Raw genomic sequence first — 144,179 nt, 5'->3', positions numbered from 1 at the left:
CCTACACTGACACATCATAATCACCCAAAGTCCAGAAACACTACGATTCTCTTCTGGTGGTGTACATTTTATGGGTTTGGACAAAGGCGTGATGACGTGTATCCATCATTTATAGGAATTTCGTTACCCTAGAAATCGTCTGTGGCCCACCCACCTAATCATTCCTTCCCCCAAACCAGCCCCTGACAATCACTGAATGTTTTACTGTCTCCATAGTTTTGCCTTTGCCAGAATGTCATATGCTTGGAATCATACAGTTTGTAGCCTTTTCAGATTGCTAATTTTTCAGGCTTTTTTACTTCTCATTAGGACTGAGAGGCGCCTCCTATCTCTCTCCACGCAGAACTGGAAACCAGAAGTCCCAAGTTTTGTGATTTGGGTTTTAATTTAATATTTTTAACTTAGCCTGTGAGCCCTTCTGTTCTGTTACCGTTGGGGTAGGCTGAAGATAATTTCCCAAATGGAAGTACATTTTTTGCTCATTGATTTCTAAGTATTTAATGATTTTCAATGCTAGTGTAAACGCAGTTGGTTATTTCATTTTCCGATTATTTGGTGCTGGTGTACAGAAATCCAACTAATTTTTGTGTATTGATTTGTATATTGATAATTTTGTATATATCCTGTGACCTTGTTAAATTCACTTGTCAATTTTGAAAGGATTTTCTTATTGTGGTAGATTCCTAATGAGATTATATATATATGCAATCAGATCATCTGTAAATAAAGATAATTTTGCTTTCTGCTTTCCAATTTATTTGTCTTTTTTTTTCTTGCCTTATTTCGTTGGCTAGAAAACAGTGTTGAGACGATGAGAGTAGGTATCCTTGCCTTTTTCCTTGTCTTAGAGGGAAGTGTTCAGTATATTACCATTAAGATGTTAGCCATATCAAGTTGAGAAACATCTATTCTGCTCCCACATGGCTGAGAATTTTTATCATGAATGTGTGCTGAATTTTATGGAGAATTTTTTCTACATCTATTGAGATGGTCATATGGTGTTTCTCCTTCATTCTATTAGTATGATGAATTAAGGTGATTGATATTTTGGAATTTTGAAACACATTTTCATTCCTGGTATAAACCTCATTTCATGATATATTGTCACTTTTATATATTGTTACAATACACTTGTTAAAATTTTGTCAAGGATTTTTGTATCCAAGTTCATGGAGAATATTGGTCTGTAATTTTCTTTGCATTAATATGTCAGGCTTTTGAAGTCTCATGAAATGAATTAGGATGTACTTCTTCCTCTATTTTCTAAAAAAGCTTTGTATATTTGCATTATTTTATTTTTTCTTCTTTATGAACTGATAGATTTCATCAGCTAAAGCACAGGGCCTGAAATTTTCTTTGCAGGAAGGTTTGTGGTTTTGAATTCAACTTACTGAATAACTACAGAGCTAAAGCTTCTATTTCTTCTTGAGTGAGCTTTGGTAGTTTGTGCTTTTCAAGGAATTTGTTCATTTTATATAATTACTAAATTTATTGGCATAAAGTTTTCTTAATATTATTATTTAATTCAAAGGTCTATAGGATCTGTAGTGATTTTTCCTCACTCATTCTTAACATCGTTGATTTGTGTTACTTCTCTCTCTTCCTTATAAGTCTTGATTAGAGCTTATCCATTTTATTAATATTATCAAAGAACTGATTTTGGCTTGTCAATTTTCTCTATTTCTGTTTTGTTTTGTTTTCTGGAAACATTTGACTTTAGGTATTTCTTCTTTTTTATACAAGCCTTTAAAGCTACAAATTTCAATCCAATTGCTGCTTTCGATACACCCATAAATTTTGCTGTGTGTGTTTTCATTATTATTTAACTGAGAATATTTTTCTAATTTCCACTGTGACTTCTTCTTTACCCATGAATTATTTTAAAATGTGGTGTTTAATTTCCAAACCATTTTCAAATTGGGTGGTTTTCTAGATATCCTATTGCTATTGCCTTCTAATTTAATTCTGTTGTAGTCAGAAAATATACTGTATAATATTTCATTATTTTAAGACATTTAATACTCTGCATAAGATATCTTGGTGAATACACCATGTTCACCTGGGGGGAAAAATATGCATTTTCTCATTGTTGCTTATAGTATTCTGTAAATGAAAATCGGGTCGATATTCCTTTCAAAGCTTTTAATTTCCTACTGATTTTTTTTCTACTTCCAGAAGGTCATATAAACCCTCCAGTTATGACTATGGATATATCTATATCTTCCTTTATTTACATCAGTTTTCTTCATATATTTTGAAATTTTATTATTAGGTACCTACACATTTAGGATTTTTGCAATTTCGTATTGAATTTATACTGTAATCATTTAAAACAGCTCTCTTTTTCTTTAGTAACATCAGTTTTCTTAAGTCTACTGTTTGCACAGTATATATTTTTTCTTATTCTTTTATTCAATCTGTCTTTACATCGAAGATCTCTATGTACGGCATATAATTGGGCCTTTGTCATAGGTTGGGTTCTCTAAAAGCGATGCAGAGCCGGAGATTTCTGTGCAGAGTATATATTGGAATCAGCAACTGTGGAAAGGAGGGGGAGTATGCAGGATGGAACAGAGGGAAAAGTCAAACCGCACTGAAGTCTTGACAGAGCCTCAGCCCACTTGACCCGGAACACTGGTGTATATACAGCTTGTCCAAGTTGTCCCACATTGGGCTGAAAGGGCCAGGTCTTTATGTCTCTGCCTCAATAGTAGTCAGGTGTGAACCACATTAAGAAGGTCATGCTCTGAGTGAGGCAGTTCTCTGCATATGTGGCAAACTTGAAGGACTTAGCAGATAAAGGCTCACTTCTGACAGCCTGGGCAAGTTCTTCTTTGAAGAGGGTCTGGTAGAGCAACTTCATATCTACCATAATTTTGACTTTCATCCATTCTCATTAAGTGGAATGTTTGGTCCATTTACATTTAATGTAATTATTGATGTAGTTGGGTTTTAACCTATCATCTTGTTATTTGTTTTCTAACAGTCCATATGATTTTGTTGTTTCTATTCCTCCTTTTCTGCTTTCCTTTGTGCTAATCAAATAATTTTTAATATTCCATTTTGTTTCTTATACGGGCTTTTCAGCTATGCCTCTTCTTATTTTCTTACTAGGTATATCTTCAGTTCATTACAGACCACTGTCAGGCCTCCACTTCTAGCCATAATGGGACAACATGGACTGGATTTATCACCCCATCTGGAACAACTGAAAACCAAACAAAATACATGAAATAAGTTTTCAGACATTGGACACCAGGCAGTGCTGCCCATTGTCCAATGCCTGAGAAGATTTGCCTCATGTGTCTTAGAAATTCAGAGTGGGAGATTTACAATTTTAGAGATTTTACGGTGGGAGAGTCAGTCTCTTGATCATTAAATTTTGTCATTACTAATAACTAATATTGACACAGTACTTTCACAACAGTTTTTATTACTCAATATCTATCGAGCCGAGCAATTGGATTTGGGTCATTTGATCCGAGGCTTGTATGAAGAACAATTTCTTCAAGCTTATAAGGAGAATGTAAAGAGACTTTACAGCCCAGGAGCACCTACTGTATTCCAACCATCCTCCTTGCAATATCTTCGGCTAATTCCTCATAACAATCTGTGAGGAGTATATTGTTATCCACATCCATTAAATGAGGAAACGGGACTCAGAGAAGTTTGGCAGTTTATCCAATGGTACTTGGTCAATAAGTGACACTGGGGGGTCAGACTCCAAGGCCTGTGTTCTCCTCCTGTCACACCTTTCCTCTCCAGCTTTATTATCCCCAAATCCCTTAAGGCAGGTTTCAAGGTATTAGGAGGGTTAACAACCTGACCAAAGTACCCAGGCAGTAAGTGTTTGATTCAGGTCCTTTTGTCTTCAGATTTGGATGATAGCAAAAAGAATGCTTATCGAGTGAAGCCCACTTCCACGATATACCCTTCAGTCAAGACAATTATTTTGTTATAATTCAACTCATAAAAACATGTCCACATCTGTGACTCTGATTCCAGAAATTCTTTGCAGCTACTGCCACTCATACATTATTAAGGCAAAATGTATTCCAGGAGTGGTTTTGCTAAACCGCACTGTTAATATGGTAGATGGATAAAACAATGCCTCTAATGCCGTTTCAATTTCTTCTTGGATTGTTTGTGATCATTTTGATGGTTTAGTAATAGACTACAGACAGCAGCTGCAACAGACACACACACACACACACACACACACTCCAGAACACAGGGCTTGATTGAGGAAGTAGTCGATACTCATCAGCATTCGTCATCCACTTATCACTGTGACATATTCTAGGAAGGCAGGAATTATATATCTTGTTCTCTCCATATCCATTTTTCCAGAGTCTTCTCGCCAAGCACACCAAGTGAAGAAATATTACAGTAGTACGGGAGGTCATGCCCTATCTACTAATAGCATCAGGCTAGAGGATTCCCTGATGGGGGTAAGGGAAAAATAAATAAAGATGAGAGGTTTATGAATTGTCTCCCTTCTGGAATTTGAGTGCAACTGTCACTTGATGATGGATTTGACTTCTCGGCTGCTGGGATGCTCCAAACAAAGAATGATTACCGGATGTCACTTGGCACCAAGTTTAAGGCAGACAGTAAACCTTGATTAAGCAGAAACATAAACCCAGCTGAATTTTTTATAGCTTATGACTTTGGGGCGGAAAGCATGGGTCATAAGGAAACCAGATTATTTTAAGATTTATTCAAAAAATTACTGTGCCATCATGCCCTGAGGTTAGCGAAGACTTGCCTGTATTTCCTATGCAGTTTCCAGAAGAAACCAGGGCAGGGGTCTGGATGTTATGATGGCTGCAAGGCATTACAATAGTCTCAACCTTCAAAAAAAAAAAAAGAGAGATTCCATTTTGCTCAGGATATTGCACTTACTAAGTTGCTAAGACAGAGAGGCCAAAACACACATTTCAGACAGACTTTACAGCAACAAAAAGAGTGTGCAGGCTAACCCATTAAGTAATGTTATACTTTCATCAAAACATCTCAGTCTCTCTACCTTCTGTGTATTGTTTTCTAAGGCAGAGAAAAAAGAAATGTCTAGGTGGATGGAAGATGAGCGGTCCTAAGTGGTGGTGGTCCTTATCTCAAGCAGATGGGGCCTCTGCTGAGGAAGGCTCTTCTCTGCTCCCCGCCCCCCCCCCACCGTTATCCCAGAGTGCTGGGTTCTGCCACCATTCCTGGTTTGCAGCCACCACTTATGATATGGCTTTGGAAGAGCTGTATTCACTACGTACCCTGCATGTATCTATTCATATACAGCAAACATCTTTGGGGCAGGCACTGTGACAGAGCTAAATGAGCAAAGCACAGGGTTGCTCACAGCGCCAGTAGGGATCTAGGCTTAGAGTCAGAGGCACTTCAATTCACTGAGGCGGGCAAGGACACGTATCTGTGGGCGAGCAGAGACTCCCCATGCCCTGGGGCTGGGAATAAGGTGTGATCAGGCGACATTGCATAGAAAGTCACCGGGGCTGGGTCTTGAACAACAGTGGGAATTTTTCAGGTATTTGGAAGAACAGTACTAGCCTTTACCCAGCGCCACTCCCCCAGGCAACACGATCCCATCTTTGCGTCCTTTTGTTTCTTACCCAGGCAGATGGCAACGTGTTGTCCACACGCATTGTCACCGTGGGTACTCATTGTACCTCCTCTTGATGGGAATATCCCCTTGGAGTAGGAAGAATGAAGGATGTGACGAGTGCAGGTGACAGCTACAATGACAGGCCTGTGGGTCTCCACAGCCACAGGGATCCCTTGCAGGCCACAGGCTAAGAACACAGCCATTATGCTATGTCTGCTTTGTATCCAGGCGCCCGCACCTAGAAAGAACGCAAGAGGCTAGCAACATCTCAGAGCCGAAGCAGGCAAAATAGCAACTCTCCATCTTTGTACAGAACTTATTGTTATTTAAGTAGACCTCACAGAATGTTAGACCAGGGTGTGTCTTAGAGGTCTGTACGTTTCACAGAGTTCACTGCGAAAACGCAAATCCCGCTCCCGTGATGTTAGCTTCTAGAGAAGCTTCATACTTTTACTTTTCATGGATCCAAAAATTAGTGTATGCAATTGATTAAGACCCCTGCCACCTAGGTATGGCTCTTAGGAACACCCAGATCCTTTTGGTCCGTGGTTGGGGTGCGGGGAGGTGGGGGGAGGTGGGGGGAGGGGGAGGGGAGCAGCAGGGGGGAGGCGAGGCGTGTTGACCAGATGGAATCTCTGGTCATTTTACATATAGGAAGGATGAATGGGACACAAAGCACAGGGTGGCTGGTGAAAGGCAGGATGGAGGGGAGGGGCACTTTCATTTTTCAGTCCCTAGGGTCCTTGCACTTACTGTTCCCCCTACCTGTGGTGCTCTTCCCCTGGGTCCCTTCAAGGTGCACTCCTTCTTATCCTTGGTTTTGTCTTCAATGGTGCCTCCTCAAAAAGCCTTCCCTGACTACAACCACTACCCCTATATTCTTTCCCCATCACCCTGTGATTAGCATTGCTTAATAATGATCTTGATTTAAAATTTTTTTTGAAATGTCTATTCATTTTTGAGAGAGAGAGAGAGAGACGGAGTGCAAGCGGGGGAGGGCAGAGAGAAAGGGAGACACAGAATCCGAAGCAGGCTTCAAGCTCTGAGCTGTCCGCACGGAACCCAACATGGGGCCCAAACTCACGAACCGAACCGCGAGAGCGTGACCTGAGCTGAGGTCGGACGCTCAACCGACCGAGCCACCCAGGCACCCCCAACAATGATCTTGATTTGTATTGGTTACGTTGCGTTTGCTCTGTGTGTCTCCCAGGAGATCGTCTGTCTTCCTCACTGCTGAGCAGGCAGAAAGTGTCCGGCTCAAGGAGGGGTCCGGACCGGTTGGAGGAAAGTTGGAGGAAACAGGCAGGGGCGTTCAGGCTCCTTGCCAAGCAGTGTGGTAGAGCTGGTGCTGTGGGCTGAAGACTTATCCCATAAAGGAATCTCCGTCTCAGTAGTATACTGCTCCTTACGCTCTGAAATACACGTTCCATAAATATCCACCAAGAGGAGCAAAGCGGGACATTTTGTGAAGTGAGGTGCTAAAGAGGAAGGAGAAGCCCTTTCTTTCTAAGGCATCTCATCTCCACGGTCACTTCTCTGCGGACGGATAGTTTTATTTTTGCAGGACATTCAAAGATAGCCCCAGTCTGCCGAGTACAATATAAAGATGACATTGCTTTGTGCTGAATCTAAGGGTTGGAGGATGACTGTAATTTGAGGAGCCATGATGCAATAAAATGCACATGACATTAAAGTACCGTGCCCGGTGATTTTTAGAGAGAACACCCCTGAGATTAACGAAGGTTGAACTTGAATTCTGTGAGAAGCGCGACTTTTGAGACCACGAGGCAAATACTTATCTATTCAGGCACACATTGTCCCAATATGAGCGGGAGGGGCCTTCCTTTCAGAAAATACAAGTATCACCCTCGTCTTGAAAATAAGAGCTTCTAAAGAGTGTCTCTGTATCAGCCCTCGGCTTTGGTGCGAGCGCTGGGACCTGAGCTAGATAAACGAGCGTAATATGTGTTCATCCACAGGATGCAGGCGTCTCCGTGCATCGTCCTTCCAGACAGCCTGCTTTCAAGCTGCCTTTTGTGAATGTTCACTTGTGGGTGTAATTTAGCAGGTCGAGGGGCGGGGGGGGGGGGGGAGCACCGTAATCCGTGCAGCTGATTCGTCAGCTTGGAAGGGAGGCAGTGAACTGAAACTAATTCAGGGCTCGACTTTACATTTTTGGCAAATGAACAAATAGGCAGATTCGCACCAAACAGATGTGCCTGCCAGTGACCCCAGAAGCAGCTCCGGAAGCTGAGGTCCACTGAGCTGGTGCTCGGGTGTTAGTGAGAACACCGTAACAAGTATACAATGATTCTGGAACCTGTCGAGCTTCCATCTGCCATCAATTTCGTTTCATTTAAGCCCAATTCAGGCTGACCTTGCAAGGAACCCTATCCTTTAAATTGGAGCTCTTCAATTGGCACAACTTTTGTGTCTGACGTGTGCTTTGGGTTGGCGGTCAGGAAATTGCCTTTGAAATGGTCACGGTTTGTATTCACATGGTCCCTCGGACTGATGATCAGGCTTTATCGGGACTGCAATCATGATTATTTGCAGCACTCTCCAGGGCTATCATAGTAGGTTGCTTCCCATGGAGAAAAAAAAACAAAAACAAAAAAAACAAAAAAAAAACGTGAATTCCGAAGGAGAAAGGGTAAGTAGCTTGATAGATATCTCGTGTTAGCATTCGGTCCATTCATGCAGTTAACCAGTCACGGTGCATTCAGTGCTGTGCTGGGGATACAGGCTGCTGACAGGTGGTTTCTGTGGTTGTGGAACTCAGAATGAGAAAGAAAGTCCAGTGATCTAGACAAAGTTTAGCACCGTGAGGGGTGGAGATGCTTGAAGCGGAAGAATAAACCAGCGATCCTGGGAGCACTGAAAATTCAGCAAATGAGCACACCTGGAGAATTCCAGGAAGGTTTCCCGGAGGAGGGGCTTGAAGGGTCTGCAAAGAGTCTTGAAGGGTTAAAAAAGTTTTCCAGGGAGAAGGAGAATGGACACAAGGGGTGAACTCCAAGGCAAAGAGACACGTGCAAGGACCTCGACCATGAAGGAGCAGGCTATGCTCTGCTGAGAGTTCAATGGAGCAAAGATGAGAAACTAGGGGGAAAGACTGGAACAAAGGTTCCCAAACATCTCGGTTCATTGCAACCCACATATCTCAGTAAGTTTTTCGTGGCAACCCGAGACCAAAAGAAACATCTAAAAGTTTATTACATAGTTAGGTTCAAATAACATGTAAGTTGAAACAAAGGAAAAAAACATCGTTTTTTCCATTCTTAAAGCACCACAATTACTTATTTGGAGAATGTGTGTGTCAGTTGGCCACTAGAAAGCCTCTGACACACACATTCCTGCTTCCTGTTCCACACTGATTTCATGCAGTCCTGGCATTTTATCAGAGCTCCCGCCAAAATCCCCACTTCTCACACAGATATTTCTTCAACAGAATCACTACCTACTGTTCAAACTAGTAGCCTATCCTCCTAGTTTTGAGTACCTTGAACTCACACTTTAAAATATTCCCGCACCACCCCTGTAATTTTCTTGCAGGACCCAAAGGCCCTCAATACTCAGTTTGGGAACCACTGGGCTGGTGAATCGGTCGAAATCAAACCAAAGAAGGTTTTGTGTGTCAAGAGACATCTCTGAAATACGAATGTGACATGTCCGTGACACGGAAGATATAATCAGCCAGCAACACTTTTGAACTGAATTGGTAAACATGCTTTAAAAATATGGAGACGAAAAAAAAAATATGGAGATGAGACAGGCAAATAAACATTTTCTCTTCACGTCCTTGATGCATGAAAATGTAAACAGAGATTCTGTTATAACTTACTCCCAACGCACAATGGCTTTTGGACTAGCCGTACCAATGTAAGTTCTAGCATCAACGAATCTTGACTAGCCTATCCGCATTGTTCGACTAAAATGAGCTCTCAAGTACGTGCACTTTAAAAAAATATTAACTTTTCCACCAGTGTTCGTAGCTGCATTATTTGTGGTAGCCAAAACATGGAAATGATCCACATGTCCATCAACTGATGAATGGATGAACAAACTGTAGCATATGCACACAGTGGAATGTTATTTCGCCATTAAAAGAAGAAAGTATGAATACACGCTCCAACATGGAAGAACCTTGGGAACATAGTTTTGCTGAAGGAAAGATGCCAGTCACAAAACGTCACATGGCACATGATTTCATTTATTTGGAATGCCCGTAAGAGAGTAGACAAATCTGTAGAGACAGAAATGGTGGCCAGGGCCTGGAGGGAGGACTGGGGAATGACTGCTAATGGGCGTGAGGTTTCTTTCCAAGGTGATGGAAATGTTCTGGAATTAGACCGTGGTGATGGTCGCGCAACTCAGAATACACTAAAACCCACTGAGTTGTATACTTCAAAAGAGTGAATTGTATGGTATGTGGATTCCATTCCAAGAGGAAAAACCAGAGATGGCATCGGTTGCCCAGACCCTCATTCCAGCCTTCTCAAAGTCAAGGATTCCTTCCTGTCTCAAAGGGGCCGCCATGGATGGAGGTTAACTATCCCTCTTGGAGCTAACAGGTGCCGGCCCCCAAATTTACAAGCGTTTGTATCCTGGAGGTATCATGAGGGTCCTAGACAAAGTCCAGGGCGTTATCTGAGTCAGCAAAACATGTCCCCATGGCAGTGCCTTCCCTGACGGGGGGCCGCCATTGCTCTCCTCACCTCTCCTGCCACAGCCCGCGGTTCTCCTCTGGCTTCCTCCGTGGTGCTGACATGCTCACCTCACATGAGTTCCAGGAGGTGAAGGAAGGAGCCAACACAATCGATGAAAATCCCCTCTATTTTTGACGTATTTGACACGTATGGGGGCACTAGGTGAAGGGTACAGGAGGCCTGGCGGGGACAGACTTCAGCAGGCCTGTTTCAAAAGGCAATTCTGGAAAATGTCAAAAGAAAGAGCTTGTTACTTGGCAGTCTGTGTTAACAAGTCACGATAAGCCCCCACGGTGCTAAAATCCTCAAGATGTGTACCTCACCTCACACCGCAGCCACAAATGGCAGTCTACTAATCCTAGAATGAGGACCCAAGGACCCTCTTCCTCTTTCTTCCACTGCTCATAATATTTCAGAAACCTTCCTTGATATTTTTAGGTCTTTATTGCACCATCTGGGAAGAAGAGATAAGATTGGTTTTATGGGTTAGTATTTGTAAAGCATTTTTGTTTTTCAGTGAAAAGTAACTACACTGAAAAAAGAACAAACTAATAACTCTAAGGTCAGTGTCCACGGAGGACCTAACCCGTGGCAATGACTCGTGCAGGAGTATAATCATTAATCATCCTCCTCCTGCCTCCCATCCTCTTGCACACAGGAGAAGCGCCCTGCCCCCTGAATTACAGAGGGACCCTCCAAAGTGGTCTGGGCACATTTGCACTGGGGCCTGTGAGAGACGATCTACTGAGTTACGGGAAGAACATACTAGAATTATTTCTTCCTACACTTCTGTATCTTATCCATTGCTTTTGTTTATGTTTTATCCTTCAGCTTGGATTGCTATTCCGCTTCTGCCATAGCATTTTATTTATATTTCATGTTTGAAAGCCTTATGGATCACCCTATTAAAATCTGAAGTCTTATATAAGACTTATAAACTTATATAAGACTTATATGTTTGCTTATTCCCTATGAATCTAAAGTTCTAAATTGTTAAAAATGTGCGGGTTGAATTATCATGACAGTTATTAGTAGGACACCATTGAAGAAAAAGATCTCAAACCTTGGAGACACCGCAGGTTTGATCATAACACCACAATAAAACACATGCCATGTGGCTCAGTCGGTTAAGCGTCTGACTCTTGATTTCGGCTCAGGTCATGATCCCGGGGTTGTGGGACTGAACCCACGTTGGGCTCCACACTAAGTGTGGAGCATGCTAAAGATTCTCTCTCTCTCTCTGCTCTCTCTCTCTCTCTCCCTCTGCCCCTCTCCTCTGCTCACACACTCTCTCTCTCTATTTAACAAAAAAACAAAAAACAAACATATATAGCAATAAAGTGAGCCAAGTAACTTTTGCGGTGTCCCGGTGCCTATAAAAATTATGTTTATAGCAAACTGTAGCCTATTAAGTGTGCAGTAACGTTACATCTTTAAAAATGAACGTATATTCATTTAAAAAATACTTTATTGCTGGGGTGCAGTATTTGACAAGGTGGCCATCAGTTAAATGCCCAACTCTTGACTTCGGCTCAGGTCGCGATCTCACGGTTTGGGAGATCAAGCCCTGAGTAAAGCTGTAGGCTGACAGCACACAGCCTGCTTGGGATTCTCTTTCTCCCCCTCCCCCTCCCCCTCCCCCATTGACCTGCACGCTTTCTCTCTCAAAAGAAATAAAAACTTAAAAAAAAAATTAAATAAAAACACTTTATTGCTAAAAAAGGCTAACCACGCTCTGAGCTTTCAGCTCGTCGTAATCACTAATCATCATCAAAAATCTAATAATCCTGGAAAGTTTGAAACACCGCGAGAATTACCCAAACGTGACACAGAGACATGGTGTGAGCAAATGCGGTTGGAAAAATGGTGCCAACAGATCTGCTTAACGCGTGGTTGCCACAAACCTTTAATTTGCAAAGACCACAATATCTGCAAAGAGCAATAAAGCAAAACGCAGTAATACGGGGTATGCCTGTATGTTACATGAAAAGTAAGAGAAAACTTGGAAATGTTTCTCTTAATAGATTTTGCACAGTTCTTTTTCTGAGTTCCTATATCCTTAGTGCCAGAATGACACAGGACATAGCATTAATGTCACCCTGACTTGTCTTTTTTATAGATGAAAATGCTGAAAACGCCTGACTCACCTAAATACTTAAGTAGGTGGTAATGAAAGCATTTTAGTTCAGCAACATCACTCAACTGTTGGATTCTCCCTGAGTTATATTTCCCCAAATTAGCATAGTTATGTATCTGCAAAATGTATTTTTAAATGATCTATCAGCTGACAACTCAATCAAGTTCTCCTTCAATTTCGTCGTAAGCCAACAGACCTAAAAAGGAATAGCTACCCACTCGCTTGAGTCTATCACGTTCTTAGACACACATCAATATTTCAAATGATTCTTTCGTGAAGAGGTTTTAACACTCCAAAGCAATGTGCTATAGTGAAATTTGGGATGGGTGAGAGGTATGCTATTCCTCTGTAAAGCAGGAAAGGGGGTCACGAGGGAAGGGGAGAAGGGAGAGAAGAGGAAAAATATCTAGACCGCAGGGGTCTTTTCAGGCCGATCAATTGGTCTGCAAGTTGATGGTCTAGAAATGGGCCACCTCAAAGCTCTCCTTGCTCACACACCATAGAACACCTTCTGCACCCCCATACCTCAAGCCCCCCCAACTGTCTGGGTAGCCACTGAGTGGGGAGAAGGGAGAGGCACTGAGTCACAAGGCTGGCACCTGTTGGAGAAATTGGCCAACGAGCAATTCCCCACAGCAAGATAGCCATAGAACATTAAAGGAGGGAGTGTCCAATGATCAGCATTAAATGCTTTAGGATTCTGGAATCTGTAAGTAATATTGGTCTCCCCCAACCCCAAGTCTCTAAATAGTATATTTGTCTCCCCAAACCTTCCTAAAATCTGCTACACACAAGTATATCAGAAGAGTGGGCTTATGAAAACCAGCCAAAGGAACTGAATTCCACGTTGGGTCAGCACAGAGCAGAGAGAAGAGAATAGCTGAAGGGGAGAGATGGGGGGGGGGAAGTTCAAGTACTCCATCAAAGCAGGAACTTTGAGCCAGAAATTGACTGTGGGACTAAAAGCCTCCAGGAAGCTACAGAGATTTGGGGGGAGACACTGGATTTCATCCAGGATATGAAACAAGAGTTTATATCAATCTTGTCTTGATCTCAGAGAACAGGACAACCTCAGCTAAAATTTAAGTTACTTGGGACAAATTAACACCGGCAGCAAAGAGGACAGAAGCCAGCCAAAGTCCTGTAGCCACTAAATCGAAGGCTGCCTTAAAACTTCCTGCTCTGTCACTTACCCTCTGGTGACCTGGGGAAGTCATTGCCCTGTCTACGGCTCATTGTCCTTACCTGTGTTAGTTATACGTAGCTCATTTATTTCTTGTGAAGATTAAGTAAGGTCAGGTCCACAGCACATAGCTCACAATTGCCATTGGCTATTCTTCCTATTATTCATTGATTTTATTCTTACATCTTCTGCTAAAATAGCCTAAGCCCAGATTTTCTTTACACACCTAATAGAATTCACCACTCATTCTGCTAGCGGATTTTTATTAAATGCTTTTTATGTGTAGAAAAACAAAAACAAAAAGTTAATGTCTCATATGCCATACTAGTTCCTCCTTATCTACCGTTTCAGGTACTTGTGGCCAGTCGTGGTCTAGGAGCAGATGATCCTTCTGACATATCATCAGAAGCTCAAGAGTAGCCTAACACTCTATCACGATGCCAGATCATTCACCTCACTTCATCTACTCATGTAGGCATGTTAGCATCTCACATCCTCCCAAGAAGGGTGAATATGGTACAAGATATTCTGAGACAGAGAGAGACTGTTCATCTCTGACTGTGCCTCACTTATAAATTAAGCTTTATCATAGATATGTATGCATAGGAAAAAACGTAGTATATATAGAGTTCAGTACTATTTGCAGTTTCCGGAATCTGCTAGGGGGTCTTGGAATATATCCCCTGTGGATAAGGTGGGACTACTAAATGGTCTTCCTTTATTATTGAATTGATATCTTCATTCCTAAAGGATTTAAGGAATCAACACATGTATATTGAACAATTGAAAGACTTTACCCCAAAGGTTAAAAAATCACGGCAAAGGGAGAAGTGGGGGGACATCATGAGACAAAAACAAGGAAAGCCAGCATACGGAAACCTATGCCATAATGGCCTACACAGTTATTAAAGTGAACCATGTGTTTAATGCTATATTGTCCAGTTGCCAAAGCAAAACCGAAAACACGAGCAGTTGCAACGTTCACATTGCCCAGAAGATAAAACAAGTGTTAATTACCTGAGAGGTTATAGTTCTCGGTGGCAACCAGACCTAAGGATAAGTATCCCAGGGGACACTAGGCCTTGAGTGACAGTGGACAGCATCCTGAAGAATATTCCTACAGTAACTACAGCAATAATGCATTTCTATTTAACGATTAACACAAAAGAGAGACTGCAGACTTCTGGGATCCAATGAGGGATCTCGGCCAAAGAGGGGAGCTAAGAGTTCCCAGCGCTCCCACTCCTGCGAGGGGCCCGTCACTAATGGTGGAGGACAGAGCGCTTGGACGATAGCGGTACAAGACTTGAGCCATGACTTGAAAGCTGGATGTTTTATCTACACGACTGCTTCTTCCAAATTCTCTGAGGGTCTCATAGCAGACCACGATTTGGTAAAAATGCTCCTGTGATCTGGCTCGGGCCCAGGAAGATTTAGCCATGGAGGGCGTAGGGTCTCAATGCAGGGTGCCATGCTGCTGATTTATAGCAGGCTTTTCCAGCCCATACGGGAGATTCAGATTTCAGAGATGCACAGCGGGCCAGGACCTTACCACTTTTAAGGGGCTCTTCAGTGATTCCCTCGCACTTTGTGAAATGAAAATCTAAGAAGGATGGATGAACCATATACCCTTTAGAGAATCACTCTTTCTGCCTGAAACAGAGCTATAGATGGAAACAGCTTACGTTTGAGGTTACATTTGCAAATGAGAGCCCAGAGTACATGTTCTCGCTGCAGGCTTTAAGAAGAGTTAGGTGTAGGGGCACCTGGGCGGCTCAGTTAGTTAAGCGGCCAGCTTCAGTCAGGTCATGACCTCCCGGTTTGTGAGTTCGAGCCCCGTGTCGGGTTCTGGGTTGACAGCTCAGAGCCTAGAGGCTGCTTCAGATTCTTTGTCTCCCTCTCTCTCTGCCCCTTCCCCTGCTCGTGCTCTGTCTCTCTCTCAAAAATAACTAAACATTTTTAAAAATTAAAAAAAGAAGAGCTATGTACATATATATATATATTTCAAAGATCTTTTTAATGTTTATTTTTAAGAGAGACGGAGACAGAGCGTGAGCAGGGGAGGGGCAGAGAGAGAGGGGGAGACAAAGAATCCGAAGCAGCCTCCAGGCTCTGAGCTGTCAGCACAGAGCCCGATGCGGGGCTCAAACTCGTGAACTGAGAAATCATGACCTGAGCCCAAGTCAGATGCTTAACCGACTGAGCCACCCAGGTGCCCCTATATATATATATGTATTTTTTTTAATGTTTATTTATTTTGAGAGAGCTCATGTGCCTGTGTGTGAGCAGGGGAGGGGCAGAGAGAGAGAGAGAGAGAGAGAGAGAGAGAGAGAGAGAATCTCAAGCAGGCTCCACACTGTCAGTGCAGAGCCCCACTCGGGCTCAAACCCACAAACCTCGAGATCATGAGATTATGACCTGAGCCAAAATCGAGTCAGTTGCTTAACAGACAGTGCAACCCAGGTGCCCCAAAAGCTATATATTTTTAAGAGATGAGAATCATCTTGTAAAAGTTAAGAACATCAGACATAGGTCACACTAGAAGATGGACAAGTAGGAACACTCCCAAGTTAGGGCCAACATTTCTTCAAAACAGAGTTCTGTGCTTGTTTCAAGGCTGGGTCCCCAAATTCCATTTTGGCCTGGAAAAAATACAAAGCACTTATAAACTTCTCGACTTCGCTATTCAAATTGTCTTAATGAGTCACCTGTGACACAATTCATTTTAAGCAGAGTCCTGGTAAAGCCTCAGGGCAAAATTCATTGAAAAAATGTACTCCGGAGTATCTACACGAGGTTTCCAGCTACGAACGATTGTTGACGATAAGCCAATTAAATTTTGAACGGTCACGTCCTGTATTGATGGTTGATCTTAAACCATTCTTTCTGACAGTATTTATAGAGCAGGACCACTCTTGAGACTATTTCCACTTGTGACTATAACCCCGTTTCACTGACACACAGGACCTTAGGGGTATGATCCTAACGCGTCCAAAAGCGGTGGAAATCATGAACGTACATTTTTCGTAAGGGATATAAAAGGAAAGAAAAATATATTCTTCTTCTGAACTACTTATGCTGATCTAGCTCCTCAGTGGACTCGCCTTCCTCCCAGTTCTGAATCTCACAATAGTGTTAATTTTCCAGTTTATGTGGACACGTCAGTCACTGAAATGTATAGGCAGTTTGTGTGACTTAATTCTGACGAGTTCCTGTCCAAAATCAAAGGCGACAAAGATTATGAAGCTAGTCCTTTACCTATTTCTCTACAACAAGAATCACAAACGGAATAGGTTCTCAAAGCCTGCTGATTAACCTGAGAAATGAAGCGGGCATGTGTCAAGGAAAAAATGCTATCTCTGGATGGAAGGTCCTGAAGGAGTCAGTAATTTAGGGCAGTAAAGAATTTTCCACGGGGCGCCTGGGTGGCTCAGTCGGTTAAGTGTCCGACTTCGGCTCAGGTCATGATCTCACAGTCCGTGAGTTCGAGCCCCACGTCGGGCTCTGTGCTGACGGCTCGGAGCCTGGAGCCTCCTTCTGATTCTGTGTCTCCCTCTCTCTCTGCTCCTCCCCCACTTGTACTCTGTCCCTCTCTCTCTCTCTCTCTCTCTCTCTCTCTCTCTGAAAACCATATGAACATTAAATTAAATTAAAAAAAAAAAAAAAGAATTTTCCTGCTTAGATATGGGAGAGACCAGTGCGCTCCTAAGTGGAATCGTATGAAAGAGAAAGGCCGGAAAGTTGGGGTCTAGTCAGCACAACACTTGTTTCATCTGCTTTCTTTGGCCATTCTTCCACGTGAGATTCACCCAGGAAAGAAAGTTGTCCTGTAAAACATTTAAATATAACCTGGAAAAATTACCCTAAGCCCAACCGGAGAGGACACTCCAACAGTTATTATGAACAAACAAAATAACCATCAATTATAAAAGACCATAAGGAACTCAGGCGGCAGGAAGCATTCATCAGGTATTTTAATTAACTTTAGTGCCTAATTAGTTATCTTAATGAGGATGCACTGTCAGACCAAATGAAGGAGGTGTGCACAAAGTTCAGGGCACTTTGTTCCCTGGGTTATGAAACCAGGGAGAGGAAGATTCTAGACCGTCAATAAAAAGTTCTCTGCTTCTCTAGTCCCATCCACAAAATTTATACACAGGTAACTTTGCCCACCGTTCTGCCATCAATCCATTTCAGATGCCCAAACTTAGAGCCTCTCAGACGGAATTTATTGTACTTGGTTTGGGAGAAGTGATAGATTTATAAAAATTTTTTTTTCAACGTTTTTATTTATTTTTGGGACAGAGAGAGACAGAGCATGAATGGGGGAGGGACAGAGAGAGAGGGAGACACAGAATCGGAAACAGGCTCCAGGCTCTGAGCCATCAGCCCAGAGCCTGACGCGGGGCTCGAACTCACGGACCGTGAGATCGTGACCTGGCTGAAGTAGGACGCTTAACCGACTGTGCCACCCAGGCGCCCCAGAAGTGATAGATTTAAATAAAACCGGTGATGACTCCTTCCAAATTCTATTTCATATGACAAATCAAAACCTGGTCAGTTTAGGGCTTTGTTCTGTCTGTCTCTTGTTTCTTTATGTTCAAGCTAACAGAGTCGATGTCAAGCCAAAAATTCGGAGGGGCAAGCTTTACAGTTTCTGCGGCTATAAAATTCATAAAGCCAGTTTAATTTGTCCACAATTTGTTGAAAAGAGGAAGAGAAGCTTATCAAAGAAATTGAGGTTCAGTGTCCAGATCTTCAAAACAGCAAGAGTCAGCAATAAAGCTGAAAAGCCTCGTGTCCCTCCCTCTGCACAACCCCTAATCTCACTGGTCATGTTTACAGGACAGAGAGCTAGCTGATGGGACGATATTGACCATTGAGGCCAAGCTACCTGTCTGAAGACTGGGAATAAGTAGGAAGAGGCTAACCATTTTGTACTTTAACATTAGCTTCAGGGTAGACACCAGATATACCCTGTGCCCTCACACAGATTTATGCTTTTTTCCCAAAGAAATGTTATCAGTGGGATTTAAGAAAAATAATCTAGTCCTTTATACTTTTCTCATAGAAGGAATAACGATATACTAATAAAATCCTATGGGGTATATACGATCTTATATATGAGAAAACTTAGGACCAAAAAAATCGAAAATTTGTTTTGCATTTTATTTTTTTTTTTTCAACGTTTATTTATTTTTGGGACAGAGAGAGACAGAGCATGAACGGGGGAGGGGCAGAGAGAGAGGGAGACACAGAATCGGAAACAGGCTCCAGGCTCTGAGCCATCCGCCCAGAGCCCGACGCGGGGCTCGAACTCACGGACCGCGAGATCGTGACCTGGCTGAAGTCGGACGCCCAACCGACTGCGCCACCCAGGCGCCCCTGTTTTGCATTTTAAATGAGAAGGTATCTTTGAAGTGGGCAAGTCTAACTGTCCACTTAATGCAGAAATTTCATTGACAACATGTCCGACTAGGGATTATTTATTCTCTGAATACTTTCTGTGCTCGAAGAAACTTCATTCCACCTTTGAACCATACTAATTAATAGAAAGTTCTTTCTCATATAAAGGTAAAATCCATTTCTCCGGCTAATCTCTCTATGGGTCTCCGCTCTATGCCTTGGGTCTACAGAGAATAAATCCAAACCTTTTATGTATATAACCCTTAACATTATTTCAGTTGATGGCATTCCCCCTATTATAATTCCATTCATCCTTTTATGGAGACATTCCAGTTTACGAAATACTCTTTCAAAAAGTAATGATCGCCCTGGATATAAACTTTCTCGCGTGATACATAGCGTATGGTATAGAACTATCAGATCCTTTGACTCGGACACTATTGTAGTTTTTATAGCCGCCGTGTTACATCCTACAACCCCTAAGATGTTTTCACATGAACTGCATTTAAACTATCATTAAGCAACTGATTTCTTCATCGCGCTCTGTTCAACTTTCCTTGATTTGCACTAGTGACATATTTATCGTGTCAAGATATTTTTAAAACTCGAGATTGCCATCTAACCTACCAGCTACTCCAATCTTTTTCCTCCAAACTTTTGGTAGCCTTTCTACATTTTTTAGCCAATTGGTAGTAAAAATATTGACATGATCGGGGTGAATCATAGATTCTTCCTAATACGGTTATCATTAACAAATAGTTTTTGGGGGGGGGCAAGTTATGACTCCATTTAAAGGGAGATAAGCCCGCCCACATTTCTATTTTAACAGGTGGGTTTCATTCTTATTCAAGCCACCAGATCTTTGAAAAATCTGTTTGTTACACACAGTTCCAAAGAGGATGGGATATGCCATACCACGTAGGGCCACATGGTGAAGGACCAGGGTCAGTCAGGTGGCAGAGGCATGGGGGGGGGGGGAAGTGTGGGCAAAGGCGTTTATTGTGTTTTTTGCTTGAAGGAATGAGTACGGAGAGATAAATAGCTCAGCAGGTTTAGAATTGCACATCTTGAATACTTTCAGCAGGCTCCGGGCTATAGGGGTGGTCCCTCGTTGCCTGGAACCTGACCCTCGAGTGATTTAGGGCAGGGGGATAGTGTCCAGAATGGTAGGAACTTGATAAAAGGAAGTCAGTAGGTGTATGGATTCAGGATTGGTTGGTTTGCACACCAAGTGCTTTGCTGGCCCTAGGAATTAGCTTGCCCTGGGAGGGGCAGTCTCTCTGCGTGGTCAGTGAGACCCAGATGCCAGAACAGCAAGAATATAGAAAGCCTGATATACAATTAATATAGTTGTCCCCAACCAAATGTAAAGACAGCGCCCCATACCTGGGGCAGTCGCTTAGCCATCCATCTGCGCGTTTTCTGCCTATTGAAAACGCAGATTTCTAAAACACATTCTAGACCTTCCACGGCTAAGAACTTACAGGGAAGCAGGGAGGGTATGTGCAGGGGGCAAGCCGACCTCATGGAGGAACCCTTAGCAAGAAGAACAGCCAGGGAAGCACAGGCATTGTGGGACACACACACACACACACACACACACGCACACACACACACACACAACCACAGCAGAGGCAGCCTGCAGAAAGCCTCCTCCTGGACCTGATTTTCTAGTCCCCCGGGAGAGGGGTTTTGACTTTTCAACTGCCTCGCTTTTCTTATTAAAATCTTTCCTGACAAGTTAGAATATCACGCTTTCAAGCACTGACATAGCACTGACATCAGGTTTCCGGATTTCCAGGCAGCAGCAGCAAAGAGAAGTGTGGAAGCTCTGAATATTCATCTGTGCTCTCCGAGCACAGAGCTGCTGACACAGCGTTACAACTGGGATCACGTCTCGCCTTAAGAATAAGCCTGATGGGGCCCGAAAGAAATAGACCTGTTTGGGACCCCTGCCGAGATGCTCTAATTTCTTTCTCTTGGCACTGACCCTCGCAACTACGCCCAGGTCTCCGTAAAAACAGCCACGGCAATAAAGGAGGAGGTTTAATCACCTCTTTTCCCATCTCTTCCGAGTGACTTCCCTAAAACCTGGAAAAGCAGAAAGCGACAGCTGGAACAGACACCATGATCATCCTCACTTAACGGCTTACTTTAGACCCGACCCCTTGATTTACCGGTCAGCATCAGAAAGAAAGGCCGGGCTGAACCACCCAAAGGTTGGCACCACAGGGCTCCCTTCTGGGGCAGCTGCTGTTTCCTGCCTGACTTAATCCCCTCCCACCTAAAATCACCTAAAATGAGGCCCTAGGGAATACGATGCCACTGTTTCCTTTTCTTCCTAAGTTCATAAACAGAGATCCGGGGTGACGAATGCTCGTTGGAAAGCCTTCATGAGATTTCCCTTCACTCTCTGCTATCCCAAGCCCATAAGCCATACCGGCAGCAGGATGCTTCAAACTGTGAAAGATCCCGAAATGCTATCCAATGGGTTCACAGAGGGGCGGGGTGGAGAAGATCAGAAGGCGTCAAGCCATTTAGGAAGTCGAAGTCTTTGCTTTTTCAGAGCTCAGGCAGGCGTCACACCCAGAAATGACATTGCATCTTTGCACGGCAGCTAAGCCCACGGCTTGGCATTCACACAAGTTGGATTCAGGGTCCACCTGCCCCGCGAGTTGTGTGACCCCGGGCACGCTGTTCCTCTCTCGGTGCCCGCATTTCCACGTCTGACTAGCTGGCACAAATATGGTGCCCTCTCTGGGGGCGATGTGAGGGCTCCGTGACCGCAGGTGTGTTAAAGCACGTAGCAACGTGCCTGGCACGCACATGGTCGCCTCGCGTCAGATGGCACAAAGACCCCCGTGGCCCGCCCTGTGGGGGAGCCCAGGGCACAGGGTGTCCTCTGGATAGGCACATGGGGGCTGAAAGCCACGAGGAAACGATCCCTGGCCACCTCTCTGTCATGCACTGATCCCCAAAAGCCTCTGCTGAAAGTAGTAGCGATTTCGAGATCTGTAGTAAAGGAAACACAACCGACTCAGGTGCTCTGTCAGCTCCACTTTCCAAGAACCTGTGTCCTGCTTGCTTCTTCTCAGCACCGTGGCTGCAGGAGGTGCCTCCAGTGTCATCAGTGAGCGTAACATCGTGCTGCCTTTCATCGTCCGTGTTCTGATCCTCTGGGGCCTTGCTGATCCTGGAGGGGCTGTCCCTCCCAGGGTTACCCAGTTCCTAGAGATTCCTTGCCTTCCGATGTACATTTCAAATGCAAACCAACCAACTCAGAGCCTCCTTTATGGGGCTGTCACACTCTGAGCCATTCTTCACATGCCCCAATCCACTCCCCTCCCCACCCCGGCCTGGGGCTGGTGCGGGAGAAGCAGGGGCAGCCCCTAGGCCCCAGAACCCACTGGAATGATTCAAATTAACCCATCCTAAACCTACGTGCCCTGCTTGCCCCGTTTGTCCCCACAGAAACCACAGTAAAGGCTCTTGCCCACAGTTTCCCTCCTGCCCCTGCTGACCAGCCCTGGTGCTTCCCTGTATGGCCCTGCACGAAATGAGGTATCCTCGTCTCTTTGGACTTGGAGTCATGCACCATCTTTCCAATGGCAATCATCTGGTCTGTTGGCCTCACCACACCTGAATAGCGAAGCCCATGTTAAAACAGCCGGGCACTGAGGATTAAAATGAGAAAATGAGGACATTTTTAATCACAGCCACATTAAGCGGCCAGCCAGTCGGCTACCGTGAGCTCATTTCTAGAGGGCACGACGGCATCGCTAGACTAAGCCGCCAGTGTAGTCTGGGCCACCTCAGGGACCCCAGGTGGCAGAATAGGAACCTTCCTCACGTCCTCCAAAGTAGACAGAACCCTGGAGTAGAGCCGAGACCTGGTTCATCCCCACTGAGGCTCCCCAGGCAGGGCGGCCACGGTCATGGGGAGACCCTGAGGCTGACCAGCTAAGAGAGGCCAAAAGTCAGCAAAGACCTCAGGAAAGCCGGGCGCCTGGGTGGCTCAGTCGGTTTCAGCGTCCGACTTCGGCTCAGGTCATGATCTCACGGCCTGCATCTGGCTCTGTGCTGACAGCTCGGAGCCTGGAGCCTGCTTCGGATCCTGTGTCTCCCTCTCTCTCTCTGACCCTACCCCACTTGCACTCTGTCTCTCTCTCTTTCTCGAAAATGAAAATAAGACATTAAAAACATCTATACAAAAAAAAAGTCCTCAGGAATGCTGTCGATCAATCATGCATCATCTAGTGCTGCCAATCAGGAGCAGTGATTTCTTTTTCCATATACGTTTAAGGCCTCTCACATGATGATTAAGAAGGGACTGGAAAAAGAGACAGGGACGGGAAAAGGAGGAGGAGGAGGAGAAGAAAAAGGAGAAGGAAGAAGAGAAAAAGGAAGTAGAGAGGAAGCGAGAGAAAGGAAGGAGGGAGGGAAGGACAAAAAAAAAAAAAAAAAAGGAAGAACAAGCAGTAGATGAAAGGAGGGGGAAAGAACTTGAAAACTTACCTTGAACAAGATTAATGTGTTACCTTGGCGGGTCCTTGCCGTAACAAAATACCATGGATTCGGTGGTTTAAACAACAGAACGTATTTTCTCTCCATTCGAGAGGCTCCAGATCCTAGATGACGATGTCGACAGAGGCAGAGGTGGTTTCTTCCTAGGCCTCCCTCTTCCGGGTACAGAAGACACCCCCCGCCTCGCCATATCTCACCCGGTCTTCTCGCTGTGTGTGCATCCCTGTGTGTGATCCTCTCCTAGGGACCCAGTCAGATTGGGGGAGGGCCCGCTTTAGTGGCCTCATTTTAACTGACTTACTCTTTCAAGGCCCGATCTCCAAACACGGTCACTTTCTGAGGTCCTGGTGGTTAGAGTTCAACGCATGAATTTCAAGGAGACACAGTTCAGCCTGTAAGGCTTAGTATAGGAATTTTAACCAAGAGGCCGTTCGGTAGATTGCCAGAAGGCCTGGGTTTGATTCCAGCTTCCGCCATTTACAAGCTGTGTGACCTGGGGCAGATTACTTACCCTCTCAGTGCCTCATTTTCCTTATCTGTAAAAATGAAGACAATAGTATGCACTTGGTTTGTGAGAATAAAAAAGGCACAGAGAGCAGTGACAGGCATTGGTGGAGCTCAGAAAATGTTGCCATCACCATAAGGACCGTTACTGCAATGAAATTTACTTCGACTCCCAGTGAGTTGGGTCATTTTCACTGTCGAGTGATGAGCGAAAGCAACACAGTGAGATAAAAGATAACTCCAAATAAGCTAAAATGTCAGTTGACATCGGAAATTCATTATCTTATTTTGAACATAAAAAAGACATAGTTTTAAGTAATAGAAAAAGTTTCTCCTGCACTTGGTTAATAAAGGTTGGATAAGACAGAAAGAATGTCAGATTGAGGGGAGAAACAGCATCGCCCTTTGCGGGTCTCATGTTCTCAGCCCAGTGAATGCATGTGACCGTTTTACCCAAGAGTCCTGGGGACATTCACTAATCCAACCGAGCAAAGCGTTTGGACATAATATCGAGTCCAAAGGCTGGATTAGAATGTTGGAGTAACTAACAGACTAATCGTACTGGTCGTAATCAGGAAAGCAACAGGATATAAAAGAGGGACAGTGAGCATGGAATCTAGGTAATAATTTGATAAAGGAATTCGCTGGTCTTTACCTGGTACCATCAACTGTCCCGACATTCAACGTGTGGCAATAAATGTTCCTATCACTAGAGAGCTTTGTTTTTTTCTTACAGGGCCCAGATGGTTCATCTGATCTCACCCCAGCCAGAAAAAGGGCGCCAACACCTCCAGGATTTGACCTTACAAACGTTTAAATTCTCTGAGTTTTGGTGTCTTCAAAACTGAAAACATAGAAACTATAATATCTTATTTGCAAGGTTGAAGAAATAATAAAAATATACATAAAGCACTCAGCAAACGACAGGTATTTCCATTGTTACTATAGTTAGTACTCAGTCTTTTTGTCCTGTCCCTATATCAAGAAACAACCCGTGGGTTAGTAATTCAGCTTACGGAAACACCAGCACTGGAATGCAGCATACCCCGTACATCAGACACAAGTACTCTGGTCTCTGTAGCCAATTAGTAAGTTAGCTTTCTGTTGTGCACCCCAGACTTCTGTGAATTTGGTTAGATAAATCAGTCTGATGAGTTCTGGGACACCAGTAATACTAAACTTAAATATACGTAAGATCGAGCGGGTCCCTGGGTGGCTCAGTTTGTTAAGCACCCAACTTTGATTCAGGTCATGATCTCACGGTGTGTGAGTCCGAGCCCTGCATGGGGCTCTGTGCTGATGGCTCAGAGCCTGGAGCCTGCTTCGGACTCTGTGTCTCCCGCTCTGTCTGCCCCTTCCCTGCTCATGCTCTGTCTCTCTCTGAAAAATAAATAAATGTTAAAAAAATAATAAAAAATGTCAAACATATATATATGTAAGATCGAGGGTCAGACTCTGGAACACCATTGTATGATCCTGCCATGGGGTAAGGCCTTGCCTAACTTCTCTGGTAGGACGACCCTCTCCCAGTCTGCTAATTGCAACACAAGAAGGATGGGAATTGAAGGGTTTGAGCCAAAGCCATTATGCTCTCATTTCCCGTCTTAACACTCAGAATATTTGGTGACACTAGGTAAAGAAAATGATAATTGCTTTCATTCTAAAATACTTTTAAGCGTAGCATATCACTTAATTCCAATATCGGCTTTGAGGATATAGACAGGACAGTGAGTCGCAGTGTTCATTTTATTAAATAAAAAAAACCAAACTGAGACATTCAAAGTCTTGCTCCTACCGTACAGTTGACATCAGGTGGAATCAGAATCTACATAGATCATTCCATCATAAACTCATACAGGATTGCATTTATACAGGACTTAGCCAACCGTTTCAGTCCTCCCTGTTAAGAGGAAACCTTTCCCTTGTAATCATTTCTGTGATGCAGTAAAACGGTCCATCGCTGATGAGACTTCATATTGTAAAACAAAAAAAGAAAACAAAAGAGCGAGGAGAGCAACATATATTATGGTAAATTGGAAAATTTAGGCTGAACCCTCGACCTTAAAAAGATGTTCTCACAATGGCTGGGTAGTGCCGGTTGGACAAATCTTCCCACAAATAACAATTATAAACTCTGGATGAAGTGTTAAAACAAGTACCTAAAGATACTAAGAAACAAACAAAAGCAGGAAGATACTAGAAGGAGACGGGCATGAGGAAGAAGGGAAGGCACTGGGTGAGTTGCCCTCTTTTATTTATTTCTTTATTTATTTTTTGGTTTTTGATGTGAGGGGAGGTCCCAGTCTGTACCATGGGGCTAACCCTGGGATTTGTCTGTTTGGTTTTTTTTATTTGGTTTTGTTTCGTTTTTTAAGTCTTATCGGCTTGAAGAAGAAGAGAACAGAGATCGGGCAGAAGGAACAGCTAGGAAATGAAAAGGGTCCTCTCAGAAGTGACAGGAGCCAAGAACCAAGCTCTGTGTATGAACATGGCCCGGAGCGCTCAACCTCTGAATCTCATGCACAGCCCAGCTCCGGGCCAGAGTGAGACGGGGACCAGGGGCGACAAGGTCTGCAGTCTGACTTCCTGCTCAAACAAAACATCAGTGCTTTTTGCAATAACATAGCAGAGTCCAGAATCTATGCAGTGTTATCACTCACAATAATCAGGACAGATTCCAAAATTATCTGACATACAGAGAAACAGGGAAACATGACCTGTACTTAAAAGATGACCAGCAGATACTCGCTGTGAGATGATCTGGAGGTTGGAATTAGTCGACAAAGATTTTTAAGCAGTTACTATGATTGTGTTCTAGGCATAAAAGAAAATATGCTCGTAATTAATGGAAGGAGAGAAAATCTCTGCAGAGAAACAGATACCATTAAAAAAAGAACCAAATGGAAATTCTGTGACTGGAAAGTATAATACTTGAAATTAAAAATTCATTGGATTGATGGGGGCGCCTGGGTGGTTCAGTCGGTTAAGCATCTGACTTCGGCTCAGGTCATGATCTCACGGTCCATGAGTTTGAGCCCCGCATCGGGCTCTGTGCTGACAACTTGGAGACTGGAGCCTGCTTCGGATTCTGTGTCTCCCTCTCTCTCTGCCTCTCCCCTGTTCTCTCTCTCTCTCTCTCTCTTAAAAATAAATAAATGTTAAAAAAAATTTTTTTAATTCATTGGATGAGCTTAAGATCAAATTCAAGACGTCAGATTTTTACAAAGATAAGAATAGAAAGTATCCAATATGAAAAACAGAAAAAAAAGATACTTTAGTAAGTGAACAGAACCTCAGGGAACTGAGATGTATCGGGTCATCAGTACCAGTGGTCAGACGTAATTGTTCCCAGATCAGTTAGCCAATGTCCCAAAGGTGGAATTAACCCTCATTCACTTGTAGCCAAAACTCTGAATGGCCTGATTAAATAGAATGCATACAACCCATCAATTTCTGGTAATACTACGAAATCAGGCCTTAGTGGCAGGATACGCTTGGTAATGCAGACCATGTAAAGGTTAAAGAATGTATCGTTTCTTGGAAATCCACAAATTTTCAAGAACTAAAAGCCTCCTGGAGAACATGGACTTAAAAGCCTCATTGATGTAAAGGAGAAAGGGAGATCTAAAAAGGGATCAGCCTTTTCACAGTGGCTCACAGTTAAAAGTCGCTAGCAGCAACGGACGCTGGGTCTTGAGCAGGAATCAGGTGCTTGACCAGATCCCGCAACCCCAGCTAGTCTGGGTGTTTTCCTCTCAGGCCGTATACAACTCTCTGAAACTCTAGGAAGGCAACCCCAGGAAAAAAGTATAAGAAATCAATCAATTAATCAACCCATGGCATTAGCATATTCATAACTCGTATTAGTTAAGTGTAATTCATTTGGTAATTATCATTATGCTTCTGTGCATTCTTTTCCTGCTAGTTATCTGAACCACTAGACAGAGGACATTCACGATTTCATTTAATGTTTAGAAGAGTTTGGTTAAATACGTTCACAATCAATGCGTAAGCCTTTGGGTATTTTAATTTGTTAAATTGCGATATATTCATCTTAGGTAGCATGTAACTACTCGGAGGAATATTAATCATTTATGTTTAATGTTCGAGGGAATGTCATTTAAATAAATGATAATATTAATAAAATGGACATTAAATATACTATAAACAGCTGCTAGTGTTGTTTACTGTTTGAGGTGTTTTTGTCCCTGGAGAAGAATCTGGTCAACAATTTTATAAAGTTCTCTGGCAAACGTGGGCCAAACCCAGGAGGAAATGGTATTTTGTGCATATTTCCATAATTCCAACTTAAGAGATTTCTAACTTTAGTGTCCTAACTTCCATTGGCAACAGACCAGATGCAATCCAGCTCTGAGGAGAGACTAATACAATATTGTCTCTACAACTAGAGGTACAGATAAAGGAAAAAGGGCATTGTTGCATTCCTGGCTGAGATTCAGGCCCCACAAGAAACACATGTGACATTCGATCATTTTTCTTTTAAATGCCCATACCTAAGCTTCCCTGTCAGGCTGGCAAGGGGCCTCCCCACAAGGTTATGACCAGTTTTCAGCGACAATAGACACCAAAACAAGAGGGCCGAAAAGACAGATCCTTCAAACTGGCTGCACATATTATTCCTCTCTACCCATATCTTTTTTTTTTTTTTTTTCCTCATACTTCTTCTACTCTATTTACCAGTTTTCAGAATACTGAGTTCATCGGTGCCCCAGCAGTATCCAAAAGTGACTGAGATTATTTTTGACTACAATCATTATTCTCTTTGATGGTCAAGTCGCCCTCTGTCGATGCCTCCTGTGTCCTTTGCAGATGACCCTAGTATTTTTTTTAATTGTGGTAAAGCATAATAACACCAAATTTACCACTTTCACCATTTTTAACTGTACGGTTCAGTACCAGTAAGAACATTCACAGGGTCAGGCAACCACAAGCCCCCCCCACCAGCCTCCAGAACTCTCCATTTTCCCAAACTGAAAACCTCTCCCCATTGGACAATGATCCCCACACTCGCCTCCCCCCCCCCCCCAGCCCCTGACAACCACCATTCTTCCTGTCTCTGGTTTGACTACTCTAAGCGCCTGGTAGAAGTCGAATTATACAGTATTTGTCTTTCTGTGACTGATTTATTTTCCTTAGCATGGCTTCAAGGTTCATTCATGCTGCAGCAATGTGTCTGAATTTCGCTGATTTTTAAAACATTTTTTTAACGTTTTTATTTATTTTGGGGAGAGAGGGAAAGAGAGACAGACAGTGAGTAGGGGAGGGACAGAGAGAGACAGAGACACAGAATCCGAAGCAGGCTCCAGGCTCCGAGCTGTCAGCACAGAGCCCGACGAGGGGCTCGAGCTCACTGACTTGAGCCGAAGTCGGTCGCTCAACTGACTGAGACACCCAGGCGCCCCAGTGGAGTATGCGACTCTTCATCTCAGGGTTGGGAGTTCAAGCCCCACGTTGGGCGTGGAGCCTACTTAAAATAAAAACAAAATAAAAAATATGAAATAAAATAAAATAGCTGAGGGTCACATTTGTGTTATGTAAGTATTACCTCAATTAAAACAAACGAACAAAACACGGTGGAGTGGGGGCAGAAAGGAATGAAACCACTGCTGGATAAGTAAGAGAATGTTTTTGAGGAACAACAACAACAAAAAAACTTGAGGCCGAAGTCTGAGGACACAAAGTGACACAGTTCCAGTAGTGAACTAAAGTGCCAGACCTGTTTCACACTATTTCACACTGAGGTGATGGGGAGGTTAATGCAGCGAGCAACTTCTTCGAGATCGTTCCAAGTCCTTCTCAAGTTACTTTGGATCTTTGGGACCAAAAGGGGAACTGAAAATCAGAACTAATGGTAATTTAACGGTAGGGGCCTCAAAAGCAGACACCTCCAAAAAAAATAATCATAAAGCAGGGTGCCATCTAAGCCTTTCTCAGACTCAGTCCCTTGTTACTTCCCTAATGTGGGACCGAGCCCTCATGGCATCCGTGGCTCAAGTGAAATTTTCTCTCTCAGAGTTGGACCAGTGCTCTCCCTACCAAGCAATCAAAGTCACTAAATGATAATAAGTATAATTTTTGCCTAATACTTTGGCAAAATTTGAAGATTACCAATGCCAGCATTGGTGATACGTGTAACGGCCCATTCTCAGGCTGCGATGGTAGCAGAGGAAGTGAGATCAGCTGCCCTAGGGGGTAATTTGGTAATGTGATCAGTTTTTGATATACATACCCTTTAGGGGCACCTGGGTGGCTCAGTGGGTTGAGCGTCCAGCTAGGCTCAGGTCATGATCTCCTGGTTTGCTCTGTCCCTCCCTCGCTGCCCCTCCCCTGTTTGCACTCTCCCAAAAATAAAAAAAATAAAAAAAGAAATTTAAAGAAATAAAAATATGCATAGCTTTTAGCCACCAATCTTACTTCTGTGAATTTGTCCTAAGGAAATAACTGGAAAGGCATTCAAAGTTGTATTGCTTAACTACATTCATCGCGACATTATTTGTATTAGTGAAAAAATGGAACGTATCTTCCCTCAATTTTCAACAGAGAATTCATTACATGGAATGCTGCTATGTGGATTTTAAAATAATCATGAAGATCAATATTCATTATACAGAAAAATGCCCACGATATGTTACGTTTAATAAAAAAGATTTACAAAACAGCATGCATATGATCACATTTTTTATATATGCATGGAAACAATGTGGAAAGGCACTCATCAACATGTTAATAAGATTTCTCTCTGGACAGAGATAATTTTCATTTTTACTTTACACCTTTTGTATTGCCTAGATTCATTTCTATTAATGCGTTGTTTTTATTACAAGGAAAAAAATAAAATGATGTTTATTTTGAGAAACAGTCTAGTAAAGGAAAAATAAAAACGAAAAGAACCGAAGAACAAAAATACTTCCCAGGCAAAGATACTGATGAACTCAGCTTGGGTTGACATCTTAGCTGACTCAGCGGGCTCTGGATTTCTATACTGTGAATCAAGATGCTTCTCGAGAAGAGGAACTCACCATGAACTGGGCAGTCCGCCCGGTTGTTGTATATCATGCAATTTCACCGAGTTTAGTAACCAACATCCTGAAGGCGATTCTTTGGCCTCTAGGTTTAGACCAGAAATTCTAATCATGGGTCCACACTAGAAACACTTAGAAGCTAATAATCATAATCATAATCATAATCATCCCTAACACCACTACGCCCAGACGTCTTATGGTTTAAACACTCCAGGTGATTCTAATCGTAACCTGGGCTGAGAAATAATGGTTTAGGCCCAGATTGAGAATTTTGTGCTCTGGGCTTAGCATCTGTGTGATCTAGAACAAATGTTCTCAAACATGGGGAACACGTTGGAAATGCAGACTCCTTGGCTTCAACGCAGACATTCCGATTCAGTAGGTTTGGGGTGGGCGCCAGGAATCTGAATTTTTAACAAGTACATCCCAGGTGATTCTGGTAAAAGTGATAGAAGACCTTCTGGGCTTCAAAGCAAACAAAAGCGGGGCACTTGGGTGGCTCAGTCCGTTAAGCACCGGACTTCGGCTCAGATCACGATCTCACAGCTCTCGAGTTCGAGCCCCGCACCAGGCCCTGTGCTGACAGCTCAGAGCCTGGAGCCTGTTTCAGATTCTGTGTCTCCCTTTCTCTCTCTGCCCCTCCCCTGCTTGCACTCTGTCTCTCTCTCTCTCTCTCTCTCAAAAATAAACACTAAAATTTCAAAACAAAACCTTCTAATAAAGAATCGTACTTTTTACAAGGTACATATAGTAAAAGGCTTGGCATACTTCTAGTTAGGACAGTCCCTTAAAAAAAAAGCCATCAGCAATATTTCTATCAAGAAACCTAATACAGGAAAGTATTTAGACTTTAAGAAGTTACTCCTGCAGAGGTTAAACAACACTGACGTAGAATGACACAGGATGGAAAATTTTTGTTTTATTTTATTTTATCTTATTTTATTTTACTTATTTTATTCGCTATTCAAGTGCATAATTTAAGGCTACTAGAGCAAGCTGCGCCCAGAATAGCAGTGTGACAGGGAAGGAGTTGCTACTCACCACTACTGCCCTCTGGCATGAAGAAAATGGCTTCCTTCTTGCTGCCACTCAAAGTCCGCTGGCCTTCCCCTTTTCAGACTTTCTTCCCTCAACTTCAGAAATCTAAGAAGCTAAGGAAGAAAGCAACACTCCTATGGTCTCATGGGAAAGTTGTTTTCAAATGCTTTGAAATGGATGAGGAGGAAGTTAGAAACTCATTTCTTGGGAAAGTCTTCCTTCAGAATCGCTCCATGCTCCCTGAGTCCTTTTTGGGAAAAAAAAAAAAAATTAAAAGAAAAATTCTTTAATGATGACTCCCCAGGACATTCCCTTCGACCAAGCTCCCGTGAGGTTCAAAAGATTTAAGATCGGTGAACATGACAAGCCACACATTTTCACACCGTAGACGGCAAATAAATGGAACAGCCGTCCACAATGATCGAGCCACGTTTCTCCTTCCTTCCCTCATTCTTAGATATAGATAAACCCCAAAGCCAAAGAGTCGAAAGGGAGAAGAGGAAGTGAAGACCTAACAAAAGTCAAATAGGAAGCCACGTAGCTCTGGCACCTAGAGGAATTCTGGGCCCCTGGGCTCCTAAGACGTGGAGGGCTGGAGGGCCAGACTCCTCAGCCGGTTGCCTTTTGCTGACGAGGTCCCTCTGATGTGGCAGACCAGAAGGTAGACCAGGGCAAGAGGAGAGAGGAAGCCAGAGGTGTGCCGCTCAGAATGGGCTCTCGAACTCTCAGATCTTTCTCACGCATGCTGCCCCTCTCCCCAGAATAGCAAAAGATAGAAACTTGGAAGATATTCTGTGGCAGAATCTAAATTACGCATCCGTCTGGACTCCCCTCGTGCTGTCTCTGAGACTCTTCGATTCAGGAGGCAACCACTGGATTTCATGGGTGAGTATTTAGAAAGGAGGCATTTGAATCACAGCTACTAGATTTGTGTTCAATGTCCAAGCACTGGCCAAAGCTCAGGAAGTCAAGGCAGGAATGAGAATTACATTCTCTTCACTTATATTTTGCCTGGTCTAATTATCCCCAACATCTTGAAAAGAAAATTAAGAAAAAAATAATGTTTCTGGGGCGCCTGGGTGGCGCAGTCGGTTAAGTGTCCGACTTCAGCCAGGTCACGATCTCGCGGTCCGTGAGTTCGAGCCCCGCGTCGGGCTCGGGGCTGATGGCTCAGAGCCTGGAGCCTGTTTCCGATTCTGTGTCTCCCTCTCTCTCTGCCCCTCCCCCGTTCATGCTCTGTCTCTCTCTGTCCCAAAAATAAAGAAACGTTAAAAAAAAATAATAATAATGTTTCTGCTTCATTCTTTCTCACCAGCAGAACCCCACTCATCATTCTTCCTATGTGAGAACTTACAGCATTCGGCAGAGGCTCCGAAAGAGACTTTGGAGCATCAACCATTTTCTAGGAAAGAGAACCTGAGATAATAGAAAACATGTATATTGGCCTCTGCTCCTGGATCCCGGCACAGAGCTCCTAAAACCCTTGTAATTTCCTAAGTGATAAAAGCGCCGGGAGTATCTTTTGTTCTAATGAGGTGACTTTGGGTGGGCCCCTGGATGGTTCCCGAATGGTGGCTGGTCACTGGAAAGACCACGCCATGATTAGGAGCTTGGTATTTTCAGTCCTGTCCCCCATCCTTCAGAGAGGGAGGGGGGCTTGGAGATGGAGTTAATAAATGGATTACGCATACATGAGGAAGCCTCCATAAAATCTCAACAGTATGGGCTTCAGAGAGCTTCCAGAATGGAGAACATATCCCCACCTGGAGGGTGACACATCCCAACTTCACGAGGACAGAGCCTCCTGCACTCGGGGTCCTTCCCAGACCCCCCCCTACATATCTCTTTAGCCGGTTGGTCATCTGTGTTCTTTATCATACGCTTTACTAAACTGGTGACCGTTAAGTAACTGTTTCCCTGACTTTTGTGAGCCATGCTAGCAGATTCATCAAACCCGAGGAGGGGATCTCGGGAACCCCTGGTGCGGGCTGGAGTAGTAACCAAAGGGGAAGAGCAGAGCACTCCTGAGCTGGTAGGAGAAGCCACTGCCACCTGTGGCCTGAAGGGGCTGGAGGGGAAAGTGTCCCAGCTCTAAGACGGGACCGCCCAGCAGGAGCTGTGGCTTGACAGAGACACTCAAGGCTGGTCATGGAGGGGGCTAGGGGGCTCAATCACTCCCTCTCCTTTCATGCCCCAGTCTCCTTCCAGAATCTATTGGCCAAAACTCCACCGGAAGCCAGAGGGCAAGGGCTTGGCTTCCCAGAGCAGAGAGCAGGTAGGATTCATCCTTATCCTCAGGGACAAATGGTGGTGGGTTCTCCTTGACAGAAGGAATGGACCCTCCTTTACCGGACTATGAGGAGAGAAAGCTGTCTGAGGAGAGATGGGAGATGTTGGTGGGTGGTGGGTGGAGAGCTGAAGTTCTAGAATGAGGGTTATGATTTTTATTTTCTCAGTAAAGTTCATGGAGCTCACAAGTTAGGAGGCTGAGAGCATCGTAGCGGGGCTAAGAAATCAGGGAAAGTTCGGGATCATCTTGGGTTAGCCACTAAGAACTTATATAAAAGATCTTCAGCCAATGCTTAGGGTCTTAATGATGTTAGAGACTATAACCCCAATTTACATGGAGCTTTTGATGTTCAGCTGGCTGGAGACATAGGTAGAGATGTCGAATGATGGGCTAGATGGGGAAATGCCTAAACAGAAAGAAGCTGACAGCAGAAGGTAGAAAAGTGAAGAACTTTGAGATTTGAGTGGTATAGTGGGTAATGGGGGTGGTTGCCCAACAATGTAAATGTGCTTAATGCCACTGAATTATAGACTCCAGAAAGGTTAAAATGGTACATTTTCTATATACTTTGCCACGATTTTTGTTTAAAAACTTAAAAAAAGTAATGGATACACTATTTGGCAACCATCGTGGTAATAAATGATTTAGGCATCAATGGATACTCACACTAGTGGGTGTGAGTGTGGAAGAAGAGGAAATTTAGAGTATCAAAAATACCTCCCTTCTAGGAATTTAGAAGGAAAACAGTGACTTTAGAGTGGAAAAACCAGGCAGACAGCACCTTAACCAAGTGATCAAGTTCATTTCACCATTATTGGGAGTAATGGACCCTCTGTGCCTCCTGACAGCTGCACCGAGAAGAACACAACAGAACTTCATTTCAGCCGTGCTCCTGCCAAAAATGCACAGCCTAAATTTAATGACGATGAAATATCAAGATAAACACCGTCACAATGAAAAAGGAAATTCCCACTTCAACTGGCTCACAACAAGGAACATTTTTCTTTCACCGGGAGGTAGAATGGCCCCTGGCTTAGGTAATCTAGCATTTTTAAATTTGTTTTTGTCTCTTGACATTTTTCATTCTGCCATCCTTAGCCTGTTTAGCTCCCCTAGGCCTGGCAAGAGTGGCTGTGGTTCCAGAAACAGCAATAGGCAATGGAGACAAGGAGCTATCTCTTCACATATTTATCATTTTTAATCAGAGGAACCCAACATAGTTACCCTCCTGGGTCTTTGGCCCAAACTGGGTCACATGCAAACCCCCAACAAATCTCTGTCAAGGGGAAAGGGGTTCCCTGGACTATTCAGCAAATCTGTGGGTTCCATGTGTGGAAGGGTGGCCACCAAACCAAAGTGGGGGTCTTCAGCAAGGAAGACACAGGAATGGCTATTTCAGGATGAACAGTGGACATCCAGGGTCAAGGCCAGCTGCAACTTAGAATGTCAGATGATTGGGGCACCTGGATGGCTCAGCCAGTTGAGCTTCTGACTCTGGATTTCGGCTCGGGTCATCATTTCACAGTTCGTGAGATTGAGCCCTATGTTGGGCTCTGTGCTGACAGATCAGAGCCTGGATGGAGCCTGCTTGGGATTCTCTCTCTCCTGTCTCTGCCCCTCCCCTGCTTGCTCTCTTTCTCTCTCTCAAAAATAATAAATAAACTTAAAAAAAAAAAAAAGAATAGTAGACAATTCATCCATCAGGTAGGGGACCAAGGGTCACCATGGGGGTTAGGTTTTGGGGGAGGAAATTGTAAATCTGGAGGTCGGTGAGCAACAGCAGGAAAGACACATGAGTGATGCTATGAGCAGAAGATACGGACCAAAAAGAGGCTCTTTTTGTTTGGTTAAAATGGACAAATAAGGGTACGAAAGTGGTACCAGGCACAGCAACACGAGGTGTATAAAAAGAATCCTCTAACCCCCCTTTTTTGTAAAAACTAACATCTTCAAGGTTAGTGCATAGGAAAGGGAAATGAGAGAGTACATACTCAAATAATGCGACTTGGATGGGCAAGGGAAAATAAATTAGTTTTTCCAGAAGAAAATGGATGGACGATGTCTTGTATGTACTATTACCTTTTTTCTTTCTTTTATTTAAAAAAAAACAAAAAACAAAAAACAAGACATTCGCTGGGATTCACAACGTCCCTGTCTAGCCTATTATAGTGCTTTATAACCCCAAATCTCAAGAAACTTAATCAATACCATGCTTGCCTACATGTAAGGCCAATTAGTCTTTTTCAGTCTTAAACACACATGAAATACAACTGTTCATTTCCAAAAGTTATTGCACACAGATTTCACAAAATCTATTTAATTGTGTCATGGAACACTTAAGAGACCTCATTGTAGCATCTCATGCTGGCAGTGATCAATAAAAATGAACAATTCCTAGATTCAATTTGCAGAAAACTCAATACAATACATTTTACAGAAGGGATCTCTTTGTTATGTCTACATTCTAGGCATAGTGTTGTCCTGAAAGCTGATCTTTAGGGGAATCAAATTCTTTTGATTTACCAGTAGAGAAAAACATTTTTGAACAGATTCTAATTTCCTAGCTAGTAGGACTTGTTGCTTGGGATTTAAATACATCGGCGCATTTTTATACATCAATTAAACCCCTTCTATTCTATGAACTCTAGCGACTTCATCACAAGAACATGTTTTTATCTTTTCACACACTTTGTGGTTTATTCAGTAACTATGTATCACATGGCAAGTGTTCTGGAAGGAACCAAGGACACAGTGGTCAATGATACAAACCATTGCTGACTAACAATACATGACATGTATCCAGTTGTATATACCAGGACTGTGCCAAGTGAGTTACATCTGGGTTTTCTGTTTGTGTGTTTTCTGGGGTTGTTTTTGTTTTTGTTTTTGTTTTTCTCCAAGAGGTCACGTGAGTTGCCCAAGCTATCATAGACAAGAAGCGAGAGAGGCAACATTCAAACCCAGTTTGGTTGCCTCTGGAACCCAAGCGCTTAACCACAGTGCTCTAATGCTTCTGGCAGATCATATACGTTAAGAAACTACAAATGTGACAAAGGAAGTCTATGGCAGCCCAACTTGCAAGGGGACAGAGAAGACCAAAACGGATGTGCCATTTTAGCTGGACAAGAGTTGTCCAAGGAAAGCAAGAAGAATTGAGGGCAGTGTACAGTTAAGCAGAGGAGAAAGGGGGGGCAAGGTGCAGAGAAACTAAAAGAAACAAAAAACCTTGCATGGCTACAAACAAGTGGTGGGTGGAGACAGATCCCTGTCAACGACACAGGACTTTATCCAAATGCAGAGGCACCTCATCTTAGCACCTCAGCGTGGCTTTCTCTAGTCTTCCATTTTCGTGCGTATTTGCCCGTAGTTGTCACAGAACAGTTCAATTTCTTATCAGTCAAATATGAATACATTTAGTTTTCTCCCATTTTTCATAAATTAGAATGATACAGGACTTGGGTTACCGGACTACGTTTCGAACAAAATGATTTCAAATGACTACGACTTCCGCTTCTTGATCGGGGTCCTTCACGGTGAAGAGATGTTTTGGCTGGTTTTGCAAAATCATTGGCCTAAGGTGGGGATCCTCGGATCTCCAGCCATCTGAAAGGCACAGACCTCATCATAAGTGGATACCCCCTGCTTTATACACACACTCGGACAACTGGTTGGCAGGCTGGGGCCCAGCTCCCGGCAGTGGCATCTAGGACAGAAGAGTCCACCCAAGGAACCAGGCTTTGCGGCCCAGAGTCAAGGCCTTCGCTTGCAAGAGGCAAGTCCTTGAAGGCACTTGCTTCTAAGAGACACCTGTTACGCCAAAATTAAAGTGATACCGTGATGCTTTCCTGATATATTGACACCGTTCCCCTAATGGGCCGACTTTACGAGGTGGCGAACGGATTTTCAAGCTCTGAATGGCATCTGGCTTGTGAGGAGTGTTCAACAGCTGTTGGCTGCTGCTATTAAATCAGGACCCTCACGGATGTACCACATTTAAAATTACGCCTTGGGGCGCCTGGGTGGCGCAGTCGGTTAAGCGTCCGACTTCAGCCAGGTCACGATCTCGCGGTCCGTGAGTTCGAGCCCCGCGTCAGGCTCTGGGCTGATGGCTCAGAGCCTGGAGCCTGTTTCCGATTCCGTGTCTCCCTCTCTCTCTGCCCCTCCCCCGTTCATGCTCTGTCTCTCTCTGTCCCAAAAATAAACGTTGAAAAAAAAAAATTTAAAAATAAATAAATAAATAAATAAAATTACGCCTTGCGAGCCTTGTCAGGTTGCTAGGGAAGATTCCCCAAGGCCTTGGGAGGGGGCCTGGCACGACAAGGGAAGGTCCAGCTGCTGGGTAATGCGGTGCTCACTGAACTGAAGGGGGCCAGTTATGAATGAGTCTCATTAGGGGAGGTTGACATGCCTGGAGCCCAGGCCACACTGCGGGGGATCCGTGACGAAGAGCTTAACGCTATGATGGTGCTTGACAGGTCTCGTTAGCTGGTTATAAACGATAAGACTAGCAATTTTTACTGCCTCTGCTTCACCTCAATCCTGGAGGTTATCGCTTTTAGATGCCTTTCCTCCTCCCGACTGACACACAGAGCTCCACGCAGACCCCAAGCCCACAGTTGTCATCCTAATTAACTTAATGCTTCGTTCCCTGGGGAGACAGACTCACTCCAGCCACCCCGCTTCCGGGATTTGGTGAGGTTCTTACGGTTCAAAATTTCTAAACAGTCACGCACTGTCACAAAATGAATACTTACCCTCGGAAGGCTTGGTGGTAATCTTCTCACCTCGGGTCCTCAATGGAATTGTGGACGCCACTGTGCACCCCAACTAAGGGAGCCGTGAAGAATGTTGATGTTTCCCAGGTTCTGCAACACTAACTTAGGTGTGGAGATATTCTAACATAGATAGGCGACTATCACATGGGTTCCCGAATATCCAGCAGTAAAAAGATGGTTTAACAACGTAAAGGGTGTATTTGTTGTGGAATATTATGCTTCTATCAGAAAGGATGAGTTAGGTCTATATCTGTTCATTTGGAGGGGTGTTCAAGATATGTTTTTGCTTTTTTTTTTAAGGTTTTTAAAAAATATTTATTTTCGAGAGAGAGAGGAGAGAGAGTGAGTGGTGAGGGGCAGAGAGAGAGGGAGACCCAGAGTCCGAAGCAGCCTCCAGGCTCTGAGCTATCAGCACAGAGCCCGATGTGGGGCTCGAACTCACAAACTGCGAGATCATCACCTGAGCTGAAGTTGGACGCTCAACCGACTGAGCCCCCCAGGAGTCCCTGTTTTTTTCTTTTTAAAGCAGGTTTCAAGACCATGTGTATAACTGGATTTTATTTTTGCAAAAACAACACACACACACACACACACCCCAGAGGACAACATGCCCATCTAGTGCACATCCATTTGAATATGTCTGGGCATCTATGAGGAAGGAGGGGAAGGTGTTCACTGCACAAGAGGAAGCTGACAACACACACCTCAGAGGCTCACAGAGGGGGAGGCATGAGGGGGATCCTTTTAATTTCTTTATATGGGGGCGCCTGGGTGGCGCAGTCGGTTAAGCGTCCGACTTCACCCAGGTCACGATCTCACCGTCCGTGAGTTCGAGCCCCGCGTCGGGCTCTGGGCTGATGGCTCAGAGCCTGGAGCCTGTTTCCGATTCTGTGTCTCCCTCTCTCTCTGCCCCTCCCCCGTTCATGCTCTGTCTCTCTCTGTCCCAAAAATAAATAAACGTTGAAAAAAAATAAATAAATAAAATAATTTCTTTATATGCCTTTGGACGAATTCAGTCATTACAAAGAACACGCTTTACTTTTGTAGTTCAGAAATCTATCAAATAGGATTTAAACAGGAAAAACTGTTCCAACCAAAAATAAAAAAAAGTTTCCCTAGAGACTTCTATTTGGCTGTTACACCTCCACTATAAGGTGAAAAATCATCTCAGAAAGGAGGGGCCGGACTCTAAACCGTCTGTTGCTGTGTGTGTATTTCCTGATTTTTGAAAAGTGGCCTAACATGGCCTGGCCTCCTATCGGGTGTCCCCAGCTCCGAGGGCAGGGCCTTCTTTCCAGGGCCTGCTTTGTTAGGTCTTTCTTTCCCTGGCTCCCCTTCCCCTGATGGCTGCCTCATCACTCACCCCGCATCTCTCAGTGGCTATTGATCGTTAACGTTGACTGCCTCCAAGCATCTGGGTCCTGACTTGAGAACTGGACTTTGATTCCCACCTGGCTCAGTTGAACCCAGGTCAGAGCTGCGCCAGATTGTGTGCCTTAGTTTACACGAAGCCATCTCCTCCCCTCCATGGCCTGGACTGCAAGACGAGCCTGGATCTTGAGCCCCGTCACGGACTATGAGTTGACTCAGGGGCAGCAGGAGATCATGACAGAAGGGTCCAGGACGTGGATCTCCTTTGAGCAAGAGAGAAATAAATTCCCAACGTCTGGAAGTTCTGTCACATGCAGACAAACGCATCCTAAAACCCATATACTGAGGTTTCAAATTCTGCAGTGATTGATTGCTTATTTACTCACTGTGCACGTTTTTAATTAACAGGTAGATGTGAAGCATCTATTATGTGGCCTAGCATTGCCCCATGCCCCGAAGAACACAAAGAAAGTAGAAAGAGTCACAGTCCTGAAGAGGTTTATATTCTACCTAGGCAGCTAAGATCAAACTAAGGAGACAACGAGAGGGCGGGGAAAGCTGGCTTCGTCTTTAATTAATTTATGTGACAGTGGTTGCAAGTCCAAGAGGAGAGCAGAGGAATGGAAGTCTGGGAGAACGACAGTAGGCTCCGTTTCGTAAGAATGGATTTCTTTCAGTGAGGAGCACCTATGAATTCTGTTGTAAAATGTTGTTGTTAAATGAGTTAAATGATTTCTCTAGAGATCCATTATTCCTCATTCAGTACTTTAGGTTAGGCTTTTGAAATAAACCAAGAAATGCCGGAATAATAAATCATTAACAGAACGCAGAACTATTGTTCATGCAAGGAGAGGTGACTCAAGATGGTTATTGTACAGAAGGTGTCTTTTTTTTTTGGTTAGTCCTTGTGAGTCTGCTAACATGCTTCCGTTTCTCAACAGGAATGTGAGGGGGGCTGGAAAAGCACAAGCCTTCTTGCACTCCACTGCTGGTGCCCACCTTGGACTGCCAGGTCACCGTCATTGATACTGTTCTTGATCTGCTTGATATTACTAAGACCCCAACTTTCGCCCTGCCCCTGACCTTTCTGTACAGAAGCATAGCTTTATAAATCATGGCAGCTCAGATTTATAAATTTATAGCCATCAGGGGCACCTGGGTGGCTCAGTCCGTTAAGTGTCCAACTTCTGATGTCAGCTCAGGTCACGATCTTGTGGTTCGTGAGTTCCAGTTCCACGTCGGGCTCTGCACAGACAGTGCAGAGCCTGCTTAGGGTTCTCTCTCTTTCTCTCTCTCTTTCTCTCACTTTCTGCCCCTCACCTGTTCCTGCTCACTCTGTTTCTCTCAAAAGAAATAAATAAATGTAAAAACATAAATTTACGGCATCAAAACTATTATGCTCTGGAAGATTGGAATCATTTAGAATCTCTGTTAGGATAAGAGAAAAACTCTCCTTCTTCCCTGGATTTTCGGAATGGGATGGATAAGGAAATGAGCCTTACACCAGTCACGCTCGGTAGTTGTGAACAGGGTAAATCCACTGAGAGCTGTTGTCTTAAACCCCGCGTCCTTAGCCCAGATCCTCTAGAAGGCAGAGCCAGAGGCAAGGATTAAGATGCTAATGGTTTATTTAGGAAAAGCAAGGCCAGGACAGTGATGCAAGAAGCAAGAATTGTGACACAGAGTATTGGGATATGTTAGCATTGCCGCTCGAGCTGGTTTTCACTCAGAGACAACAAAAAAACAGCAGGTTGCTCTGCAGTATATTCATTCACCACATAGGATTTTCCAGAAGAGTTGTAAAGAGGAACTGCATCTCAGAGTAGTTCACGGCAGAGAGAAAGGAGGGGAATGAGCATGTCTAACTTCCACTCATCACTTGCCCCCCCACCCCCCCGCTTTGCTGGTGTTCACTTCAAGGGCAGATACCTCTCCCACGTGCCCAGGTAGCATCATCCAGCCCACTGGAGGCCGCTCAGAAACGCAGATACCATACTCTTCTGTGTAAAGTTTTAACGAGGCCCAAGAGTGGGAGAGCAACAGGGTTCAGGCAGTGGGCCAGCCAAAGAGGCAAGAAAGAGGTGGTCGAGTGGGTCTACGAGGGAGGGCACGGTTTCAAACCTGTTACAGAGTCACATGCGAACTGGGTATGCAGAAAAGATATCTTTGCCACTGGGCCAGTGTGTGTGTGTGTGTGTGTGTGTTTAAAAATTATGAAGTAATTTTGGTTATGACATTTCTGATACAGTAAACAAAAGGAGCAAGGGCTCACCGAGCGATAGGCATTAGCTAACATACCTGGGCAGTGTGAGAAAATTTGGTCAAGATAATGCTGGGAGGTCAAGCTTTATGCGTCCTCCTGGGCTCCAAAACAAGCAGTAGTAGAGGTTAAAAGTAAGACGCACTCATCCTCTGTGGGACTAGAAGTAGGAGAAATATAGTCATCCCTAGTGAACCTAAAAAAAAAAATTACTAAAGGAACTGTGTTTCTGCAGCAAACGCTTGTGATTTTCGTTTTGTTTTGGCTACCTAGAAGCTAAACACATTTCTTATTTTGAAGAAAACCAAATTTGTTGGGCATAGGATGCTCCCAGGAAGGCGGCTAATGTGAAGAGAGAGTTGTAATTTCTTCCCAATTCCTTCATGGCTAAGGCATGGTCATTGGGTCCTGACTTAGCCAATTAGATGCTTCCACCTAGGACTTTGAATCTTGAGAGGGAACATAAAAGTGATGAGGCAGAGATTATTCCTGACATGAGTGGCAGAGACAAGACGCCTGGGACACAGAGCAGGATCCCAGGTGCAAAAGCGTCATAAGTAGCTTCCATCGGTGACTGCATGTTTTTGAAGGCCAGAAATGGAGCTGTTCCATCGATCACGCAAAGTATCAGATATCCTTACTAAAAGTGTTCTTTTGCCTAAGTTAACCAGAATTGGTTTCTGTTGTTTGCAAGCAAGAACCCTGAGTGGTTCAGAACAAAGAGAGGGAGAGAGAGAGAGAGAGAGAGAGAGAGAGAGAGAGAGCGAGCGCCCAGAAGGAAGTAGCAAGACTCAAGAAACACTCATAAAGAGAAAAAAAAAATGTGCCCGGTAGGACACCTAGTTTCCCCATACATCTTCAACTCCATCAATAAGCCTCAGAGGAGAGCTGTCTGCAGACTAAATGTGTTTCTCGTCACCTGGAGTTAAAGGCCAACACTCTGGAAGACAATCATGCAAAGAAGACGTGCACCTTGAAGATAGCGATGGAGATTGGAGCCATATGGCCACAAGCCAAGGAAGCTGGCAACCATCAAAAACCAGAAGAGGCAAGGAACCGACTCTTCCCATGTGTGGCTTTGCTGACACCTTGACTTTGGACTTCTGGCCTTTAGAACTGTGAGAGAATCAATTTCTGTTGTTTTAAGCCACCACGTTTGTGGTTATCTGTTACAGAAATCCCAGGAAACCAAGACATGCAACAATCCCCTTCCTAGGTATTTATCCAAGGAAAATGAAAACCTATGTTCATGTAAGACTTGCACAAAAATATTTCGGGGTGCCTGGGTGGCGCAGTCGGTTAAGCGGCCGACTTCAGCCAGGTCACGATCTCGCGGTCCGTGAGTTCGAGCCCCGCATCGGGCTCTGGGCTGATGGCTCAGAGCCTGGAGCCTGTTTCCGATTCTGTGTCTCCCTCTCTCTCTGTCCCTCCCCCGTTCATGCTCTGCCTCTCTCTGTCCCAAAAATAAATAAACGTTGAAAAAAAAAAAAAATTAAAAAAAAAAAAAATATTTCTAGCAGCTTTATCGGCAATAGCCAGAAGCTGAAAAAACCCCAATGTCCCTTTGCTCAGGAATGATGAAACACATTATGGTACGTCCATACGATGGAATAATGCTCAGCAAGAAAAAGGAACCAACTGGCAACACATGTAATGCCATGGGTGAATCCACTTATTTATGGTAAGTGAACGAAGACAAACCCCAAATGCTATATATTGTGTATGATTCCACTGATATGACTTTCTGGAAAAGGCAAATCTTCAGGGATGGCAAGTTGGAGAAGGGTGACTCCAGAAAGGCACGCGGGGCAATTCGGGGGTGGATGACGCAATAGTTCTACATCTCGATTTTCACGGTCGGTACATACTGATGCCTTCAAAGCCCACAGAACTGTATACATCAGAAAGAGTGAACTGCAGATACATTTTTAAATAATTAAAACAAAAACAAAAACTAAAAATAGTGTGACAAATCATCATTCTGGAACTGGGCACTAGGGCACGAGGTAACCAGGAACGTCACTCAAACACTCATCAAGGTGGGCCTTGTTTTACCTCAGACAGATCATTGAGGAAGAGGGTACCTTTCATTTTCATTTAATACCATCAATCAACCATCTTTATTTGAAGGATCTGTGTGAGATATGCTAATAGCGGATACATTTCTTAAAAGAAATGGTTCCTGCCCCTCACGCTAAAGGAGCTAAATACAAAGTAGAACACAAACACGTCATTTTGACAAGTTGAAGGAAATGTGGTGTCAAAAATTTGCTCCTGACTTTATACTTCTCCTGTGCATTTACAGCTTTTTTTTTTTTAAACAAAAAGTTACACTTTGCAGGATTAAAAAAAAACAAAGGGCTCAAAAGTAATAGAGAATAAAAGAAGAGATTTTATAGAGCAGGCAGCTTCAAGGAAAGGAACAGAACAACAACAAAAAACCTCCCTTCCAAAATGGACAGGAATCAGCAAAATATGAAAACTTTGAGGATCTCAAAAGTTTTTTGATCTCCTTTGCAGAGGATCTCATTTGACCGAGAAGAAACAAACAAAACGCAGTTCATAAATCCCGACTTGCCTTGAAGTTAAGCACGTCCCACATTCAGTAGAGAGAAGAATATGAAAACTTGTCCTAACTCAGTTGTGACAACAGAACTGGTTGGAAAGGTAAAAGGCCATGATGCCTTAAAAGCTAAGCAAAGGAATTCTGAACACAGACACTCTTGACTTCGTATAAAAATAGCCACATTTCTGTATCTGGAGATTCTAAAAAAGGAAGATGACTTCAGAAGTAGCAGGGACCAAAAATGTAAGTCCTCACAATATCAATGCGATGCATGAAGAAATAGAAGGCACAAGGGGCACGTGGGTGGATCAGTGGGTTGAGCGTCCGACTTCAGCTCAGGTCATGACCTCACAGTTCATGAGTTCGAGCCCCGCGTCGGGCTCCATGCTGAGAGCTTCGAGCCTGGAGCCCGCTTCGGATTCTGTGTCTCCCTCTCTCTCTCTGCCCCTACCCCTGCTCATGCTCTGTCTCTTTCTCTCTCAAAAATAAATAAATGTTAAAAATAAAAATAAAGAAAAAGAAACAGAAGGCACACATCAAATCTCAAGTTTTAATAGATATTTATGAAAGGTGGAAGAAATGGCAAATGTCCGAGTACAAGTTCCAAAATGGCAGGACCCGAAACTCTAGACTGGCATTACAGGCAGAAGCAGCAAATGAGAATAATGTATTAGGGTTCTCCAGAGAGACAGAACCAACAGGAGATGTAGGTGTATAGAAGGAGATTAATTATTAGAAATTGGTTCTGACGATTCTGGAGGGTGGGAAACCCCATGATCTGCCATCAGCCAGCTGGAGAACCAGGAAAGCCAGTGTGTGGTGTTAAGTTTCAGTCCTATTGCAGAAGACCTTTGGCCCAGCACAAAAACAGGCAGATAGAGCTAATTCTTGCTTCCCTCACCTTTCATTCTTCCTATTCAGGCCTCCAACAAATTGGGTAAGACCCACTCACATTAGGGAAGACCATCTGCTCTACTCGGTCTACCATTTCCAACATTAATCTCGTCCAGACACACCCAGAATAACGTTGCCAAATATCTGGGCAACCTTGAGGCCCAGTCAAGTTGACACACACACAATTAACCATCACAGACAATGAGAGAGCCTTTTAAATAGCACGAAGAGAAGGACAGACCCATGTGTGGGGCTGGGGCCCAGTGAGGAGCAGTGTGTGGAAGAGGAAAGGGGCAGGCTCTGAGACAGACAGGGAGAGCGGGGGCGGGATTCTCCCCTCTGTTCCCAACCGTGACATGACCACGGGCAAGTTGCTTCATCTCTGGGGGCCTACGTTTCTATTTCTCGGTAGAAACGGGACCATTTCATATATTTTGTAATAAGGGATCATGATTTCTACCTCATAGGATTGGTAGAATGAAGTCATGTCTGTAAAGGGTTTAGTAAATGGCAGGTAACCAGGAAGTGAGTATTAAACTGTTTCCTAACAGAATGTTAGGTAATAAAAACATTTAATAGCACAGCAAAACCACTCACTTTTAACTTAGATTTGGTTTTCTTCATCAGAAAATACCTTAGGGGTGCCTGGGTGGCTCTGTCGGTTGGGCGACTGACTTTGGCTCAGGTCATGATCTTGTGGCTTGTGGGATCGAGCCCCACATCGGGCTCCGTGCTGACAGCTCAGAGCCTGGAGCCTGCATCAGATTCTGTGTCTCCCTCTCTCTCTCTCTGCCCCTTCCCTGCTCGTGCTCTCTCTCTCTCTCTCTCTCTCTCACAAATTAAAAAAAAAAAAAAAAAAAAATTAAAAAAAAATACCTTAGAACTAGAGAAGTATAAATAAGCTTTCTTTAAAAGAATTGATGCTTAAAATACATTGGTCAAAACATGGTAATTTCTAATTGCTTTTGATTTTTCAAATCTCCAGGGCCAGATGAATTAGAATTTATAATTACGAACAGCCAAGGAATTTTAGACAGCAGTACAGAGACCAAAATTTTCCGGGGGACCTTGAATGAATGTCTTAATTTTCAAGAAGGGGCAGAGGTGGATTCTGAGAACACCGGCCCCATAAAGAAAGAAAATGCCGATACTGAAAGCGACGTGCATCGTTTTAACTCACAGACACCCTGCTTAAGATAATTCTAGCTCTGTTGATGAAGCAGGTGGCTCATAAGCACTTAGAAAAAAAAAGAGATAAACGGCTAACACCAGTGTTGACTTGCTAAAAACAAGTCATACAACCCTGATTTTGATTCTTTTTTGGAGAAAGTTAATGTAACAAGAGATCTGGGAGAACCATATATTAAATCCAGGAGCCCATAGAGGCAGGCAACATTCAGGGCTCCAGCGGATGGGTGGGCATAAGACCCACAGGTGCCAGGGGCTGAAGATAAGAACTGACACACACACACACAAATATATATATATCAGGGTTGAGATGTCCATGATCAGAACTAGGGTCTGAGGAACCTGGTCAGAGCTGGAACTAGAGTATATGCACAGAGCCAGAGAAGCCGGGCAGTTGGTTTCTGAGATGGATGTTAGCACGCAGAGGGCTACGGTCTCTGGACCGTGAGGGCCAACTCCACGGGGGAGGTCTGGAGCTGGGGCGGCCCTTTAGAGACAGGCTGAATTGAGACAGGGACGAGGCCTATGTTACTCCCCGCCCTGGATTAGTCACTGGCGGTGAGCTACCGTTGGGGAGGGGTGTGCCCTCGGGCGACGCTGCAGCCCTTTCAGCAGAGGGCAATGCCAAGGGAGACACGCAGCTCTGTCTTTAGCAGCCGGAGGAAAAGCACGTCTGTCCTGTAGGAGGATGGCGATGCACCACAGGACCCACGAGCCTCGGCCTGATGCTCGGTCTCCACAGCCCGGAGCAAGATCGCCTCTAGCCCTCCTGGACCACGGGCAGGGCTGAGGCCGGAGGCGGCAACGGTAGTTGAGGAAAAGTCAAGGCCTTCGGTAGACACATCAGCAGTCTGCTGGCAAGTTAGTTCACTTCTCTGAGATACTGTTTTCCCTGTATTTAGACAACACTTAGGGGGAGAATTAAAAGGCCTAACGAAAGAAAGCGAGAGATGTCAGTATGTTGCCGATAGAGTCAGAGAGATCATTACAACTTGGAATTATAGGGTAAAATAGACAATATAATTTTAACAGGCATACATATGAAGCATTTAACAAAGGTCCAACTGTTAAACTGCACATATACGCACATACATACCAGGAAAGTAAATAATAATGGCAGATATTTACTGAGTACCAAGCAGCTATCATGAGCCAGGCCTTACTTACACTTTGTGCTTTATAATCGTGCAACTAGATGCCACAAAGTACTAAACGCCTTACAGAAATGATTTCCACTAATCCTCTCAGCAAACCTGTAAGACAGGAGCTTGTATTACTCTTGCTTTTCACAGAGGTGAACTTTGGTTTGGGAGGGTAAATAATTCTCTGCAAGGTCATCTAACTGGGAGGAGGAAGGCCCAAGGTACTGAGGAACTTGAAACACACAGCCCTTACATGTGACCATCACACCATGCTACTCCCCATTGTTAGAGAAGAAGCTAGCCTATAACAAATCACACGCTATATCATTTGATCCCCATATCCGCCAGGATATGTAAGTTGCGAGTAATAAAAAATTCAATTTAAGCAGATTTACACACGAGAGAAAGTAATTGGTTCACATAAGTAGAAGTTCAGAGGTAGAATGGCTTTGGGGGTTGACTTAATCTAATGGCAAATCTTTCTACTTGGCCTCCAGTGAAGTTGGCTTCTTCACAGGCTGAAAGTCACAAGCTCACAGCAGATCCAGGACTCACATCCATGTGCAATAAATCCAAACAAAGAGAGAAAAGGTCACTTCCGGGAGCTCACCCAGAAAAACGAAAAAGAATTTCCCCAAAGACCCTGGGCTCACTCCTACTTCCATCTCCCAGGTCAAAATTATTAACAGATCAAGGACATGAGATTATTCTTAGACAAACTGGGCCATCCTCGGAATTGCAAGTGGAGACAGCATCCCCTGAGATACACAAACTTCCTGGAGGAGGGAAGGATACCTGAACAAAGTCAGGATTCTTTTCGGAAGAAGAAAGGAAGGAAATAATGGATCCTGGGTAGACGGTCAACAATGTCTCGTTCAGAGAAGGACATTTTCATCTCACCCTCCTTTGGCACACGATCTGTGGCTTTAAAACAGTTCTTGTGAAAAAAAAAAAAAAGCTGTGATTTTTGTACTGATCATAAATTCAGTATGAGCCAAAAGGATCAGATGGTGAATCTGGAACTCATTGTTGAGAGTGACGAGGTTAAAAGAAGAAACAGTCTTATCGTACTCACTTCTGGTCATATTGGGACCATGGTATCAACTCCAGATGTTGCATTTCAACATGGTACACTGTATGGCTGAGCTGTAAACATATTTGCTCCGCCCAGCGCGGAGCCCAATGTGGAGCTTGATCCCACAACCTTGAGATCATGACCTGAACTGACATCAAGAGTTGGACACTTAACTGACTGAGCCACCCAGGTGCCCCCAGCCTACCTTTAAAAGTGAGAGTTCAGTTCCTGCTGGGAATTTGATTTTGCCTACCAGTTGATGAATGTGTTCTTTGACCTATAAAACAACAGTCTGAAATAGGGAAATAATGTTGAATGTAGGGTTTAAAGATTTTGAGTGAATCATGAGTACTTGGCTTTCAATACTGCTGGATGATGGCACATATTAAAGAAGAGGTAAGAACAGGACAAGTGGGGGAAATTAAATGGGATGACCAAGACAGAAAAAAAAATGTTTCATAGATGTTGAATTATGATCTAAAACAATACCATAAAGCCACCTAGAATTCAAAATAACCCTCATACCACAAACCAGCCTGATGTTTAGAAGTCAACACACAACATGGAAGAGATACGAAGATCCACATCTATTCTTTCATCTTTGAACAAGAAAAATAATCATATAAAGACAAAAATGCATACTTTCACCACATCTAGTCAGCATATTGTCAAAAGTTCTAACCAAAGCAATTAGGCAAGAAAAAGAAATAAATGAAAGGCAAATTGGGAAGGAGGATGTAAAATTATCTGTTTGCAGATGACATGAATTTATATACAGGAAACTCTAAGATTCCACCAAAAAAAACCCTGTTAGGGATAATATATGAATTCAGCACGGGGTGCCTAGGTGGCTCGGCTGAGCACTGGACTTTGGCTCAGGTCATGATCTCACCGTTTGTGAGTCTGAGCCCCGCATCGGGCTCGCTGCTGTCAGCGCAGAGCCTCTTTTGGATCCTCTGTTTCCCTCTCTCTGTCTCTCCCCTGCTTGTGCTCTCTCTCAAAAATAAATAAAACATTTAAAAAATATATATGAATTCAGCAAAGATGATGAAACAAAATTAACACACAAGTCACTTGTATTTCTATACATTAACAATGAGTAATTGAAAAGTAAATTATGAAAGCAACTGTTTAAAACAGAATAAAATGCAAAATTATAAAACATTGCTCAGAGAAATCTAAGATGATATAAATAAATGGAAAATATCTCCTGTTCTAATACTGTGAAGATGACAATACTATCCAAAGCAATCTACAGATTGAATACAATCTTTATCAAAATCCCAAGTTTTTGTTCATAAATAGGAAAACCCATCCTAAAGTTCATATGGAATCTCAAGGGACTCCAAATAATGAAAACAATCTTTAAAAAGAAGAACAAAGAGAGCTCATACTTGTAGATTTCAAAACTTACCACAAAGTTGCAGTAACCAAAACAGTGGTATGGCAAATGGACAGACATACAGAACAATGGAACAGAATAGAGAGTCCGGAAATAAATGCTTGCATATATGACCATTTGATTTTTGAGAAGGGTGCCAAGACCACACAAATGGAAAGGACAGTCTTTTCAACCAACAGTTCAGGGAAACTGGACATCCACATGCAAAAGCATAACGTTTATACCAGACACAAAAACTAATTTAAAATGGATCAAAGATCTAAACTTAAAGACTAAAATTATAAAACTCTTACAAGAAAAAATAGGGGGAAAGCTTCATATTGGATTTGGCAGTGACTTCTTGGACACGACACCAAAAGCACAAGCAACAAAAGAAAAAATAAATTAGATCTCAACAAAATTAAAAACTTTTGTTCGACAAAGGATCGTATCAAGAGAGTAAAGACACAACACAGAGAATGGGATCAAATATTTGCAAATCATATAACTGATAAGGGATTAATATCCAGAATATAAAGAACTCTAAAAACAATAGGACTTGAATAGACATTTCTCCAAAGAAATGCAAATGGCCAATAAGCACATGAACAAATGTTCAAAATCATGTCATTAGGGAAATGCAAATCAAAACCACAGTAAGATACCACTTACTGAAAATAAGTGAAAAAACTGAAAACAACAAGTGTTGGCGAGAATATGGACAAAAAGGCATCCTGGTGCATTGCTATTGGGAATTTAAAATGGTAGTCTCTGTGGTAATCAGTTTGGTGGCTCCTCAAAAAGTGAAACATAGAATTACAATATGATCCAGCAACTCCACTCCTAGGTATACATAACAAAAAAAGTGAAAGCAGGGAACCAAACAGAAACTTACTTGTACAGCAATGTTCATAGCAACACTATTCACAGTAGCCAAAGGGTAGAAACAACACTTTGCATAAACAAAATGTGCTATATACATACAATGGAATATTTTTGAGCCATAAAAAGGAATGAAATCTTGATACATCTATATGAACCTTGAAAACACTGTGGTGTAGTAATATGTATGTGTAAATATATATTTACACATCTATTATATATATATATATAAATATATATTTACACATCTATTAGATAGATAGATAGATAGATAGATAGATTTTGCACACACACACACACACACACACACACACACACACACACACAAATTTGGTCTTTGTTCCTAGCTCCTGGCACTGAGTTCCTAAAATCCTGGTAATTTTCTGAGTGATAGAGTAACTATTTTATGCTGACTCCTAGTTGGGTGTGATGAGGGAAGGCTAGATAGCTTCAGGATGAGGCTAGTTACCAGAAAAACTATGTGATTAGAGGCTTAGAACTTTCAGTCCCGTCCCCAACCTCTAGGGAGGTGAGAGGCCAACCAGTGGCCAACAAGTCAATGAATGATGCCATGATGAGGCTTGGGGGAGCTTCCGGGCTGGTGAACAGATCATATGCTATAAAGGGGGGCACCCAGGGAGAACATGGAGGCTCTGACAACCCCGCCCCCCCTCCCCCCACTCCCATACCTTGCCATCTCCCTTTCGGTGGTCCCTGAATTGTATTCTTTATAATAAAATAATAAGTATGGCATTTTCCTAAGTTCTATGAGTTGTTCTACTAATTAACCCAACCTGGGGAGGGGGAATGGAAGGGGAGGAGGTCATGGAAACCTCCAAATTTGTAGTAGGCCAGGCAGAAGTGGGGGTAGCCTGGAGGCCCTATTTGCTGCTGGCATCTGAAGTGGGGCCAGTCTTAGGAGACCGAGCCCTTACCTTGGAGAGTCTATGTTAACTCCAATAGTGTCAGAATTGAATGGAGTTGTAGGAAATCCAGCTGATGCCAGAGATGAAAGAACTGGCATTGGAACTATGTCATCTGGTGGCAGAAAAGACCTCAACTGATTTTGCTAAGTGAAATAAGCCAGACACAAAAGGGTAAATATTGTGATTCCACGTATATAAGCTACCTAGATTAGGCAAATTCAGAGAGACAGAAAGAACAGAAGTTACCAAGGGCTGAGCAAAGCAGGGAATGGAGAGTTATTATTTAATGGATACAGGGTTTCCGTGTGGGATGATGAAATCGTTCTGGAAATGAACAGTAGTGATGATTCCACAATATTGTAAATGTGTTTAAGGTGAATGAATTGTACACTTAAAATGGGCTAAAATGACAAATTTTGTTACATACATTTTTCCAAAAAAGGTAACAAAAATATATTTTGAAAACAGTAATCATATACAAATACAAAAACATATCTCTTACCCTTGCAAACATCTATTATTTCAAAGGTTCCTAACGCTATAAACTTCAGAGGGTCTCATATTTAAATCACTTAGAAGTATATGTAGAATCTTTTAAACAGAATACGAATCTCAGAGTCCACAGTGATAATATCAAGTCTGTGGGGAGAGCAGAAACTGGAAAATTCTATTAGAAGAGTAGAATGCCAACTAACAAATGTAGAATAATAGTTAGAAGATCACACTTTTGAAAACCTCACAGTAGTTACTTATTTCAGGAAAGAGTCAATTCAAGAATGCCAAAATTGGTGGGTGAAAGTTTGATCAGACACATATATTTACATGGTCTCAAAGTATCTCTCCATAAACTCGATACAAAGGAAAATTTTACAGGGAAGGAACCTGGCGGGTGCCATTTTAACCAAGTGATCAAAGTTACTACCATCGCTAATGAACCAAACTGACATTATGTGCCTCGTGATGTGAAACGCTTGAAAAAGCACAGCATCATTTATGTAGTATTTCTGGAATAATGCATAACCTGATTGAAATCATGACAAAAATATCAGAGAAAAACAAAGTAAAGGGTACCTACAAAGCAAACAGTCTGTCTTCTCCAAAAATGTCAGTATCGTCCGAGACCAAGGAGGGCTGGGGAATCATTCCAGACTAAAGGCGACTCAAGAGATAGTAAAACTAAATGCAATACGTGATCCTGCTATGAACCATGCATCCAGAAGAGAAACTGATATAAAGAATATGGAGACAACTGGTGAAATGTGAATCCGGGCTTCAGATCAGGTAATACTAGATATCAATGATAAATTTCCAGTCATTGCTCTATGATGCTATAAATGGACAGACTTATAATCGAGAAGAAAAAATTGAAAGAAAGAAAACATCTACCTATACAGATATATAATATATATAATATCTATACAATATATACATGGGATGGGGGAGAGAGATAGGAGGAGGGGTGGGTGAAGAGAATAAAACCAATGTAACGTAACAATTGGCCAATCTGGGTGAAGAGTATGTGGGAGTACTATGTGCTACTATTGCAACTTTTCTGTAAATTTGATATTGTTTCTAAGTTTAAGTTTTTTTAAAAAGGATATGAAAAATCTCCCATAGAAGTATGCCATGTTCATGCTTCTGGAGAGTCCCTAGCTTTCATCAGGCTTATGAAAAACTCCCTTCAAAAAGAGTGAACAACACCCCCTTTCCATTATTATTTGTGTTTCTGTATTCACTCCTATCCCCTCATTCTTCTAAATGGCATCTAAATTCAAACAGCAAAGATAAAGATCTCGTCCTGAGCAAGACAGGACAGCTTCCGGGTAGACAACGTGGCTTGAAGTAGTAAAACTTACATAGTATAAACAATAATAGCTTTTGCTACATTAGCAATGAATATCGTTCTTTCCTCCATTTTTAAAACCCAATGGTGGCCCCGAAACATTATTCTCATTTGTTTTATAATCATTTATTCATTCATTCTGGAAATACTTATCGATTTTCAAACAAACACTGCTCACTGCCAGAGGGAAAAAAAGCTGCAAATAATCATTAACTGACTCTTTTCATTGGAACTGAAATTAAAATATATTTCTTACACTAGAAAGTAAGGTTTACTCATTGTGGCTGACATAGATGATTGTCAACATAGGATTGTGGGTGAAAAATGTATGAACAGTAAAACAAAAAAATTACTTTAAAATAAGAAAATGTCGCATATGTAATTTCACAAGAAAATGAACTGTAATTCAGCTTTACTTTTATTTTATGTTGCTTACTTTTATATACATCACACATATCATACATACATACTTGTTATACAAAAATCTATACAAAAGTCCAGGTAATTTAGTATCTAAAAAAGGGAGCGGGAGATACTGCATTTGATTTCTGGTACTCTTCTGTTTAAATACTTCTAAAATTCAGATTTCAAGGAGACAACAAATTGAAAGCCATTAATTTTTCAGAAAGCTTTGTGTTCACATAAATTCATCATTCAAGTATACTCTTATGGAACAATAATACACCACGTGACTGACTGCAAAATCACACTGAATAAGCCATGGTACCAAGTAAGAGTGGAGCTCTCTTGCTCTGGTTTTACAGAATCAGCCCCTTACATGAAACGCGGAACACAACCGTGATTCCCACCTGCCACTATTAAACGCCATGTTACAGCACGGTACACCCTCTATCGTCTGTCTACAGATTCTTGTTAAAAAATAATACTAAAAAAGAATAATTATTAGAAATTTTACTTCTCCGAATTTCTTTTTTATTCAATTTGAAAAACAGTATACCTCTTTCATTGTGCTTGGCAACTTGACATCATACCTAAGGAAATAATTTAAAGATCCTATGGACCAAATATATACATAAGCTTCTAAAAATTCTTGGTATTGTTTAATTCATTTATAATTTCAGTTCTACAGTTCTCAGTCACAGCAAATATAAAGAATTTAAAACAACACTCCTCAACATAGCATTATTATGTTTTTAAAAAGTGAATTGCTGAGGCACAAGAACATTACGTGATTTGCCCAAGGTCAGGAAAGGAATGAAGGGCAGATAAAGGAGTATTTCTTCTCCAATTTAAAGTGGCTGTACTGAATTCCGCCATCTTGCAAAATTAGCCCAATGCAACAGATACAGAAATTAGACGCGTTATTTGGGAATGTGTGTTTAGCCTAAATTGCTGTTATTAATAAACCTAGTTTTTAAAATCTATACAGTTATCATACATTATCAGGAATTTATAAAAAGAAACACCATTCTCTGAATTATTAGGCAGGTAATGAGTTACTGCTTAATTTTGACACAATTGACGGCAAAAGCAAAATCGATACAATTTTAAACAAACAAGTTCAGCAAAAGATGCTTATTAACATTCTTTTTAAAAAATACTAATTATAGAACCTACAAAATTTAGAAGACAGTACTAGAGACACAAACATACTAATATAAATGTATTAAATCGTCTTCGAGTTGATCTTTTGTTTTTTATGAAAACGTTCTAACAAAGCACTCATAATGTTTCCTGGTATTCTTTGGTGCTTATCAATCAAAGCTTGAACAGCATTCTTTGTCTATTAAGAAAACAAAAGAAAAGCCATTATTCTTTTAGTTCTCAAAATAGATCATTCATTTGTAAAGATTTTAATATACTACTACTCGCAAAAAGCCCTCCCTAATTGAGCATCCCTCTCTCCCCAAAATTAATGCTTTCCTTCTCAGCACACCCGTCGTGTGGTTCTCACACTTGCCAGGCTGAAAGCACAGTTAATGTTACACGGCTATTTTCTGCACCACACTGTAAGCTCCTTAAGACAGAGCTTCGTCTTTCTCCAACACTGAGCACAGCAATGCTTTGCATACAATAAACACTAAGAGGAACGACAAAAGTCGTAGGACATTTTTACTAGTGGGCAGATGGGGAAGGAAGTTTTACTCCTTCCTATCCATGAATAAATTTGTGTGCACGTTTCTTTCATCACATACACACAATTACATCAGGCAACGCAAGAGGAAAAAGTGAGAACTACAAATGAGCTGATACACTTTTAGTTCACTGCCTCAATTTCTAGACAGTTTAAGAGGACTTTAAGTCACAGCAATGGAAAAGCCAATTAGGATATAACAAGGTGTCTCCTAAAACGATTTGCTTCCCATTAAATTCATGACAAATTTCAATAATCTTTTCTTCTATATCACTTTGTGGCTATCTAAAAAAATATCTGTGTGCACATCATGCATGCATGTACACACGTACATTATTTTAGATGGAAACCTTTTAATAGGCCTTCTTTTTATAAATCTTGGACCTTCATCCCTTTTATTTTTGTAAAAAAGGTTTTTTTTTAAATTCCAGTTAACACACAGTGGAATATTAGTTTCAGGTGTACAATATAGTGATTCACCACTTCCATACATTACACGCTGCTGTTCATCATCACAAGCGCCCTCCTTAATCCCCATCACCAGTTTCACCTGTTCCCCCCCAACCTGGCTCCCTTCTGGTAACCATCAGTTTGTTCTCTAGAGTTAAGAGTCTGAGCTTCATCTCCTTTAAATATAATTAAGAAGCTCTAGCCCAAAGATGTATTTAAAAAAATTTTTTTAATGTTTGTTTATTTTTGAGACAGAAGAAGACAGGGCGCAAGTGGGGGAGGGGCAGAGAGAGAGGGAGACACAGAATCCAAAGTAGGCTCCAGGCTTCGAGCTGTCAGCACACAGCCTGATGCAGGGCTCAAACCCGCAAACCGTGAGATCATGGCCTGAGCTGAAGTCGGAGGCTTAACTGACTGAGCCACCCAGGCGACCCCACAAAGATGTATTTTAAAAATATGCCTCTCTGAACCACAAGTTTGCATATCTGTAAAAGGAGAACTGTTTCATACACTTATTAAAAGGGTTAAATGAAATTTCAACCATGTCTTCAGGTACTTGGCAGTGACTAAAAGTAACTAATAAAGGTTGTCTCTTGTGAAGTATGTTCTTTAAAATTTATTCATTTATTTAGAAAACAGTAGATGCTTTGGAAGCTATAACATTAGTGAAACAAGTCTCTAATCTCAAACTTGTAACTTAGTAAGTGGGTCAAGTACAAAGTAATAAAAACCTTAGATCATTTGGGGGTGCCTGGGTGGCTCAGTCAGTTAAGTGTCCGACTTCGGCTCAGGTCATGAGCTCACAGTTGGTGGGTTCAAGCCCCTCCTCGGGTTCTGTGCTGACAGCTCAGATCCTGGAGCCTGCTTCGAATTCTGTGTCTCCCTCTCTGTCTGACTTGCCCCACTCACACTCTGTCTCTCTCTGTTTCTCAAAAATAAAACATTTAAAAAAAAAAAAACATTAAAAAAAAAAAACAAACAAAAACGCATTTGTAAGCTGTATCTACCACCTGAGATGTGAAAAGAAAGTATCCAGAAGTTCAGATGACAGCCCGTTTATTTGGTGGGCAGTGACAGGGAAGGACTCACGAACAAGGTACTGTTTGGCCTGGGTCTCCAAGGACCAGTGAGATTTCAGTGACAGTGGAGACAAGAGCGGGAAGCAAAAGACCACGGGAAAGCAACTGGCTAAGGACAGGTGGGTGAGGGAGCTTGGCTGGACTTTCAGGTATGTGTTCTGAAGCTGGGTGGTAGAAGGCTCTAAAATTATAATTCAATTAAATCATGAGGCTGTCAAACGCCAAGTGACAAAGTATAGACTTTGTTTAATATGAACTGAAGCGTCAAGGAAGGGTTTGGGGTGGAGAAATATCGGGGCGATGCATTAAGAAAATACAACTCTTGCAAAATCACCAATGATACTCTTCTGTCACCAAACCCGATGACATTTTTTTTTTTTTAAGTTTATTTATTTATTTCGAGAGAGTGTGAGTGTGCGTGCCAGTGGGGGGAAGGGGCAGAGAGAGAGAGGGAGAGCGCGAGAATCCCAAGCAGGCTCTGCACTGTCAGTGCGGAGCCCGACTCAGGTGAGACCACGGCCGGAGCCAAAAAAGAGTCGGATGCTTAACTGACTGAGCCACCACGGTGCTCCAGTCAGTGACATTCTTTTAATCTCACTTGACCTCTCAATCTCCCCTGATCTTGCTTCTGGAATTCTCATACTGGAGGAAAACCTAGGTTTTCTTCTAACTTTCAGGCTGCTCCTTTTCAATCTTCCTTGCAGATTTATAGTCCCCAAATCTGCCACTGACTTATTCTTCAAAGGTTCAGTGATCTTTCCCCTTTCCACAACTTTAATTACCTTTCATTTGCTGATGACTCCTAAACATTTACCTCCAGCCCGCTCAGCTTCAGACAGGAATGGTCTTGAGTGTTTTAAAGGCACCTCATTCTTTGTCCTTTCCTTAGTTCCTTCCCTGTTTCAGCAAACGACACTACCATAAACCTAGCCAAGTAAGCCCAAACCTAGAAGCCATCCTTCACAACTCTTGCTTCTCACTCCCAATAGCCAATCCATCCATCGGCACAGCCATTTATTTTGCCTCCCAAATACCACTCACATCATCCACTTCCCTCCGTCTTCTTTACACCTTATGACACATGTATGTATACGATATATGCGTGTAGATATAAATAAACCCATATTTCTATGTGTGTATGTGCGCGTGAGACTAGAGAGAGAGAGTTAAAGAGACAGACAGAAACAGACACTGTAAACACAGAAACAGAACAATAGAGAGATTAAGACTGAGAGAACTTTCGGGAAATATCCCAAGTGCCCTCTTCAGCATTAGCATAGTATATTTTAATTTAGATTTACAAAATGCTTACAAAATGGTTCTCCGCAATCAAATGCCGGAACAATCTATCACCCATTTTTGAAATGAGGTTTCGTTTCTACATTAATTTGGATGCTAGTAATTTTGAATTTGTGATAATTCAGGGATGATTATCCTATAGTTTATGCTTATATTATTAACAATGAAGACTGGAAAATCATGACAATGTATTACAAAAGGATAATTTTAAGTGTTCTTTATTTCCAGTATACTTGAGTTCAATAATGACAACTTACAATCCAAAATATGAATACAGCAACTATGTACTTAAGTAAATTCCCCCAAGAAATTCTACGATGATTTGGTAGACTACTTGTTACTTTAGGCACTGAAAATAAAGCGCATAAAGCAACTGGAGATGATAACTGAGGTATTTCGATGATTCAGAAAGGCCTTTTCTTCCTTACTTAAACTGGTAAGTTTTTACTATATCTGTTTTACTGTATAAAATACCTAACCCTACCAGTGACACGAATGTGAGTAAATCCTGCTCTCATATGAAAGAAAAATCAAGGCCCTGGAGTTTAACTATCAGAATATACTTTCCTTAACCGAGGAAAATAAGGGAACAGGGTTCACTTGATTTGAGACCTAAAAGAAATGCCGAAGAGCATTTAGTTCCATTTCTCTGCTCTACAAATAAGGAAATCGGGGTCTGGGGAAGAACGTACTTCTCTAAAGTGATGCTGCTGCCTAGTGGTAGGATTGGTGGTGAGTCACACGGGCGACGATCATAACCCGGGTCCCTAATCTTCCACGCCAGGCTTTTCCTGCTCTTTTTCTGTTACCTTCTATTTTGTGCATAAAAATACATGGTATTTGTAAAAGGGGTTCCTAACTGGCTCTGAGCCACTTAAATCTTAATACATAGGGAGGAAAAAGTTGTAAAAGAACAAAACAGAATTCACATATCCTACAGGAGAACACATAGGTCGGGGGCAGCACAGAAATGTGTTAACGATAAATGCACGTGGGCAGAAGCAATGTCACTGGGTAAGGCCTCACCCTGGCGTCAGGCTCCCGGAGCCTCATGAGTAAGGCATCACCGCGGGATGAGACCAGAGTCATGTCGCACGGACAGCATGTGCTGACTCTAAAAGCCAGTGTCACGGAGCTTTGTCTTCAGGATGAAGGAGGGTAGTAAGTGCTGAGTAATTTAATGAGCCAGCAGCGTAACTGAAGGTAAGTTTTCTGTGTTTTGATTGTTTATTTTTTTTTTAACGTTTATTTATTTTTGAGAGAAAGGGGAGGGGCAGAGAGAGAAGGAGACGCAGCATCCGAAGCAGGCTCCAGGCTCCGAGCTGTCAGCACAGAGCCCGACGCGGGGCTCGAACCCACGAACTGTGAGATCATGACCTGAGCTGAAGTCGGATGCTTAACCGACGGAGCCACCCAGGCGCCCCAGAGGTAAGTTTTCTAAGAATGAAGTTCAGAGATACGTAAGCAAAGACAAGGGCGCATAATGTTTCTTTACTGTTAACCTTTGTGAAACTTCCTACATGTCAGCTGCTTGATTTGAAGGGTCTCATCTAATGTAACATTATCGTTGTTTCAACTGTACATTCTTTTCTAAGTGTCTGGTCTGGCTGAGTCCCAATACGGTAGAGCAGATTATAGTTACTCACTCTCTCTGCCTACCAGACCTCTCTCTTTTGGACCATCCTATGGGAGGAATACAGATCCTGTCCCCGTGAAGTCCACGGTGGCCATGTGACAGCACTGGCCAATAAAACGTCAGTGGGCAGCTGGGTGGTTCAGTCGGTTAAGTGTCTGACTCTTGATTTTGGCTCAGGTCACGATCTTGCGGTTTGTGAGTGTGGGCCCCGCATCAGGCTCTCTGCTGTCATCGCAGAACCTGCTTCAGATCCTCTGCCTGCCTCTCTCTCTGCCCTTCCCCTGCTCGCTCTCTCGCTCTCAAAACTAAATAAACATTTAAAAATAAATAAATAAAAATAGAAATAAAATAAAATGTCAGTGGGAGTGAGCCACCTGCAAACAGAAGCTTTAAAAAGTTTCACTCCTGACATTTTTTTTTAAGTTTGTTTATTGAGAGGGGGGGGGAGAGAGGGAGAGAGGGAGAGAGAGGGAGAGAGGGAGAGAGAGAGAGAGAGAGCGAGAGAATCCCGAGCAAGGTCCACTCTGTCAGCATGGAGCCATGAGGCTGGCCTCAATCTCACAAAACCATCAGACCTTGATTTGAGCTGAAATCAAGAGTCAGACGCTTAACCAACTGAGCCACCTCGGTGCCTGACATTTTCTTTTTACCATGGCAACATCCCACCTGAATCCTCCTGAATCCAGGAGAAGGAGGACAGGGACCTCAGGGGAAATATAACATAAACAAGAAGTAAGCTTTCCTGTCTTAGCCTCTGAGATTGGCTGGTTGTTAGCACAGCACACCCTAGCAAAACTAACTAAATTATCCAGTTTTCTTATGTGTAAAAGGCAGTAATAAGTCCTGCTCTATAGGATTAAATCAGACTTATGCATAGAAGGAAAAGTAAAATTACCTCTGTTCACAGATGACACGATTTTATATATAGGAAACCCTAAAGATTTCACAAACACAACTAATAAACAAATTCAGCAAAATTGCAGGATATAAAATCCACACACAACACAAAAATTGTATACACTAACAATGAACAATCTGAAAAAAAAAAAACCAATCCCGTTTTTTTTTTTTTTTTTTTAATTTTTTTTTTCAACATTTATTTATTTTTGGGACAGAGAGAGACAGAGCATGAACGGGGGAGGGTCAGAGAGAGAGGGAGACACAGAATCGGAAACCGGCTCCAGGCCCTGAGCCATCAGCCCAGAGCCCGACGCGGGGCTCGAACTCACGGACCGTGAGATCGTGACCTGGCTGAAGTCGGATGCTTAACCGACTGCGCCACCCAGGCGCCCCCCAATCCCGTTTATAAACGCATCAAAAAGAGTAAAATACTTAGAAATAAACTTAACTGAGGAAGAGAAAGTCTTATACATTGAAAATTATAAAACACTGCTGAAAGAAATTAAAGAGACAAATACATAGAAAGACCTCCTGTGTTCATGGATTAAAAGATTTAATATTGTTAAGATGTCCATATTATCCAAGGTGATCTACAGATTCAAGGCAATCCCTATCAAAATCCCAGCAGCACTCATTTGCAATTTCAAAGGACCCTAAGCAGCCAAAAGAAGAACAAAGTTGTAGGCTTCATACTTCCCCATTTCAGAACATACTACAAAGCTACAGTAATGAAAACAGTGTGGTACTGGTATAAAGGCAAACATATAGACCAATGGAATAAAACAGACAACACAGAAATAAACATTTGCACGTATGGCAAATGATCCTTGACAAGGGTGCGAAGACCATACATTGGGCGGAAAGCAGTCTCTTCAACAAACAGTGGTGGGGAATCTAGACACCCACAGCAGAAGGAATAAAGTTGAGCCTTATCTTACATCATAAGCAAAAATTACCTTGAAATGGATTCAAGACTTAAAACTATAAACCTTCTAGGAGAAAATATAGGACGGAAAGCTTTGTAACACTGGATTTGGCAACCATTTCTTGAACATGACACCAAAAGCACAGGCAACAAAAGCAAAAATAGACAAACAGGGCTCCATCAAACTCAAAAACCTCTGTACATAAAAAGGAACAATCAACCGGGTGAAAAGGAACCTACAGGATGAGGGAAAACATTTGCACATCATATATATAGTAAAGAGGACATCCAGAATAAAGAACTTCTACAATTCCACAACAAAAAAAAATCCAAATAACATGACTTTAAAAATGAGCCGACACCTTGAACACACATTTCTCCAAGGCATATGAAAAGGTGCTCGACACCACTAGTCAGGGAAATGCGTATGAAAACTATAATGACATATTACCTCACACCCATTAGGTTGGCTGCTATCACAAACAAAACAAAAAACAGAAAGTAACAAGTGTTGATGAGGATGCAGAGAACCTGGAACCCTTGTGCCCTACTGGTAGGGATGTAAAATGGCATGGCCCACTACAGAACACTGTATGGATGAGGGTCCCCCCCAAAATTAAGAAAGAATGATCGCACTGCGAGATAACAGAAAATATATATTGGTCCCTATCCCTGGTTCCTGGCACAGAGCTCCTCAAACTCTTACTATGTCCTAAGCGATAAGGGCACTGAACATCTTTTGTTCTAATATTTGGTCTCTGACTCACAGTGCTCCTGAAATCCTTATAATTTCCTGGGTGATAAAAGTGTCTTTTGTTCTACTGGATTCCTGGATGTCTTCTGAATAAGGGCAGGTCACCAGAAAGACCAAACTATGATTAGAAGCTTGGAATTTTCAGCTCTACTCCATCATGCCCAAGAGAGGGGAGAGGAGCTGGAAACGGAGTTAACAATCGATCGCGCCTATGTGAGGAAGCCTCCATAGAATCCCAACAGTACAGAGTTCAGGGAGCTTCCCTTCCAGGCAGGTGAACACATCCACACCAGGAAGGGTGGCACGCCCTAACTCCACAGGGGCCCTGCAGTTGAGGCCCTCCCATTCCTCGCCCTACGTATCTCTTTATCTGGCTGGTCGTCTGTATCCTTTATCACATCCTTTAATAAACTGGTAAAGTAAGTAAGTGTATTCCTGGGTTCTGTGAACCAATACAGCAAAATAATTGAACCTGGGAGGGGTCTGGGAACCTCCAATTTGTAGCCAAATTGAACAGAAGTTGCAGGTTACCTGGGGACCCACTACTGGTGATTTGCATCTGGAGTGGCGTGGGAGCAGTCTCGTGGGACTGATTCCTTAACCGGTGGGATCTATACTATTTCCAGGTAGACAGTGTCCGAAATGAGTTAAGCGACAGGATGTCTAACTGGTGTCAGAAAATTGCTTGGTGGGGGCAAAGCCTCCCTCCACACATTTGGTGACCAGAAGGGTCGCAAGTCATGCTCTGTGTAAAAGTAAAGGAGATGTGCAAGTGAAAGAAAGACACAGCATGGAAGAACTAGGTTTTTCCCTCCGGGAGGGAAAAGCGAGTCTTTTCTTTCCACCTGTGATCCGGCAATCTGACTTCTGAGTATGTATCCAAGAGAATTCAAAGCAGGGTCTCGAAGACATATTTGTACACCCATATCCACCACGGCACTATTCACAACAGCAGAGGAAGTGGAAGCAACCCTAACGTGCATCGGTGAACGAATGAATATACGACATGTGGTACACACAACAGAGTGTTATTCAGCTTTAAAAACCAGAAGGAAATTCTGTCACGTGCTGTAGTATGGATGAACCTTGAAGACATTATGCTAAGTGAAACAAGCCAGTCACAGGAAGACAAATGTTGTATATGATTCCCCTTTTCTACCGCGGTCAAATTCACAGTCACAGAAGGCAGAATGGTGGTCGCAAGGGGCTGCGGGGAGGAAGAAGCGATGAGTGGTGTATGATTCCACGCATATGTGGAATCTAAAAGAGGTGAATTCATGGGAACGCAGAGCAGAACAGGGGCGTTACCGGGGCGTGGAGGAAGACGGAGATGTTGGCCAAGGGTACAAACTTCCAGTTACACGATGAGCAAGTTCTGAGGATCTAAGGTACAGCACAGTGACCAGTTACGAATACCGTATTATATATCAGAAAGTTGCTAATGAGAAGGCCTTAAATACTGTCACCACGGGCACACAAAATGGCAATTAGGTGATGGAAGCACCTAACCTTACCGTGGCCATCATTTCCCAACATACACATGTATCGCATCTTCACGTTGCACATTAAACTTTTACAATGTGATTGGTCACTTGTATCTCGACAAAGCTGGAGGAAAAACAAGAATCTCGCGTGGCCCGTGAAGGAACCAGAAGAAAAAGCTGACGGGTATGTATGAAAAAGAAAAAAGAAAGAATGGGCAGCAGGTTTTCAGGGGGTATAGAGACTGGAGATTGGCCGCACACGTGAATATATTTGGCACTACTAAAGCATACACTTAAAAACGGCTAATAAACGTTGTGGTTTTTTTTTTTTTAATTTTTTTTTTCAACGTTTATTTATTTTTGGGACAGAGAGAGACAGAGCATGAACGGGGGAGGGGCAGAGAGAGAGGGAGACACAGAATCGGAAACAGGCTCCAGGCTCTGAACCATCAGCCCAGAGCCTGACGCGGGGCTCGAACTCACGGATCGCGAGATCGTGACCTGGCTGAAGTCAGATGCCCAACCGACTGCGCCACCCAGGCGCCCCAAAACGTTGTGGTTTTGACTACAATTTAAAAAACTTGAAAGAAATCACACTACACATACCTACGGCTGGTATAAAAGTCATAATCAAAACACACACCATTTTCCAGGTGATTCAATAGAAGCCATTCAATTTATGGCTTTCACGTAGTTTTATACTTTCTGAAGATGTAACTGCAAGCTGAGTGGGCTTTTCTCATCCTCATCTTCCCTGATCTCTTTGCAGGAATGAATATTACCGGTCATTCCTATTGTGTAAACATCCTCGCCGGCTGGCTTCTCCCACACAAACTGGCTTTTCTCCACGTCTCCACAGCTTTGGCTGACGTCCTCAGCATGCCCCTCGTGTGTTCTTCCCTGTCCTCCCGTCTGTCCTCAGTCTTCTGTCTCTAACCTGCTTTGTGAATGAAGCTCATGACTTCAGTAACTGTCTCGTGTGGATAACTTCTCAATTTTCATCATCAAGTATTTTTAAAAACCTATGCATATAATATATATGGACATATCCTGCAGGTAGCTACAGAATCAATTTTCAAGTCTGGTACGTCTATCTCTATAGATAGAGACCACTATGTGATTCACTCATTCATCAAACATTTACTGAGATCTAATTAAACACCTAACATGGTGCTGGGAACTGGAGACCCAAGAATTCAACAGCATGAGCCCTGCTCTTAAAGAGTGCACTTATAATCATATGTATCTAAGTGATCACAATTGCTACAGTCATCTTCACAAACCATTGTAGAGAAACAGATTACACATCTGCTTGTTTGGGCCTCCTAAATGTGAATGAAACTGATATGAGCCACTCCCAAGCAGAGACCTATCCTCACTGAAATGTTCTCTGGTAGACAAATTCCCTAGTCTGATAGTTAAGGGCCTAAAAATGTAGCTACTTACTTAACCAGCAGCATCTCAACCAAACCCTACCCACCAAGATACTGATTCCCCAAGTTTATTCCACAGCTGCTAATCCAGGAAAAACAAGGAGGTTTTGGTCAGCTAAGCCTGGGAAATGCCCTTTGAAACAGTTAAATAGACTTCATTGCAGAGCTTCTTGGAGCCTTTAATGCGTTTGCAAAATCCCTGGAGAATTTATTAGGCAGTCTTTTCCAACCTTGCCGTTCTAACCAACACTGCTGGTATATGGTCAACTCTCCAACCACCGCATCTTTGTTCATACTCTTCCTCCAGCCCCAAGTCCACAGGACCAAGCCACGCCCTTCTTTCAAGACCCACCACAAATGCCCTCACTCCAGGAAGCTTTTCCTATTTTTTCCTTCACAAAGCAGTCTTTTTCCCCTCTGAGCTTCTACTGGTCTCCCTCAAATTCAGCCTCCGTATCGCTTCCAGTGCTCTTGCCAAACGCAAACCTATTACACCATTCACCTATGTTCCAGAGCACCCCCCACCTGCTTTCAGGAAACAAAATCAATTATAGGCCATCCTAGTCCAGACCATTCCTGTGTTTCTAGCCCCATCGCCTATGATATCCCTGTGGCTATACAAGACCACTCTCAACTCCCCAAAGGTTTTATGCTATTCCGTAACACCATCCCTTTATACATTGTTTCCTCTACCTCAGGACCCTCCGTCCAGCTAATTCCTTGTCTTTCAAAGCCGAATTCAAGCATCACCTCTCTCAAGGAGGCATCCCTAATCTAAGTTAGATAGCTTCCCTTTGTGCTTCCATGATGTCCTAAGACAGAAGTTCTCAATCAGATCGGATTTTGCCCCGTTGGGGATCATACGGAAAGGTCTAGAGGCATTTTCTATGATCACAACGAGTGAGGGGTGAGGATGGGGAGTGCTACTGGCATCTAGTGAATAGAGGCCAGAGATGGTGGTGGTAAACATCCCACAGTGCCCAGGACAGCACCCCACAGCAAAACGCCCACAGTACCCAGGTTAAAAAACCTTGCCGTAAGCACACCACCGTGGTAACACGTCACCATATAAGCACTGATTTAGTTATTTAGCTCCCTCACGAGACTGTAAGTTCCTAGGACAACAGGACTCCCTGGTGTTAACAGTGTTAATATCCAGCATTCATGAAGCGCTTACTATCTGCCACTCACTGTTCTAAACAACGAACTTGCGTAACCTCATGTAATGCTCAGGGACAACTATGAGCGGGTACTATTCTCTTCCCGGTTCTGCACACTAACAGAGTGAGCTGTGGACTCCCTGAGGTCACACAGCAAGTTGTGGAGCTGGGAGCAATCTGATTTCATCACCCACACCCTTCAACACTATTCCATTCTCCTCCCAAGATACTCCTATCAAACAAGAACAATACTTTTCTTTTTATGGAGGTCAAATCTTTGTTCTTCTGAACATCACTTATGAAACCTTTTACTTACCAGTGCCAAGAGCCCCGACTTGGGCACGTTTGACATTTTAAACTGAGTAGCTCTGCGGTGGGGGGCTTACTTAGGCATCGTACGATGTTTCCCAGCATCCCTGGCCTCTACCCACTAAATGCCAGTAGCACCACCACCTCCCGGGTCCTGCCTGTCATGACAATAAAAACAGTCTCCAGGTCCTGCCAAATGTCCCCTGCGGGGAGGAAGTCACAACTGATCTAGAACATGTTTGTAGGATAAAGTAGTGAAGTCATTTTTAATACAGTACTTAAAAGGAAAACTCTGTTCAAAGATTAAGAAAGAAACAATAATTTACCTTTTCAGCTAATTCTTCTGCTGTTATCTTTGGATCATAAGGAATAGGCTCACCTAAATAGGTGCGTAATTTCACAGGAAAACCTCCATACATCGGAGCAAATGGATAGCGGAATTTTTCATAAAGCCATCTAAATAACCCTGTTTTAAAGTAAACAAATTATTTTAATGGGTTAAATATTCTAAGCACATATTGTAACTTTCAAATTAATATGTAAGACTTAGAGGAAGGTGGCAAACAATATCACCCCCGGGCAATTAGTACAATATATGTTTTTTTAAGACGAGCTTTTCATCACTTGTAACTAATGGAGCATACTAACGTAAGATGTTAATAATAAGAGAAACTGGGGGGTGGTGAGAAGCTGTATCAGTACTCTGCATTTTCTGCTCAATTTTTCTGGGAACCTAAAAATGCCCCCCAAAATAGGTTTGTTCATTTTTTTTAAAATGAGCTTTCAAAAATAAGAGAATTTTAAAAAGGCAAATCAATTACTATTATTACAAAACAAAGGGTAAAGACTATAACCCAAAGCTAGAAGCTAAAATGTCTAGAGACTCACAAAAACAGGCTTGTATGAATAAAAGAAAAAAAAGAAAAGGGTAAGATAAATTCACGTAAACAGGAAACTACAATGCACCAATAAGCCAGGTAAAGAAAAAATATTGTAAATTAAGAAAACTGCAGAGTAGCAAAGAATTACTAATGTTAGTGACCAAGTACAAAATTTAGCAGGATTGCAAGTGGCAAAAATGTAAAATAAACTGATGAACTAAGTAAAAAAGAAAGTCAAAAAGCAGTCAACAGAAATTTTTAAACCACTTTATAATTAAAGAGACAAAATTAGGAATAATTTTTGGTATGCAACTTAAATTCTGAAGAAATGATCTGAGAGAAAATTAGAAGAAATAATTCTACTGTAAGAAATAATCCACAACAGTTAAATATCACATCACTTTCCACTTTACATTTGAAAAAAAAGGGGGGGGGGGAGTAATACCTAAAAAATGTAATAGAATATCAACGATATACCAACATCAGACATAAAACAGACAACAGAAATTTAAAGTTCTTCAAGAGGAGATCTGCATGGGGATAGGAACAATATATTGCTAGGGATACAAAATATAATCAATCGAATATAATATATAAACCACAGGATATAAAAACAAACTATGAAAATCTCAAAATAAAAAGAAAACAACAGAGAAACTGCAAAGAAAAAGCACATCTAAATGTTATCTCTCCTCTAACTACACTCAAAGCTTATTTTGTTACCCATAAATTAAAGTTAGGCAAAAAGAACTTTATAATATAAATGTATCATGGTTCAAAATATTTTAAAAAGCAAAAAATAAGAAGTAGCAGATATGAACCAAAGCAGATGATACATCCTTGTGTCGTTAATCTTAATTCAATATCATATTGTCATCCATTTTTAAAGCTGAAACTCATGCAGCAGCGAGTTAGGAAGGCAGTCTGAGTCATGGGTACATTTGTTCTAAACCTCAACAACATGGTTCAACCCAGGAAATTAGATAACTCACTGTAAGTTTAAGCCCACAACAAATAAGCTTCAGTATGTAGATGAGATTCTCAACAAAAATCTAACATCTAAGAACTGCCATTACTTAGAATGAGTTATCGCTTAGACTTTAAATAGAAAAGCATCTAAATAATAAATTCATTATCTAAAGTAATAACTCAAAAGTTGATTTCTTATAGGGTTCAAAAGCCCAAATATTTAAACTACTATATTCTAAATATTACATTATAATTAGAAAAACCATATGAATCAGAACTTACTTGTTCCTCCAAGTGATCTAAATCCTTCTCGAATATTTTGTGTAAACATAGGAATAATGGGCTAGAGAGAATTTGAATTAAAAAGTAAATATATTGATCCATTCAATATCACCATTGAGTCAGTAATGCAAACTTTTGGGGGCCTGTTTAAGATTATGAAATGAGCTATTTTAAAAATAAAGGTATACTTTTATCACTAGTGTGATTTATCAGACTAAATTTAACTCGATCATTTGTAAAAATAAAAATTGGAACTACTACCCTCTAGTGGCGATATATAATATTTCATTTGCCAACTTTCCTATCATTCCACATAAACCCTTGAAACTCAAAATGAGGATTACCAAAATCATTAATTTCACGGAATAAAATGAATATGGTAAATTGATCTTAGCGGTCCACTGAAGAGTATGCTGACTGGAGAAAAGTTACAAGGCAGAGGTCCCTGTATGGGGAAATACATATGAATTTAAATGACAGGTTTTGGCAAGATGCTGTCACAGAATTACTGAAACACTTTTTTGTGTGAGCTTATGAAATCTAAAAATGTTCAACATTAATGAAAAGTATAAGACTCACTGCAAAAAAAAAAAAAAAAAGGAAAAGCATATACAGAAAACAATTCCTTTTATCATTAATTTTAGAGCATTTCTGCTCACAAGTTCATGGTTTTTATTATCCTATGAATATCACTGATTAAGCATGATTTTTTAAACAGAGACCTTAACAATGATGAAATAGCAAAGGATCACGTAAGGAGGTTCTACCATGGTGAAACTGAAGTAGACAAAAAAAATTGAATAGAAACACCTTAATATGCACACAAAATCCAACGAATTAAACGATGTTTCAGAAAAAAAAAAAGCTGAGTATCACTTTACTTCCAGTCTACCATCAGTCTGTGCCGAATACAGTGTTCCCTGCCTCGGTGAGCAGGGCTTGAGATATTTAAATAAGCTGACATTTTACAAAGCCATTCTTACTCAGCTGTGGGGAACAGTAAACTATGGTGGACTGAAGGAAAGGGACTAAAGGCATAGCTTTCTTCCTAAGACTTACTAGCTCACATAGAACCACTGACCCTTATTTACTGTATCTCTCCCTGCAGCGGAAGGAAGACCCCTAACAGCGGAGACGTTGTTCTGCTCACAGTTGCGTCCCCAGCACCCGGAACAGTGCCTGGACTAGACTAGGTGCTAAAACGAAGTGCGATGAAGGAATCACAGAAGGAATGAGTACACAGAACAGACACAATGCCTGTAATGGATTAGTTTGTATTCTCTGAATACAAAATGTCAGAAACAGGCAGCAGCAATCTTAAAACCAGTTAGGAAAAAAAGTCAGGTAAAGAAAAGCACTCCGGTGGAAGAATTTAAAGTTTCGTGGCGTTAATCCACAAAGCTAAAACATGAAACAAAGTACACGGACTCTTTGGTAAAAAATTCAGATTATGATCAAGGAAACCACCCCTAGTTTTGTGAAATAAAGTAATTGGCTGACAGTCTAACGTTTTAAAGAGTTATAAAATGTCTTTAGAGTTGAGAACATAAAATGCCCAAAGAGGAACAGAAACCTTTCAGCTCACATATACACACACCCTTTGTCTTCTCTGACCAGTATTGCTGGATTTATGTCTACTGAGTGGCAGGAACCCCTAAGTTTCTGCTGAAGCGTGCACTTTATGAAGACTCTTGAGGTTACATATCATCGTTTAAAAAGCTTACTCTCCAGAAGCTAGATATTTCTAGAACTTCCTAAACAGGAAAATGCTTACCCTAGCAGGCTCAGTATTCCAGGCTATAGTCTGGGCATATGGTCGCTTAGTTCTGCATTCAAGCTTACAGCCTTAAGACCATAAGCATTACTTTATTACAACCTGATACTGTAGTACAATTATTCCTCCCTTTCCTCACGCACCTTTTGTATACGAGGGACTTGCATAAGTAACCTAGTAACCTAGGATGAAACTGTTTGCAGTATACATGTATCTCTGTGTAAGGGTGTGCAAGACAAAGAGAATGTGTATTTTGTTAAAACTAGTCTTGGGGAATCAGGTGAATATGGTCTGAGAGTCTAAACTTTGCCACTAAAAGTAAACGAGCACCACTGGACAAATCACCAAAATGGAAATAATAATAATTATCCTATCTCAAAGGCTATTTTGTGGATTGAGATAATACATATATATTAACAATTTTATTAAAACAACTGTTATTTTCTTTTACATCAGTTATTTGTTTTCTAACTTGAATAAATGGGCTAATATTTTCCCAACCTATTTAGATATGAAGTCACCTAAACATTCCTATCAAAGTGATAATTCTCAGGAATTGCACAAAATGAGTGATTTAGATCATATTAAAAAGCCTGTAACTTTCAGATAAACCTTAAATATCTTTTACCAATATTTTGTAAACTTGCACTGACAATCTAGATTTTTTTCACTTCAATTTGTTATAATGTCACAATTTAAATGCAATTATTCCTGCAACAGTCTTAAATTTTTACTGGAAGTTTATGATAGTTCTGTGAGGACTGTGAAGGGGTTTTCCAGATGGGTATTTGTAGCATTCACAACTAGATCCATATATGATTGAAAGAGCTCTGTCACGTATCCGGAGGGTCCCCCTAACCTCCAGGTCAGCAGACTCACGGTGAAATGCAGGCAGGAGTCCCGCAGTGTAAGCTCTGCTTTGCTTCTGCCTTGCTGTATGACCCGACCCCTCCGTCCCTTCATCTCTCTGTGCCTGAGTTCCCTCATCTGCAACACTGGAATAATTACATACGTCACCTACTTACTATACAGGAGTACCAACGTAAAGCCTTTAGAAGCACTACAAAAGGTTGGGGTGATACAGTATTTACCAAACATTTAATGCTATTTTGTAAATCAACAATGTTAAAGGTTTTTGTTTTTAAACTTAAAAAAGGCGGTTTATAAAATTTTCCCAAGTTTTATACAGAAACTTTAATTAAATGATCTGGATTATCTTACTTAATTATCTAGAAACGCTACCAAAGACTGAAAAAAATAGTTCCTTTCTCTCTGTAATTTCTTTCTTTCAGGCCTTCGTCCAGGCAATGTTCCTTAAATCTGTGAAGTTAAGGATGAGAAATTAGAATCTCATGATCAATTTAATTCCAAATCTACTTTTGTCATTTTTATCTTAAAACTTTATAAGAAATAATTCTTTCAAAATATAAACTGAAAACTAAACTATCTTTGATTAGGTTTTTAGCTTTTATCATTGCTTTAACAGATATTACATTCATTACCATTAATTTTTGTACAATGGTGCATATATCCTTTTGTTTTACATTATTCGTATATTCTAAAATTTTGTTTGATACATCAGTGCTTAAGACTCTTTGAGAAATAGGGGTGTCTGGGTGGCTCAGTCAGTTAAGCATCTGACTCTTGGTTTCCACTCAGGTCATGATCTCACAGTACGTGAGAGTTCAAGCCCTTCATGGGGCTCTGTGCTGACAGCACAGAGCCTGCTTAGGATCCTCTCTCTCTCCCTTTCTCTCTGCTCCTCCCTCACTCGTGCTCTCTCTCTCTCTCTCTCTTCAATAATAAATAAACTTAAGGAAAAAAAAAGCTACATGGGAAAAAAAAAAGCCTTTTTGGGAAATAAAATGTGCTATAAATTAATTTTCTGTATCACTAATACTATTAACATAAAGTTCAACTTCAAACGTCCCTTTCTAGTAGTGCTTAACGTTTTTCTAGTAGTGCTTAACGCTGTGTTTAAAAAATTAATTCAATTCAATTCAATTCAAAGACTACCAAATGCCAATCACCGTAGATGATCTCGTCCTCAGGGAGCTTATAATCTACAGTAGGACAATAGTGTTTAAATGTGTATGTTGTCTATTATTAAACACTTGGGCAAGTGCAGTAACTCTTATTCTGGGATCACATTACTAGTGTGCCACAGCAGTAACTTCTGGTAGTTACATGTACATGTGTACAGGACAAACTAAAACTCAATGGATTTTATTTTAATTCTGCAGTTAAAAAAAAAAAAGAAAAATTCCGTTCTTCCTCAAATATTCGTCTTGGGTCAGAATGAGTCATCTGTAATCTCTTCATTTTTAATCAAGAGCCTGTATCTGCGAGCTGAACAGGCAAGTTAAGCGTGCGCACCGGTCTCTACGTAGCAGCAATGGGCACACAAAAAACACTGACGCAGGGAAGTACTGTCAGCAGTCTCTAACTAACTGGCCCAGAAAAAGAACGCCATCCTGGTCAAAGGCACTACCATTTCTTTTCCCGACAGACAATCTAAAATGAAAACAGAAAACACAGGAACATTCCACAAGTGATCAGTAAGCGTTTCACAGGATAGAGTACAATATGGAAACCAAAAAGTTGAGAAATACTTTCCAAAGCAAAAGAAAAGGACAAAATGGCATTCACATTCTCCAGTCTACTAAACAGAATAATTACAGTGGATCTCAGAGGAACACTTAATTTTATTGACTAGTTCTTTCATCAAAATCTTTTTAAAAGATCTAAATTACAGTAATATTTGTTTCTCATCTTCAGTACAATCAGAGAGCTGACCACATTTGCTGATAAAAAAATAATAGGGGCTACGCATTATTCGATTCCTAGGATTAGATAAATTGGTCACAGATAAAACAATTGCAGTGAAACAAACCAACGACCGTCACTGAAAATGTGCCAATTCAGTCACACCAAAGGACTAAAATACATAGAACTGAACTGATGACACTTTTGAACAAGGTATGACTGAAGGAATACAAAAAATTTTACAAATCTGATTAAAAGTCAGATTTTGAAATGCGAAATAAAACTTTGGCGGCTATGTGCCAAATTTCCAGACTGATGTGACATCCCATGCACAACTTCTCCACTGCTACCTTACAAAGAGTTACGCGTACACTGATTTTTAAGTAGTGCAATGAAAGGATCTAAATTCTAATATACTCTGGCTCACTATGTAAGCATTTATTTTAAATTCAACCTAGCTTTACTTTAATAATTGGTTTTATACAACTCACCACTTTTGCATCAATTGCAACCTGAGCGAAGCCTTTACGATTACCCCAAATGATGTTGTAGGTTTCATCACTAATTAGGGCTTCTCGAACTCCACCTGGTGAAATAGCTAACAAGTGACCACTCCTCAGAATTTCAACACATTTTTCTCTTGGTCCATGTAGAGCACAAAATACATCAAGTAATAAACTAAACCCTGTAAGAAACATTAGCATGAAGATATGTCTTAAGTACTTCTTGTCCAATTCTTCAAAACAAAAACATTTGCAACCCACAGAACTTAATATCTACACTTAAATTAGTAAATTCCTTTTTTTACTTCTTTTTAGATCAACAAGAACTCTTAAGGTTTACGTACAATTAATATCGCTGGTAAAGTAACGGCTACTATGACTTACTCATCACCTCCTCACGGATCACCTGCTATTCGGGCTACTGGACATATTCAAACTCTTAATTAAAACTCACAAAAACCATGGAAAAGAGGGATTCTGGCCCCCGTTTTACAGACAAAGAAAGTTGGCTCAATGAGTCTCTTGCTCAAAGTGACACATCCAGCAAATGGCAGGGCAGACATTCCGGTCCAGGTATGTCTACTCCAAAGCCCCTTCCACTGCATCTCAGGGCCAAACACTGTCTATAGTATTTACTAGAGCAATCAGAAATGATATCCCATCAGCAATCACAAATCTAATCTTCCTTTAGCCCTATAAGAAAGAGAATCACTCAGGAGAATGTAAATCTGACTATGCTTAGCCCTATCAAAATTGGCAAGCCATAATCAAATCAACTGAAATTCCAAGTTAGATGATGTTACTCTCACAATTAAATTTTTAAAATCAATAATAACAGCAAAATCATTAAGAGGTTTGGTTTTTTTAAGAGTTTTTAATAAAGTGAGTATTTAATTCAGTAACAGCCAATTCCAGGTCTTAATATTATACAGTTTTTCAAAGCACAACTATTTATGGATGAAAGAAATAATCCTGTTAGTAACTAAATATTTTAACCAAATCCTACACTGGAACTCTGGAGGGCTGATGTTAGCGTATACATTATTCTTGAGAATGGAAAATTGGGTAGTGAAGACTGTGCAGACTAACCAAACTTCTCACAGGTTTAAGGATCTAAAGCAAGATTATACATATTATTAAGATTGAAAGACTATTCACCCCCATTATATTAAAAGCTCACTGATTTAATTAGATACATTTTCATAATGGGTTTCATAAATTACAAGATGATAAAGGGGAAATTTCAAGCCAAATGCAAATAAAAATATGCACATTACATATAAAAAGAAAAACAATGCAAGCAACCTAATGTTCTAGAAGAGAAAACTAGTCAAGTAAATATTTTAGCCCTACATTAAAACTATTCTTTATAAAGCATGGTACAATGTTAATGCTAACATCACAATTTTATAAAGAAGAACACAAAAGTGATTGCATAACATGCAAAATTATGCAAATGAAAAATGAAGTACAATAAATCAAAACAATAACTGGTTATGTTAGGGTGGTAAGATTATAATGATGCTCTCCTTTTCTCTAGTTTTCAGATTTATTATAAAGTGATCACAATTACTTTCTAAAGAAAAACCTTTCCTGGACAATTTAGTTTAATCAGAGTACAAATGGCTTTTTAGTACACAAGGACACCCAAAAGATTAACCACGCCTATGAAAGGCACTGTTACTTAATTCACTGCTTGGTGTTTGTCTTTCTGGTTGGTGGGTGGCTTTTGCTTTTATTATGCCAGAGGACAAATGATAAACTTTGTTGGCTCATTTCTGGTGATTCAGTGACAAAAGAAAATAAGACTTACTACCAAGGAGTTTATTTTAGAATGGTTTTTTAAAAACAGTTTGAAATCATTTGGTTCATTGATCTTTTTAAAAAGCATAAGCCTTTATGAACAGATTAAGAAGAATATAGTCCTTAACTTTAAGAGTTGTAAGTCTAGCGGGCAAGTCAAGTACGAAAAAGACAGACTTGTAAGGATAGGATTTCTGAAGCAATGTTATTATATGAAGACAAAATATACCCTCACTGATGTTTTAAGTAAGTTTGATTTGCTAGAATACCAACAGTAATCAAACTCTAATTACTGTGAAGTTAAACTCCAAAAATCAGTATCTCATGGAAAAATTCATCATATGAAAAATCAACTACTTTCTATGGCAAAATATAAATTAATTATTTGGTAAAAGTTACAATTTATTTTTTTAAGTGGAAGTTCACGATTTAACTTAGACAAATAATAAGAAAATAGCTGTTAATAAGGAAAAAAGTTAGGTGACATTTTTGACCATGTTTTTATATTTAGATATATTACATACATCGGATAATTAGATACTCCCAAACTAGAGTTCTAAGCGTGTTACCCTAAAAAGGCAAAAAGCTTTTCCAAATGATCCTAGAGAGCTCAAGGACACAGACTTTAACATAATTTGATCATGTTAACACCACTGTCCACAGTCAAAGTTTACCTGGGATTTTAAAGACAAAGTGATCGGCTACTACTCGGCAAGTCCTGCCTTTATGGATAAAAATTTTAGCCATGAAGTAGTAAAAATCTATGGGAATAGCTCCATGATAAAAAATTATAAGTGCTGGTCCTTCTTCTGGTATTTTTTCCATCCCGTGAACTTCATAACCTGTTAGAAAGACAAAATGCAGATGCTTAAAATATATTTATTAGTCTATTTACACTAAAGGATGGTTACTAACCCAGGAACTCGGTCTTTTGTCGCTGAAGTGCATGAGCCTTCCTCTTTCTCTTTCCCTCTTCACATAAATTGGTCCCACAGCGATTAGGTGGGCCACAGCGAAGGTGGGGCGGGGGGGGGGGGGCAGCAAGGCATGCTCCAGCTCAGGCAGGTTGAGGAGGGCATCCCCATGAGGTGGTCGAGTGGGGAATCAGAGCCCAAGCAGAGCTGTGAGTACGCCCCCAGAGGGCAACAGCCTAGAACAGGGTGCTGGGGCCTGGGTGGGAAAGGGAGGGAAGCCAGGAGTGGGGACAAACACAGGGGTAGAGGATAGCATTCAGATACTTCAGGGGCCTAGTATGGGGTGTCAGCCCAAGTGGGGTCAGATGGTGTCCTTGAGTAGCACGGGATGATGGCAGTGATGAGAGCTTGATTAAATACAGGAGGACTGGTCTAATGAGCCCACACAGTAAGGATAACGTGAGCCAGGTTTCTCACTGCTGGAGAAGGTGGCTACAAAAACAGAAAAGGAGAAAACCAGAATAAAGTCTAGCTGTAAGAGAACCTCATTCCCACCCTAAAAGCAAGAACAAGCGGTGTGTCAGAAAGCTGAGGTCGCTCTCTCCATCGGCTGAACCGAGAGCTCCAATGGGTGATAAGCGCCTCTAATGAGAGGGAAGTTTAAACTTAAGTATGGAGAAGACACCGGTGCCCTAAAAGTAAAGCAAGAAGAAAGTAACTGAGATGTTAACAAATTTAAAGGCCAAGTGCTGGTGGCCATTGAGTGCAGAATCCCTGGGAAGCCCAGACATAAGCAAGAGTCCTCACTCACTCAGCAACAGTCCTCCAGAGGCCTCAGTGGGTGCTTACAAGAAAAAGTGGGGGCGCAGTACGCAAGAGACCGAAAAGAGCCCTTGCAAATGGTATCGAGAACAAAACCCCACTTGCTTCTTGGAAGCTTCTCTTGGAAAATCGACACCTGACACTGGGAGAAGGGCAAGAAACTCTTCCACCCCTTCCAGGGAAAGGGCACCTGATGCTGGAAAGGACAGAGCTCAGTCCCCTCCTCTCACCCTTGCGTCACCCCGCCATCGCACTCTCAGGGAAAAGTCCACTACTGCTAGGGGAGCGCAGAAGCCAAAGCATCTGCCCCTGGGAGGTAGACAGTAGGCCCGGGTTCTGAAATGACATCAAGGAGAGATCGACTCCCCCTGGAAGGAAGGGCAAGAAACTTGCTGCCAACCCCAAACTCCCACCTAGGTAGGGCAGAGTTTGCCTGCCACTGGGAAGAGGAAAAAGGACGCTGAGAAAGCCTCCCACCTGGGCCTCAGGCACTCAGGGACCGGGCCTGAGTGCGGTCCCAGCCAGACCAGGAAAACCGAAGAGTGTCCCTGACATCCCCACCCCACCGCCGGCCTCACGTGGAGTTATAAAGGCAACGATGTGCCCAGCAGTGGCAGATGTACTGGACTGAGGACGCGGGAGGGGTGCTGGGAAACACCACTGTGCACAAGGCAGCTGCAGGATTTTGCATTCTGTGCTGAACGGAAGGTACCTACAGCTACAACAAAACACAACTCCAGTCCACCTACAGGGTAGGCTGAATTAAACGCCACCCCACTCACTAACGGCCTGACAGAAAAAGGTCAATTTTCAGTTATAAATACTATTTACCTCATTTTCTACTTTCTTTTACAAGCAATGCCCAGAATTCAATAAAAAAGAAATTACGAAACATACAAAGCAGCAAGAAAAAAAATCCACCGTCAAGAGATTGTTTAATCAAGAGAACCAGACCCAAAAGTTTAAATCATCGGACGGTAACTTTAAATTAACCATGGTTAATATGTTAAAGGATTTAGTGGAAAAAGGAACACGTACACAATCAGATTAGAAATTTCAGCAGATAGAATGAAGTTATAAAAAACAATGAATCAAATGGAAAGCAAAATACTTGAATGAGATCTAAAGATCAGTAATAGTTCCATGTTAATTTCCTGATTTTAATGGTTTTATTAATGTTAAATAGAAGAACTTCCTTGTTTGTAGGAAATATGCACTAAAAGCATTAAAGAGAGGGTAACGTAGGCACTTCTAGTCAAATGATTTAGGAAAATAAGTTCTTTGTATAATACTTGGAGTATTAATTTTTAAAAAGTCTATGAATAAAAGCAACAATCGTTATTGCTCTCTATGGAAAAACCATGTAAGATCTTAGAATCATAAAATTTATAAGATAAAAAAGAAACTTTGGGTTCCAATCTAACAGACATACTAAAACTTAAGACTATCTTTGGTTGTTAATCAAGGCTACCCAAGGAGTTACACATCTCTAAAACATCAAGTACACTTTATTGAATCCACTGGCTTTTAAAACACAATCTGGACCCTTCTGTGTAAGCTTAATACAGAGTAGTTCTAGGGGAGGAGATTCGTCTTGTTACAAGCAGGTTGTAAAAGGGGTAATGAGCAGATCAAGGGGAGTAGTGAAAAGGGCCAAGGTAGGAGACGTCAATTAAGTTATAGCTTCCCTGAGATAACACAATCTAGGGTAAAATTTAACAGTGAGTCTTAAAATAATTCATTGAGCGCTTGCTTCGGCAGCACATATACGAAAATAATTCATTGATAAAAATAAGAAAACTCTTAAACTCTTGACTCAGTGCAAAATAAAACATCCGTTTAAACTGTTACATACAAATGGGTAACTTAACCACGTTGCAAACTTTGATTTCATTCACAAACATATTTTTTGATATGTTGCAGAGACTGCAGAAATCTCCTGCAGTACAAGTGAAATTAAAGACCCACGCCACCCCCCATCTTTCCTTCCTGCCACACTGTAAACCCCACAAAGTCACTGTAAGGAGGAGAGAGTAAATGACAGGATGAAAGGCTGGTGGAAATGGGGAGGGGGGCGATCTCTGGAGGCTTCCTTCTAACGCGCTTCAGTTCAAGGTTGGCTTCCTGAGTATACTTGTTTTCTCCTCCGATGCTAAAGAGATGAACCCGTCTACTGCCCTTTAGACTGCTACCAACCACCAGCACATCTCTCATGGCAACCCTGTCCTCTTGGCGGAGGTGGGGGATACAACAGATTTCAGTAAGCTCCACCAATGCTTCAAAGGAAAATACCCTGCATATTTTATCACAAGACTTGGAACTTAACACTCTGAGGAGCCGATGAAATGTGATCATGGTTCTAGTCATAAGATCTGTTCCTCCTTCCCATCTCACTGCTGTCAGGTGTCATTACTGACCTCAGCCTCAGCCGGTCCCAGCAAAAAGAAAAAGTCCACTGAACCATGAAGAAATGAAGAAAGCAAAAGAAAGCAAAAGAGATTCGGGGCGCCTGGGTAGGCTCAGTCGGTTAAGCATCTGACTTTGGCTCTGGTCATCTTCTCACGGCTCGTGGTTCGAGCCCTGCATCAGGCTCCGTGCTGACAGCTCACAGCCTGGAGCCTGCTTCCAATTCTGTGTCTCCCTCTCTCTCTGGCCCTCCCCCACTCACACTCTGTCTCTCTCTCAAAAAAAAAAAAAATAAACAAACATTAAAAAAAAGAGAGAGATTTAAAAATACCTTGAGATAGACGAAAATGGAAATAAACCATAATGAAACTTGCGGGATACAGCAAGAGCAGTTCTAAGAGGGAAGTTCGTAATGATAAATGCCCATCTCAAGAAAACAAGAAAAATCTCAGATAAACAACGTAACTACACCTCAAGAAACTATAAAAAGAACAAAGGTAGTAAAAGGAAGGGAATGCCAAAGATTAGAGAGGAAATAAAAAGACAATATAAAATATCAATGAAACCAAGAGCAGTTTCTTTGAACAGATAAACAAAATTGACAAGCCTTTGGCTAGACTCACCAAGAAAAAGACAGCCCTCAAAAAATGAAATCAGAAATCAAAGAGGGGACCTTACTACTGATACCACAGAAAGACAAAGGGTAAGAGAGTCCTATGAACAATACATGCCAAGAAACTGGACAACCTACATGAAATGAATAAATTCTGAGAAACAGACAACCTTCCAAGACTGAATCATGAAGAAATAGAAAATCTGAACAGACCAATTACAAGTAAGGAGACTGAAGCAGTAATCAAAAACCTCCCAACAAACAAAAGTCCAGAAGACGGCTTCACTGGTAAATCCTACCAAACATTCAAAGAGAAACTGATACCAATCCTCAAATTCTTCCAAGAAATAGAGGAGAGAACTCTCCCAAACTCATTTTATGAGGCCAGTTTTACCCTAATACCAAAACCAGACAAGGGCAGCACAAGAAAAAGAATTATAGGGGTGCCTGGATGACTCTGTCAGTTAGGCATCTGACCCTTGATTCGGCTCAGGTCATGATCTTATGGTTCATGGGTTCAAGCCCCGCGTTGGGCTCTGCCCTGACAGTGTGGAGCCTGCTTGGGATTCTCTCTCTCTCTGCCCCTCCCCTGCTTGCACGCTCTTTCAAAATAAATAAATAAACATTTTTTAAAAAAAGAAAAGAAAATTATAGGCTGATCAATATCCTTGATGAACACAGATGTAAAAACCCTCAACAAAACATTAGCAAACCAAATTCAGCAATGGATTAAAAGGATCATACACCACAATCAAGTAGAATTTATTATACATATGTAGAAATGGTTCAACATTTGCAAATCAATCAACGTGATACACAACAGTCACAAAATGAAAAATAAAAATCATATGATCATCTCAATAGATGCAGAAAAAGCATCTGACAAAGTCCAATATCCATTTAAGATAAAAACTCTCAACAAAGTGAGTATACAGGCAATGTATCTCCACATAACAAAGGCCATTTGGACAAGCTCACAGCTAACATCACATTCAATGATAAAAAGCTGAAAGTTTTTCCTCTAAGATCAGAAACATGACAAGGATGCCCACTCTCACCACCTGTATTCAACATAGTACTGGAAGTCCTAGCCAGAGCAATTAGGCAAGAAAAAGAAGTAAAAGGCATCCAAAATGGAAAGGGAGAAGTAAAACTGTCACTATTTACAGATGACATTATATTACATACAGAAAACCCTAAAGACTCCACCAAAAAGCAGAGAAAGAGGAACCCTTCTGCTCTGCTGGTGGGAATGCCAACTGATGCAGCCACCCTGGAAAACAGTAAGGAGGTTCCTCAAAAAATTAAAAATAGAACTACCCTACAACCCAGCAACTGCACTGCTAGGTATTTATCCAAAGGATACAGAGGTATTCATCCAAAGGATACAGGAGTGCTGATTCGAAGGGGCACATGCACCCCAATGTTTATAGCAACACTATCAACAATAGCCAAAGTACAGAAAGAGCCCAAACGTCCATAGGCTGATGAATGGATAGTTGTGTGTGTCTATATGTATATATATATATACATATATATATACACATATGTATATACGTATAGACATATGTATATACGTATATATGTATATATATATATACACATATGTCTATACGTATAGACATATATATACGTATATATGTATATATATATACACATATGTATATACGTATAGATATATGTCTATACGTATATATGTATATATATATACATATAGACACACACAATGAAAGATATATACGCATATATACACAAAAGAAGTTGTATACACACACACACACACAAAACCATGCAATGGAATATTTTTCAGCGATCAAAAAGGATGAAATCTTTCTACTTGCAACAACGTGGATGGAACTAGAGTGTATTATGCTAAGTGAAATAAGTCAGTCAGAGAAAGTCTATGACTTCACTCATACATGGGTTTTAAGACACAAAACAGGTGAACATAAGGGAAGGGAAGCAAAAATAATATAAAAACAGAGGAAGACAAACCATAAGAGACTCTTAAATACAGAGAACAAACTGAGGGTTCCTGGTGGGGTGATGAGTGGGGGGTGGGAAGGGTGGGCTAAACAGGCAAGGGGCATTAAGGAGGACACTTGCTGGGATGAGCACTGGGAGTTATATCTAAGTGATTAATCACTAAATCTTATTCCTGAATTCATTATTACACTACATATTAACTAATTTGGATTTAAATTAAAAAATAATCATAACAAATAGTAAAATTAAATTAAAAAAGACTCCATCAAAAAACTGTTAGAACTAATAAATTCACTAAAGTTGCAGGATCAAAATCAATATACAGAAATCTACAGAAATTAGTGTTTCTGTACACTAACAACAAGAGAAAATAAGAAAACAATTTCATTTATAATTGCATGGAAAAGAATAAAATATCTAGCAATAAATTTAACCAAGGAGGTAAAAAGGCCTATACCCTGAAGACTATAGGATATTAATGAAAGAAACTTGAGGGGCGCCTGGGTGGCGCAGTCGGTTAAGCGTCCGACTTCAGCCAGGTCACGATCTCGCGGTCCGTGAGTTCGAGCCCCGCGTCGGGCTCTGGGCTGATAGCTCAGAGCCTTGAGCCTGTTTCCGATTCTGTGTCTCCCTCTCTCTCTGCCCCTCCCCTGTTCATGCTCTGTCTCTCTCTGTCCCAAAAATAAATAAACGTTGAAAGAAACTTGAAACACAAATGGAATGATATCCCATACTCACGGATTAGAAGAATTAATATTGTTAAAATGCCCATACCTGCCAAAGCAGTCTACAGATTCAATGTAATCCCTGTCAAAATTTCAATGGCATTTTCCACAGAAATAGAACAAATAATCCTCAATCATTTGTATGAAACCACAAAAGATCCCAAAGAGCCAATGCAATCATGAGAAAGAACAAAGCCGGAGGCATCATGTTCCCAGATTTCAAACTACGGAACAGTTTGAAAAACTGTTGTAAAACTAAACAGTCATAGTTATCAAAACAGCATGATATTGAAATAAAAACAGACACACAGATCAGTAGAACAGAATAGAGAGCCCAGAAATGAACCTACACATATACGGTCAATTTTTGACAAAAGAGCCAAGAATATGCAACAGGGAAAGAACAGTCTCTTCAATAAACAGTGTTTGGGAAAACTGGAGGGTCACATTCAAAAGAATAAAACTGATAAAGAAAAGAACGTAATATCTTCCACATACAAAAATTAATTCAAAATGGATTAATGATTTGAAGGTTAAGACCTGAAACCACAGAATTCCTAGAAGACTGCCTAGGAAGTAAGCTCCCTGATACCAGACTTGGCAATGATTTTTTAACCCAGGTTCCAAAATCAAAGGCAACAAAAAGAAATATACAAGTGGGGCTGTATCAAACTAAAAGCTTCTGTACAGCAAAAGAAATCATCAACAAAATGAAAAGGCAACCTACTGAATAGAAGATATCTGCAAAAACCATATATCTGATAAGCAATTAATATGCAACCCACAAAGTCATACAACTCAAAAATAGCAAAAAAAAAAAAAAAAAAAAAAAAAGAGGAGAAATGGACAAACATAAAAAATGGACAGAGAGAGGATCTAAATAGACATTTTCCCAGATATAGAGGTGGCCAACAGGTACATGAAAAATGTTCAGTATCACTAACCATCAGGGTATTCACACTGAGGTATCACTTCACATCTGTTACAATAGCGATTATCCAAAAAAACAATAAATAACAAGTGCTGGTAAGGGTACAGAGAAAATCAATTATCAATTTTTGGTGCCATAAATACAGTATTTATATTTCTCTGTCTGATTTATTCCACTTAGCATAATGTCTTCAAGGTCCATCCATATTGTTGTAAATGGCAGGATTTCCTTGTTTTTAATGATTGAATAAGGAAAACTCACTTTTAAAAGAGTATCACTTATCCTAATAAAACACAATGCCAAGTTACCATAAAAAAACATTAAAAGAGGCTAAGAACTATGTCTTTTACTTCCTCTGAGCCATAAATGCATCTTTAAAAGTACCTCAGAAAAATAAAAACACCCCAAAAGTATATATTCTATTACAAAATGAGCTTAGTGCTTAAAGTTACCTAAATTAAATCATGTCTCCTGAAATATGAATAAATTCAAATTCCTCACGCTATATATTATCCTGAAATAGAGGGGGTGTATACGTAAGAGGGGGATACATATTCCCAGTAAGTATTGTCAACAATGCCAAAGAAGTTCCGTGTGCCTGTTTTAAAAAAAAATTTTTTTTTTCAACGTTTATTTATTTTTGGGACAGAGAGAGACAGAGCATGAACGGGGGAGGGGCAGAGAAAGGGAGACACAGAATCGGAAACAGGGTCCAGGCTCTGAGCCATCAGCCCAGAGCCCGACGCGGGGCTCGAACTGACGGACCGCGAGATCGTGACCTGGCTGAAGTCGGACGCTTAACCGACTGCGCCACCCAGGCGCCCCCGTGTGCCTGTTTTAAAGACAACAAGCGACAGCAGCCGACACCGCCACAGTCTCTGCAGAAGGGCACATGTGGAAAGCGAAGTATCATCTTGTCTCATGTAAAACCACCATTAGAGGGTATGAGAGTTGTAATGACCGGCAGGAGCACTAGTATTCACGAGTAAATATTCCGAATTCAGTACATCAAAGGTATATGGCTCCTGGTTGCAAACCTGCTATTCAGGTATTCACCATGACGTTTGACCTTGAATCCCCAACCTGGGACAAACTTTCCACAGAGCACAGATCGCAAGAGGACAGGCTTTAGAGCCTGATATCGGAGATTGTATCCTGGCTCGTCTTCCTAGCTTCCTAGCGTGCCTTGGGCAAATAACAACCTCTCTGTTCCTCAATTTCCTCACAGGAAAACTGCAAAATGGAGATAATATGTAGACTCTATCTACTCTAAGATTTAAAAGGGGGCGCCTGGGTGGCTCAGTCGGTTAAGCGGCCGACTTCGGCTCAGGTCATGATCTCGCGGTCCGTGAGTTCGAGCCCCGCGTTGGGCTCTGTGCTGACAGCTCAGAGCCTGGAGCCTGTTTCAGATTCTGTGTCTCCCTCTCTCTGATCCTCCCCTGTTCATGCTCTGTCTCTCCCTGTCTCAAAAATAAATAAAACGTTAAAAAAAATTTTTTTAAAGAATTAATGTACATCAAGCATTCAACAGTGTATGGCATACTAAATGCTCAAAAGACTTATAAGAATGTAGGTCATATTAAAATGATGACACATTGGCCTAATAAGCATGTTACTGGTAATCTGTGCTAATAGCAGCCTTATACTTCCATGATATATATTTCCTCCAGTACCTATTTCAAAATCTGTGCTTCCTTCTGTGTTATTTCTGTGAAACGATTTTGATGCTTAACATAAAATAGAAAGCACATCTTTGTTAAACACCTACTGAATTTTTGTATAGTCCTTAAGCAAAAATGATTAATAAGATAAAAACTGGTAGAGAAAAACACCAAGTCCTTGATAACAAGCCACAGGAGGGCAATTCTCATGACGGCCAAAGAACCACCAATCATTAAATGTAAAACATCACAATCTCTCAAATGATAAAGAAAAGAATGAATATCCTGGAGAGAAACTTATTGCTATCTCATTTCTTCAAGAGACATAATAACCTCTGAAATGAAGCAAACAGAAAATGGATAAATTCTGGTATACAAATTATATTTAACATTATTAGTTAATAATTCTTTTTCAAAAAAAATCTAATTTGACTAGGAAAGTTCAAACTTACTTTGAACAAGATGGAATTAAACACTAAATAATTAAAGCATTTAAATAATTAAACCTATTTTCAAAATAGGTTTCTAAACCATTTTAATTAGTTTCTTACTCTTAGATGTCTCACATATGCACTTTTATATTTTACATTATCGTAACAGCCTACGTTGTTGTATGGTTCTTTAAGAAAAAGTAACGTGTTTGAAAACAATCATTTAGGGGCTCCTGGGTGGCTCAGTCGGTTGGGCCTCCGACTTCAGCTCAGGTCATGATCTCACAGCTCGTGGGTTCGAGCCCCGCGTCAGGCTCTGTGCTGACCGCTCAGTCTGGAGCCGGTTCCAGATCCCGTGTCTCCCTCTCTCTGACCCTCCCCTGCTCGCACTCTGCCTCTCTGTCTCAAAAATAAACAAACACTAAAATTTAAAAAAAAAAACAGTCATTTAAAAAAAGACATGTAAACGCACAATGCATGCAGACAGATGAAAGGAACTAGGGAAACATCCCTTGTACTTTTCAGTATCACGAACGATGAGACAGTTTCAGTGCCACACACGTGAACGGCAACACAGACAGCAGGGGACTCTTGCTTACCGTGCCAAACTGCTGCGTGTCCGTCCCAGAGAGTCGCCACCGTCTTCCTTGCACCGTCCCATAAATTATGAGAGTAGGCTTCTTTTAATACATTCTTCCTCTTATAAATGTGTAAGAAAATAATAGTAAGATAGAGAAGAAAGATAGTAAAGTAAGGAAGTATTAAAAGTATTAGTGGTGTAAAAACCCACAAGAGATAGTTTGCAAAATTCAAATAGTCCTCCAACTGCTCCACACCAAACCATCCTTCGAGGATGTGAATCAGACAAGTCATATAGGGCACAGAATCCTGTCCTATACCGCAGGTTTGATTTCTGTCTATCATCTTTCTTTAGGTGAAAATGACAAATTCAGTCTCTTTCTTCATTGTCATGGTAGGTCTTTAATTTTGCCACTAGAAGGGAAAAATAATCCAATGTTATTCTCTTCACAACTGAGAAGTGTTTCAGTCTACATAAATACTATACAGAATCATTTTTTTAAATTTTTCTTTTAATGTTTATTTTTGACAGAGAGAGAGAAAGACAGAGCATAAGCAGGGGAGGGGCAGAGAGAGAGGGAGACACAGGGAGAGGGAGAGGGAGACCCAGGCTCCAGGCTCCGAGCTGTCAGCACAGAGCCCGACGCAGGGCTTGAACTCACAGACCACGAGATCGTGACCTGAGCCAAAGTCGGACGCTCAACCCACTGAGCCACCCAGGCGCCCCCCCCCCTTTTTTTTTTAATGTTAATTTATTTTGAGAGAGAAACAGAGAGCAAGCAGGGGAGGGACAGAGAGACAGGGAGACACAGAATCCGAAGCAAGCTCTAGGCTCTGAACTGTTAGCACAGAACCTGACATGGGGCTCAAACCCACGAACTGTGAGATCATGACCTGAGCTGAAGTCGGATGCTTAAAAAACTGAGCCACCCAAGCGCCTCTTATTTCATTTTTTTCTTTTTAATGTTTATTTTTGAAAGAGAGAGAGAGAGAGAGAGTGCCCCCAGGGGAGTGGCAGAGAAAGAGGGAGACACAGAATCCCAGACAGGATCCAGGCTCTGAGCTGTCAGTCAGCACAGAGCCCCACATGGGGCTCCAACTTACAAACCGTGAGATCATGACCTGAGATGAAGTCAGATGCTTAACCAACTGAGTCACCCAGGTGCCCCTATAGAATCATTTCTTAATACCAAAAAGGAGTACATTGTTCATGGTTAACTTTGTTGCAGATTTAAATGTGAAAATTATAAGGTTTCATTTGCATGCTCATGAAGCATGTCAGGTTTAGCTTTTGAAATAACTTACAAGCTATAATTGAGAAGGAAAATAAACCTGATGAAGAATGAGATTTCGGATTGATCTTAACAATTTGACTTACATCTTAAGTGGATCACACTGAATGTTTGTATCTTAAATTAGGCTATGTTGAGATAACTGCTCTTCACAAAAGAAAAGCATCAATATTTGAGTCAATAAAAGTAACCCAATTCTTTAGGAAATGATGACATACATTTGTGTGTACTGTCCTTTACAAGCAGGTTTACAAAAAATTTCTCTATTCTTTTGACATTATGCAATAATAAAAATTTATCAGTGTCATTTTTATCTTGTAGTCACTAAAATTTCTCTTAAGGCTTCAATGACTGAAACTATAGCCATACAATTATTTTATGTCACTTCTCTCTAAACCAGTCACTTAACTTACCAGAAATTAGGCAAATATCTTGTCCCAGTCTTCAGTGTATATGTTCTGGAAAACACAGTATACAAAGAAAAATTGCTTAAAAAAACATAATCATTAATATCTAGAGTTAGAATTTCTATAAAATAAATAGCAAAAGACATTCACATATGTGTGACAAATATTATAACCCCACACTAGTGTATCACAGTTAAATCATTCTCATGACCAATGCTTTAGTGAGGACAACGCTATACGCTTATTTCCAGTATATAAAGCCCCACCTAAGACTTTCTTTTAAAATTCAGAGCTAGGAGTGCCTGGATGGCTCAGTAGGTTAAGCACCGGACTCAGGCTCTGGTCACAATCTCACGGTTTGGGAGTTTGAGCTCCACGTCAGGCTCTGTGCTGACAGCTCAGAGCCTGGAGCCTGTTTCTGATTCTGTGTCTCCTTCTCTCTCTGTCCCTCCCCTACTTCACACCGTGTCTCTCTATCTCTCTCAAAAACAAATAAGCACTAAAAAAAATTCAGAGCTATAAAAAACTTTTGCTTCTTTGGAGAAAAAGTATGAAAGTAAAATGTATAACTGAACAGGTCTCTTTTTAGTAACTTTGCCAAATAATAAGGTGATGGTCAAATATGATATTCAATGATATAATTACATTAGCTCTTATGATCATGTTCTCTACACAAGATTTCCTTCTTTCATTCCTGTTTTCTTAGGTTCTGATTCTATTCTTAGAGACATTTTGTCATCACTGCATACAACATAGTCTTTACAAAAATCATCTCAAACCCTTTGGAGATGAGACAAGAAGACATAGTAAAGAAAGGGGTGGAGGAAGAGGCAGAGACAGATACACAAGAGCAGTTATACGTTCGTTGTCTTTACGCCAAGATTATCTTGCCCCCTGACTTATCGGCGGGCCTGCGACCTGACTTGGTCTTCCAGGGGTGGAGGATTTAGTCTGATTTCCTTGTTACCAACGGCATTGATTGTGAGAAATGTGGGCTGCGATGATAAGAGAAGCTAAACACGGCACATGCTAAGCTCACAAGCTGGGCTTTATTTTTTTCACTGAAGTATATTGGACACACGATGCTATGTTAGTTTCAGTGTTCAACACAGTGATTCAAAAACTCTGAATGTTTTGCTGGGCTCACCACAAATGTAGCTGCCATTTGTTACCATACAGTGACGTGGGCTTCAATTACATCATATTCTCATCAACCCACCTGAAGACTCGAACCCCTATAATGTATCAGGATGTGGTCATTTAGAAGGCAATATAAACATAGCAAAACTTACTACTTTTTAAAATTAGAGCTTTCCCCCAGTAACATGGCTAGAACTACGAAAATGGAAAGTAAGTGTTGAGGACGATGTGGAGAAATTAGTACCTTCATATGTTGTCGTTGGTGGGAGTAAAAATGATGCAGCCAGTGTGGAAATAAATCAGTTTGGCGATTCCTCAAAAAGCTACACGCAGAGTTACCTTATGACCCAACAATTCTACTGCTAGGTACGTATCCCAGAAAACTGAAAACACACATTCACACAAAAATTCGTACATGAATGCTGATGGCAGAATTACTCCTAAGGACCAAAAAGTGGAAACAATATAAATGCCCATCAACTAATGAATGGATAAACGAAATGTACTACACCCAAACAATAGAATATTATTCAGTCATACAAAGGAAAGAGGTACTGGCTCATGTTACAACAGGCATGAACCTTAAAAACATACGAGGTAAAAAAAAAGTCAGACACGAAAGGCCACCTTTTACATGATTCCATTTATATGAGATTCCCAGAAGAAGCTAATCAGTAGAGACAGAGAGGCAAGTGGCTTCCAGGGGCTGGAGGAGAGGGCAATGAGAAGTGATTGCTAATGGAAATGGAAGTGTCTTTTGGGAAGAATGAAAAGGTTCCGGAATTAGATCGTAGTAATGGCCGTACAACCTTGTGAATATGCCAAAAACCATCAAGTTGTACATTTCAAAATGGTCCATGTTATGGTGAATTACACCTCCACAAAAAGAGCTTTTAAAAAATGTTCATAAGTTAAAGTTTATGATGGCTTCTCAAATATGTTAAAAGGAGCTTCTCCTAGGCCTGAAAACCAATCATTTTGATGATCCGACCCTTACTGCTTAATACAATTGCCCCCTCTAAACTAGTCTCATCTCCGATTTTAATAGGATCATAAAATCTTGTGATTTTATTTTTTATTTTTTTTTATTTTTTTAAAAAAAATTTTTTTTTCAACATTTATTTATTTTTGGGACAGAGAGAGACAGAGCATGAACGGGGGAGGGGCAGAGAGAGAGGGAGACACAGAATCGGAAACAGGCTCCAGGCTCTGAGCCATCAGCCCAGAGCCTGACGCGGGGCTCGAACTCACGGACCGCGAGATCGTAACCTGGCTGAAGTCGGACGCTTAACCGACTGCGCCACCCAGGCGCCCCAAATCTTGTGATTTTAAAACCTTCTTTAGTACCTCCCCCGCTCAAAATTGGTAATAGAACTATACCTCTTATGCTCAATTACACTTTCAGTTATCACACATACTTAACAAACACATACGACGAAGAGGGACAGCGCACAGGCGCACATCCAGGGAGAGAAGTTATGTGGACATCTTCATGCACAGTCCCTGAACTGTGCCCCCGTGCTGCAGGAAAGGGCCTCCTCCAAAACGGTCATCCTCGATTTTGATTTAAGCCCTTTCAGAACCGGAAACTCAAAAGTCGTCCAATTCCATCTTCAAAACCATCCATCAATCCACAAACGATCGTCCATATACTTACCTGACTGTAACTTTTCCCTGCCGGACCTAGTTCTACACCATAGAACTTCTTCCGTGAGACACGGCACAGCTATGATAAGCTGTGAAATCCCGTTTTCTAGTCAGAATCCTGAATTCTTTTGGGGCGCCTGGGTGGCTCAGTTGCTTAAGCGTCCAACTCTTGATTTGGGCTCAGGTCATGACGTCACAGTTCTTAAAATGGAGCCCCGCGTCAAGGCCCTGAGCCATCAGTGCATCAGTGCACAGCCTGCTGGGGAGTCTCGGTCTCCCAGTCTCTCTGCACCCCTTGGCCCCCTTGCGCGCGCTCTCTTTCAAAAATAAATGAACATTAAAAAAAAAAATCTCAGTTCTTTCAACCAGTCCTCAGACCCTAGCGTCATAACCTCTCACCACTCCGGTCACTCCCTGTGACGGACTCCAGTTTGATATCGAGAGCAACAGGTACAGTAACCCACCTGTGCCTCAACTTGCTAAAATCCGTAAAACTGGGATATGGTAATAGATACACGACGTTAGATGACGCTAGGTCATGACGCTATGGAGAAAAATCTACAGCGGGGTAATCGGGATATGGAGCTCTACAGCAGGCACGAGGGTAGGAGGGGGTTGCGATGTTTTAATATCATAGCCCAAGAAGGACTCCTGAAAGGTACATTTGAGCGGAGACCTGAGGAAGTGAGGAAGCAAATGATGTGGGAATTTGGAGAATTCCTGGCTAAAATAAAAGCAGACGCAGAGGGTGTGTACTTGGCAAGGTGAGGAGCAGCAGGGTAGCAGACTGAGAAGAGTGAAGGGAGAGGGGTCAGAAATGGGCAGAGAGGTAGCACTGGGGAACTCTCTAGGCCAGCTTTCATCTTAAGTGAGCTGGAGAGGGCACCAGAAGAGACAGACAGCCTGACTGCAGCTTTAAGTGACCACTGTGTTGAGAATACACTGCATAGGGAGCAAAAGAGAAGTTAAGGCAGTAAGTGAAATGCTGAAAATGGCTCAGACAAGGCTAACAGAGTGAAGGTCTGTAAGAGACCATCAGTTTCTGGATCTATCGTAAAGATAAAGCCACTGGAATTGCTGATGAACGTCTGTAGAATGTGAGTGAAAGAGAGAAGTCTGGGAGGACTGCAGTTTTGGCAATGTGGGCTTGTATTCCAGGAGACTCTGTCACTTCCCGTGTGACCTAGGCAGACCTAATATTGCTATGATCACCACTGTTATTAGCTTGCTTGAGAAAAGACGGAGTTACAGGAAGAACAGGTTTGGGAGTGGTCTCGACATCAGAAACTCAATTTAGAACATTTTAAGATTCTAGTAGACATCCAAGTGAAGACCTTTAACAGGCAGCTGGACATACGGGTCAGCAGGAAGCAGCAGGAAGATCAGGACTAGAGGAATACAGACATATATTCCTCCCGGGGGCTGGGGGGGGGGCGGAAATCTAGAATGAAAAAGAGTCCCCAGGACTGAGCCTTGCAGCCCTCAACATTTTAGAAGTTGGGAAAACTATGAGGAACCAACACTCTCCTTCGAGGAATGGCACCCTGTGTGTCAAAGTAAGGAAAGAGTATTCAGCTGTTTCAAATGATACTGAGAGGCCTAAGGAATAATCATTGATCACTGCGTTTTACAACACAGAGACATTGACAAACCCTGATAATTAAGAAATATTTTGATACAGTGAGGATGAAAGTCAGGTGGAGTAAATTTATGAAAAAAAAAAAAGGGCAACGAATTGGAAACAGCAAATATGGACAACTCTGCAGAGAAATGCTGACACAAAAAGGAACAGAAAAATAGGGTGAGTATCTAGAGGGGAATGTGGGTCAAGTTTGTTGTTGTTTTAAGATGAAAGAAAACAGCAAGCTTTAATACCAATGGTAATGGGTCAATGGGAGAGTAAGAAAGAGATGATGCAGGAGAGGAATAATGTTGGGACCAGTCCTTGACTAGACCACAGGGGATAAATACAGCGTATAAGACAGGGGATGGCCCAGAGAAGACTATGTCATTGGGTTATTAATTCATTTACTCAACATATACTTACTAAGCAAGTAGTTCGTGCTCCACACTAAACACTTGAGGATACATCAGTAAACAAAATCATATGAGAAAATCAGGGTGCCTATGTGGTTCAGTTGGTTAAGCGTCCGACTTCAGCTCAGGTCATGATCTCACAGCTCGTGGGTTCGAGCCCCATGTCAGGCTCTGTGCTGACAGCTTGGAGCCCAGAACCTGTTTTGGATTCGTGTCTCTCTCTCTGCCCCTCTCCTGCTCACGCTCTATCTCTCCCTCCTTCAAAAATAAATAAACATTAAAAAATCATATGAGAATGGGGCGCCTGGGTGGCTCAGTCAGTTGAGCGTCCGACTTCGGCTCAGATCATGATCTCACAGTTTGTGAGTTCAAGCCCTGCCTTCGGGCCCTGTGCTGACAGCTCAGAGCCTGCAACCTGCTTCGGATTCTGTGTCCCCTTCTCTCTCTGCCCCTCCCCCACTTGTGCTCGCTCGCTCTCTCTCTCAAAAATAAATAAATGTAAAAAAAAAAATTAAAAAAAAACCCATATGAGAAAACATATGTAAAGCACTTACAATAATATGTCTGGCACATAGTAGGCACCTAACAAATACCAGCTAAATATAGACCTTAACTGTGTTCCTTCAAATCCGTGACAAAAAATGTGGACCAAGACAGTGCCCTAAAACCTGCCACTAAAGAACTACCAGAGGAGTCTGAACAACAAGCCTTTGAGTGGGTAAACACTTACTTTCAATAATATGAAAACTGGCTTTAGAGGTCAATGAATGCAACCTCTTAATTTTGCAGAAACCAGTTAAAAAGAGAAAGCCAAGTTCACTTGCCCAAAGTTACTAAATTCAGTGAAGAACCAAGGACCAAAATTAAAATCCAGTTCCTACTTCCTACTCTGGTTTTCACTGCATTCTCTGTAATACCTCTGTCCCTCTCTCTCTAACAGAAAGCCGAAAATATTAAGATTGCAATTTCTGTCTTCCCACTACTTCTGCCTGGCCTTTGTCCCCCTCCAATTTACCACGGGCTATATTGGACTCCTTACCACTTTGTTTTGATCCAATTAAAAACTATAGTGGTTAAAAGTGGTTTGGGGGGAGATACAGTATTTTAATTACCAAAATAACAGATTATTTCCAACCAAAAAAAAAAAAATCTACAATCAAACACAGTCCTCGCATCACATGTTAAAAAAATATCGTAATGTTGACATTGATAGTGAAGAACATTTATTGTAATTGACTTTACACACTTTAAAATAAGAACATTTCAAAAACTAATAAATCAGAACAGAGGATTTCTTGTTTTCTGTAAAAACTTAAGTTAATAAATCTGTTTAAAAAAAATCTGGGGGGAATGCAAACTGGTACAGCCACTCTGGAAAACAGCATGGAGGTTCCTCAAAAAGTTAAAACTAGAACTACCCTACGACCCAGCAATTCCACTACTAAGTATTCATCCAAGGGATACAGGTATGCTGTTTCGAAGGGGCACATGTACCCCAATGCTTATAGTAGCACTATCAACAATAGCCAAAGTGTGGAAAGAGCCCAAATGTCCACTGATGGATGAATGGATAAAGAAGATGTGGTCTATATATACAATGGAGTATTTATTACTCGGCGATCAAAAAGAAGAAATCTTGCCATTTGCAACTACGTGCATGGAACTAGAGGGTATTATGCTGAGCGAAATTAGTCAGAGAAAGACAAATATATGATTTCACTTATAGGAGGACTTTAAGATCCAAAACAGATGAACATAAAGCAAGGAAAACAAAAATAATATAAAAACAATGAGGGGGACAAAACATAAAAGAGATTCTTAAATACAAAGAACAAACAGGGTTGCTGGAGGGATTGTGGGAGGGGGAAGGGCTAAATGGGTAAGGGGCATTAAGGAATCTACTCCTGAAATCATTGTTGCACCATGTGCTAACTTGGATGTAAATTATAAAAAATAAATAAGTTATAGAAAGTAAAGAGAAAAAAATTTTTTTTAACATTTTTATTTTATTTTTGACAGAGAGAGAGACAGAGCATGAGGAGGGAAGGGACAGACAGAGAGGGAGACACAGAATCTGAAGCAGGCTCTAGGCTCTGAGCTGTCAGCACAGAACCCAACACAGGGCTCGAACTCACGAGGTGTGAGATCATGACCTGAGCAGAAGTCAGACGCTTAACTGACTGAGCCACCCAGGCACCCGGAAATAGATCTATTTTTTAAACACCCATTATCAGTACTTTTAGCACCATGGATGGCAGCAGATCAATTTTTTACTTTCAGTATATAAGCCACATTAAGGATACATTGAAAATGCCAATTAAATTAAATACTCGCTGAAATAAAATTAATTTTCCCTTTTCCTTTCTGCATTTTTAATAATTGTTTAACAGGGGGATAGGACTCAGTTCTAGCGAATAAGCATTCCACTTCAAACCATCAATAAAACTGAAGTTTATCTAATATCTCCATTAAAACATCTGGCAAACCTAGTAATTTTATCTTTAAAACAATATCTTTTAGGGGCGCCTGGGTGGCTCAGTCGGTTTAAGTGTCCGACTTCAGCTCAGGTCATGATCTCACGGTTTGTAGGTTCGAGCCCAGCATCAGGCTCTGTGCTGAGAGCCAGGAGCCTGGAGCCTGCTTTGATTCTGTCTCCCTCTCACCCCTCCCCAAGCTCACTCGCGTGCGAGCTCTCTTCTCTCTCCCTCTCTCAAAAATAAACAATAAAAGTAAAAACCAGGGGCGCCTGGGTGGCTCAGTCGGTTAGGCGTCCGACTTCAGCTCAGGTCATGATCTCACAGTCCAGGAGTTTGAGCCCCGCATCAGGCTCTGTGCTGACAGCTCGGAGCCTGTAGCCTGCTTCAGATTCTGTGTCTCCCTCTCTCTCTGACCCTCCCCTGCTCATACTGTCTCAAAATCAAATTTAAAGAAAATTTTAAAAATTTAAAAATAAATAAAAACAATTACCTTTTAGATTTCAAGTTTCAAACTCTAAGTTCTGATATGAACTACCTTCCAAGGTTTGGGTATTTTTTTTTTTTAAACCCTAGAATGTCCTTCAACTTCTAGCTAGAATCTTGCATTCTGATAATTACTGTTCTACCTTTTTTTTTTCCTTAACCTATCCTCACCCCCCAAATGTTGCACATCTATACGGGTGTATCTGTAACTGGGCAGCCAGCACTCTTATGAGCCTATCTTGGACACCAGGTGGAAATAAACATTTCATTCGAAAATTAATCTTCTATTTCTATCCAATAGTAAATGCGACCAAAACATTAAGGACTGTGTTAAACAGCCGGATTTTATCTCAGCTTTAACACAGGCTAAAGAAGTAACAATGCCATTTCAGCATTAACAGCACAACCAAGTCCTGAAATGCTCCAAACCACCCCCAAGTCTGAACTTGCTTCTTTAAGGAAGCTGCCTGGGCAGTCTCAACGAATACCACACACCAAATACCAACTTCCTTTTTCAAATCTAGCAGTGGTGTTCCAGTTTTCGGCGTCCTGGTTATGTGCACACGCATTTTTCTTACGCATCAGCAGCCTGAGGGCAGAAATCTGTTCCACAGGCTGCAAACCCCAGGGACCAACGCAGTGCCTGCGCGCACAAAGTAGGTACCCACTCAAACTATTAATAGCACACGAGCGATCGGATACACAGTTTCGTTTAGTCCTTCCAGCCGCCCGAGGAGGCAGGTACTATTATTCACCGCTCCTATTTTACAGATGATCACAAAGAGGCTCAGAAGGGTTACTTCGCTTGCCCGGATCACAGAGGCAGCAAAGGGGCATCAAACCAGGATTCCAAGCCTGACTCGTCCGGAAGCCTTCTTAACCACTTATTCCTGCGGCCTCTCCCGTACACGCCCGTGATCACCCCAGAAGGCTCGATTCGGATCCCGGAACCAGAGGTCGCCGGGCAAGCCCCAGAGGCCTGTAGTGAGGTTCTGACACCTCGCCCCGCCGCCTAAGTTGAGATGAAACGAGGTTTTTAAGCGCGGGGGTTGGGGGGGGGAGGGGGGAGTGATGCGCGGCGGAGTGAAAGGGCTCGTTGTGACCCAGGCAGGGCCACCCCTCCCCGCCACTCCGGTGCCCGAGCTTATACCGAGTACTGCGGGAACCGCCGGGGACTCCGGGACTGCCTCACCGAGACGAGACTCGCGGTCCTGGCGGCTCAGAGCCCCGCGAGACTGATGCGGAGCCGCGCGCCGGAAACGGAGGACAAGAGGAGGACCGACGCGCCTCTGGCGGGAGGGGCGGAGGCGGCTCGCCCTCACCCTCGAGCCGCGGCGGGAGCCCTTCGGTGGTTCAGCGACCCAGGGAAGCGGAGAAATTTCAGCGGCCAGCGTTCTCCCCTACGAGCAACCTGTGAAGAAAAAGACAAACACCAGCGGCAGCCCGGACCGCGGTGAGCCGTGCACCGCCTGCCGCCCCGCCCCTTCCGGGGCCGCCAGGAGCCGTTTCCGGTGGCGGCCCCTCCGCTCGCTCGAGCACCCCCGGGCCCGTTTGTAAACTCCTGACGTTCCACCGCCCCCCCCCCCCCGACCGGGGCGCCGGCGAGACCTCTTTTCGGTGTCCGGGAACCAAGCAGAGGCCGGGAAGGCCGGTCCCGTGCCGCTGGTCGCAGGGCTTCCTGCTCCGAAGTGGGAAAATGTGCTGCGACAAGTGGAGCCGCGTGGCCGAAATGTTTCTCTTCGTTGAAGACCTGGAGGAGGATTGTAAGATCCTTTGCCTGTGCTCCAGGGCATTTGTGGAGTAAGTAAAAACGCGTCTCTCTTCATTTCTAGCCCGGTTCTTGCCCAGAAATGTAGGCCTCGCAAGCTACGTGTGATTGATCCCCGAAGCCGTGGCTCAAGTCGAAGACCCGTGGGCAAGGTGGTTTCAGGAAAGAAAAGTCCTCAGAGTTCACGGAAGGTCGCCTAGTACCGTTAAGGGAAGGGGGAAATCGACTTTGTCGGCTGCTGTGAAAAAATGCGGCAGCTGATTGATTTCGTTTTTATAAACCGAGGGGACGTTTAAAAATCGGGGGAAGTGAAATGTAAACGCTCCTTCAGGGGTGTGACAGCTCAAGGTGAAGACTTTAAGATGAGTACCTTTTGTTGGTTAACATTTTTTGAAAACCTTGAGATTTAATCAAGTGCATATGCGCAGACATAGAGCTTCCAGTTACCCGAGATAAAAGATTTACAGTTTTTCAGCTGTATTTTTGGGAAACATTTGGGGTAAAATTTGCCCTCCATGGAAGGAAGATAACCAGTGGGTGGGAAACAAGGAACTAAGGAATCGGATTATAGGGATGACTGTTTGCATATCGGGTGTGTGAGTTAAGACGCTTCAATCTTTTTTCCGTCCCTAAAATAGGTATGTTTTCACAATGATTTCCAGTGATTTCGCAGGCTTATTGTTAGATTCAACCTGTGGAAGTAAATTTCATGGGCTGTACTTTTAATGTAGTTTAATGTGGGGGAATTGAAGTTTGAAGAAATGCTTACAGTTACTGTATTTGTGTGGAGTAATCGGAAAATTGATCCAAAAAGAAGTTAAACACGATGCTTAACTTTTAAAATATTGCCATCTTTGCATACGTGCATGCATGTGCAAATGCTTTCTGTGGTTCTTTGTATTAGGTACCCTGGTAGGCCCTGGGGTATAAGACACAGCCTGTCCCTACACCATAGTAAGACAACTGTTACATAATTATTTAGCGAATTACAGTCGTAGGTGCTACAGGAGAGGAGTACAGGGGGCTGTCATAGCAAAAACCTAATCTTTCTCCAAAGATCACAGAGATTTCTTTGAGAAAAGTAGCTTTTGAAAAGAGGTCTAGAGAGTGGAAGTAAACTGGGGTATGTTTGAGTGAGAGAGGGAGCGATGAGCAGAACTCTGTAAAAAGTAGAAGAAAGCCAAGTCTACATACCTACTTCTTAGCCTGCAGCCAGATGAGTCTCAGGGCTATCTTCATGAAGCCTCCTTTCCACAAAAAAAAAAAAAAAAAAAAAGGAAAGAAAGAAAGGGAATGTGAGTTATAAAATGCATGAAGTTGATGGGGCACCTGGGTGGCTCAGTCAGTTAAGCGTGACTCAGTCAGTTAAGGGTCCCGACTTCAGCTTAGGTCGGGATCTCACAGTATGTGAGTTCAAGCCCCGCGTCCGGCTCTGTGCTGACAGCCTGCTTTGGATTCTGTCTTCCTCCCTCTCTGCCCCTCCCCCGCTTGTGTTCCGTCTGTCTCAAAAATAAATAATAAACATTAAAGAGAGTTTTTTTTAAAAATGTAAAGATTTGAGAAAAAACTGTCATGCCATACCCCTACAAAGCAATATGCTACTAGATTTCAATTAAAGCAACTTTATTTAGAACACAATTTAGGGGGCTCCTGGGTGGCTCAGTCCGTTGAGCTTCCAACTCGATTTCAACTCAAGTCATGATCTCATGGTCATGGGATGGAACCCGATGGGCTGGTGATGGGCTGGCACGGAGCATGAAAACTGCTTAATATTTTCTCTCTCTCTCCCTTCCCTCCACCCCCCCCCCAACACCTCTTCCCCCTGGTATACACGAACTCTCTCTCTTTCTCTCTCAAAATAAAAATAAATGAATAAAACACAATTTAACTGTGTTTTATTCACACATATCGATATAAATCACCGATTACTTTGAATTTAGTCTTTTTGAACCAAAATGTTCATTTTTTTAAACTTCGTATAATTTCATATATATTAAAACTTAGAAGCTCTGCTTTTAGAAGCCACATTCTGGGTTCAAAATAGGTAAAGAGAAAAGAATGGCTTCTTCCTTTAGATCACTTAATGCTCAAATTATAACCCCTTAGAACAAAAAGAACTTGGAAATATGATCTTGAAATTATTTCCAGGAGAAGTCCTGGGGACTTGGAGACATGCTGGCAGTTCAGAGGCTTAATAGTGTAACTCTGACTTTCCAGGTAGAGAAAAGGTCTGTTTCACCATCTTAAAATAACAGATTGTTAGCAAAATTCTAGAATAGATTATTAAACTGAAAAATACAGTACCATACTTTGGAGCAGAAACAGAAAACGAGCATTAGCATAGGTGCCTAATACCTTCTTAGTATTGAGTTGACTCTCATACTAAACTAAACTACAGGTTATTGTACACCTCTCCTAGAAGGCAGAAAATAGAACCTCATATTGTAACTAATTTTTATTTTCTGAGGACATTATATTAACATACTGTCAGGGCACCTGGGTGGCGCAGTCAGTTGAGTGTCTGACTTTGGCTCAGGTCATGATCTCGCAGTTGATGAGTTCAAGCCCCACATTGGGCTCTGTGCTGACAGCTCAGAGCCTGGAACCTGCTCAGGATTCTGTGTGTGTGTGTGTGTGTGTGTGTGTGTGTGTGTGTGTGTATGTGTGTCTCTCTCTGCCCCTCCCTGCTCATGCTTTGTCTCTCTCAAAAATAATAAACGTTAAAAAAAATTAATGTACTGTTTTATGAGGTCTAGAGTAATCTGTTTCATCTGCACATTCAGGTTTTCATACACCATATATATGAAGAAAACATAATTACATGTAATGGCGCTTTTAAAAATAATCATCATGATGGCTCAGTAGTAACATGAAAAAATAGCTTACGTTAATAAACGTCTGAATATAAAATATCTACACTATAATTACAATTATGTGAAAATTTTGTGTTAATATGTACATAGTCTAGAATAGAATATAGTAAAATGCTGAAATGATGGAGTAGTAGATTTTTGTTATGAAAACAACAGACATTAATTATTTAATTCTTTTAAAGGAATTATTTAATTCTTTTAAATCATTTTTTTTCTTTAAGATTTACCTATTATATATATCTGATGCTACTCATTCTTAGAAAGTTTATGCTTTTCTTGTTTTTAAACTTTATTATTAATTTAAATCCAGGGTATTTAATATATAGTGTAATAATGATTTCAAGAATAGAACTTAGTGATTCATCACTTATATATAACACCCAGTGCTCATCCCCACAAGTGTTCTCCTAAATGCCCCTCCTCCATTTAGCGCCCCCTACCCAACACCCCTCCAGCATCCATCAGTTTGTTCTCTGTATTTAAGAGTCTCTTATGGTTTGTCTTCTCTGTTTTTATATTATTTTTGCTTCCCTTATGTTCATCTGTTTAAAATCCACATGTGACTGAAGCCATATGATATTAGTCTTTGACTTATTTCGCTTAGCATAATACACTCTGGTTCCATCCACGTTGTTGCAGATGGTAAGATTTCATTCTTTTTGATCGCCGAGTAATATTCCATTGTCCATATATACCACATCTTTATCCATTCATCCGTCGATGGACATTTGGGCTCTTTCCATACTTTGGTTATTGTCACTAGTGCTGCTGTACACATTGGGGTGCATGTGTCCCTTCGAAATAGCACTCCTTTGGATATCCTTCGGGTAAATACCTAGTAGTGCAATTGCTGGGTCACAGGGTAGTTCTATTTTTAATATTTTGAGGAGTCTCCATACTGTTTTCCAGAGCGGCTGAGCCAGTTTGCACTCCCACCAGCAGTGCAAGAGAGATCCTCTTTCTCTGCATCCTCACCAACATCTGTTGTTGCCTGAGTTGTTAATTTTAGCCAGTCTGACAGGTGTGAAGTGGTATCTCATTTTGATTGATAGTTGCCTGATGATGAGGGATGTGGAGCATTTTTTTCATGTGTGTGTTAGCCATCTGTATGTCTTCTTTGGAAAAGTGTCTATTTTGCCCATTTCTTCACTGGATTGTTCTTTGGGTGTTGATTTTGATAAGTTCTTTATAGATTTTGGATAGTAACCCTTTTTGTGATATTTCATTTGCAAATATCTTCTCCCATTCCGTTGGTTGCCTTTTAGTTTTGCTGATTGTTTCCTTCACCGTGCAGAAGCTTTTTATCTTGATGAGGTCCCAATAGTTTATTTTTCTTTTGTTTCCCTTGCCTCCGGAAACATGTCAAACAAGAAGTTGCTGCAGCTGAGGTCAAAGAGGTTGCTGCCTGTTTTCTCCTCTAGGATTTTGCTGGCTTCCTGTCTTATGTTCAGGTCTTTCATCCATTTTAAGTTTTATTTTTGTGTCTGGTGTAAGAAAGGGGTCCAGGTTCATTCTTCTGCATGTCGCCGTCCAGTTTTCCCAGCACCACTTGCTGAAGAGACTGTTTTTTCCATTGGATAGTCTTTCCCGTTTTGTCAAAGATTAGTTGGCCACATAGTAAATCATTTTAAAATAATTTCAAACTTAAAAAATAGGTCCGTGAACCATATTCCCCTCTACGCAGATTCACCAGGTCTTAATAGGTAGCTGCCTTTGTTCCATCTCTCCCTCTGCAGACACAGAGACACGTGCCCAGGCCCCACATACACCATCTTTTCTGAACCATTTGAGAGCAAGCTGCAGACTTGATTCCCCATCTCTCCTAAATACTCCCTTGTGCATTTCCCTAAAACAAGTATATTCTCCTTCATAACCACTGTCGAGGGTTCACATTTCCCCCAGCTTTCCCAGCAGTGTTTCTCTTTTCTTTCTGATCCAGAATTCCACATAGTTCCTCTTATGTTTACTTTTGACTTGTCAATCCCCTTTGGAAAAATTCTTCACCCTTTCCCTCCCTTTCGTGGCCTCAACATTTTAAGAAGTGCGACCTTACCTTCTCCTTCTGTAGGCTGACCTTACTTAACCTGGGTCTCTCTGACATTTCAACAGGAACAGAGATGGGGCCGTGCCTTCTTGGCAGGAAAGCCACAGAAGTGATCCTGTGGTTGGCCCTGCATCGCTTCAGCAATGACTTTCTGGAGATCCAGTCCACCACTGGTGACGTTAACCTCCATTGCCCAATCATTGGGGTCTCCCACTTTTCTTCACTGTAAAGTCACAGTGATTCCCTTTGCATTCATTAGTATGTTGTAGGAAAGTACTCCAGTGCTATACCAATACCCTGTTGTTGCCTGAATCTGCTACCTCTTGAAGATTGCCAAAGAGTGATTCTCTGCCTGTATCGTTCTACTTTTATTAGTTGGCATTCTGTATGGAGTACTTTCCCTTCTCTCCACATATTTGTTTACTCCTTTATTTACATTAACGTGAACTCTGGATTGTTCGTTTATTGATAAGTTATATTTGATTACTGTCATTTATTTTGATGTTCATATTGTCTCAGCTTTAGCTGGTGGGGGCCTCCTGAGGTGGCTTGTATATCATTTTGATGTGTCCCTGGCATTGTTAGACCTCCTCCTAACCTTCTGGCACAGAAGGTGACCCAAGCATAATCTTTTATAGTCCATGCTTCAACCTGGAACTGCCATTTCTGAAAGTACCTTGGTTCCTTTTAGCAGAGTGTAGTGTTCAGAAACCAAGACTTGGGTGCTCGTTGTGTTCCCCGCTCTTGGGTTTTCATTTCCCCTATGCTCTCTCAGCAGATAGAATTAGGCAGGGTGTATCTGCATTTTACATACATACATAAATACATGTAGGTGTGTAGGAATATCTTGGCTATCGTTATCCTCAGTACATTTACTGATTTGCTCAGTGTAACCAATCTTGCAATCTTACTAGCCTTTTCCTCCATCTGACACCTAGTGCCCCATATCCTCGGGTGCTGACAGGCACGCCGTTGATGCCCTCTGTGTAGCTGCTGCTCTCCCCCACCCCCAGAGCCCTCTCCATTGTCCAGTGTTCTTGGGGGCCAGTGGGCATTGTGCCAGAGCACATTTGCACTGCATCCCCTGGCATGTTTGCTGTCCTACTGTGAGTCATCACTTTATCTTTTATAAAGTATCAAAAAATAAACAGGAGGATAGTGAAATATATCAAGTATACAAAAATTTTATTTGGTTGAATTTATTCTGGTTACACTGGAAAAATAGTATCAGGTACTACTTGCAGATGGCTTTATTCTGGCAGTTCTGATGGAGTTTGTTACAGCTCAATTTAATGGTAGGAAGAAAATGGCACAATTTTCTCCTTTTTCAAAGTGTCCTATCAAGTTTATTTGTGTTAAGTAATCTCTGATCTTAGCAGATAGAAAACAACTCTTGAAGTAGGTATGTAAAGAAAAGTTGAATCATTCACTGTTGTTAAAAATTGTTGAGACTAGGGTATTGGCTGGCTCAGCTGGGGGAGCATGCAACTCTTGATCTTGGGGTCATGAGTTTGAGCCCCACATTAGGCACCGAGCTTACTGAAATAATTACTCAATTAAAAATTGTTGAGGCTGAATGTTTTGTTTTGATTTCTGTTTCAGTTTGATAACATATCTAAATAAGAACTTCATTGTATGTTAGTCCCCAAAACAACCTTTGCTTGGACTGTGACTATCTTGTCTCCTAAGCAATGATAACTTGGCTGATTTGCAAATGGAGTAGGGTCTACATGTGGATTTATGTGTGTGTAAGGTAAATCTTTCCACCTTTTTTTTACATGTTTATTTTTGAGAGACAGCGAGAGACCAAGCATGAGTGGGGAAGGGCAGAGAGAGAGACACACAAGAATCCTAAACAGTCTCCAGGCTCTAAGCTATCAGCACAGAACCCGATGTGGGGATCAAACCCACAAACCATGAAATCATGACCTGAGCCGAAGTTGGACTCTTAACAGACTGAGCCACCCAGCGCCCCTAAATCTTTCCACTTTTATGCTCACTTCTTACAGCAAGTTTAGAGAACACTTTCTTGTTTATGTATTATAAGATCAATTCTTCCCACAATGCCAGAACTACCCTTTAATTATACTAATTAGTAGTTGTAATTATAAATGATTCCTATGTGACATATATTCCCTGTCTTAGATGTACTATCCTTGGAATAACCTCGTGAGAAATGTGTTCTTTCCTCTGTATTACAGATGAGGAAGATATATTAGCAGATTGCTTTTCTGTTCCTTAACATTTTAAATCTATGCTGCCTTGAATTTTTTTCCCAGATTTATAATTTATTTCATTTTTGACTGTTTAACTTGCTTTGCAGAGATCGAAAATTGTGCAATTTGGGATTAAAAGGCTACTATGTCAAAGGCAATGGTGACAATGCAGGTAATACAGTATAAAACCATATGGTCCCTTTTCACTCAAAGTAACTATAATACTGTATTGATTTTAAATATAATTTGTTATAATGCCATATTGATTTGTTGCATAAAATATTATAAATGACAACCAGTAATTATAGTCCTTATTTTTTATTATGACATGGTTCTAGAGTCCTTTTCAAAGCACATCTTTTCTTTTCCTGCTAGCTCCTCTATGGACTTGAGGTAGCCTCTTTTGCTCCATGTAACGTTCCTTCCTGAGTTGTTGCCATTAGATAAGAGCAGCCTGAAATTTGCAGCTTTGAAAAGTAGAGAGCATATTTTTCCCCCCAGCAAAATTGTATTGTGTTGGAAGATAAACAGAGGCATATTAAAATTTTCAAGAGTTTATTCGAGCAGACACCTCTCCAAGTCAGGCAGTGCCGGCTCCTTGGATAGGAGCACCACTCCATGACGGGAGTCAGAGGAGGGGTTTTTATAGAGACGGTGTAGAAGCAAAGCAAAGAAATTACTTGATTGGCTATGGCTTAAGCAGTGGGCTCGTTTAGGGAAGCCTACGGGCTATTTGTGATTGGTTGTTCTTAATTTTATTTTCTTCGATTTGAGCCCTTGGATTCTGGCTTAGGTTTTTGGTGCTTCCATTGGCAACAAAGGCCTTAGAGCCACCTCAGTCTAATGACCTCCTTGTTTATATACTTTACCAATCGTATAAATAAGGTATTCAGGATAAGTGCCAAGTGAACAGCCATAGTCTTCTGACTGAAGTGAAGAGACCATCATCTGGGTTCACTTTCCCAAATAACAAATAGAATTTGTTGTATTCTTTGAGCCTTATCTACTTTCCGAAAACCATCTTGCTCTCTCTCAGACTTCCCTTTGAGACCGCGTTTGTTCTTTCCACACAGATCTTTTTTGTTTCTCTAGATACAGGCAAAACTAGCATGAGTTCCAGGCTAAAGTCAGCACAAGTAAAGTGTGTCGTGTTGCCCTTAAAAGTCCTTTAACTCTCACGATAATGGAACGAGTCAGTGTTTCTTCAGTTGATTGCTGGATAAAGTGTTTGGCTTGTGTTTCAATGTAATGTACAAATAAGGTTTCTTCAGACCCCAAGCTCCTGCTAAACGTGAAATGTACATACCATGGGGCACCTGGGTGGCTCATGATCTCATGGTCGTGAGATTGAGCCCCGTGTCGTCGTGGAGCCTGCTAGGGATTCTCTCCTCTCCCTCTACTCCTCTCACTTGCTTGTGTGTGCATGCTCTCTCTCTCTCTCTCTCTTTCATAAATCAATCAATCAATCAATGAATAAAACACATACTATGAAAGGAACATAAAACTTAGCACATTTGTTTTTCCTATTTGCTCTCTCTTGGACTTTCATAAGTTCATTGAGTGGAATGGTAAGTGGAATCCCCATTATTACTTAGGCAGAGATGTTTTTTTTCCCTCTTTGTTTTAGTAGGATTTGTACACAAAAGATTTCTTTATAGTCTCCATTTTTGCTTTGTAAGACTCCCCGTTCTGTTGCCTACAGTCATGTAGCTGGAGTGCAGCTCAGCCCTAATTGAGTATGCTAATGTGTAAAGTGACATTTATCTCACATTTCAAATGGCTAGTGGAGCATTTGAATGGCATTTGTCCTGTCAATGGTGTGATACACTTTTTTTTATCTAACCATATTAGTATAAAGCAAAACTTACTTTGTTACAATACAACAGGTTTTTTTGTAAGACCTAGAATCAGGAGTTTGAAAGAATCTCCCAGCTCAGTAGATTTCACTTTCAATAGCAGAACCCTTTCATTCAATCATCTCTCCCAGAGTCACAGAATATAAATCCCAGTTGTGATTAAAGTACCCTCGAGGTGACTAAAGACATGCCTTTCACCTCTCTTATTACTAGCTCCTAAAGTAACTCCACAAATCGTCATTTTAATTTCACTGATCTAGTTGAGTAATACTGCCTATGGCGAAAATGTGTTTTCCCTGTGATTCCTCCACCATGTCCCCCCTCGTATCCTCAGTACTCTGCACAGTGCAAAGGGCTCTGTGCCCAGCACAGAGGAGGTACTCAGTACGTGTAACTTGAATGGGCAGCTGGTAGCAGGCAGAGCCAGACTCGAAGTTGTCTCTTGATTCTCAGTTGGCCGTTTTTTACAGTCTTTTTAACTCCTTAAAAATCGTAACACTTGCATGATTCTGGATCTCAGGTTCCTCTTTAAAATGAGGATGATAGGGGCGCCTGGGTGGTGCAGTCGGTTAAGCGTCCGACTTCAGCCAGGTCACGATCTCGCGGTCCGTGGGTTCGAGCCCTGTGTCAGGCTCTGGGCTGATGGCTCAGAGCCTGGAGCCTGTTTCCGATTCTGTGCTCCCTCTCTCTCTGCCCCTCCCCCGTTCATGCTCTGTCTCTCTCTGTCCCAAAAATAAACGTAGGAAAAAAAAAATTAAAAAAATAAAAAAATAAAATGAGGATGATAAAACTTACATCTACATTCTCTCTAAAATGAAGCTAACAAATGCTGTCTGTAGGAGACCAAGCAACAGAAGAGGAGGAAGGTGGCACGGCAGAGTCACATGACAGCAAAGGCTTAGGCCTAGATGAAAGTGAACTTGATTCTGAGGCTGAACTCATGAGAAGTATGGGACTACCACTCCAGTTTGGTGGTGTATCTGCACATAAGACTTTTGAGGTAAGTAGGGGCGCCTGGGTGCCTCAGTCGGTTAAGCGTCTGACTCTTGATTTCAGCTCAGGTCATGATATTGTAGTTTGTGAGTCCAAGCCCTGCATCAGACTCTGTGCTAGTGGTGTGGAGCCTGCTTGGGATCCTCTGTGTCTCTTTCTCTGTCCCTCTCCCACTTGTGTTTTAAATAAGTAAATAAATATTTTTTTAAAAACTTTTTACAAAAGTATAAGTTACTTTTATTTGTTTCCTCATTTTTTTATACCACATGGAATTATTTTATCCCAAATCTAACACATTCATACATTAGAGCACCCCACTTCTTTTTAAACGTACATATTTATAAATTAACCAAAACTGCAAGTTTTGATATATGTCTATGTTTGATTTTTTCCTCCTCCTGTAAACAGAGAGAGTAAAATTAATCTGTGTGTGTAACTAAAGCCCAGGATGAGGGTTTGAGGACCTATTATTTAAGTTAATGGTAAAAGAGATTTGGATTCTACTTTCTCTTATACTTTATGAGGCGCATTTGATATTCAAGTTATTTATCTTATGTAGGTGTCTATGAATACTAGAAATAAAGTTAAAGTCAAAAAGAAAAAGAAAAAACAGCAAAAGAAGTACTTACATGAAATTATGAGAGAATCTTGGAGACAAGAATACGAAGAAGATGACATTTTGGCTTCGGATGATCCGTCTTCAGTTGAACAGTATGAGAACACCAAAACATGTGAACTTCAAACCAAAAAGGACATTGAAACTGAAAATCTTCCTGTTGAAAATACATTATGCCCAAGGCTAGAAATTACAGAGAAGTGGGAAAAGTATTGGAATGAATATGGCGGAGGACTCTTATGGCAAAGCTGGCAAGAGAAACATCCAGGTCAGACACTGTGTTCTGAACCTTGGAACATTCCTGATACAAAGGAGGAATGGGAACAACATTATAGTCAACTCTATTGGTATTATTTGGAACAATTTCAGTATTGGGAAGCTCAGGGTTGGACTTTTGATGCCCCAGAAACCTGTGATACAGATACTTTTGGGCCTAAAATAGAAGTTGACGACGAGAAAGATGAAAATTGCATAAAAGCAGACTTAACGTCTTTTCCATCTTCATCTATTACTGTTGATAGTGAAAGCTCTAGTTCAAGTGATAAAGAGCGTAATGAAATACTTGATGGAGTTAGTAACTTAAGTCTGAATTCAGAGGAAGTGGAACAGAGCCGGTTAGATTCTTCAGTAAGTTACGATGGATGTCAGTTGCTAAGTGAAGTCGGCAGCAGCAGAGAATGCCCTGCTTCTGGCCAAAGTGAACCATGTCACGGAGGAACCAAGGACAGCAACGTGTCTGGGAACAGAAGCGCAAACCAACCAGCTCAGGGTAAGACTGGCCAAGATGTATCCTACTGAACAGGAAAATGAACCTACTGAGCAAAATAACACTAATCCTTTATGCAAGAGCTACACAATGCCAACTACATTTTATAGTATAAAATGATTTACTCCATATATCTCAAGTTGTTTATTTCCCTTTCATATAAATCAGAAAAATGTTTGCAAAGAGTTCTCAAAAGTATCATTTTTTCCACTTGTACCTTGGTGGCCAATTAAAACTTGAAACTCCCTTGGGGCACCTGGGTGGCCTCAGTCGGTTAAGCGTCCGACTTCAGCTCAGGTCATGATCTTACAGTCTGTGAGTTTGAGCCCCGCATAGGGCTCTGTGCTGACAGCTCAGAGCCTGGAGCCTGTCTCGGATACTGTGTCTCCCTCTCTGTCTCCCTCTCCCTCCCCCACTTGTGCTCTGTCTCTCTTGCTCTCAAAAATAAATAAAACATAGAAACAAAACAAACAAAAAACACCTTGGAACTCTCTTGAGAAATTTAGAATAGAAATGGAACTTCCAAGTTTCTGTGAAGCAAATGTATGTATAGGAGGCATATTAGAGAATGGTTCAGAGTACACAATGGATATCAGGCAAATCGTACTCTAAGTTATATCTGGAAATTTATTTTGGAACCAATGAAGTCTTGCTCTGTAGGGAATCTCAACAGGGCATGATATTAATTTCTATCTAGAATATCTATCTATCTAGATAGATATTAATTTCTATCTAGGATATCTTCCTATCGAGAAGGATCCTCGTTAAATATCCAGGATAAGGAACTTAGTTGACTCCAGCCTAAGTGATTGAAAACATAACAAAACAAAACCTGTCATGCAAATTGATGTCTAAAGAACTAAAGAAAGGATGAAAGAAAGCCAGTGAGAGGTATGTTAAGTCAGAGGTGGTTATTAAGAACGCTCTTGCTAGGGAAAAGGATTCTGATGGCACCAGGAAAATGAGAGAGGAAGAAATTTTTGTGTTTGGCATCCTTGATGTTTGGTGCCAGACAAGTCTGGTTTGTAATAGAGGACTCTCTTCTCGGCCTCATTCCTGTATGAAGCAAAAGGTTTTGGCCTTTTATTTAACAATTGGGTTTGCTTTGTTCCTTGGATTGCTGATTTTCATCTAGCTGAGAGTTCCCTTTAGAGAGAGTTCCTAAAGGACCCTACCTACTTTTTTATTTCTTTTTTCTCTGTGCTCTCCCAATGGAGCTTACCTCAGTATTACCATTCTTTTCTATTTTGGTGTTATTTTCATCCTTTTTTAAATGTGATTACTTTATGTTAGTCTTTTGACACTCCTCTCTGCTCTCTCGATTACCTTCTGTGCTGATTTTGACCATAAAACTAGAAATCTGTATATTGGCCCATGTATTGGCCACTGTCTTACTACTTCATGTTACTTCTTTGACCATCCTCCCTTCCTGTTTGTTCCCTTTGTCAAACATAGTAAACCTCATAGTCTCTGCCTTCTGTGGTCTATTTCCTAGTTTGCATGCATAGATTGGCCATTTTTGTTACCTTTTCCCTTAATTATGTGTGTAATTGGCCATTTCTTTAATTAGTCCTGGGGTGAGTGCCATCAGGATCAATCTGAGAATTCGAGGTTTTAATTTGTTTTGGATCCTCCCTTGAGATCACAACACAAGGTATATGTTGCATGTTTTCTATGTAAGCATATATGTTTTCTATTGTTTGTGGTTGCATATTCTCCTGAAATAGTCTGTGCCTACACAATCAGAGTATCCCATTGTCTACACTACAGACAACTCTCCATTTCTAGTTCCCCCTACTCACTTTGTGCCAGTCTGAAGAAATACAGAACAAAGACAGGTGCCTCAGTCAGAGCTGCCACGAGTTTAAAAGTATTCTTTTTAAATGATGGTGCTTACCTTTCTGTTACTTCCATTGTCAATTTAAGGGCTATATTAGAGACCAATGTATTTGCTTCTTAATAAGGAGAAATCATTTTTCTGAAAACACTGTATTCAGAGTCATGTAAGTTAAAATTCAGTCAAATGTGATAGCTGTTAGTGTGTGTGATTAGAAAGCTTTCACAAAAGTAACTGTGGATTAATTTATGTAGGTTTGAACAGTCATGAGGAAAAAGTTTTCGTTTGCTTTCTAAGTAGTTAGATCATGGAAACTTTAATAGATAGGCATAGCTACAATTTTACGCTCAGACTCTGCATGTGGATACACAAAATCGGTCGATTCGATCTGGCGCTGTGCCTGACATGCGCATACAGTTCATTGCCAGAAAGGCAGTAAAGTATTTGATCGCCTTTGCAAAAGGCAGAGGAATTGTCAAACCAAGGAGAGAACTCCACTGCAATATCTCTGCCTCTTTAGATTCACAGGACTCTTCCGAAGCAAACGCAGTCAGAGAAAGACCACACTCCAACAGTATTGATGGAGACGAGAGTGAAGAAGATCCACCTGAACATAAGCCAAGCAAACTCAAGAGGAGGCAAGTAACACATTACCTCCCACTCCACAGTGGGGTAGCAGAAGCACTTGTGTCCATGAGGGGGTAGCTATAAAGCATTTGTTATATTACAGTACTTACTGTTAGTCCTGGAGAAAAGGAGAAAAGATGAGACGTACTAGCCTTGGAACACGGTCAAATCCCAGCAGTCAAATCCCACAGTTTCTTGTCTATAAAATGGAACCAATGCTTTTTTTAATGAGATCGTTAGGAAGACTAGAACTAGCATGTAATATATCTGATGGGAGTGTCAGTAGGTGACAGCTTTTAATAATGTATCTGTAGATATGGTTTCTCTCAAGGACGTTCTGATTTTTTCTTCAAAAATCTCAGTATATGTTATCACAGAATTTTATGCTAAAAGACCTCAAGTATCTAATGCTCTTAATCTATACATGAGAATATTAAGACAAAATGAGGGTAAGTGCTTTTGCCCAGAGTTACATAGCAAAACAATGGCAGTTCCAAGGCTGATGCCCAGACCAACTCTTCTGGAGGCAGTGCTCTTCTAGTATACTATTGATATGTAAAATTAAAGTGACAAGTAACATAGGTTGGATACAGTCAAATGCTAATTCTGTAAGATACAAGGAAAGGACGGATGTTACAGAACTTAGATGTTAGCTAAAAACATTTTATTTCTGTGACAGGATGTGAAATGTTCCACATATGACTTTTATGTTACATACAGCTTCTAGAAAAAATAATATGCAATCTTTGGGGGCCCGGTAACTTAGTACTTTCATAAAAGCATGCCTCCATTGTGTTCCTTCTACATGGTTCGCAGTGCTTGTTAATTCCTCCCTAAGTGCCCGGAAGCAGAGATTCTGTGTGTTCTTACATTTCTGGGATGTAGTAGGTCCACCATAAATGTTCAGTGAGCTTAATTTAATTTGTAAGAATTATTTCTCCCCATTTTCTCTTAGTACTGTCACGTACGTCATAGGAGTCACTGGGAGGTATCCCCATTAGATCAGTGATCATGGGTTACTTGATAACACACTTGAATCACAACCTTATTCTTCATATATTTTTTAAATTTTTTGGTTGGATTGATACTTCTCAAATGTTTTCTTCTTTGTTTTTGAGGAAAACTTCTAAAGGTAACATTCTAGGAGCTTAGTTGAAGGCTGTAGTTTTTACGGTGTTTTTCCAAAGGCAAACGGAGAGATCTGTATTCATGCCATGTTCAAGGGTAGAGAGAGTTACTTGACAAAGTTTAGGATCTGAGTGCTTTTTGCTGTGTTCCAAATACTGCTGGGTACTTTATCTTATTTGGAAAATCTGATTAAAGTACTCTTTCCTGTCTTCGTGGATTTGTGAGCTGGAGCTGTGGTTGACTGTTGTGATTAGAAAGTGTGTGTAGATGGACTCTGTGTACCTTTTGATATTTTCATTAACTGGTGGCCTCTAGATATAATGGTTTATCACTGTTTTACCTTTTGTTTGTTTAGCCACGAGCTGGACATCGATGAAAACCCAGATTCAGACTTTGATGACAATGGTTCCCTTCTGGGATTCAAGCATGGCTCAGGACAAAAGTAATTATGTATAAATACTGTTGTTTTCCCAAAATTGTAACACTTCAGCTGTCTTAAAGTTCTCTGATAGCTAATGATAGTTATAGATTTGATAGCATTTGAGATAGTATAGTTAAAACACTAACCTCTCTTGTGGAGAGATCGCCACACATTTGCTATATTCACATACATCGTTTACTCAGTTGCACTTCATACAATCCAATATCGTTATTACAATTTCATAGATAAAGCAGTGACTTGGTTGGGATCATATCATTTCCTAGGGAGAGGATACAGGGCAAGGTTTTGAGACTTCTAAGCAACCCTGACTTATCAGTGCTCACACAACTATCTAATCCTTGTGTGTTTAATTGATTACCCTGTATGTACTTCTGGGTTCTTCCTAAGATTCAGGCATGTTCCTTTGAGGTTCTTCCCAAGTTATTGTGTGTACCAATAGTACATTCCTTCATACTGCTGAGTAGTATTCCATTGTATGGATGTACCATAGTTTCTTTAACCATTCATCTATTAAAGGACATTTGGACTATGTATGGTATTTGGCTATTACAAATAAACTGCTATGAACATTTATATACAGAAGGTGTAAGTTTTCTCTGGTATTAAATGCCCAGGCATTAAATATAAGAAAAGTGAAGGGCTTATTGCATATACCATGAAGACCAAACTGAGTATTTAAGGCACATTAAAGACCTACCATTTATGTCAACATGCACCAGTGATTTAAACCAAGATTAGGGTCTTTGATGTTTCTAAGGGTTGAGACTTACTTTGTTAGTTGTGCAGTTTTAGCTGATACCTACATATTATGAAGTCAGCAAGGAAAGGACACAGATCTCAAAGTTGACTTATAAATTGAATCCAAATCGGTTAAGGATTACATGCTCATAATACTATAAATATTTTTTTAATTATCAATTATCTCTCCCTTACGGTACTTGAAGGCAGTTGCTGTTGGTATAATTATTTAAGGCTAGAGATCACAAAGATGAGTAATATAAAATGTCTTCTTGATAGTGCCATGTTTAAATTCCTGACAGAATTTATTTCTACCCACATGTAATTTTATTGAGAAATTACTTGAGTGGCTCTTGCTAGGATACATCCCTGGAGATTTATTCTGTGACCTGGGATTTAACTTAACTATTCTTCTGTTTAGGATTCCCAGTTCTACTTAGAAGAAAAGGATAAGGGGGACCTGAGTGGCTCAGTTGGTTAAGTGTCCAACTCTTGATTTCCCGACTCTTGAGATCGGATCACGATCTCATGGTCATGAGATCGCGTTGGGCTTCACGCTGGGCATGGAGCTTGCTTAAGATTCTCTCTCTTGCTCTGCCCTCTTCTGCTTGTGTGCTCCCACTCTTTAAAAAGAAGAAGAAGAAGAAGAAAAGGATAAAATGGACTTTTTTATAAAGTTTATAATATGGCTAGAAGATAACACCTGATATTTAACACTAAACTGTTCAGGAGTTTGTAAGTGCTAAATTGTATATTACACTTTAAGTTTCTTATAGTCTGTGGGAGAAGTACTTAAATAAGGCTTGATATAGTCCTAGAAGTCTTTGTAGCAGATCTTTATCTTTTAAGACTAGAAAAATTCAGATGGTTAGATCAGCAGATACTTTCTAGTTATTTTGTTAATATGGGTTTGCTTCTTGGGTAAGCTCAGATTAATTTAGGTTAAGAAGTCAGTGACCACTTTTAAAATAATTGAAGTCCAGGTATGTATGTATGAAAGAGCTTTGGTATCATCTCACCATGAGAAAAGATTATATTTCCCTGGTGTGCAACGGGGTTACATGTTTCTGCGATTTCTTTATTACATTTTACTATGTAATATCTGCTTTCTGCTATATATAAGGTATGTTGATACTCCCAACTGATGTTTCAGATTTACTTAAAATTAACATACAACTCCTATGCATTTGAACTTTATTTCATAATTTTTATAATTTAGAAAAGAAATTAAAATGGTGGCTGCTAATCGAAAAATAGTGAAAAGTGTCCGTTTTATTCTCTTTTCATATAAGAAAACAAACTCACAGAACTTAAGGTTTGAGTCATCTTCCTTTGGTTTGGTCACAGATACGGTGGAATTTCAAATTTCAGTCATCGGCGGGTCAGATACTTGCAGAAGAATGTGAAGTATAAGTCAAAGTTCCTGGACATGAGAAGACAAATAAATATGAAAAACAAACACATCTTCTTTACTGAAGAGTCAGATAAAACATTTTTCAAGAAAAGCAAAGCTTTGACTAAGGTCTGTATAAATTTTGTTCTATATTTACAGATAGAATCTCATTTTGTGAGCTTGACTCAAATGGTATTGAAATGGAAATCCTGCTTCTATCAGATATAAAGGTGCCTAAAATTCTCTTCCCCTTGCTTCCTAAAGGCATATAGCATGTGAACTAAATTTGAAAAAGAATAAGTTGGTAGTAATGTTATGTTTTGAAAGCTATAAAGTATCTGGGAAGATAGATAAAATTGCCTTGTATACGTAGTAACAGTGAGAATTTCTCATCTGCTTCAGGCTAAGTAGGATCCTGGAAGTCAGTTTCTAGTACAGCTTTTATTGTAAGTCTTTTTTTTTTTTTTTTTTCAACGTTTATTTATTTTTGGGACAGAGAGAGACAGAGCATGAACGGGGGAGGGGCAGAGAGAGAGGGAGACACAGAATCGGAAACAGGCTCCAGGCTCTGAGCCATCAGCCCAGAGCCCGACGCGGGGCTCGAACTCACAGACCGCGAGATCGTGACCTGGCTGAAGTCGGACGCTTAACCGACTGCGCCACCCAGGCGCCCCATATTGTAAGTCTTAATTACGAGATCATCCAGAGGCGATTAAACATTGCACTATGGGGCGCCTGGGTGGCTCAGTCAGTTAAGCGTCCGACTTTGGCTCAGGTCACGATCTTGCGGTTTGTGAGTTCAAGCCCCGCATCGGGCTCTGGGCTGACAGCTCCGACCTGGAGCCTGCTTCGGATTCTGTGTCTCCCTCTCTGTCTGCTCCTCCCCCACTTGTGCTCTGTTTCTCCCTCTATCAAAAATAAATAAAAAATGTTAAAAAAAAAAAAAAAAAAAAAAAACAATTTAAACATTGCACGAACCAGTTCATCCTAATGGTCTCATACGAATTTAGTGATTTACACTGTTAACTGGAGTGTTCACTAGAATATTCGTGTCCCCTCTCTTGGACTCTGCTATACCTGCTGTGCCAGCACCTGAAAAACAAAAGTAATTAGAATAGTTTTTGCTTGGTTTGATGAGTGATACTTTTCTGTTGGGGGGTGGTGGGCAGGGAGGACACCTTCTCATGAGTGAAACCTTTGTATCATTGTATTAGTCACTTCTCCAGCAACTCCTTTGGACAACAGAACAGTAATGACTTTGTGTTACCCTTAAGGTACATTATCCTTCCTAACTTCAGCATTCTTCCAAAACATGCAGCAGATTTATAGCTGCCTTCATGTTTTCCTTTTCATTTTAGATTGGTTGGTTGCTAGTGATATTTTAATATTTTAGTGGCCCTGGTTATGTCTGGAACACATTTACCACTTCAGGTCAGTCAGTCCTATAGAACTTTTTATTTGTTGAATGTGATTGCCCCTATACATCCATCTGTAGACAAAGCAGAAACATACCTGCTATGTATTGACAAGGAAAAAAAGAAATATGGCTGTTGTGTCCTTAGTTTTCTGTCTGATACATAGGCACAGTCGCCTTGAAGATTCTGGGTTTGTCTATGCTCATCTTCCAATTTCCTAACTCTTAGGAGGGTCATGAACTCTGTTATGAAGAATATTCTTGTAGGGGCATCTGGGTGGCTCAGTTGGTTAAGCATCTGACTCTTCGTTTCGGCTTAGGACATAATCTCACGGTTGGTGGGTTTGAGCCCTACATTGGGCTTTGCACTGACAGTGCAGAACCTGCTTGGGATTGTCTCTTCCCCCCTCTCTCTCTCTGCCCCTCCCCCTCTCAAAATAAATAAATAAGCTTAAAAAATTTTTTGTTTAAAAGAATATTCTTCTTACAGAAGTTTGCAAGGAAGTTACCTGGCCTTATTAACATTTCTAAGAAACCTAGTTTTTAGGAATCCTTTTACAGGCTTCGCTCCGTTAAAGGACAGTTTGCATTGCTCTTTTTCTTCAGATGGGCACTAGATCTTTTTAGAGTTTATCTTTGATGCTGAGTACAATTTAACATAGACTATAGCCTCAGCCATTGAAGAAAGGCCTGTATGATTGGAAAAGATAACATTAATGACAGTAATAAGTAGGTACGTGTGTAATGGCAATATCACATAGTATGGTTATATTGTCAGAAGCCTCTATGGAAAGCTACTGGAACAGTTCAGCTTTATCCTCTTAGTGCTAATTGATTACAGGAAAGTCACCACCTTGTGTTTAAGCTGATATCTTCTTCCTTTTAAAGAAATCTTTAATAAGGTCATGGTATGTCCAGATAAGAAAATTGTGGTTAGCTCAGAATTACTTTTTGCATAATTAGCTTGTATGATACAGTGTACTTATTGGAGCTAATAATTATGACTCAGCTTCTCAGTGAAGTCCAAATGGTCAAAGCAGGTAGGACTATTCTGTGCAATTTGGAATTAATTCGTGCTTGTGATGACTGACAATTTCAGGTAGAAAAATTTCTCAAATGGGTTAATGAACCAATGGATGAGGAAGCATCACAGGAGTCAGTTTCTCATGACAACGTGCAAGACACGTGCACAAGCAGTGATTCAGAGGAGCAAGAAATGTCTGTCAAAAAAGGCGATGACCCACTTGAGACGAGCAATCAAGAACCTGGAAAGTGTCACGCCGTGTCTTCAGCTGGTGAACTGGAAACAGAAAAAAATGAAGGAGACAGCACAGTAACAGCTATTACACACCAGGAAGATTGTGTTATTCAGATTACACCAGACTCTCTACAGGTCGACACTGAAGGTAAGACTGTGCTTCAACTTGCTGATGAATTTGGAGAATGTGCTTCCCTAGCTGTCACTTGTTAACCGTCTATACCTAAGGATGCACCGCTATTTTACTTTATTTTATTTTATTTCATTTCATTTTATTTCATTTTGAGGTGGGGGTAGAGCACGTGTGCACACACGGGGAGGGGCAGAGAGAGAATGTGGGGCTCGATCCCACAACCCTAGGATCATGAGCTGAGCCGAAATCAAGAGTCAGACAACTAACTGAGCCACCCAGGCGCCTCTCACCGCCATTCATTTTCAAGTAGAGAGGATGCACAGTAAGTGTAAATGTGCTAGTGGCTGTGGTTTGGCACCAGAAGACTACACTCTTGGCTGAGCAAGCGTGATGAGATAAAAGGGCGCACGTGTGGGAAAACTGAGTGTCTCTGTTCCACTAAGATTGGTCTCTGCCACTACCCTCTGCTCCCTGGGCTAAAAGTGACTGGCAGTCCCTTTTATCCCTCTTGAAATTTGGTATTGCTCTGGTGGTCCTTTTAATAATTCTTTTTATTTTGGGGCGCCTGGCTGGCTCAGTCGGTTAAGCGTCCAACTTTGGCTCAGTTCGTGATCTCGCAGTTCGTGAGTTCGAGCCCAGCATCGGGCTCCATGCTGACAGCTCAGAGCCGGGAGCCTGCTTCAGATTCTGTGTCTCCCTCTCTCTCTGCCCCTCCCCTGCTCACGCTCTTTCTCTCTCTCAAAACTAAATAAGGATTAAAATAATTTTTTTTTTAATATTGAGGAAAATACCTCATTTGAATCTTGATTTGTGTGTGTGTGTGTATGTGTGTAGAGAGCTGTATTCTTTGTATCACATACTCCTTTGCCTTTCTAAAAAGCATACTAAAGGTCGTTTAAATTTTTTTTATTGTCATGTACAACTGATGTTCATATGGTACTTGCAGATTTCATGTGCCTTATTTTCATTTAATCTATAAAATAGCTCAGTGAGGTAGATGGAATTATCCCTATTCTATAAATACAGAAAGTAAAGCTCAGAGAAACTAAGAAATTTGCCTGAGATCACACAGCTAGTAGGTGGCATAGCTAGGACTCAGTACCAGGTTGTCTGATTCCTCAGTCCCATTTCCCCCCCTACCGCTTCCCTACTTCCCTAATTACCTCATGTCACAGTGCTGTTAGTTCTCACCTGGGCCCATACCACCCACCTCAGGGGCATTTGGAAGGTGTTGGCTGTTAGAATGACCTGGGGGTAGGGGCATTTAGTACTTGGGGTTAACCTTCTGTCGTGTATAGGATGATCTTGCACAATAAGGAATTGTTCATTCAAAATGTTAGTGTTGATGACACCTTGTGCTATTTGCAATGACCGGATGACATATTAAGACATAGTTCTAGGGGCGCCTGGGTGGCGCAGTCGGTTAAGCGTCCGACTTCAGCCAGGTCACGATCTCGTGGTCCGTGAGTTCGAGCCCCGCGTCAGGCTCTGGGCTGATGGCTCAGGGCCTGGAGCCTGTTTCCGATTCTGTGTCTCCCTCTCTCTCTGCCCCTCCCCCATTCATGCTCTGTCTCTCTCTGTCCCAAAAATAAATAAACGTTGGGGAAAAAAAAAAAAAAAGACATAGTTCTATCCTTGAGAATCATTGAAGCAGTAGTTTTATTTGTCATCATCAATTCTCATTATGTCTAGCTGTGATAATGCTCTAAGTTGCTATTTCTGATCTCAGAACTCAGAACTGAGACAAAATAACCAAATTAATAAAAATTGTTTAAGAAAAAAGTCCCGTCGCAGGGCGCCTGGGTGGCCCAGTCGGTTAAGCATCTCACTTTGGCTCAGGTCATGATCTCACAATCGTGTTCTGTGCTGACAGCTTAGAGCCTGGAGCCTGCTTAAGATTCTGCGTCTCCCTCTCCTCCCCTGCTCACACTCTGTCTCTTGGTCTCCCAAAAATAAATAAAACATTTAAAAAAAAGAAGAAAAAGAAAAAGTCCATCTTTGAATGAATGAGATCCTTTTCTGTTAACATTAAAGCCATGACCTATTTTAATTTCCTTTAGGTCATAGGATCTTCAGGTCATGTCTGGGTTCAGAGGATTGACCAAGTTAGGACTCAGTCAGTCCTTAGGAGGTTTTATTTTATTTTATTTATTTTTTTTTTTTTTAATTTTTTTTTTTCAACGTTTATTTATTTTTGGGACAGAGAGAGACAGAGCATGAACGGGGGAGGGGCAGAGAGAGAGGGAGACAGAATCGGAAACAGGCTCCAGGCTCTGAGCCATCCGCCCAGAGCCCGACGCGGGGCTCGAACTCACGGACCGCGAGATCGTGACCTGGCTGAAGTCGGACGCTTAACAGACTGCGCCACCCAGGCGCCCCAGGAGGTTTTATTTTAAAGAAGGGAAGAACAATGTTTGGATTTCTATAATTGACCGACTAAAGTAGTACCTTATCTAACAGAAGTAATAACTTTTATACCTATGTAGTATCTGTACACATCCCCTAACAATCTTGAGAAGTAAGTAGATAAAATACTATTCATTCATTCCTTTTGAGGAATTAAAAATTGGGTGTTAGTGAGCCTGGGTTTCCTTACCAAGCCCAGGCAGGTTATAAACAGCAAAACAGAAGCTGTCATGTAAAGTCAGTGCTATGTGCATCAGGCCCTCCTGCTTCTCCAGGGGTGCCGTTGCACACATGTTCTGAAGTGCATTCCCAAATTGTAAATATTGAATGTGGCTATACTTTTAGATAAATTCATCTACGATTTCCTTTTTTTCATAGTGAGCATCTGTATTTTTTATATTCTTTTATTTTAGCTGAAAGTAAAAAGAAGAAGAAGACAAAGAAAAACAGGAACAAAAAGGTAATTGGCCTGCCTCCCGAGATAGCTGCTGTTCCTGAGCTGGCAAAGTACTGGGCCCAGAGATACAGGCTCTTCTCCCGTTTTGATGATGGGATTAAATTGGACAAAGGTAAAATATATGTGGGGGTTTTTTTGACACTATTTTGAAATAATTTCAAAGTTACAGAAACGTGGCAGGAATAGTAAAAATTTCATAATGCCCTTTACCCATATCTGACTGCTTGGTAACATTTTGCCACATTTGCTTTATCATTCTGTGTGTGTGTGTGTGTTTCTGATCCAATCGCTCCTACCCCTTAATACTTGTGTGTGTGTTTTCTAAGAACAAAAATACTTTATGTAATGGTGATAAAATTACAAATTTAACCTTGCTGCAATATTCTATTCTGCAGTCCAGACTGCAGTTTCATCTGTTACCCTAATCATGTCCTTTATGGCGTTTTTTCTTCCAGTTGAGGACCACGTATTGCATTTAGTTTTCATGTTGTTTTCTTTTCCTTTCATCTGGAATAGTCCCTCAGCCTTTTTGTCTTTCTTGACTCTGACATTTTCCAAAGAAAAGTGGCCAATTATTTTCTACAGTGTCTCTTAGTTTGAGTATATATGTATTTTTAAAACTTCACATTCAGGTTTAATCTGGATTTGTGGCATTTTAGGATGGATAGCAAAAAGAGTCAATAGACTATTAAGCAGAACATCTGATGAAGAAATACCTAGTGCAGAAGGTGTAATTTAATGAATTAACTCTGGAAGCGGAGTTCTTCCTGCTATGTCTGGAACACCTTCCTTCATTCATTTCTGCAAATTGATGCTTATTTTCATATCGGGGCTCCCTAAACATTGGTCTTTATTGACTGTCAAAATCAGGAGGCTTGATCTGTGGGTAGAATTTTGGGTTCTGTGAACCTCTTCTAATAATTTACAAAATGTTGTGTTTGTTGTGTATCGAAGAGACTACGTAGTATAGGAGTTTGTTTGGAGAAATAAGGCTGGATAAAAAAGCTTTCTAATTCTATAAAAGGAATTTATATTTGTATTCTTCCAACAATGAGGAGCCATTTAAAGTTTTGGTAAGGAAAGAGAACAGGAAAATTGGTGCATGATTTTGTTCCAGAGAAATAAATTTCTGAAAAAAAATGTTAATTTTTTCTATTGGGAAAGGAAGTCCGTATCCTCTTTCTTCTGGAGTGGGCATAGGACGCCGTTTCTGAAAATGAAGGGGGGTCTATTCCTACAGCTTTGCATCCTTTTGCTGTCAGCTTCTTGCTTTTGCTGACCCTTTTGAAATGTACACATTTTTCCAAAGTGTCAAGTACAAATCTGGCTCAATAGTTCCCCATTAGAAATAAAGTAATCCGGAAACTCAGTGGGGTCTGGGGAGTTGGCCAGTTGAATAGAGCCAACTTTCCATTTTCCTTAATAGTCATTAATATTTCAAACAGAAAAACTAAAGTTGCATTCAGTTATTAGAAGTATATTATAAAAGCAACAGGCAAGAATTGAGATGGTTGCTTCTGTGCAAATCGGGAATGGGAATAGTACCGCTTTTTATAACAAGCTCTACTGAACTTTCTGTAAAAAAAACGAGGCAATTGATAAGTTCTTGAAAAGAGAAACCAGGTCTTGTTCGGGTATAGCATATGTAGTAATGTTTGCTGTGATGTTTGTGCTTGGGTTGGCTTCTTGAAATTGAACCATCTTCATCGGTATGCTCTTCCTCTGCAGAGGGCTGGTTTTCAGTGACCCCTGAGAAGATTGCTGAACACATTGCTGGCCGGGTCAGCCAGTCCTTCAAGTGTGACATTGTAGTAGATGCATTTTGTGGAGTCGGAGGAAATACCATTCAGTTTGCCTTAACAGGAAAGAGAGGTAATTAGCCGACAATGGAAGAAAGTGATTTATTTTCCATTTGTTTGAGTTAAAAGGTTTCATTTTGCTTTAGCCTATCTATGTTGTATATAATTAGTAACATAACCCCAAATATCCAAAATAATAATAGCAGGGCGCCTGGGTGGCTCAGTCAAGTTAAGCATCTGACCCTTTAGTTCGGCTCAGGTCAGGATCTCACAATGAAATCGAGCCCCGCGTTGGGCTCTGTGCTAACAGCACAGAATAAGTAAATAAACATTTTTTAAAAATGCATAATAATAATCATAATAATAATAATAATAATAACAACAGCATATATCAAGCCATACACCCTGTATCACGTACTAGTATAAGTGCTTAATATGTATACATTTATTAGTCAGCAGTCTTGTGAGGTGTATCTTTTACTGTCTGTGTTTCACAGATAAACAGAAAAATAAAGAGATGAAATAATTTGCCCAGGATTACACAGACACAGTTTGGTGAAGCCAAGATTAATAACATTATAGAAAACCAACAATTCTGAAATGGGAAGGCCTTCTTTAGAAGAAGAGTGGACAGGGAGTACCTGCTTTGCCACCTCTGGGACTTTGGACATCATTTAACTTCAGTTTAAAGGAGACCTTATATTGACATAACGTCTGTAGTACCTTTCAGCTTTAACATCATAAGACTCTCAAAATCTTTCAAGTGTTAGGTCCTCCTCATGTTTGACTTTGGAATCCCGAGAAAGAAAACCTCTATTACTGTATATCTGCCAAGAACTTTGTCAAGTAGGTAGTACGTGTGCTGTTTCCCAGGGAAAAGAAAGCTTTATAAAATTGAACAATCTGCCCAAATTGGCATAGCTGAGTCATGAAGCCAAGGTTTTTTTTTTCTGATATCCCTGTTGTTTCTAAATTCTTTTGAAAGCGTAGTATCAAAGGGGCGCAGTCGGTTAAGTGTCCGACTTCAGCCAGGTCACGATCTCGCGGTCCGTGAGTTCAAGCCCCGCGTCAGGCTCTGGGCTGATGGCTCAGAGCCTGGAGCCTGTTTCCGATTCTGTGTCTCCCTCTCTCTCTGCCCCTCCCCCGTTCATGCTCTGTCTCTCTCTCTCAAAAATAAATAAACGTTTAAAAAAATAAAAATAAAATATCCACTCTCCAATAAAGCAGCAAATAGATCTGGATATTTTTTTCAAATACTGTGGAAACTGTCCATATTGTAGATTTGTATTTCTTTGAATATAGGTCCGTAGCAAAGGCTTTCTGCAGCTTAGTACACATTTGGTAAAGGAAGATGTCTAATGTGGGTCCCACGCTAAAGGAAGTCTATTTCTGGCATGTTCTCCCAGATCCAGCTTTCATCAAGGCGCCTTAGGGTCTTTTAATCACTCACGCTTACAGGTAGCCAGCTTCTGGGAGGAAGGGGAAGCAGATAGCGAACACCATGCCTCTCTGGTACTGTCATGACCTGGCTTCTGTCTTTGCAGCATCTGGAATGGAAAGCCTAGGACCCCTCAAGCCTGTTCAGCGTAGTGGTGTCCTGTGACCTGTTTCCCAAACAAGCAGCAACAGCTCGCAGATGCTCTAATGTTAGTTATAGGTACTGCTCCGTGCTAGGGGATTCAAAACATTTGAAGTATAATTGATTGTGTGCTTACATATCTCTATGTGTGTTGATATATATATACACATATGCACATAATCATTCTTCAGCTGGATATATATGAATCCACACACATACGTGTACGTGCCCATACACATATGAGAAAATAGCATTGTGTATGATTGACATGATCCTTTTGTGCCATTGCTTCCTTCCACTCAGATGGTTGTGGTCTATGCATCTACTCACCTGAGTGTTAGAGAATCCACAAGGTTTTGCATTTTGCCATTAAAAGATTTTTTCCCTCTCTATCTACTTCAGTATCCTTGCTATTCAATAGAATTTTCTGTGATGATGGCAATGTTCTGTATCTGCATTGTCTAGGTATGATAGCCACTAGCCACATGTGGCTATTGAGCATTTAAAATGTGGCAGGGTGACTGAGGATCTGAATTCTTTATTTCATTTTAATCAATTTAAAGGTAATAGCCACATATCGCTGGTGGCTACCATTATTGGACAGTGCAGTTCTACATAATGTCATCCAACGTTTGTCGGCATTTCATTTACATAATAGATTGAGTGCTTACATTCTGTTAGGCCTAAAAATAAAACAGCCTCTAGGAGAATGTAGATGAAAACGTGAGAATTGACTGAGTATATTTGATGTTGAAAATCATTTTTCCCCATTGAGTTTTTGATGTTGTCGGCATATCTTTCCATCTGTCTCTATACTACAAGTGGAGCAGATTGAACAGCTAAAAAGGACATTTTCATCTTTTTTGTTATGAACGTTAGCTTATTTAGAACAGAAAAATAGCATTGTAAATGCATAATTTTCAACATGTAATTGGAGCTCGTATACATGGTTCAAGTGATTATTTAGTGCATTATTTCTCAAAAGTGTTAACAAATTTTGAAACCAGCATTTTGTAGAAAGCAACTGTTTCCATGACAACCATGGTGTATGCATTAGGGTTCCACTTAGACCTTGCAGATATAAAATATTGCCACGAGCACACTGGTGCACGTACAGGTGCACTTGAGTTATTTGCTGTAAGACATCATGAGTGAGCTCAAATCAACTTATGTTTGCATTGCTAATTATGAAATTGCAGTAAATTAAATGAAAGGCCTCTCGGTGAAAACATAACGTTGTCAGTTCCCTCCCCCCTAAGATGTCTCATTAAACGTTATCAGCAGATGTTTTTACATTTCTTGTTCATAAGTTGGCTCTATAGGTTTGTCAAATGTGTTTCAATTTGCTCTTCTGTAGAAGTTGTCAAATTTGTCTTTGGATTCTGTGTCTCATTTTAGGAAATGGGTCTTTTCTGAAATCCTAGTGTGGTTACAGGCTTGACATGCAGTCAGCGACCTTTCCAAGTGTTTGCTGCTCAAGCCGTTCAGGTCACAGTGCTGAACATGTTACCTCTCAGTAGATACTGTGTGACTACTGTCACTACTTGTTTGGAAAAGCTGGCCATTTAGTCCCATTTTCTTGGTACTACACAAGTGCATCTTTCTACTTTAGGTTAAATTTTTTAATTAAGTTTTTATCCCTGGTATATGAACCAAACTCCCTTAGTCTTTAAAAAAAGTTCTTGTAAAGAGAAGAAAGGAGACTGCTCAGAAGATGAACTGTTCTATGTAAAAGTCGGTGTCCTTTAACTCATCTCTTCTTTTCCCACTTTCAGTGATTGCCATTGATATTGATCCTGTTAAGATTGATCTTGCTCGCAATAATGCAGAAGTTTATGGAATAGCAGACAAGATAGAGTTCATCTGTGGAGATTTCCTCCTGCTGGCTTCTCACTTAAAGGCTGATGTTGTGTTTCTTAGCCCGCCTTGGGGAGGACCAGACTACGCTACTGCAGAGACCTTTGACATTAGGACCATGATGTCTCCAGATGGATATCCTTTGCAAGGCTGGCAGTTTACTCAAACAGTGGTTGTAGAGAGAAGGCGTGCGTATGAATGAGTGTGTGTGTGTGTGTGTGTGTTTCAGGGAGAGAGAGGTTAGTGAAGGGGGGAGATACTCACTAGTAGCACCTGATAGGTTCCGGTTTATTTTACATAAAAAGCCAGTATGTAAACATTAAGTGCTAGTTGATTGCCAAGAGTAATGGCAAATGTGAAGTTATATTTCCTTTGGTTACTGTCCAATTATATGCTTATAAAACAAGAAGTAGGAAGTATTAATTGCTTGAAATTATGGTCCTGGACATTGGGAGATTCCTCAAGACCTGTCCTTACGAGTCTGGGTGACCATCCTTTAACTTTTCTTGCACTTACACTGGCTTGAGCTGATTCTCTTTGTCTCTTCCAGTGTGTCCTCCTCTCACTTTTCCAAGACACCGAAGCAAATTTTTCTTTCATGGTAACATTTATTATTTGTCCCTTTCTTTATCTCTCCTCCCCAGAGGAATCACCTCTTTGACTCTAACAGGAAGCGTGTTTCTAAACTGCTAATTAAAATTTAGGATGTAAACCACAATGACCAGATTTACTTGTCTTTTATTCTTTACTGGAAAGACGTGGTATCGTGCTTTCCTCTTCTTTCTACTCTCACAGTAATTAGGAAATGGTAGAAAGACAGTGTATTTCTGACCCCTGGCTGCCTTCCACAAGGATAATCGAATGAACAGTTGCAACTGCTAATCTTTGACCCATCTGAATTACAAAATCTCCTACTTAATTCTCTTTTAGGTTCCATTAGAGGATCTAAATGTGTGTCTTATTGTTACCTATCAAAATATATTTGGGATATGATGCAAGAACATATCTCTGATCAGAAATGAACTGCTCTTTTTGTTACCATTCCTTAACTGCTGTCCACCTTTGAAATTTTCAGGCGTTCCCAGAAGATCACTAATAATATTGTTTATTTCCTTCCAAGAAATGCTGATATTGACCAGGTAAGTAAGCCACTACTGCAGAACTTCTCTGAGCCTGTGGCATAACTATTAGGAAAAATGGGCAGAAAAAAGATACAAGGCATTTCTTTGAGAACATATTTATGAGAAGTCTCTGGCTTTTTTGCTAATAGTAGAAAAGAGGTGTTTGGTAGTTAAATCCTTGCCTGTTTAATGCACTTCATCTCCACAGCTCCTGGCGTACATATACATAAATAGAATACTCGGGGCTTTTAATATGTTCTGGAAGGATGACCGGGTGTGTTGTGTTTCAAATGTGCACACCGAAACGAGGCAAGATCTGTCTTTACTGAAGCCTACCTTGAGAATCGAGTTTTTAGGTATTCCTCAGAAGAGGACCCTACATAGAAATACATAGACAGATGAAACCTTAATTTGGCCAGAAACAGTTTTAACCATAGTCTTGGAGTGTGGGAAGCTAGACTAACAGTTAAATGTCCTCATTCCATTCTTACCATAAACACTTATTTTAGTAATGTTATTTTTTCTCTGGTAGAATTGGATTTGGTACAACTGCCTTGTGAGGATTTGACGGTGGCTTTATTTCATGTTTTTGTTGATTTGCTTTTTATAAACACTTACTACGTATTTACTGTGTGGTGAGCGTTCTGTTGAAGATCTTTTGTCTTTCATGTTTTGATTTTACTAGTATAACTAGGTCTGGAGTTTTCCTTTCTCTCCTATTTGATACTCTGAGAGCTGACCCTGTCGTGCTCAGCCTTATCATCTGATTCTGGAGAAATTATCTCCCATTACCTATTCAATTAAATTTCACACCACCTTGGTTTTTTTTCCTGGGACATCACTTACGCGTGTGTTAGTCTTTTATAATTCTATTTTCTGGCGCTTTTTCTCTTCCTTTTTCTTCTGGGAGATCTGGGCTTCCAACTAGTTCATTCCTGAGAGTGTATTCCTTGTGTTTTTTTAGTTCAAGTATCGTGTTCTTTATACTTAAAATTTCTGTACTGTTTTTGTTTTCTTTTATACTGTGATAATATCTCTTACTGTTATTATAAGTTTAAATTCTTAATCTGGTCTGTCCTTTCTGCATTTCATATAATTTAGAATCCATTTTGTTTTTCTTCCATGAAATACTGGCGGTCCTCAAATGTCTTAGCGTGCATTGACTGTTGTCAAGTAACGTGGAGGAGACAGGCCAGGCTAGAAACTAGCGTCGACTCTGGCTGTACCCTAGGGTCACTGGGGACCCTTAGAAAAACTGTGGCTATCTAAGCCCCACCTCAGAAACTGATCTAACCAGGTTCGTAAAGCTGCCAGATCATTCTAAGGTGGAGCCCGGGCAGCCAAGCGCTGCTCACCGCTACGTTCGCCCCGGTGATAACCTCAGGGGACGAGAGTGTCAGGTGAGCTATGGGGTTGCCAGCCCGGGAACCACAAGACCGCAGTTCATTGTCACCAAACACCACGTCAGGACGCAGCTCCTCGCTCTTGGGGAGGAGCTGGGCCGAAGCGGATTCACGGGCTCTTTCATCCCCGAGTGTCTTTCATCAGCTCGAGGGTGTGGGGAGGGAGGAGTGAGACGGTGGCTGTCAGGGACTCGTGGCCACCTGTTCCTCTCAGCGGGATTTCTTTTCAGAATGCCCTAACGACTGAACGTTGACCAGGCTTCCCGGTTTCTGGAAGTGAGGCAGCGTATACCAAATACAAGGCAATTGGCCGAGGGAGCAGCCGGAGCGGAACTTGCGAGTTCTTGTTCTCCTTCTTCCTGTGCCGGCTTCCCACAGGCCCGTGCCTCCCGCCTCAGGCCAGAGGCGCTGCCCTCCATCCTGCGCACACACGTTCAGACCATCCCGGGTCTCCGGAGGTCTCGTTCGTTTGGCGGCCTCCCTTTGTAGTGTCTTCATCCGGTGCTGGCTTGCGGTAGCCAACAGGCCTCCTAGCCCGGCACCGTCCCAGGGCTTTCGCCGCGGGGACGTAAATAACGACAGTGCAACCTTCTCACGAGAAAGGTGGAGATTGAACGCACTGGCTCTCTGGTTGGATGACTTCAGGATTTCGCTCCAATGACGTAGGACGTAAACTGGACTTCGGAGTCCAAGAAGCTTCGATGGTAGGAGTTGAGCAGAAGGTGGCCAGAGCGCCAAAGACACAGCAGTGGGAATGTGCGGGTAGCGTTCAGTTAACGGGCTCAGAGAGAGAGAGCAAATCAAACGGACCGGGTTTAGTCTCGGCCCTGCCACTCACCAGCTGTCCGGCGACGGTTCCGAGGCGTAGACGAGTCTGGGGGTTCCACGTTTAACACGGTACCTCTAGCCCACAAACCTTCGATAAGGTCCTGTGTCTGTGACTTATCGCAAAGTTGTTGTGAGGAGAATGTAAATGCTCCTAACACCTTGAAGAGGACCAGTATGGAGAGATGATATGTTTTCCCTAGAAGACAGAATAGAAGCTCCTGTATTTGTGAAATGATAGAACTTAATTTATAAACACACCTCCCCGATCACCTGTTTTACTCGTCCTCTCATCAGAAACATACACTCTGAACAGACATACTCTTGTGTCAGTTGGGCACACTCTCGCGATCATGACGTATTTCCGTGGTCTTTGCAACACTGGCTCTCAGCTCCGGCTGCTAATTGGAATCGCCTGAGTGGCTTTTGTTTTTTATTGTGGTAAGATGCACACAACAAAACTTACCATAAACCATCTGTGAACGTCAGACACATTCACACTGTCATGCAACCATCCCGCCGTCCGCCTCGGAACTTTTACATCTTCCCAGACGGAAACTCTGTACTGTGAAACACTGACTCACCACCTGCCCCTGGCAACCACCATTCTCCTCTCTGTGTCCGTGAATTCCACTGATCTGGGTACCCCAAATAAGTGGAGTCATGCAGTATTCGTCCCTTTGTGTCTAGCCTGTTTCACGGAGTATGATGTCCTGAAGTCATCCACGTTTCAGCATGTGCCAGAACTTCCTTCCTTTTTAAGGCCGAACGGTATTCCGTCGTGTGGACATACCACATGCCGTTTATCCATTCATCAGTGGACATTTTGAGCTACTTTCTTCACCTTTTGGCCGATGTGAATAATGCTGCTGCGGGTGCCCTGTATCTTTTCCCGCTTTGAGTTCTTTCGGGTATGTACCCAGAAGCAAAATTGCCGGATCATAGAGCAATTCTGTTTAGTTTTTTGAGGACCCCCCCTACAATTACTCCCTGGCAGCTGAACCAGTTTACATTCCTACCAGCAATTTATCAGGAGTTCAGTTTCTCCACATTCTCACCAACACTTGTTTTTTCTGTTGGTGTGTTGTTTTGTTATGATAATAGCCGCCCTAATGGGTATGAAATGGTATCTCATTGTAGTTTTGATTTGCACTTCCCTAATGACTCCTGATGTTGAGGACCATCTGTTCACGTGCGCATCATCTGGGTATTAATCCCCTCTCAGTATATACTTTGCCCGTATTTTTCCCCATCCTGTGGGTTGCCTTTTTTACTCTCTTGATAGTGTTCTTTGCTGTACAAAGTTTGTAATTTTGATGAAGTTCAGTTTGGCTCTTTTTCCTGTGTATTGCCGATGCTTTTGGTGTCATAGTCAAGATGTTGTTACCAAATCTAATGTCATGAAACTCTTGCCTGTGTTTTCTTCTGAGAGTTTTATGATTTTAGCAAGTAGCTTTTTAAAACTACCAGTTGAAGAGTCCCCAAATGATTGTAGTATGCTGTCGGAGTTGAAATTCTCTGGGATAACAGAAGGGTAAATGATCTGAACGAGCCAGAGCTCTTACTCTGTGGGTTAGAGGAGGTGAAATTAGATCTTGTCACCTGTCACCTATTTATGAGCCACAGTGTTTGAATATTAGACCTCCCAAACACTGTGTGCTGTACCGTTACAAGAAAAAGCACTGTCCCCTTGCTTCATGCATTTTTTATATCAAATCTCATATTAAACTGTATCTCCTACTCACGTGACTCTCATCTGCATCCTGTGCTCCCAAGTAAAGTTGAGCCTGTTGATTCCATACTTCTTATTTGCTCACATAAATATTATGCTCCATATTGCTAGTCTCATAAGTGGTTATGTGATCCTTCTATTAAATATTTGATGGGCTTCTTGGGGTACTTGAATGACAATAGGAAACTCACTATTTATTGCAAAAGTTACAGTGAGTATGTTTTTTCTAGTTAAGTGAACATTTTCCCAAGGAGGAAGTTAATTTTTTTCTCTTTTACTTGTGTTTTTGGTTTAATTCAGAAACCTGCCAGAATTAGTTCATTCACATTTTCTACCTGTAGAGGGAGTAACGACACTAAAAAATAATAAAAGTCAAAAAGGAAATGAGATTTCAAGTGTTATTATATTGTTTGGTATTAAATTTGGATCAAATTACAGTAGGGAGTCAACTTTTTAAAATGAAAAAAAATCTATCCATATATAGTATTTTTACAATGGGAGACAAGACAGTTCTGCAAGAATGAGAGAAAGCAACATTACAGAGAAGTCTACTTTTTTGCTAAGGAACATTTAGAATGTCACAGCAACCTGAACTTCCACATGGGCTGGGTTCCCCAAGTTCATGAGTTCGCTGTTTGAAACTCAGGCCGCATTTTTCCCACAGAAATGTCTACTAAGAACAGTTAATTTCCCATGCAGGGAGATTTGTACTCATGGTATTTGTATTTAGGGTAACTAAAGTGAGTATGGACTCAGCACAGATACAGCTTGTCCTGTAGTCTTTCCACATGGGAGACGAGGCTAGTTGTTTTCTGTGTCTAGTAACACATTTTTCTAGGTCCCCTATTACCTCAGTCTCTTACTCCCCATTTCTGTGTGGGTGTTATTCCAGGACACGTATTCCCTTGTTATCCACACTCTCACTGTCCAACTCAAGAACTGAATAATTTAGAAAGTCTTTTTGCGACAGGCTCTTTGGAGGGAAGTCACAATTGAAACTTTGGAACTGATTAGACTCAGTTTGGAGGGCCCAGGATATATGTATTTATCTACCGGATGATAATCTTCCTTTGACAATCAGAGTTCAGCCAATACTAGCTTTGGTTCCACCAGACATTCCAAATACGGGAAACTTCTGTTTTAAAAAGTGCGCGTACACATTATGGATCGAGATGTCTGAGCAGAGCGGAAGGTCGGTATGAAGTCCCTTTGGGCGGCAGCTCCAACGTGGAGGAACCCGTCTGCTGGGCAGACGTTGGGGTGCTGAGAGGGGCGGCTGCTGGCTGGTGGGATACAGCACCTCCTTATCTTTGTCTCCCGAAATGCCTAGCCTTCTCTTTAAAGGACGCTTCTTGATAGTTTGTGCGTACCGGTACAGAAAGGGCAGCGTCGAGCAGCATCCCTGCGGATTGTGTTGAAAAATGAACTGGGAGGCAGCCGTGCTTCGTGTCAGTCCGGGCACTGGGCTGGCAGATGTGCTCTGCCCTTCGGTGACCTCCCCCGCACACTCCGTGATGACAAGCAGGCCAGTCCCCAACTGTTTTATTTCCCGAGGAAGCAGGACCAGGTTTGTGAGCTGACCTAGTACCACAGGTAAAACGGAACCTGTGATTGTTTACGTTGCAGCCCCAGGCCTAAAAGCCGTGAGACTGAATCAAGAGAGCCCTTCTTCCCTGTGGGCCGAGTGCTTGAGGCTCCCGCTGGAGCCAGTACATGGCGTCTGGGAAGGGGAGAGCTCCTGCTCAACAGCAGTCCTCACGCTTCCCGCAGCTTGTTGTGTCAGGTGGGCGGGCAGGCAGGAAAGGAGGACTTACAGGTGACATTTCTAAAACCACATAGAAGAACAGTGAGGCTGAATATGGAAACTTGAGGCAATGTTATTTGGAAAAAGATTACTTTCAATATGATGTTAAGTATTTTAAATATAATTCAGTTCATTGGCGTTTTTAGTGTTTGTTTTTAGCAATAAAAATCTACCACCGATTTCTTTGCAAATATTAGTTCCAAGCTGTTACAGTATCTGTTTGTATGAGAAATGAAAAATTAGGGCCTTGCCGGTTTCTGTGATAAGAAATTTGTGTCAGGTTCTTCCAAAAGGAATTTCCGTAGTAGAAATCTGGTATCATGGCAGCACGGTCGTATAGCCAAAACCGAATCCACGTGGTCAGTATGATGAAGTCGTCCCGACAGGTGGAGGGCCCGTAGTCCGGGGGTAGATACCAGAAGCAGGAGAGAGTAGAAGGAGGACCAGGAACGGATTGGATCTGCTACATGTAGGAATAGTAACCTCTAAAGCCGTTGAACCTGAAAGTAGCCAGCCCCTGAGACTCCGAGCGCTCAAAAGTGCCCTCATCCTGCATTTGTATACAACACAAACAGCTTCTAATTATGTCCCTGTTGAATACACGTTTCTTGCCGGTTGGCATCCTTAGAGCTCGAGGCTTTCCCTGCGCGTTTCATTGGATTATCGCAGCGGCTCCAGAGCAGGCAAGTCAGGTTCTCAGCCTGAAGTTGGCGATGCGCGGACTGGAGGAGTGACTTGACTGCTCCTTCTGTGTCACAGTGGCAGGGCCTTGCCGTCTCCCACTGACAAGGGATTCACTACCAAGAGGAACAGGTCCGTCTGCTATCAGTGAGTTAGCCCACCCTCAAACTGGAAGCAGTGAACAGAAGTTGGTACGAGAGAAGCAAGGGAGCCGTAAAGAACTTCGGCTGGGTCAGTTCTGTTTCATTCCTGATTAGTGAGAAAAAAGAGGGCTGGAACTTCACCGCAAACTGAAAGGCACTCGCTGCTGAGCTTTGTCTCCACGAGGATCCTCTTATCTCTTCTAGGAACTGGTTCCAGGTGTCTAGACCACTTCTATCCCTAGTGAAACCTACTGCCTGGTACATACAGTGCGGTTAAGGATACGTTCGACCAGCTTCGGTAGCTGGCTTTTCCCTGGGGAGTTTGCTGCTGGCCAGAAGGGCAGTGTTGTTCGTTCTTGTGCTGCATATATTCTCATTCTCCAGAGGGGCCGTGCACCTGGCCCCATAAGTGCAACTGGAAAGGCAGATAAGATCCTGGACAGAAGCTTACATTTCTTTTGCTCCTTTGGGTAAATTTTTTCAGTAAATGATGTAGATAAAAAGTAGAAGCATACCACACGGTGCTACAAACAAGTCCTGTGCAGGCAGCCGGGGCCTCTGGATTCTCTGGTCTGTTGTGCTGTATGTAACTAGCTGGATTTAAGAGCAGTCTTCGGGTTTCTGGTATCCAGCTCTGAGAACAGGTAAGGAGCAAAGCTCAGTGAACTGATTTTTGGTAGCCTTCTTCTGAGAAACTAATGTAGGAAAGCTTTTGGTGCTCAGCAGGGTTTTTTTGACCTGTCACCACTATGCTCCTGTTGACAGTGGTGGCTTTTAAAAATCATATTTATTTTAATCACCAAGTCAATATTTGAAAAAAAAAAAAACAAGAAATGATACTTGTGGGAGCTTGAGGTAATCTTTAAGTTATCTGAAAAACTTTTAGCAAAAAAAATTAAGATTCATTCACCCCAGCATAGAAATCTCCTTCCTGTTTATCATGTGCAGATAAATGGAACTCAACTTAAGTTGTGAGTATTCCCTGGTTTTCTGCTGATAAAAATACTTCCTTTTATCTCCCAGAGAACTGTTCATCAGAAATATTTTATCCAGCTTACTTTCATTTGTGTGCAGTTATTAACTGGCTGTCACAAAACACAAGGGCAGAGGAACCATAGATAAGGCACTTGTTTCCAGTCACAGCCAATAATACTTCAGATGTTTGCTGCTCCTGTCGCTACTTGGCAGAAACGCGGGGGCGCCTGGGTGGCTCAGTCGGTTAAGCGTCTGACTTGGGCTCAGGTCATGATCTCACGGTTCGTGAGTTCGAGCCCCACATCGGGCTCTGTGCTGACAGCTCGGAGCCTAGAACGTGCTTTGGAATCTGTGTCTCCCTCTCTCTCTGCCCCACCTCTGCTCACACCCTTGTCTTTCTCAGTCTCTCAAAAATGAATAAACATACATACATACATACATACATACATACATACAAATAAATAAACAAACAAATAAATGGCGGAAATCTGTAGGCCCCATAAAAAATACTCCTCGTTTTCACCGGATGTAATTTGCATCTAAGCAAGTTTTTGCATATTGCAGCTATAATCACCTCTGCAGTGTAATAAAAAGACTTATTTCCAGTGCTCTGATTTTTCTGCATCTTATAATAAAGTTCCTGCCCTTAGTATTGATTATATATTTTTCCATTAGGATCCAGTTTAGTGGTTATTTTCTTTTATCTGTTCAGCTGCCGTACCTATTTACTTCAAATCAGTTTGCTTTTGAAAAACAAATGCAGGGGTGCCTCACCAACTCAGTCAGTAGAGCATGAGACTCTTGATCTCTCCGGGTCGTGAGTTCAAGCCCCACATTGGGCATAGTTTACTTAAAAAGAGAAAGAAAGAGAGGAAGGGAGGAAGGAAATGCACTTTTGAATGTTTAGTTGACTCTTAAATCTTTTCGTTTTTATTAAAGTTACCACCTTTACCACGATCTTTACCCATTTCTCCTTTCCCAGTCCCCAAGGAACAACTATTTTAACATCTAGTTGATGAGGGTTACAAGTCTTAGTTCTAGTTCAGTCCAAACTAATTGGGATTTCTTTTGGTAAGTCTAGTATCCTTGGGTAATATGCCAGAAACATACTATGTAATCCAGAGGTAATAACCTTTATCTATTTACCTACCTGCCCTTTACTCTCCCTTTCCTGTCTTGCCTCCCTCCTTTCCTCCTTTTCTCTCTCTCAATTTATTAAACTTTAAGAAAGAGGAAGGAATCAAATAGCCTTTTTCAGTTAAACCTGCTAGTGAAAAATAAAGACAACTGGAAATCAATGGCATTAAGTTTGATTGAAACAAAGTATTACTGGTTTGAACTACACAGTCTTTATAGTCTTTTCAGCTCCAGAATCCTAACCTTTATATAGTTGGGGGCCTGGGTGGCTCAGTCAGTTAAGCCTCTGACTCTTGTTTTTGGCTCAGATCAGGATCTCATGGTGTGTGAATTTGAGCCCCTGCATCAAACTCTGGGCTGACAGTGCAGAGCCTGCTTGGAATTCTCTCTCTCCCTTTCTCTCTGCCCCTTCCCAGCTTGTGTGTGTGTGTGCGTCTAACAGTTAAATAAACAAACATTTAAAAGAACTTTAAAAATAAAATATATATGGTTTTAAAAACATGGAAAATGTACAAAAACACTAAAGTTAGAAATTGGTTTTAATTAGAACATGTGAAAGTAACACTTTAAGTTTCTAAACACTGAATAGATAACGAGTTTTCTCATTATATTTTGACATAGACCCACCTTTTCCTCAGTATCAGGAAAAGTGCACGCTTGTTTTTTTGTCTGTCATCTGCCTCTCCCAGCCTTCAAGAAGGTTGAGATTTTGTGTGTGTGTGTTTGCTGCACTCCACTACCTGGAACAGAAACCTCCACGCATTCAGCAAATAGTTTTTGAATAAAATAATTCATGAAGCATTTTGCAACAGACCCGAGAAAACTCTCACGTGGTGAGCGCATCTCCATTCTTTTTTCTATCCAGAAAAAAGTACCCCACTTTCTCAGGGATTTGTTGGGTTTTTCTTAAGTTTATTTATTTTTGAGAGAGAGCACGAGCAGGGGAGCGGCAGAGAGGGTGAGGGGTGGGGACAGGATCTGAAGTGAGCTCTGTGCTGACAGCAGAAAGCCCGATGCGGGGCTCGAACTCACGAACCTCAAGATCATGATCTGAGCCCAAGTCAGACACCTAACTGACTCAACCACCCAGGAGCCCCTCAGAGATTTGTTTTAATATAATTCTATTTATGGCTCACAAAACGCACTTTTCAGGGACATAGGTAGTGCTGTTTTTCAGATCCTTCTAAATGGATGGTGGAACTGCTATTCAGATTTGCCTCTGACTTTGCTCTTGGTTTTCTGCTAGACCCCTCCTAGTAGACTTTTGCTGTGGTCTCAGCTCTAGTTCTCTTGACCTGCCCTCTCCTCTCCCCCTGCCTTGTCCTCCTCTCTCCTCCCCAGTCACCACCCCCAACCCCCGCCTCCCTCGAGAAAACTTCAGCTTGCCAATTCGTCACTTCCTCTTGAGCAAATCACTGGTTTAAAGGAACAGGAGAAATACTGCACCTGAATTATGTCTAACTCCTGGAAAACTTACCATGAAATAATTATATTTTAGATATACTAGTGAGAATGCCTTTTATTGTTTAAAGGCAAAATTTGTCATTTTGCCCTTATGAAAAATCAGACTAACAGGGGCACCTGGCTGGCTCAGTCGGTGGAGCGTGTGACTCTTGGTCTCAGGGTTGTAAGTAAGTTCAAGCCCCCTGTTGGGTGTGGAGCCTACTTAAAAAAAAAGAAAAAGAAAAAGAAATGAAATGAATAAAGAAAAATCAGACTGGCATAAAGATACCAAAATAGAAGAAACAATTATTCCTATAATTGCCACTTAAAGACTAGTTGGCTACTTTTAATTTCTAAAGTTTTACTTTAATGTACTCTTTATTAGTAAATAGTGGGATACACATGTGCTTTTTATCATTGTGACAGATACTGTGTTTGACTTGGGTTGTCAGCTATTCCTACTGATAAAAACACAGCCATCTCTTTGGTGTGTGGTATTTTTGTTGTTTTTTTTGGGGGGGGGGTTCTGTTTGTTTTTTTGTTTTGTTTTGTTTTTTGTTTTTTTTGCAGGTGGGCATTGATGTTGATATTAACTTTTTTAGTGGGACAGCTTCTTTTAGAATGACCTGTGGTTTCTTCCCTATTTCTGTAGCTGTAACTTTTTTTCTAAGAGGAAGTTGAAATGCTTTTTTAAAATACACACTCATTGGTGATGCACAAAAAATCTTCCCTTCTGCCAGATGCTGGTGTAGCACGTGTAATGCCGCTGAGGTTAGTTCTCTCAACCTCCATGCCAAACGAAACCAGCTGTAGCCCTGCAAAATACTCTGCCGATTAGGATCACAGAATGGATTACGGGAACTACAGGTCTCCTTTCGTTGGAACCTGCCCCTGATATTTTGGGTATCCCCAAATATCAGTGCCTTCAGTTATCAGACGCCCAGGACTTTCCCCTTGCAATACCCTTCCCCCTGATCGTTCTCGCTGCTATCTTGGTAAAGATTCTGGTAATGGAATCGTGGGTTTAGAAGGTAATATATTTGCTAGTTGATAGACGTGAGAATGAAAAGTTGTTGGAATGAACCAAAATTTTATCTGTAGACCTTTGGGGACAGCATTGCTAGTTTGAACCATCCTTTTGGTGTTAACTCTGTGGAGGTGGAGAGGAGGTGATGCTTTTTTAGCTTCCTAATAAAAAGGTTGGTCACTGTTTCCTCATAGACCTCAAAAAGTAGGGGGTCTTAAAAATATACACACGAGGGGCGCCTGGGTGGCTCAGTCAGTGGAGCATACACCTTCAGCTCAAGTCACGATCTCACCGTGAGTTCGAGCCCCTCATCAGGCTCACTGCTCTCAGTGCAGAGCATACTTTGGATCTCTCTGCCCCTCCCCTGCTCATGCTTTGTCTCAAAATTAAAGAAACACTTAAAAAAATACACAAGAGCAACAGGTGGAGGAAGTGGTCCTGGTCAGGCTAACAGCACAAGAGAAGGAAAAAGCATACAGCAGAGACCAGAACTCTGACAGGAGCGTGGGATCATTTCTGTCTTGCTGTCTGATGTATTCCAGCATTAGGGAGCAGGTGCTCGATGAATATTGGTGAATGTGTGAAAGGGCGAGTCGAAGAAGGTAAGGTGAACAGGACCGAAAGCTGTCAGGGAAGGGAGTTCTTTTTTTAAGTTTCCATTTAATAAATAAACCTGATATTTGGGAAGGGTCCGTTCATTTTCTCTCCCTCTGAGGGCGTTAGCTTCTGCCATTGGAGAGATTGGGTTCTGCCCGAGAAACACAGCACATGGTCTTACCCATATGATCAAATGTGTTTGAAACAAGTATTTCTGCCACCAGATATTACGTTAATACCTGCCTGGAAAGTAACGATGAACATTTGAGATGCCTTGATATTTGAAAGACTTAATTGAAAAGCCAGAGTCTTATTATTTGATAAAGCATTTAAATGAAGGATTTATTTTGAAATCATGCTTCTGTTATGTGTGACTTTTTTCCATTCCTTTTTTTAGGTGGCATCCTTAGCCGGGCCTGGAGGGCAAGTGGAAATAGAACAAAACTTTCTTAATAATAAATTGAAGACAATCACTGCTTATTTTGGGGACCTGATTCGAAGATCAGCCTCTGAATCGTAACTGTGAAGGTGGTATAAGGACAGACAAATGGATCATGTGTGGTCAGAACGTTATTCAGATGAGACCCTTGAATTTCTTTCTGCATTCACTAATATTTTGTACCCACGATCTTACATCACCGTATGACACAGGAGCTTACAGTAGATTCATGAATATTAATGAGGTACTTGGACACCTTTGGATAATATTAACTGTGTGCAGTATACATGAGGATAGTCAGTATCTGAAATGGAAAAGGTAGGCTTTCCCCTGTGCTTAATGTCAGACAGTGTGTATATATGTATGTGTGTGTCTATATATATTTTTGAATAGCACATGTTTTGGTTTAACATCTTTGTGGGTAAGTGGGTATAAAAAACAATCACCGTGTTTCTTTCTAATACAGCGATATAAAAAAACAGTGAATGAGCTGTAGTCTGCCCATCAGACCCCTGCTGAGGTAAATAATATTAAGCCTTTAAGGGTAGAAACATAAACAGTACAGAAGGGTACAAAATGAAAAGTAGAACTCTCCTACCCCTTCCCCTATCCATTATTCATTTATCTAAAGATAACGACAGCTAACAGTATTTTATAATTCCTTTGGAAGACAGAAAAGGAATTGCAGTATACTTTAATACACTTTTTTCCCTCTCATTGATGCACTGTTCAGTACTCCCCCGTTTTTTACGTAACGTATGTTTTTTTAAACTATGTACATTTCATTGATGTATCTTGAAGACCTTTCCCATATCCTTACGTACATGGAGCTCTACCTCATTCCTTTTCATGGCTATCTTATATTCCATCATGTTGTATTAATTTAACTGGTCCCTGTTGATGGACACCTGGACTGTTTTCAGTTTTTTGCAACTGTCAACTGTTGCAGGCGTCATCAAGCATTTTAATTTTGTTATCTTATGTGTCAGAAAAATAGTATCTTATTGTTTGTATGTATTCCTTAATTATGAATGAGATTTGAGCATATTTTCATAATATTTTGGTCTTAATAGTTTTTCTCCTTTTAAACTTACTGTTCCTATATTTTATCAGTTTTGGAGGGATTGTTTTCTTTTTCTTATTAATATACATGACTTCTTCATAAATTAAAGAGCCCTTTGCCTTCAGTAGGTATTGCAGATATGTTTTTCCAGTTTGTTATTGGCCTTTGCTTGTTCTGTAGCTTTTTGTTTTTGTTTTTGCCATACATGAGTTTTTAATTTTTATGTAGTGAGACCTATCGGTCTTTTTCTTTGTTGCTTCTGGGTTTGTTTTTCTTAAAAGACATTTTTCCATTCCCAGAAAATACATACATTGATCTAAGCTTTTTTTTTTTCTAGAATTTTACTGTGTTTGTGTCTTTGCTCCGTCTAGAATTTGCTTTTTAACATTCTCTGATTTTATAAAATTAACGTGTTTTAAATTTCCATTGCAAAAATAAGAAGTATATTTTGTAAAATGGGGTTTATATTCTTTTTCTATTAAAATGGCACTGAAAGGAGGAATGTGTGTTGCGTAATTATTCATCTTTTTTAAAAAGTGTATTTAGGGGGCGCCTGGGTGGCTCAGTTGGTTGAGCATCCGGCTTCGGCTCCGGTCATGATCTCACGGTTCATGGGTTCGAGCCCCGCATCGGGCTCTGTGCAGACACACTCGGTGCCTGAAGCCTGCTTCCGATTCTGTGTCTTCCTCTCTCTCTGCTCTCCCCTGCTCACGCTCTGTCTCTTTCAAAAATAAAACATTTTTTAAAATTTTAAAAAATAAATAAAAAGTGCGTTCAGTCATTTTAACAAGTAGGTAAAAAGATAGGACCGTAGGACTCTGTCAGGGATCTGGGACCTTTATCTTTTAATAATGTGGACATGTTAAACATTAGACAAAACATGGCTTTGGCTGGGATGGAGCTAGGGGAATTGAAATAAACTGGAATTTCCAGTAAGTACTGGGAGAATAACTGTTAAATAAAACAACTTTGTCGGGGAATGGAGACGCAATGCTAATTTTTGTCTCTTGAAACTTTACAAGGTGTTCCCAGTTGTCCTGTGGCAATAGAGCTGGTCATGAAGGACGAATTGGTCATTGATTCGCAACATCAAAATCTGTCAACACTCTTTGTTTTTATACTTCCTCATCACAGAACATCAGCGTATGTATCGTAAGTCTGTCATCGTTTTTTAAATAATGGCACCCTTGGTCATAACCACGGGGCCCCTAGAACTCGAACATGACTGTACCCAGCCACTGAGGTAGGAATTAGAGGAGTAAAAGCAGATTTCCGAAATCGCCAAGTGTTTTTTAGTTTGTGTCCCTTAACCTTTCATGTGTATCTTTTTTCCAGAGTACGTTTTCTTATTTATATATTGTTAATATTAAAACTAATTTATCTTTCTGAACATACATACGAGTAGAACGGGAAGCCTAGCCGAGATTAAAATCCTCTCCACTAATCACACGCAGACATAACATAGACTCGTTTGTAGACTATTGGTAGTGTTCAAAAGAACTTTATCGTGCAGCTCCTATGTTCAAATAAAATCTTACCAAAAGGCCAAATATGGAAAACAGATAAAAGTAAAGCTTCTAGAGTTGCTTCCGATAAAACAGAAATGAGGCTAGCAGCCCTTGTTCTAGTCCAACTCTCTTTTCCTTCTTGTTAAATTACAAGACTTCTTCAAAGTTGCTTTTATAAAAAAAAAAAGGATATATTTTCAATCTGAGTACAAAGTGAACAACTCAAAAAGGGACACCCCCTACCCTCGCCTCCTGCCTGGAGCGCTTTGTCTCCACC

At 41.4% G+C, this 144,179-nt stretch overlaps 2 protein-coding genes across 17 annotated transcripts; one reads left to right on the top strand and one right to left on the bottom strand.

Annotated features, from left to right (window-relative positions):
* Positions 1-28,750: 28,750 nt before the first annotated feature.
* On the bottom strand, positions 28,751-99,110 carry TMEM68 (transmembrane protein 68). Of its 15 annotated transcripts, none has more exons than XM_045455223.1 (9): positions 98,955-99,068; positions 90,027-90,071; positions 88,533-88,735; positions 88,342-88,441; positions 77,928-78,095; positions 75,439-75,632; positions 70,408-70,468; positions 68,602-68,741; positions 55,152-56,495 (listed from the first exon to the last, which is right to left on the bottom strand). In XM_045455223.1, the coding sequence occupies exons 3-9, from the start codon at positions 88,584-88,586 to the stop codon at positions 56,379-56,381; spliced, it is 834 nt and encodes a 277-aa protein (XP_045311179.1). In that variant the 5' UTR covers positions 88,587-88,735; positions 90,027-90,071; positions 98,955-99,068; the 3' UTR covers positions 55,152-56,378. The 15 variants fall into 15 exon arrangements, 12 of the variants coding, with proteins under 12 accessions (XP_045311178.1, XP_045311179.1, XP_045311177.1 ...); XR_006706702.1 differs by adding an exon at positions 68,283-68,478 and having other exon boundaries at positions 56,388-56,495; positions 88,342-88,735; XM_045455222.1 differs by lacking the exon at positions 55,152-56,495 and adding an exon at positions 28,751-38,051 and having other exon boundaries at positions 88,342-88,735.
* A 168-nt stretch (positions 99,111-99,278) lies between these two features.
* TGS1 (trimethylguanosine synthase 1) lies at positions 99,279-141,726 on the top strand. 2 transcript variants are annotated; one of them, XM_045455217.1, is made up of 13 exons: positions 99,279-99,604; positions 106,813-106,877; positions 109,401-109,561; positions 110,114-110,939; positions 113,294-113,411; positions 114,884-114,970; positions 117,056-117,230; positions 119,615-119,921; positions 122,726-122,881; positions 124,498-124,641; positions 127,923-128,139; positions 129,065-129,143; positions 141,290-141,726. In XM_045455217.1, exons 1-13 carry the CDS (start codon positions 99,501-99,503, stop codon positions 141,410-141,412), a joined length of 2,562 nt encoding a protein of 853 aa, XP_045311173.1. In that variant the 5' UTR covers positions 99,279-99,500; the 3' UTR covers positions 141,413-141,726. The 2 variants fall into 2 exon arrangements, with proteins under 2 accessions (XP_045311173.1, XP_045311174.1); XM_045455218.1 differs by lacking the exon at positions 141,290-141,726 and adding an exon at positions 130,279-133,469.
* The last annotated feature ends 2,453 nt before the right edge of the window (positions 141,727-144,179 follow it).

This window comes from Leopardus geoffroyi, chromosome C3 (genome assembly GCF_018350155.1).
Source record: "Leopardus geoffroyi isolate Oge1 chromosome C3, O.geoffroyi_Oge1_pat1.0, whole genome shotgun sequence".
NCBI lineage: Eukaryota > Metazoa > Chordata > Mammalia > Carnivora > Felidae > Leopardus > Leopardus geoffroyi.
This window is presented reverse-complemented; position numbering and strand designations above follow the sequence as displayed.

What these genes read in the sequence shown, in the direction of transcription:
- TGS1 (XM_045455217.1), top strand. Translation starts at nt 99,501, where the DNA reads ATGTGCTGCGACAAGTGGAGCCGCGTGGCCGAAATGTTTCTCTTCGTT. An exon ending in TGCTCCAGGGCATTTGTGGA is followed by an intron (nt 99,605 to 106,812) that starts GTAAGTAAAAAC and finishes CTTGCTTTGCAG; the next exon opens with AGATCGAAAATTGTGCAATT. An exon ending in GAAATGCTGATATTGACCAG is followed by an intron (nt 129,144 to 141,289) that starts GTAAGTAAGCCA and finishes TCCTTTTTTTAG; the next exon opens with GTGGCATCCTTAGCCGGGCC.
- TMEM68 (XM_045455221.1), bottom strand. Translation starts at nt 88,666, where the DNA reads ATGATAGACAGAAATCAAACCTGCGGTATAGGACAGGATTCTGTGCCC. An exon ending in TTGCAATTGATGCAAAAGTG is followed by an intron (nt 70,469 to 75,438) that starts GTGAGTTGTATA and finishes AATTCTCTCTAG; the next exon opens with CCCATTATTCCTATGTTTAC. An exon ending in TAGATCACTTGGAGGAACAA is followed by an intron (nt 68,742 to 70,407) that starts GTAAGTTCTGAT and finishes ACTTTAAAACAG; the next exon opens with GGTTATTTAGATGGCTTTAT.